The 115,080-nt window shown below is 40.5% G+C and overlaps 2 protein-coding genes across 7 annotated transcripts; both read left to right on the top strand.

Moving 5' to 3' along the window:
• Positions 1-22,076: 22,076 nt before the first annotated feature.
• On the top strand, positions 22,077-48,610 carry LOC121673021 (connector enhancer of kinase suppressor of ras 3-like). Of its 2 annotated transcripts, none has more exons than XM_042046034.1 (12): positions 22,077-22,240; positions 29,351-29,553; positions 30,875-30,962; positions 33,473-33,514; positions 35,399-35,518; positions 37,262-37,321; positions 40,099-40,167; positions 40,911-41,057; positions 42,744-42,868; positions 45,180-45,388; positions 45,859-45,948; positions 47,295-48,610. In XM_042046034.1, the coding sequence occupies exons 2-12, from the start codon at positions 29,375-29,377 to the stop codon at positions 47,591-47,593; spliced, it is 1,428 nt and encodes a 475-aa protein (XP_041901968.1). In that variant the 5' UTR covers positions 22,077-22,240; positions 29,351-29,374; the 3' UTR covers positions 47,594-48,610. The 2 variants fall into 2 exon arrangements, with proteins under 2 accessions (XP_041901968.1, XP_041901970.1); XM_042046036.1 differs by lacking the exon at positions 22,077-22,240 and adding an exon at positions 28,354-28,377.
• A 7,260-nt stretch (positions 48,611-55,870) lies between these two features.
• Positions 55,871-113,329, top strand: LOC121673022 (interactor protein for cytohesin exchange factors 1-like). 5 transcript variants are annotated; one of them, XM_042046038.1, is made up of 7 exons: positions 55,871-55,951; positions 92,054-92,104; positions 98,206-98,242; positions 98,909-99,078; positions 106,820-106,893; positions 108,025-108,096; positions 111,008-113,329. In XM_042046038.1, exons 2-7 carry the CDS (start codon positions 92,081-92,083, stop codon positions 111,096-111,098), a joined length of 468 nt encoding a protein of 155 aa, XP_041901972.1. In that variant the 5' UTR covers positions 55,871-55,951; positions 92,054-92,080; the 3' UTR covers positions 111,099-113,329. The 5 variants fall into 5 exon arrangements, with proteins under 5 accessions (XP_041901972.1, XP_041901974.1, XP_041901973.1 ...); XM_042046040.1 differs by lacking the exon at positions 55,871-55,951 and adding an exon at positions 61,861-65,393; XM_042046039.1 differs by lacking the exon at positions 55,871-55,951 and adding an exon at positions 77,584-78,075.
• The last annotated feature ends 1,751 nt before the right edge of the window (positions 113,330-115,080 follow it).

The following is a 115,080-nucleotide window of genomic DNA, read 5'->3' as shown; positions in this document are numbered from 1 at the left end:
TTTTTTTTTTTTTTTTTTTTTTTTTTTTGAGTTGCTTTTAAGTAACTTTTTAACAAGGTAACTCTAGTTCTGAAGAGGTTTGCTCTGTGATTTTGAGTTGTTCAGTCCTTGGTAAATGCTGTAAAAAGCATTTATCTAGAATTTAGAATAGAACCTATCAAGTAGTAGTAAGCTGAACATAAATATTTTTAGATATTTGTAGTCAGGTTTTAAATAAAAAGTGCTCTGTTCATTGTTACCAACAACAGCTGATACAAAACACAGTTGCTTGTCTTCTCTTGCTAATTCAGACTAGAATGCTGCTATTTTTTGTGAACAAGTGTGTTTTTTCTGGCACAGGGCACTGTACTGTCAATAGTTGGCTATGCAGCTAATAAGAGCTGGTCTAGTTAAACTGAAGCTGCAGAGGAAGACTTGTGCCTTTATTGCTAGCAATTTGCTGTGTACATGAAACATTTCTCAAGCTTTGACCAAGGATAGGATAACTTTTTAACTACAGCATCAATGTTTGAAAACAATCTGTAGGTTTTTTTTTTATAAGCACCACCCCTATTTTTGTCTGGAAGGAGTGATGGTGTAGTTTTAGGTTTCTCTTACAGCGCAATGAATTTGGGTAGTATTTGGGGGCCATATTCAATCACGAAAAGGTATGTATTTGCCTAGGATGCTGTGTTGATTTACTTGTGGCTGGGCTGGCATGGAGTTTTTGCTCTTTGAACAATATTGTCTGCAATGTTTCCTAACTAGGCTGAGAAGATGTGTTTGGAGTTTGTTTTTCTGGGCTGTTTTGAGTTGATCCTTGTTTGGTACAGCCTAACATCTGGATAGTCTTGTAGTTGACCTGTGATCTTGCTTTTGTGCAGTGTAAGATGCTCAGGGGCTCAAAGTCCTCACCTGTATATTACAGCACTCTCTTGTGTGCTTGAATTTCTCCAGAGTTCCTCAGGAGGTATTCCTAGAGTTATTCAGGTTGTTGCAGGGCAGGTGAGTGGCCATGGAAGTTGTAGCACATCTGCAATACACTATATAAAAGTGACTTTATTTTACTGGCATAACAACAATTTGAAGGAGACAGAGTGATTTGATGGTATGGTGGAACTTTTTCTGGTCTCAGAAGCCCCTGGTTGCTGGAAACCCCTCAGCTAAGGTCATTCCTCAAAAGATGTGAGGAAGAAGAAAGCAGCGTTTGGCATAGAGCTCCTGTGTGAGAAATGTCACTGTCGTCTTGGAGAACATCTCTGTGCCTCCTCTTTGTTTGCCTGACAGCCTGATCTGTCTCTTCCCCCTTTCCCCAGGCTTCACATACTTATGTGAGTTGTGACTTTGAACCAAATTTTACACGGTAAAGACAGTTTGCCATGCTTGTGGTTAGTTAGCAGCCTCTGTTTGTGAGGCTCCATTGCAGTCTGGCCTTTGTCGCTGGAGCTGTAGACTCAGCTGGGGATCACGCGTCTGCTTTGGGCTCATTATTGCACTCCAGGTTCAGTTATTCCCTTTCTCAGTAGTTCATGGACATTACTTATTCTTCCATCTGTAATGTCATGAAGTACTCAGATTTCCATTCCTGGTAAAGCTGTTGGGCAACTACATTTATAGATATGTCTGGGAGAAGAGGGAGAAATATGCTAATTTATTAATAGTTAGCAATTAATCGTGAGGGCCTGGTGTTCTTTTTTTAGAGCTATCTTGCTTACCCAGGGAGATTTCAACAAGGTCAGTCTTGTTAATTGTGTATGCTGGGAGCTGCAAACCAGAGCTGGGTTTTAGAAACAAATATGGGTGATGCTTAGCACTGGAGTTATTTTTTAGCTTTCCATGTTAGACACTCTCAAGTGAATGCTGTTGTGTTCAAATTGTTTGGGAAAATCTAATACTAAGAAACCCCTGGTTATTTTGTAAGACAAGGAGAATATTTTACTTTTAGTGAGGACTAGCAGGGAGAGCTGCCCATAACTGGGATACAGAAGAATCCCTTTCCTCTTTCCTAATGTTTACTTGGTTACCTAAAAAATACTCTGTAATAGTATTTGTTAAATAGATCAGAAAATGGTATTGAAACTTCTCTTTGCAGAGCTGAGCTTGCCCATAATGTTTTACTAGCAAAAGGTGGAATATACTAAATACATCTGTTTATATTTATTTGTGGGCTGCAATGAAGTAAAAACTTGCGCAACAAGTTTGTACTGCTGCAGTCTTAAGATTATTCATGCATTGTTGCTAAGATGAGTGAATGTGTATGGAAAAATAAATCAAAGGTGGCCTCTGTGTTCATGTGTTTAGATCAAGTTTTCATGGTTGTTTGCTGTGTTGCACTTTCTTGAGCTGCTTTTGGGTTGTGATTTTTTTTCCCCTTGATCTTTTCATATTCACAGTCAACTCTGTTTATTTGCCATTAAGTTGCTGTTCAAACTACTATAACCAAACATCAGAAAGTCTAAAAGTTGAATGCTGTCAGCATAATGTCTGGAAAAGCAGCATTTTAATAGCTAAAATCACAGCAGGCATTAGTGGGAAGTTGATTGTGACTTTATAGAATGTAGTGAAACTGCCTAGTTAAAGGTGCAGAGATTGGCCAGTGTGTAGGCTGCTTTTCTCCTTTCTTTGAAACTTTTCCTTGAGGGACAGAAAGTAATTTGTATCTGTTGTTGGAGACTTCCGAAGGAAAAGCCTCATTTTTGATGAAATATTGTGTGGGCTCCAGATTCTCAGAACTCTTGTTATGTGTTCTTTCCTTGCACTTCTTGCCTGGAACCCTGTGTTTTCAGCATGCAAATCTTCTTGAACGGGAGTCATGCCTCTCCCTGTTTTTACACTCTTTAGCACATTGCAAGAGCTACAGGAAGACAAAGTACAGGGCACTGGATAAAAATGTATGCTGAAATTTGCTATGATGATTTGTTTTCTTTAGTAAACGACCCCAACAAAAAGCTGCTTCTCAACACGTGTTGCAGGATGAATTGCAGTTATGAGTGATGTGTGCATACAGCCTGTTAGCAAGCACTCAAAAGTATGTGGGGGGTTTTGGGTGGTGTGTGTTTGTTCCTTTTTGTCTCTTAAATCAAAATTTCTGCATTGCCTGGTTTAAGTCCTGGAGCACAGATGATGACTAGTCACAGAGAACTGCAGAAGAGGTGGCAAGACTGCTCAGTTTTTGGCTTGCTGTATCATCTTAGGACAAGATTTTCACTGATGCTTCACACAGAACGCATATTAATGAATAAGTCTAAACAGTGCCTCTGTGAATTAAGTGAAAAATGTTGATTTCAGCTGTATATTTTCCATAGAAGTGATGATATTGGTCTGAATTTGCACCTTGTCTTTTCCTGATAGTATCACACAGTCAAGTCTTGCCTTTGTAGAAGAATGATGTATCTGCAGTGTTTCTCCTTGCTCTGTCCTCCCCACCCGCCAAATATCTAAGTCCTGTCAAAAGGAGGAGGTAGTGAGGTACTGACCAATGGCAAGGCACATTTGAGGAGAGGAAAGGAAGGGTGGACAGGTGTTAATTGAACTGGGGTCTCTATAGCAACCTCTCACAAGTTTATGGTAGCTCTTCAGGCCCCAGCTGCTTGTGGTCATGGGATAGCTCAAGATTTTAGTGTGTTTGTTCACAGGGCTGCAGTAAGAGACAGGAGATTCAAATAAAAATGCTGTTTGACTGTGAGTCTGTGACTGATGTTAGACATGGTATAGAGTCCTTGTGCCATTCGGGTTCTCATTACCAGCATGAGATAACTTCGGAGTCTGAGTCTATCATTCAGATCCCTGGGCCGTGCTTCCTTTGCGTGAGGAAATTGCCTGTGGGTCTCCATATGCTTGCCTCCATCTTTTCAGACTACAAGCAATAATGTTTCACAGCTTGGAGGATCTGCAGGAGGTACACTGAATCAGCCTGATCTGTTTCACTGGTTTTAAACATTCATTACCTATTAAAATAGGTATTTATGATATTATGAAATGTAGCTAATTTTCATCAAACATCACACATGCTGGACAAAACCAAGCATCTGTGTTTGATTTGGTGAGATCAGATTGCTGACCTCTGTAACTCTGGTCTACAGTTATGCATTCAGCATCTGTCTGAATTCTGTTGTAATACTGTATCAGTGCTGTGTTAAAGTAGTTTCTTATACGTGCTTCTCTATGAACCCTTTTGTATGAAGAGTGTTCTTTGTCACTGTAATGACAAATTATTTTTTTGGACTGTTGCTTACACTGGTAGTTAGGTGTAGGCAAGCAAAGTGTATGGTGTGCTGTTGCAATCAAAGCTTTGTGGCATAAATGTGATCTTATCTTTCACCTTGATCAAAGCAAATAACTTAATTGGTGCTCATCAAGGGCTAAGGCTTCTGCTAAGCAAGTGTTGGTACACGCTTCTGGGCTAATCAACCTGATGTCTCTGTCTTGGGCGTGCAAAATGAATGTTGCTTAGGTTGCCATCCTTTTATCATTATGTTTCTTTATCTCACAGAGTCTTGTTTTAGTGAAATGAATTTGGCTGGGTGAATACTCTATTAAAAGCTCTCCAATAAGCCCATTTTGTCATTAAATATAAGAGATCTTCTCTGGTATAGGTGCTTTTCAAGCCAGAAGAGAAGGACTCAGGGTTTTGCAGGAGGCAGAACGCTGTACCTGAGCAGATATTTGAGCACTGCACTGCTGAGATGTGTGCTTTGCCATGGGGGTGGTGAGGGAGAAGGGAACAAAAAGAGATGAAGACTTATTTTCCCTCCTCTGCCCCCCTTAAAAGGACTTGCCCTGAGTAGGGAGGGCTCTAGAAACAAGTTCAGACATGCCTGAAGTATGTGGCCTGGAAAACATGTGTGGTGGATGGAGATGTGTCCAGAGAGTATTGCAGAGGAAAGGTTGAAACCTAGTGAAATACACATACCTACTCTGGCATGAGACTTGTTTCTTCCTCCCTGTCTGGTTCTAGTCACAAGGTGCTGGATTCTGTTTGTATTCTGTCAATTTCACCGAATGGAATTATAAAAGTATTATGGCAAAAGTTACACTTAGTAATTGTTGGCATTCCTAAGGTGAGCTGTAATGGAAACTTTGGAAGAAAGAGGAGACAAAAGATAAATATGCTATAAATTCTGTATGTTTGTATTCTTTCTCATCAAAATTTGTAGTATTTCTTGTAGTATTTGGACTTTGTTTTTACCAGATGGTGTAATATACCTCTTGTGAAATATAATCCCTGTGTCAACATAAAAGCATTGTAGTTGCTTCCTTGTATTTCAAAAGAGTTCATCTTTTCTCTTAACTATACCTACTTCACACTATTTCAGACAGTAACATTGGATAAAGAAATCTATGTGTTTGAAACAAGGACTTGGAAATCAAACCTGCCAATAACATTGTGATATCTTACTGGTTTTGGTTTTATCTCCTCATAACATGTCTTCTCAGACCACATCATGGTGCTTAGGTTCCAAGCTAGTTAGCATCTTTGGTGTCTAAATCATCTCTTCAAACAAGACAATTGACAGTTGGACAATCCTGTTGGATGGGGCCATGGTACCAGTAGCAACGATGTGTGCCTGCTTTTATTGTAGTAAGATTATTACTGTCTTCTCAAGGTGATGTATCTGGAGAGGAATTCCAGCTCCCAGTAGAGTCAGTCCTGTGTTAGACGTGTCTGGAGACTTTTGTTGAGCTGCCCTTCATGTAAATGATAATTTCCAAGATTGTCAGGTTGTGTGCACACTTGCAGGTTTGCTCAAATTAACATGGCTTGCAGAATACTGAATGGACTGTGTGGTTTCTAACACATGTATAATTGAGCATAATGCATGTAAATTTTATTGTCCAATATCATCCTCCCTTTTCCAAGGGTTAAGAGAGTGTTGAAATGATAGTTGGAAACTTAATTATCTCTTGTGGCTTTATTGAATTATATTTTACTCTTTAATATTCTTCCCTGTCATTGAGTGTTCTCAAAAATGTGTTAACTTCTGAAAACTAATTTTCTGTTAAGATTTAAACTATTTTCGTTCTGCCTACATTAGCCCCCTAGCAGCTTTCTTAGCCATATATGCATGGTCCCTCCCTTGAAATGCTTTTTGCACCTTGGAATTATGCACGGTCTGAAAGTTGGACCAAAAAAACTCTACTGTGTAACAGATTTTTAAAAAAAACCAAAACCCACACCAAGTTTAGCTGTGAGAAATATGCAAATAGCCATCAATCAAATTGCCTGACTTCCCTACAAATATCTGATGGTGCTTTGTTGTGGCTTAAAAGTATCAGGGAGACTTGTTTGGAGCTTCAGCAGAGGGTCAGAAATAGCTTGACACCACCCCACTAGGAGGGTAGAATATCTGCTCACATATTGCCTCTTCATCATCACAAAAAATGAGGATGTCAGATGGAGTGGCTGAGGTACTTGAAGGGCTCTTCCCTGCCCTCTCCTGTTCTACTTTTCGTGTAGGAAGGAGGTAGGTCTCCTGGTCAGTTTAATGGTATTTTGGACTTGTGTATGATTCAGACAGAACCCTCAGCTTTGCCACTGGTGATCTTAAGATACCTTTGGCTTTGTTATGGTTGGGATGTTGCACTTGAACTCTGAGGTCTCTGCTAACTCAGGCTGAATGGTGTGAAATAAGGAAAATGGGTCAGGCAGCTGATTGTTTCAAGCAATTGCTTTAGATGTTTAAAGTGATTATAAAATTATGGAGAAGCTGAAAGATTTGGTGTTCGACTGCTCAGTTGATAAACGTTGTTTTTTGATCCAGTTGTGATGTGCTTTAAAACGCCTGTTGTATTGGGTGCCTCGAGGCAGTACATCCTGGTTTGTGGAAGGCACTCCGAGGGCTGCGTAAAGTAATGCAAACAGTAACTTTTAAGAAGATAGTATTCCTGATGGAAATGTTGTGGGGCTTTTTGATATGAAATGATGTATGCATCTAAGTAATGACAGCATCTCCTAGGAGAATCCAGTAGTGACTCCTGGGGATCTATGATGGAAAGAGGTATGCACCATCAGCATATTTCTGTTAATGTCATGTCATGCAGCTTGTTATGTCACTCAGCTTGTCATTCATCAGCAGGTACTGATGACTGGTGATTCTCATGTGCCTGTGCTTATTATTCTCATGTGCCTGTGCTTATCCTCCCTGGTGACTGTCAGACGGTAAGGTGCTAGGCATCCATGTTTTGTAACCATGGAGGAGGTTGTCATCCAAAAGCTTGACTATCTGGCAGCTGCATCAGCTGTTGCCTTGCAGCAGGCTGCTCCCTGACTTGCTCATGGGTGGAACGGTAATCACAGTGTTTGCGAGGGTGCACACACAAAGGAGAGGCAGATGTGAGTAATGGACCCTGCTGCAATCAGCCAAAACACTTCCACATGGTGCTGTGAGAAGGCAGCCAAACCAGATTAAAGGGATCATCCCATTTCTTCTTGGGAGACAAGAGGCAGGCAGTTTTGCAATATTTCTTTTTGTTTCTACTGTGGGAACAGGCAACAGAGTGTTAATTGTCTGAGTTGAAGAAAAGGGGCTCTTGTGACTAATGAACTACTCCTTCAACCACAAAAACCTTGCAACTTTTGAAAGACAAGCTCTTAATTGTGTGGTGGCCATGGGGTGGGAGGGGTTGTTGCTTCATATTAAGCACATAAAGTTATCAGGCACACAGGGTTCATGTGCTAGACACACAAACAAGAAATGTAGAGTTTACTGTTACTGCTTTTGGAAAATGAAATAGCTTCATGCTTGACCTCTTGAAGGATGGTATTTATTTTAGGGCCAGCAAAGACCAATAATGAATATAAAAATTATTCTTGCTGCAAAGATGTTGACTTATTGTCCTTGTGGAAGGGCCATAACCTATTACAGCTGACAAGTCATGGAAACAGTCACCTTAGGAGGCATGCTTTGAAGGGGACAGTGCTTTTGTGTTGCGTGCAGTCATTGTATAAATACTGTGATTAACATTAATATTGCATGTGATTGAATAGTGTGCTTGTAGTTACTTCCATTTTATTAATTTGGAAGTGTAATTCTCTGTGCTTCTGTGAAGTTCTTTGCTACAATAAACCAGATGGGCAGAGGCTTGGTGATGAGATGTATGTGTGGGCTGATGGAAGCCCAACTCCAGATAAAATGGACTGAAGGTTGATTTTTGCCTCCAGGTGGGATGGGTTGTTTGTTTTTCAAGTTGAGTGTGGCTTTGCCAGGAAGTTTTGCCATGCAGTCATCTCTAAAGACTTCCCTTGCTGGGGGTTTTGGCATGGAGGTGGGTGGTGGTCTGGCCTGTCCCCTCTGTCCATAAGCTCTCCAGGCCTGAGCCGTTTCCTCTCTAGGAACAGGGATTGAGGAGCTGCTGTTAGCTCTGGCTTGCAAGTAAATACATATTTTTGGTTTCTGTGGCTCTGATTCCAGCATCTTTTCAGCAGGATTAGTGTGTGTATGTGTGAGATGGGTAACAGCAGTTGAAGTTTAGTGTCTGCAGACCGAGAGGTTGAAGACAGTTTTGTATCTCTTAGAATTGAAAACATTGGGGTAAAATAAATGTCTGTTCTATTTCACATGAGTGGGATGGGATATCTAGAGGGAGTAACTTTGGGATAAGAAGACTTCTATGTTGCCCTGTTTATTATATGCTTGTAATGTTCTCCTGTAGATTGCTTTTGAGATATTGCTACTTCTGTCAATTTAAAATAAACATTAAGAGGAAAAAAATGCAAAGACATTTTTGTACTTGTGCAGTTGAAGCTGTGTGACTGTCTAAAAGTCAGTTAAATGGTCTCTTTGGGGTGAATGGCTGCAATGAAAACTTTCAATAGCAATTTCTCATCAACTTTCCTCTTGTGGCTGTACTTCCCTTTATTCCTTGTATTTTCTTGTTAATGAGATCTTTCCTAGACGATATTCTGTCACAATGGTCTTACTTGGATAACTTGTCACTTACTTGACATAACTTACTTGTCTCCTGGCTTTTTTATAACAGTTTTCAGAGGTATTTGGACTTCTTTTCCCCTCAGTAAAGAGCATGCTTATAGGTGTGACAAAAGGCAGCACACATTTTTTAAAAAAAATTTAATTGTATTAGCCCTTGTGGGGAAAACCCTCATTCTTTTCCAGCTAATGGTAAGCAGAAGACAGGAGTGTTTGGTGGCTTCTGTGATGACAGCTTGCAAATAAGTTGTTCACAATTTTCTGCTTACGAGTCTGTATTACTGGTGCAGAGGGCACTGCTGGAGCTGGTGGGTTTCCTGGAAATTTTAGTAGAGAGAAGATGGGGAAGGTGTTACTCTCTCAGCAGCGGTTTTGGTTTGGGGATGTGCAGCCAAGTCTGAATAAACAGACAGTTGAGACACTTGCTTTGCTGTTTCAATAACTACTAGATATCACAAATGCCTTTAATTTAGAAAGTAAACCCTCTTCCTTCCTCTTCTGCACCCCCTTCTCTTCCCTTCCCCAACCATTCTCCACCTTCTGTAACACCTAATGATTAACTCGAGTGTAAATAAGGTCACTACAGTGCCTGTAGGAAAAGAATAAAGAATAATCAAACAAGCTTCCATAAATCACCATCTTAAAAGTCCATCTCCATATAAAGTTAACAAATAGTATAGTATTACTTCTGAATTTATGTTTCCAAGTACTTACTTTGGGCACAGTGAGCAATTTCTTACGATTTGGGAGTTTAAAAAGTCAGTCACTGACTGGAGATTGCTACACAGTACTGACCATGTGGCAAGTTGATTTGCAGAAGTCTGATCTGAGGACTCAGAGAGGTTGTTTGATCTCTTTAGGTAGCTTGGAAATAAGGCTCTGTAATATGTGAGATACAGTATGCAGACAGGAGAAAGGCTGCTCAAACAACTTGTTGGTCAAAACAAACAAAATACTGCATTTAATTAAAACTTTTGATAGTTCTAGATTGGGTGTAATATCTTTTTATTAATGGGCAAACATCTGCTTCTAAGTTTTCAATGCCTTCTGGTTTCAAGCAGCCCTTATACCCATCAGATGACATTGTTAAAAAACAATGTAAATGTTAGGATAAAGTGTCTAGACTTCTTCCAAATCAGTATTTCAGGGACCAGAAAAGAGCTGAAAATTTTACAATGCTCATGAAACATAACTTCATTCTTCTTTCTACCCCATTCTTCAAGTATAATGTTAGTCACAGCTCTACAAGATGCTCAATTTCACACGAAGCCTTGTGTTTAATACTTCTCATTACTTGTATTCTTGGTACTGGTTTGCCAAAAACTCTGAGCACTAAGGGGTTGCTTGTTTGTTTTTTTTTTTTTCTTTGCACTGAATGCTATCTGAAATGTAAGTGGAGCAGTAAGTAGAAGAAAAATAAGAAAATGTCTAGGTGACCCTCGAAATAGAAACTGGGGAGGAGAGCATATTGAGTTTAAAAAACAGGTGTAAAAATTATTGCAGCCATTGTTTTTAGGACAGCATTTGCATCTGTGTGTTTCTAGCCTGTTTTGCACATGTTTAATACAGCAGGAGAGCAGTAGGTTATTTTTGGTGTTTAAAGTAATGTTACAGGTTGAGCATCAGGGCCTTATTGTGTAACACTGCATGCATGTACACATGTAGTGTGCTCCCAAAGGACTAGATTGTGTCAGACATTAAGAATGCAAACCATTTATGGGATTTTCATCCCTTTATGTGTCTGTTTTGCAAATACAGAACTCAAAGCTTTAAGGGGAGATTGTCCACTTGATAATCTCTTAGAAGAGGGGCTGTTAAGTGGTTTTGTACCACTTTCACAAATGTTATCCAATCCATCCAGCCTTATTTAAAATCTAATTTAGAAAATCCTTCCGCTTGGTTACTATACAGCAGTAGAGTGGCTGATGTGAAGTTTGGCATAACTGAAATAGAGAATAATCATTTTTAGGATGCAGGAGAAATATGGTGCTTACAAGGTGAATTAGCCACTGGATTAACACATTTTCTCCATGAATGTCTTGAAGGTTTTAGGTTGTGTTTTTAGGTCTACCTTGTTGTGCCTCTTGTAAGGGTTTCCTTTATCTACCAGTTCCTGTCCTTTCAGCTATTGAATTTGTGTTAACTGACACAAGCGTGGGAATGATGATTTTTTTTTTTTAAAATGTTAATTAGTTTGGTATGAAAGCCATCCCTAAGAAAAAAAGTTAACCTACAAAGAAGATAATGTTTTGCTAAAACAAGCTCTAACTGTAACATTGTTCTTAAAATAAGAAAAGCCAAACAAAAAACTCACACAAAATCATAACAAACAGGAAAACCCCCACCCAACTGTATAGTGGCACAGAAAAATCTCAATATGAGGAAAAATTGATAATTCCATGACATGTAGACAAAGAGAATAGTTAAATTCATGAAAATAATGAACTGAAGAAGCACTGCTTTGAAGTGTCAGTAGGTGAAAGATAATGTAGGTGAAAATACAGGTGACTATTCTGCTGAGGTTAACTCTCTGTGCAGCAGAAACACTTCCTCTTTCAGACACCTTTGAATTTTTGACATCTTGAAGTTTCATCTTGTGATGGTGCTGGTGTAAACTGCATGTTACTGTGAATGCATTAACATTACAATTGAAATTCCAAGACTTTATGAGGCAAAAGGCTCATCAAGTTGTCCATGAGTGTTCCTATGTCTAGTGCTGTTGTGAAAATTGTTTGAATTTGATTATGAATTACTTGATAGTAATAATGAAGTTAGGTAAACTGGAAAAGTACAGTGGTAGGGAGCTGCCTTTTTGTGAGGTTAACTTCATATGTCTGCTGCTTGGAAAACTGGATTAAGGAGGATGTGAGGGTTGGAGCGAAACCTGCCAAAGGACATACCCCTTTGTAAGTGGTTAAATGTTTTGTTCACATTTTATACATATTAGGTCACATACCAAATGATGTTAATAACATCTGGGTCCCAGAAGACCAGTCTGACCAGCAACCTGGGGCATTGATGTGACCCAGCATAGCCAGTTTTGAACACTTGGGCAGTAAATGCACTTGGTGTGTCTTGAATATTTTGTATCTTGGGATATGGTGAGAGCAGTGTCATGCAGGAAGGACTTCATGTACTGACACTGCTGAGAGCTTCTCTATCTGTGTTGTCCTCTGGAAACAAATGTTTAGAGGGTCAAATAGGATTGTTCAGCTAACCAGTCTGTGTAGGACCATGTATTAATGGGCAAGCTGTGCGACCCTACATCCCACACCACGCTCACTGTCCTTTCTTTTGTGGCATTCACTGTCTTTTGCCCAGTGTCCCAGCACTTATTAAAGAACCTTATATTCCTTAAATCCATCGTCCCAAATGCAGTCCTGCAGATGGTTCTCCCCCATATGGCACCTGTATTTCCCCAAACCTGTGCCTTGTCTGGTGTCATTTGCTGCCAGGTGGCACACTGGGGAATGTTGGTCCAGTCTGCTGTTTGCAGTGTTTCTCTGGTGCCCTGGCACACCTCCCAGAATATGCTCAGATACAGCCAGGGCACATTGGGACCCCATCATCACCTGTGGTTTTCCTCACTTTTGCTATGGACCTGGAAGGTTTTCTGCAAGGGGCAGGTAGTATGGTGCAGGTACAGGGAGGTTGGATTAGAAGACTCCACCGTGGTGCCTTCCAACTTTACCCGTTCTGTGAATCAGAGGTGAGAAAGAAGGGGACCAGGGCTGTTGGAGAGAGGAGTGAGACAGGCAATGGGAAGAATGAGACTAAAGAGGTGGTCTCAGCTATATATAATGAATTACAGACTTGAGTCCAAATTCCATAATTTCCACAGCTTCTAGAGTTTTTGCCTCTGGAGACTGAAACAATTTCCTATTGCTGCTATGGATTAAGCTGCAATATGTATTTCACTTGAACAATAAAACAAAATTAAATTGTTTCCCTTAAAAAAAAAATCTGGTTCTTGTAATCTCATGAATGACTCCATAGCTAACATTGGAACTATTTTATGTTCAGTGCTATTATACTTCTGTAAGCAAAATGGTAGTGTTTTAACGACTTGTTTTGAGTAAAAATTCTCCTGTAAAATGTGTGTGTTAGAATAGTGGTATAAAAAAGAAGCCACGCAACAAATTCATCATAGTTATGTGAGTTGGAAAATTCTGGGAAATGTATTTCCTCTGCGGTTGCATTGATTTAATGAAAACATCTGTATCTGTTAGAAGCAGCAGTAAGATTTCTTTTGGGCTTCTCTTTGGGGCTGTTAATGGGTGTGAGGAAGTACACATCCCTAAGTGAGGTCTGCAGCCAGTCTAGTGAGGAGCATGTGGGGGTCTCACGATGCACGAGTCAGGTCTCAGATAGAGGAGCTCTCCTGGATAGTCACGGATGAGTCAGTCTGGTCTCTAGGGAAGCGGGTGATACCAGTGAGTGTGATGGCACCAAAGCCACACGGGGTTGTGGCCTAGGGCCCCACAGCTTTGCACAGATATCCAGTCCAGTTCTGCTGGTGAAAAGCATGACTGCATGTGTCTTCTGATACCTGCCTTCAGACTGGTGGGAATGCAATAAAACAGATTTTTTTTTTTTTTCCTGGTGTGGCCTACTTGTCATGCCTAGGGGGAATGCCTTGTCAAACTGGAAAAGCCTTTAGTTCCTTTCTCTCTGGTTCTGGCACAGTGATCTATTTTTCAGTGTAGTGAAGTGTGTCTGACCTACTGTCTTCATGCTTGTATCTTTTTTATAAAAATACTTTTTTGGTTAAACCTGTATGGTGTTATGCTGTATTAGGCTGTGTTCTGGTTATTTTTTCCCCTTTTCTTTTTAGATACATGACATGACATCACAACTCACTTTAAAGGGTAGAAATAAGTTTCTCTTCCCCTACCCCCTTTTTTTTAATGCATTATCCGAAAAGGAGCTATTAAAAAGAAACAAAAGTCAACTCTACTTAGAGTTTTAGTTGAAATTTTGGAATTAAATACCATGAACTTCTCAACTATTATAGAATTGCCTTTTTCACTGTTTATTGTATACTACCATTTCTCCATGTCAAATCTCTTTTTGGAGTTCTGATGCAAGTTCACTCATTGTCAACCAAAGGTACAATTTATAAATCAATTCACTCTAGCAATTTTCCATTTGATGTTAATATCTCAAGCTGGATTATTAAACCCATGAGAGCAGCTGTGCGATTCATGTGATTCACTGTGATCTGTTTCCTAGTATTACCAGGGTCTATTCTTTGCTGTATTTTTTTGACCAGTTGGTAAAAGCTTTGGTTCTATCTTTAAATCAATATTGCAATTCAATATTAGTGTATAGCTGTTTCTTCTTCCCCCCTATCTGCTGAACTCCAGTTACTCTATATAGAGAGTTTTGCCTTTTTGGGAAAATCTTGTGTCACTATTACAGAAAATATTAAAACCCAGAGTAGCTTTCACTTGTGAAGAGAGACAGTTTTCTTAAGTCTTAGAATAGGAGCTCACCATTGTCACCCTTGAGAATGGTGAGGCACTGGAACAAGATGCCCAGAGAAGTAATGGGTGCCTCATCCCTGGAAGTGTTCAGTGACAGGTTGGATGGGACTTTGAGCAGCTGGGTCTAGTGGAAGGTGTCCCTGCCCATACTGGGGGGTGGAGGGAGGGATGTGGAAATAGATGATTTTTAACGTCCCTTCCAACCCAAACCATTCTATGGTTCTAAAAGTAATTAAAAGGGAAGCTGCCATCTACATTTTGGTGCTGTGTATGGCACAGCTGTGATAGTCCTGTGTTCTGTGCTGCCTAGCTAAGTGTCCCATCCTGAATGTTTGCCAGAAAGGGGTAACTTAAGTAGTGTAAGAGGAAAGATGACACATTGTGTTTCCTTCTGTAGGCTTCCTCAAGCCTTAGACCATCTCTGCTTGAGTCTGTCAGGGTCAGACCTGACTTCTGTGGCACTTTCTTTCATGAACCTCTTCACCTTTCCCTGAACCTGTGTATGGATGTTGAACATTCATTGCATACTGCTGTTTGAAGAATCACTCCTTTATTGCTTGTTTGGACCTGTTGCATGCTTGCTTCACTGTCTCTCTGATTCCTGTATTGGAAGAGATGATGTGCAATCAGTGTTCTTTCTGGCCACTTCTGGCTTTATAGGCGTTTATCATGTCCTTCTCCCCTAAGTATTTTCTTCTGTAAAACTTATTCCATGGCTGCTTAGTTTCCTAAAAATATTTTTGAAGGAAAATATTCAGTAAATTTTTCTGGTTTTTGTAGAGAGAAGTCTTGCCTTACAAAACTTCTGAAGTATTGGAAGCGTTCAGCAAGCTATTTTGACTCTTCCTGAACATACTTCATGACTGTGAAGTGCTAAAGCTTAGAGTTGTCCTCAGATTTACTGTCTGGACCTAGGTAATAGGCACTGCCAGAATGGTCGCAATCAGTGGCTTTGTAGGGAGGACTGATAAAAAGTGTAGCATAACACAAGGGCTGTCAGTCTGAGATTGTATCTATACTGAGCATCTAAAAGCTAAACTGTAGTCTCTGTTTCCCTTCTGGTCAGGATAGCTTACAACCCAAATTTACCGACAAATTCTTTTATTACAAGGTAAAGCTTTCAATTTTGTGTTCAAAAAAAAAAAGCTTAGGGGTTTATGGATGGATTTGAATGGAATGAATGGATTTATTTTGAGGTAATGTGAATGCATGTGTACGGAGCCTGTTTTTGCAGGCTAAATATATTAGTTGGAAATACTGAAAATAGAAACAAGTTGCAAAAGCCTTTCTGTGCAACTGTCAGTCGGGGGGGGGGACAGTAAAGCACTCATCGAGGCTGAAGGCTTCACCATTTCCCTCTGTCCTGCTGTGACCTTAATGAGAGAGCTGTTCCTTGCATCCCGGCTGGCAGGCAGAGCCCAGCAATTTGTCTGGTACCATTCCTGTGTGATGGGGCAGACTGACAAGAAACTTCTGTACCATTCTGCCTGCTCTTGGCAATGCCTGTCCTCAGCAAAGCCGTACCTAGTGCCTGGTGAGGCAGCACATTGTGCCTGCTTCATTAGGATGCAGGTGCTTAGACAAAACCATAGAAGAGTTGCTTACAGTTGACTACATGAGGAGAGCTTACTTTGTAAACAACCCGGTTTAGGCAGGAGACATTTTTTCAGGGTGATAATAAGCAGCTCTTGCTCTTTGATTCTGTGTTGTTGTTTGTTTTTTTTTATAAGTGATTGATACTTCAGATGGTGATAGTGTTATGACTAATTGTGAAATTACGTGAGAGTAAAAAGTGGAATAAGGAAGTTTTTTCACATTTGTACTAGACAATAATACAAAGATCTCTTGAAGGCATCTTCTTGGAAAACGAAGACCTTTGAGCTGTTTTCTGGCCCTTAAAAGTGGCTCACACCAGTTGATAGCTAAACTTTTGTTTTGGGAACTTTTGGAAAGATAAATGTGAGAACACTGATGATAGCTAACTGATGCCATGAAGATTTTTTGCCTTTTCTTTTATACCCCTGTTATATCTTTTTTACAACTTCTGTATTCTTAGTGCTTTTTTGCCTACATTCTTGGACTTGTTTGTCAAGCTGAGAGACTAAACATTTTAGAAGCTTTGTATATAGGGATCAGTGTGCCCCAGACCCCAAGGTCCTCTCCAGAATGCATTTTGTAAACTAAGAACCATCCAGGGGAAGGTTCCTTGGGAGGGGGCTCACTTGAGCTTCTCATTGGGGAATCTTTGATAGATATGCTAATTAGTAAGACCTATAATGTTATACCAGATCTTTTAGGGTGTGCATTTCGCAGGGTGCATCTCGATGCATATGACCTGGACGTGTGCAGCTAAGGATCCTTAAAATAAATACCAAGGTAAAATCCCTTTTCCCTTTCTAACCGTGTATGACTCTTGATTTTAAGACATCATAACAATCAGGCATGTGGATCCTAGAAAGTCAGTTCTTACCTAGGCTCAAATTATTAGTGAAATAAGTTTCTACTGACTGCTCCAGATTTAATTTTTTATCCTCCTTTTATAGAACCTTGAATTCCGTTGTTAAAGTCATCCCTGGTTCTGTTTATAATACTGTAGGGGGAGAATGGCATCTGATGTTCCTGTGAAAAACCTTCCCACTGTGTCGTAAATTAAAGAAAACTGTATTTATTTTCTTCTCCTTGAACTTTTCTTATTGCTTTTCACCCTGTATCTGTCCTACTGAGCTGCTTCAGCTTTTGGCTGCCTTGCAAACCCTTTTTCCTTATTTTCATTTGCCTTCTCAGGTGCTGGTTCATCTGTTTATGAAGTAGTTATTTTCTCTTTCTAGTGTTCATTTGCTGCCTTGATTCCCTCCTGCTTTTTCTTTGATTAATTTCTTCCAGTCCTGGAAATAGAAGAAATGATGGGAAGAAGCTATCACAGTGACTGTTATAAAATGATGTGGAATATGAACGATGGTATAAGGGCACATACCGTGGGGTATGCCGAAGATTCTCACAGAACAGATCATCTTTCAATGCTTGGGAGGGATGAAGTTAATGTGTGCAAGGAATCTTTGGATACTAAAAGTGGCAAGTATATAGATCCTGAAGAGGAGACCAGAATAAGAGTGACTTTTTTAGGTGGGAAGGTCAGTTTTAAGGTGATGAGGCAAAGGTTACTTCAGCAATCCTATTCTAACCGGCTGTCCAAGGTCCCAGGGATCCCCTTAATGGGATGAGGGTTGTAGTTGAACCTTGGTTCTGCCCTGAGATGCCAGGTGCTGCCTGCTTGTTATAGTCGCCCAACAGAGAGTAGAGTACATGATCATCATAATGCTTTATTTCCTTGAGACAGTGAGCAGTGACCTCCATGTTCCTGCTACGTGAAGGAAAAGGTCTTGTATTTGTGAGTTCTTCCTCTGTTCAAGTGGCTTGTGCTCCTCCCATTTCCTGGTGTCAACTTTTGGCGTTTTATGAGCTGTCCTGAGAATCTGTTCAAGTTCTTGAATGTACGGAAAGTAATCCCTGTCACATTCCAGCTTCCCCTCCCCGTGCCTTCCTCAGTTCCTTGCCCTATCTCCTCTTCCCTGCTGTCCACCCCCTCTGCCCTGCTATGTCGGAGTGTATAGACTCTGTGTTGACTGTGGTATCACAAGAGAAGAGAGTGAGGGAGGAAAGAAGTGGTGAGTTAGCTGTGCCTGCAATACATTAGTTAATTGCTGCTTTATGGTAGGTCAATTGTTTTGGTAAACGCAGAAGTTGAGCGGAAATCGTGAAAGTGCTTAACGACTCTGCTCACAAAACACATCTCTCTAGTTCTTGGGGAGTCAGGTATGTCCTGCTCAATGGCTGACATCTCTCGACAATAGAAATGTTAATTCTTCCTGAATAGAAAACCGATAGTTATGGCTTGGACCCAAGCCTCACCCTTAACTCCCTCAAAGTTGTTTCTCTATTCCCCTCAATTCTTATACAAAATAACTTTCTTAATCGTGGAAACCGATTACTATCAGTTTAATCAGAGATTGCTATCGGTACAAATCTGTAAGTGTAAGCCCTGTCCTAATGTTTTTGCATGAATGCAAGGTATTGAATGTCTTCTGGGGTGCTTTTCTTCGTGGTGGTTATTTTAGACAGAAAAGTCTAGACAGTTCTTAGGATCTATTGCACATCTCTACACCTGCCAAAATTTGGGAGGGAGTTTTGTTCAAATTACACTGCTGTTCCTCAGAAATGTTTTCACAACATGCATAACACTAACTGGACTAGTCTGCCTCTCGCTCTCCTTCCCCCAAAAAATCTCTGCTACTAGTGTTCTAAAACTTGAATAATATTCTGCAATTGCTATTTTTATTTCTACCTTTCCTCATTCTCTAACAATTATGTAAATAGGAAGGACATACTTTTGTGCATGGTTTTGTTGTATGTCAAGAAAAAATGTGAAGATTTCACATATATGATTGAGGCAAGTGCTTTTTAAAAACACTTTTGAGTCTAAAATGAATAGATTAGCTTTGAGAAAGGCTCTTCAGTGGATAAAGGAGATAAATATAGATACCTTTTTCAATGTCAGACTTAATTGTATTTTTTTTCAAAAATACAGAAAACTACTTTCTTGCTTGAACCTGCTAATAGTGCACTTACTGGCATGTAAGAAAGTATCTTTCTAAGTAATGTAAGAAATTATCTAAGTAATTTCGACTTGCTTTTTATAGTTTTTTTTCATCTAAGTTCTTCAGCAGTATCTGGACACTGCAATCAGCAATACCAAGTCTCCATAAGGCTCTGAAGTTCATGGAGAAAATACATGGAAACAATATAGATGTTTGGAATAAGGAAAAACGAGCTACTAGACTACTAGTGACATTTGAAGGCTGGTTTTAAAACTTTGCTTAAATATTATTAAAATTTATTGAACTGGGTCATGAGTCCTTTTTCCTCCCTTCTCCCTTCCCTCTTTGGAAGTGTGGTTTGCACACGATGCTTTTGATTTTCGTATGATGTTTAAACATTTCATTCATATGATGGAAAATTAAACGATAGGCTATAAAATGTGGTTGCAATCTCAATTAAAATGTTTAATATTTCCCTCTGTGTTTCTCAGTAAAAGTAATAACAATGTTTCTAATTTTGGTAAGCTCATCTTAAACTATCTACCAATACATGAGTTTATGGGTCTGTCTTCACTTCCTGTTTTGCATAGTTTTGGTCACTTAATCTTAAATACTTGTCTAGCTGAGCAGCTGTGCCACTGTGTTGGCTGTTCTGAGTCAAAGTTTGTGCAATTTTGCAATATCTTATTTTATAAAATATAGTCCTACAGTTTGATTGTAAAAATATTGTTTTTAAGGACTCTTAATTAAAATTTTTTATAAAAGTAGCCTTTCAAGTTGTAGTAGACCTTCAAGAATGGGCAAGCATGAGTTAAAGCACAGGCAGCTAAAAGCCACAGTTGTGTTTCTTGGGGAGGATATATACATCTGAGTCTCCATGTTTTAGTAGAGAATGGAGTTCTAGAAAGGATAGCAGGCAAAAACCACACTACATCAAAAAAACCTTAAAAAGTAAAATCTTAACTGCATGCTGAGTGAAGTTTTTTTTATTTTAGGTGTTTGTGTAGTTTGTACTGGAAACTATGGGCTTACAAGAGAAAATGATGGGAAACAGTTGTCTGCAAGGCAGCAATAAAAATTGGGAATGCCAAATATGTGCACTGTATGTCAGCCTTGGTTGTGAATTTCTTTGAAAAAATAAATTGTTAAACAATGAAGGCCAGGTTTTTTTTATTATTTTTCCTGGGAAAAGAGTTTGTATAGCCTAAGGGGGAATTTGGTGCCTGTGGGAAAGAGAACAGTGGGCTCAATTTACGAAATTTGTGCAGCTTTGTGAAGAGATAAGGGAAGAAGCAAGAGTGCACCCTGAACAACTGTAGCCCTGGGAGACTCTGCTAGTCTTGCATGAGGGTTTTCCCGTTCATAATTGTGCTTAAAAATCAAGCTGCGTGCACTGTTAGCTCTGCACGGGGAGGAGTCGAGCTTGTTCAGCCAGATGTTGATTTGCTCTAATAATTAAGCTTACCCGAGTCATGTAAAGGGGTGTCTCTGTCCTCATTAACTTGAAAAGGCAAGTGGTGTGCGTTTAGCCAGCCTGTGCCTTTGGGAGCCCATCCTCTGCACATCTGCTGTGAGCAGGCACTGCAAGGGAGCAGTGGCTGCTCGTGCCGCTGTTTGGAAGTGAGTATGGGACTCCTCAAACCCCCTTTGGGATTTGTATCAAGTGTTTTCTTGGTGGTAGTGTGTGCTGGGAGTGCTTGTTTTGCAGGCTGCTGCTGCGGCTCCACAAGTGGAACTGAGTGCTGGTCTTTTGGCTCTCATTTCTGGTAGTTCAGGATGCTGTTCGTGTTTCTCATCTGCTGTGTTCGGTATCCTGTCCATCTCAATGGTTTCCTTTTGAGTCAGCGTTGTGCATAAACATCCTTTATTCAACTAAAGGCTCACCTCCTTTTAAAAAGGAATGGTGAAACAATGTAGCTGTTGTGGAGCATGCAAAGTAGATGTCAAATGTGTAATCTGAATTTTTGCTCATGTCAACTGTTTTAAATGAATGTGGTGTATTCCTATGAAACAGACCAGACTGGGGCTGTTCCTTTTGCTCTACCCAGTATGTTGAAGGGGAGCAGAGTAACAAGAGCACCGCAACATCTTTAAAATAACACATCCATCCAAATTCCCCCCCAAGATTGTTGCTGCTCGCAGGCTCTTAAACAGCAGAGGAAATAAGAATACACAAGGAAACAGGATTAACACATGAAGCTTAGTAAAATTAGATGAAAACCAGAAACACTTTCTGTAATCACTTGGGAAAACCTACTGTAGAGAACAGGATCATAGAATCACTGTTTAAAGTGAGGATTTGGGGGATATTACTGGGACAAAATAGTCTAAACTGTTTTAAAAACACTTCAAGATAGAAAAATGAATTAGATTTCTTACTGGTGTGTGTTGTTGACCCTTAGCAAGGGGAAGCAATAGCTACTTCAGGAAGCTACAGGGCCTTGTAAATCAAGGTAATAATGAGACTTGAACCAAACATCCTTTTGATTGCTTTGCCTTTGTGTTTTATTTTTTTTGTTAATTTTCCTTGTCATTTTATGCTTTTGTTTTTTTGCTTGATTAACTAGGCTTTGGGCAAGATTTTTGCCCTTGCCTTGGATTTTTTTTTTCTTTTTTTTGACAGTTGTTATTTTTTTGTTGTTGCTCTGGATGCCTCTCAGGGTTTGGGTTACCCTGATGTGTATGTCCCTTGGTCACTTTACCTGTGCAGCCAACAAAGGTACATTCTTACTGGCTGAGCTTGATCCACAAGGACCAGGCAGGTTGTGCATTGACTTAGGTAACCTAAAGATCCCCATAATTTATGTGCCCTGTTTCTATGCTCCTGTGGTACAACCTCAGTCACACTGCAAATTTATTTCATAATTTTGCATTGTACACTGTACGAACTTAAAATTTCTTCCTTTTGCAAGGTGGTTTTTTGTGGGTTTTCTTTGTTGTGTTATTTTTTTTTGGTTGTTGTTTTTTTGTGGTGGTGATTTTCTTTTTTTTGTGTGTGTGTGGTTTTTTGTTTTGTTTTGATTTTGTTTTCCTTTTGTTTTGTTTGTTCGTTTCTGATGCCCCCTTGTCTCTCTTTTGTGTTTTGGTAGGCCTGGATGATTGCCTGCAGCAGTATGTCCATAAATTTGAACGGGAGAAGATAAATGGTGAACAGCTGTTACAGATTTCTCACCAGGACCTTGAAGACTTAGGTATCTCAAGGATTGGACATCAGGAACTGGTTCTAGAGGCTGTGGATCTCCTGTGTGCACTGGTTAGTTAAGTGGTGAATAGATATGCAAAGAATTCCTTAAAGTGCTTTTTTGGGTGAATAACCAAAGCAAGATTGACGAAACCAGAATACCTTTGTCTCTTGCTTTCTGTTACACATCACAATAGAAGAAAACAGTAAGAATTTGTTTAATTCTTGCAAGTTTTGTACTAATAGCTCATTAACTTTTTCCTGATAAGAGTCAACTTTAATTCATTTGGTTGCACTTCCAAAGGAAGATGTCTGAATGACATTGTTAGATCTTGTGGCTCCTGTCAGTGAACAGTTTGTCTCAGAAGACAGAAGGCACACTGTTGAAATGACAGGTGATAGAAGTTCCTCACATCAGTTGAAATGGGTTTAGGGTAGTTCTGTAACAAACATAGGAAGTGAAGAAAAACTAATTCTTGAAATGAGGAATGTTTAGCCACCTCAGTTACAGTCTAGTTGAACTCTCATTGGATTCAGAACTTAAGCTGTTCCTTTGTCCTGCTCCTGATATATAACTGCAGATACTTTGAAAACAAACATTTTCTGAAAAGAATAAATATATATTGGATTGTTTTACTAGCACAGGCTTTATTTAAAAGCCATAGTTTGGTCACAGTCTTGAAGGCGTGTTTGATGTAATGCAGTGTAATGAGCACCAGAGGTATATGTAATTACATCAGGGAGGAGGGTGGGAAAGCCTGCCTGATGCTTCCTTGGCCAGCACTGGCCTGTTTTCCCTACATTAGGCAAGGCTTGCAGCACCAAGCATATGTTTCTTAAATGGAGAGTCTTTATTGCCTGTGTGATATGTGCTTTATTTGCTGCAGAGAGGTGCTACAGGGAGTGTTCCTACTCCACAACCTGCAGCAAGTTGTACTGAAAGAGGCATATGTAATGAAATCTCTTCAAATGATCTAAAATGATTCTCAGAGTTACTCTTATACTTGAAAGACATTTTATTTCCTTTATGTATTTGATCTACCAAAAATTTTTAACATTAACTTGAAAACCTAATAGAAGAATGTAACTGGACTGAAAAGCAGTTAATGGTGTGGGAAAGAACTTGTTGGGCAAGTGCAGGGGTCTGGTGAGTTAGTAAATGTAGTGTGGGCTGTCTGTGGTCCTGACTGAAGTAATCTATGTGGCAGTCCCCAAAGGCACTATTTTATTCTCTTAAAAAAATTAGAATAAAGTGAACAAAGCTGGACAACTGCCAGAACCTAAAGCTGTCCTTTATCTCCTACAATTTCCTTCTAATTTCCTTTGTAGACAAAAGTTTTGACCTCAGACCCATTTCTGGAAATCCTTTGTGAAATGCAGCTCAAGTTAATGCATTGGACAGATACTGCATATTACAGCTGAAATGTCCTTGTTCCCTTTCTAAGAGGTGAAGGAAGAATTCCCGTGTTTTCAGTATGCCCTTTGCCACCTTCTTGATGCCTGTTCCCTTGAGTTTTTGGAATTGCATAGAATCACTACTGATTTTGTTTCCAAGGGGTTACTAAACGCTAGTGACAGCTAATTTTTTTTGTTGTTTCTTCGTTTTGTGCAGGAGAGAGGTTTTCTGATTCCACTGTGTTAGTTCTTTGGAAGTGGGAATGTTTATTGTTTAGTGACTGTTTTGTACGTATGCTGACACTTCCCCAACTTTTGGGGCCTTGCAAGCAAAGGAACTAATTTTTTGACTTTTTCTTTTTTTCTCCTTTTTTTTTTTTCTTCTTTTTTCTTCCCCCTTTTTTGACCCCACTGGCACCCCCACTATTCTGTAAGCTCACACAGTGGAAATGTGGCATTGGCTGGGCCAGCCTGATGTCACTCTTTGAAGGTTGTCATTCTTGGCGGACAAAGGCTGAGAGGGGGTTTTGGTGGTTTCCCAGTCCTGGAGTTCTCTAGAAGAATTTCCTTTTTTATCTAGTTTTGCTTTGGCAGTTTCCCCAGCTGAGTTTCCTTCAGATCAGTGCTTTGGTTCCCTCACACCACAAGAACACATGTGGCTCTAAATACAGTGAGGAAACTCTCTTTGGAACATCTTCCTCCTGCAGTATCTCTTTTCAAGCATTCACCACCATTCCAGCCTCAGTAATCAGTCACTAAATAAAAGGTGAACATAGTCCTTTCCTTGAGAAAGGACACCAAATGCACCTGATTTTTTAATTTAGGTTTTATAGGGGTAGGATACTATTTGGCAGCACTGAGCTAAAAATATGACAGTAAGTTTCTGGTGTGAAAGAGAAATTAATGCATCTTTCTCTACTGCTTTGGTGATGAAGCAGTGTTCCCTCATGTCCTCGTAGCAGTGGCTGCATATGCAGCATCCTGAAGAGTCAGCAGGAGAGTGTGGACTGGGATAGAAAATGAAGGTTTCCTCTGAGCACACATTTCTGTTACTCTTGAGCTGGTCTAATAGAGTTTTCTGAACAGGTATTGAAGACTTTTTTGAGGAATTTAGAGGATATGTCAAAGGACCTGAATTCCCCACAGGGGGAAAAAAATCATCAACTTTCAGCTTTTTGTGGGTAGTATCTGCTTGGTGTGTGTGTGGGGGAAAGGGATAGAAGAAAGATCTTGTTTCCTTATTGATTGAAGTATTTGGGGAAGGGGGGAACAAACATACATAACTTTGCTTTTCAAACCACAAAAGCAGGGACAGAAAACAAGCCTTTGAGGGCTCAATGAATGTAAAACAATGCAAGCAGGAAACTATGAAAATATTTTCACTTTTAATGTGTTCTTTGGATTTGATTTCTGAATCTTTGCCTACACTGTATGATGGGAGCATTTGGAAACAAAAAAGCAGTGGATTTTTCTTGAAGTTAAAATGAAGACCTACTAATTATATACAATTAAAAAAAACCAAACCCAAACCCTGAAAAAACCCATAAACCAAAAAAGAACATAGTCGTGCCTTTGATAATTTCACTGGTAGTAATGTTCTGCCAGCATATTTGCAGTGTAACAAAATATAACATCATAGCATGAAATAAAACATGCATATGTGAAGACTTACCCTTTAGGCCCTAATCATTGTCAAAGGGTATCTGTGCACTGACACATAAGATTTCATTTTTTTTGAGGTTTCAAATTATGTGTTGTTTATTAGGAAATTTGCTACTCCAAAGGATTTTTTAGAACACGTTTTTGTTAAAAGGAAGAGAGCAAGAATGGGTGACTGTGACAGTACCTTGTGTTAACTCTACTGTTTATATAGGCCTGTAGTGACTTGGATCAGCTTCTGAGCCAGCATTTGAACTGGTTTTATTCATTTTTTTTTTCCCAGAGCAGGTTTTCAGTTCAGTCAGCCAGCATGTCCAACTCATAACATTGCAGCATGTGAACATGGCTGTGAAAGGGAAGGGGATGCTGCCCCTGGGCAGTGGCAGAGCTCTTCATCAGGCCAGTTCATCTTTGAAATAACTGCTCTGCTTTTTTGACTTCAGTTAGTGGTTTGTTTTTGGTTTTTTTTTCTTGTTATGTTGGCTGCCCGACCTTGAGCCATCATTTGGTTAAATTAGTTTTTCTCATTAAATGTGATGGAGTTTAGAAGGAGTGCTCTCATGTCCTCTCTCCTGCACGTGTGGGTGCTGCCTCTCCTCCAGCCCTGCATGTGGCTCCCCAGGTTAATGAGTAATAGCCTGGGAATGTTTGACATTGGGTGCTCTTGACCGCTGGCTTCAGCCTGTGTTTAGATTAAAACAACTTTGATGTTTAAAATCGGGAGCGATAGTAAAATGTAACCTCTTCTTTGGTTCATGAGCAACATCTAAAACGTTTTGGTTGCTTAAATAATAATTTGTTAACTCTTGTAGCCTTAGTCCTGTGGAAATATTTCAAGAAAAGCCTGCTAAGATTTTCACTTCAGCTATGTGTCACTGAAGGCTATTTGGTGTGCTGCCACAATATCAACATTCCTATCTGTTGTGAATTGGGGCTACAGTTCTATGACAAGTTAAATTAATCCAAGTCAGCTGCTGTCTCCACCCCCTCCTGTCCTCTGATTAGTGATCTTTTGTGCTTGCACTCACCTGACCCTGAAGTGAGTTACTTCAGGGAGCTAAACCAAGGGATTAGGTTTCTTTGTATTGTTTAGATCCCCAAGCTAGCCCTACCAAGAGACTGGACCTTGCAAGTGAAGGAGCAGGAATAGTTGGTGATATGAGAGCTGGTCAAGACACTTTCAGCTTGGATAGAAGCATTGCTATACCTGGTGAAGGGGCAAAATGCTTTATGTGTATCAGAGCAGACAGGTGAGGAGACTGGCTCGCCCGTGGAGCAGAGGTCACTTGGGTTGTGATAATGCATATTTCCAGGAAAGTTCATCCATGAGGGATGATGCAGAGTTGGATAATTTGGTGTCCTGGTACTGAAGAGCTGCATACCCTGTCTTGTGCTGCATAGGTATAGTGCTTTCCTAGGGCACAAACTGCTGGTTTAGCAGTGGACATGCACTCTGTAGACTCCTTGGGGGAAGCGTAGGAGAGCTTAGAGCAGGGACCTAGAGCTTGGCTGTGATGTGGCTCCTGAGAGTCTGTTGGGGACACCAGTTGCAGTTATGAGCTGGCATCCCTAGAGGCAACATGTGTTGCTGAAGTCTCCCTCAAAACTCAGAACTACTTGACAGAATTATTTAAAAACTACCTGAACTGGAAGAGTCACACCAGGCTCACCTGTGGTATGAATAAAGTGAAAGAGGTGTGATAAGGGGTATGTGAATGTTTAAGGCCAAGTCCAAAATCTTACCTGGTATATCAACACGTGTCCTCTTAAATGCTGGTGCCATCTCTAATCTCAAACACCCACAGGTAGTTGGCACAGTTTCTGCGCCTGAATGACAGAGGGAATGATCTGGAGATACTTAATTATATGAAAACTTTCAAGTTCTGATCAGAGTGATTAGGTGGTTATACCTCTGCACAGGAAAAATATTTTCTGTTTTCTGTCCCTTTGTGAAAGCAGGGGCTCAGCATCCTCTACTTCCCCTCTTTAAGGGGAGGAATTCTGATACGTGGCTGCTTTCTTGTGGTCGTAGGAATTTGCCCCACACCCAGATGTGTTTGTGGAAAAGTATTCCTTCAAGTAGACTAATATGCAATCCTCTGAGAGGAGGAAAAAACTAACTGCAAGAAATGCATCCAAATAATGCTCTGTGGTGCTGGGGGTCTTTTTGTGTTTTGTTGTTGTTTTTATTAAAATTAAAAGGTGGTAAGTTCACACATCTCAGTGTGTGAGTACTTTAAAATTGTTTAGTAATCCAGATCTTTCCCTTTCTGTGATCCTGGAAAATTTAAGGATATCCTTTGCATTTTTTAAAATTGAACACATCCTTTCAACCCCTACTCCTGGCTGCACATGAAGGGTATTTCCTTGCCAAGAGGTGGAGGAGGGAGGCACTTTTGTAACTTACACCCACTGGGATCTTATCCATAGGAGGTAGTAGTATTTTAAAGGTAGCTGCATAGCTGAAACCTCTCCGTACTCTGTGGAGGTGTGTTTCTTTGGGTCGAAGATTCTGTCTCACATTTTGTAAATGACTTAATCTGAAATATTCCAGCCTGTTTTACAGATGCTTCACCCTGGAGGGAATGGAGGCACAAGCCAGCAGTGTGCCCTAGCAGCATCCTGGTCTGCATTAATGGGAGAGGGAGGGGACCCTTTAGTCTCATTCATTAGTCTAAATAGGCCTCCTGCCCCTAAGTACAGGAAAGGTAAGGAGAAACCAGAGCAAGCTCAGTGGAGGGCTGGAGTGAGCTTGGTGAGGGCTGGAGTACTTGCCCTTGAGGAGAGGCTGAGGGACTGGGACTTCTTCAGCCTGGGAAAGAGATGGCTCCAGGGAGGTCCAGCAGCAGATCCCCAGCACCCACCATGGTGGGTAACAGTTGTCAGGATGGGCTGTGCATGGTGGAAGCTGAAACAAGAGGTTCAGGCTGGATATAAGGAAACATTTTCTTACTCTGAGGACAGTCAGACCAGGTGGATCAGGCTGCCCAGAGAGGTTTTGCAGTCTCTGTCCTTGGAGATTTTCAAGACCTGAGAAGACAAAATCCCGAATAAGCTGGTCTGAGCTCCCAGTTGAGCCTGCTGTGAGCAGGAGGTTGGTCTGAGACCTCTGAAGCTCCCCTTCAGCCTGGGTGGTGCTGTGATCCTGAGTGGAGGTATTAGGAACTCCTGGAAAATAGGAATTGAATGGAATTAAAATTTGCTTTAGTTGGTTTAGATTTTTGAGTGGGAAAGTAGAAAGAGTAGTTATTTGTCTTAGTTTGGTACCCAAGGCAATTGTCACCCCAAGACAATAGTATATCTGACTGAACTATGGAACTTGGAGGTTAGTTGCAAGGATCTGCATTAGCAAAAGAGTAGAGAAGCACAGGGATCTTATATTTTTTTCTGTTTGTTTTGTTCTTGTGGGGGTGGGTTTTCTTTGTTGTTTTGTTGTTGGTTTATTTTTCCCTCAAGAAAAGTAGGAATTTGAATTTATGAAGTTGAAGTTGTAGGCAAGACTCAGATTTTTTTTTTTTTTAGATTTTGTAAATGAGTGAGAAATATGATGTCTAAAAATGGGTTTAATTACCATGTATAATGTTAATGCTGTCCTCAAACTTGCAAATAATTGCACTGTTGTAGTCAAGGAGCACAGCTACTGAAAACTTGTGATCCAAATATTTACTCAAGCTTTTGATTGCAAAATTTCATTTGCTTCCTGTTGGTGTTTTCATCTCTTACCAGATTTAACTTATGTTTAGTTGTGAATGAAATGTTCCTTCAGTGTTTATTTACCACAGGATAGAAAACATTTTAAGAAAAAAAAAAGCTTGCTCTTCTTTAACAAAAACAACACAATCCTGTTATTAACAAGTAAGTGATATCTGTTAGGATGTTGGGACTTCATTCTGATGAAAAAGTGTCCTTAAATCTTATTAATGTCAGAAATTGAGGTTTGGCACCCACAAAAGTATTCTTTAGTGGCTATACTGCAGAACAAATCTTAGAAGGTATTTTTGCCAAAACCCATGAGAAAGTTGTGCAAATCCTCAAGACTTTTTGTCCCATATGAGCTTTTAACTTGTGGTATGATAAATAGGAGAACTCAACAAGGATATTTATCAAGCTTAATAATATTCCTTGCAGAACTATGGCCTTGAAACAGACAATATGAAGAACCTGGTTCTCAAGCTGCGAGGGTCATCCAACAATCTGCAAAATTACATCAGCAGCCGTAGGAAAAGTTCAAATTATGATGGAAATACCTCTCGCAAGCCCCCGACTGACTTCCTTACTTCTGTCGTAGAGCTTATTGGTGCTGCTAAGGCCTTGCTTGCATGGTTGGACAGGTAAGAATAAAATGGTCATATTTTAATTTACTGCTCTAATTAATTGCTTTTCCTTGTAGGGCAATTCCTAGATGCTTGGGTGGAAAGATCTTGATGTCACTAACCCCCTTCTTTGGTGTTGCTAGAAGGCCTCTAGTGGATAAATTTAACCTAGGGTATCTATTCTTGCACTTCCACTCTTGCTAGAACAAATAAATCTGTTAACATTGCACACAAACTGGTATTTATATTTATATTTATAAAAGTTTGAGCGTTCCTTCTAGGTCAGTTTCTCATACACATGGTTTTCCCAGCTTCTAAATTATTTGTCATTGGCAAGTCCCTTCCTGAAAGATTTTTTAATGTTCTGCTGAAATCACAGCCTTAGCTATGTGATTTGAAAACTGAACAATGGGAAAGATTATCCTTCTGTTGTTTTGTCTTCTCTTTTTTTTGTCTTATTTAATTGGTTTTTTTGCCTGGAAAGAGCCAGAGTTATTTTGTTACACCTGCAGCAGGTCAGATGCTGGCAGGGGTGCAGTCCACAGTAACGGATGAACACAAATTCTCCACGCCCTTGCTAGCTCTCCTGAGAAGGGAAGTTAGGAGGATAACTGCGCAGGGACTGGCAGCAAGGAGCACTTTTATCCTTTATCCTGCTCTCAAGCAAGGAGTTGGTCTGTGTCCAGGCAGTGATGTTAACAGTTTGTGCCTCTCACCTGGTCCTCTCCTCTCACTCTGTTGCTGGCAGCTCACCCTAAATTTTTTTCTGAAACTCACAGCCAGCAAATTGCTGGCTTGTCCATTTTCAAACTGCTGTAGTTACTTCTCAACCCCTCTTCTAGGTTTTGTAGCTGTCTGAAGGGTCAGATGTAGGACTCTACAGGCCCTAAAGCTGCCCTACCTGTGATGCTTCTTCTCTAAGTCTTGCTGCACCTCTGTGTGTAAAATGTGAAAATCCATTTTTCTTCTGCTGGAGAATTGTTTTTTCCTTGTCCAGTCAGAAAGTTGGAGGTTTACTCACTGGTAAACCCAAGGGTGTGATTTTTACACCACTGTATCATTTGACTTCAGCTTGCAAGTGAGAGAACTGCAGTTTGGCAAACCGACCATTTCTTCTGGTTCTGCTCTCTGAACTTGCTTACCACAGGGCTAGACAATTCCCAGTTTTGTGAGTGGAGCAGGACTATGCAGTCAGGAATACTTACATTGTAAAACTACCCTCACACTTGTGCTAATGTCAGAGTTGCAGCACTTACTCCCATATGCTCTTCCTCACTGATAAGATGGGATGGGAGAAGGCTAGTCCCTCCAATCTAAGGAGAATTTTCTCTTGTTGTAGGACCCCATTTACAGGTATTGCTGACTTTTCATCAATGAAGAACAGAATCATTCAGCTCTGCTTGGACCTCACTACTACTGTTCAGAAGGTCAGCTGATTTCTTTTCCTTTCTGCTTTCCAAAAGGGAAGGAAAGGGGATGTTTGGGGAAGTAATGTGCTTGCTTTGTGCTGAGTAATAATGAAAGGCAGTTCTGGGAATGACAGCTTACTTTTAACTTGGAACGTCCCTGAAGGTCAGTGTCAGTTGTTTGTGTTTCTGAGTTGTGGTGTTTTTTGTTGTTCCCCCTGCCCCTGAATTTAATTACCAATTTTGGTATTGCTGGCTGTATCTTAAGTGACTGCAGCTTAAAGGATACTCATATTTTCTTGAGCTTTACTGGAAAGAGGGTTAGTCTTTGAAATGGTTGATCTGCATGTGAAGACTTTCACATTCCAAGCAGCATGTTGAAAAACAGTTATCAGTGCTAACTCTAAACAAAAATGTGGCTCTATTGGTTTTTCTACCTATGCTTGCAGACTCCATAGATCTTGTCCCGTGCAGAATGTTTTAGCCATCAAATGGGAAATGCTGCATGTAATGGAAGGAGCAAGTCCCACTAGCCTGGCTGCTTCTGCCACTACTGCAAGACTACAGTATTTTTAAAAACTTTATTTACCAGCTGTATGATGAGTGCTTGTACAGATAACATCTAAAAGGACATGTAGCAACTGTGACAATCTTGGCAATTGGCATAATTTTGCTGTCTGATAATGCTGCCTGTCTTTGAGACTGTTCTGAGAGTGTGGCACTGCTTTGGCTATGAAGCACTGTGTGCACACTTCAGTGACTGCCAAACTTGCTCATAACCATTATTCTGTGCCCATACAATGTTCAAACTCTGAAGGACCATGCCCTGTGACATGCATAGTTCCCTCCCCATGCTGAAGGGATGATGTCAAAGGACAGAAACATCCTGAGCTGTCAAGCTGTGGTGGCACCCAATTATGTCAGTTGTGTCATTGTGAAAGGATGGGGTCTGGGTGCTCCAAGGTGCACATACCCACTGCTCAATGCTCTTCTTGCTGGGGTGTTCCGTGTGCAATGCACAGCCAGTGATTTACAGCTACAGATATGCAGATTGTGCAGTAAAACAGTGTTTCTAGCAGCAGGTGGTGTTCACCCAAGAGTGCTACAGGAACTCAGATATGAGATTGCTGAATGTATTAATAAAACTGCTAAAAATGGTGTCTAATCTTTTGGTTAGATCAGCCTTTGATGGCAGGGGAGTGGAGGTTGTGAACACAACCCTGGCCTTTCAAAAAATGTCAGACTACTTCTCTGCCAATTTGATATGAGCTATAATAAAGAACGGCGTTGGTGCACAGGAGAAAAAGCATTAATGAGGGAAGAACCAGCATGATTTTGTCCTGGGATGGTGCACATATGCTCAAATAGTCTGAAGGAGTCTGCTGATGTGGAAAAGAGATACAGTTGAAAAATCTTCAGGAGGATTTTTAGACTTCAAAGGAATTTCTTATTAAGGTATAGACTATAGGAACAGGTGGTCAGTCCTAATGGTGAAGAAGAGGCCAGAGTGGCTCTCGTGGAACCAATGCTGCTCTGCATAATCATAAATGGTGTATAAAAGTGAGTGAATAATAAGTAAGGCAGGAGTGCAAGAAGATTCTAGTTAACTTTGATGATGGCTATATAGATTCAAGGACAGGACTTTACTCCACTTAATTATTTCAATCTTAAAGTTTGACATAGAACTTTAACAGTGTAAACAGAAATGAGTAGGAGCAGAAGGACGTTGCAATATTGAGCATTTTGGCTGCATGATGATAGGTGGCATTTGCTATTGATTTGTGCAGATGTATTTAGCAGAGAAAAGCAGGGGAAAGTCCTCCACACACTTCTCCAACATGACTCCTTCTTAAGCTTATTAAAATGCTTGGGGGTTTTCTCCTTGTAGATATTGTAAATCTTGTTTTATTATTTATGTGCTGTTTTAACTTTTTAATCTGAGAATAATATCATTCTCCAGTTCAGTACTTCTTGCAGAAAACAGTGATGACTTTTGTAGTTTGTTACATGAACAGTAGTTTGTAGTTTGTTTCAGTTCAAAGACTTTTATACCTGGGCTGTGTAAATAATGCCTTTTGTGCAGTCCTCTGCCCTTCAGGAATGTCATTGATAGCATATTTTAATAAATTCACTTTCCCTTCTATTTTTAACAATATGCTTTAGATCCATTTTGATGCCTGGGACAGAGGAGTACCTGAGTTGCGGTTTATGTAAGGCAAACACATCTGCCTGGCCTTCTGAGAATCTGATTTTATTTGTGCAGGGTTCTGCTTTTCTGGAAAAGTCAGCTGCTGTAATTGAATCCTGCATTCTCTCAGTTTTCAAGGTTTATTATTGCTTTCTACCAGGGCCAGAAAATAGTTGCTTAACAGTCCTTTTGAGCCCTGCTGGGTGAAACTAATCTGACTAATCCCTGCAGCATGAATAACTATTTCTATTTGAGGTTAAAATGGAAGTTTTGCAGAGTTTTCAGAGATTTGTTTCCATGTTTATTGGTTAATATAGGGGTTTTGTTCTTGTTTTATTTTTAGGATTGCACTGTGGCTGACATGGAAGATAAAGTCCAGACTGTGGTAAGTTTATGTTTCTGTTGAAACTCAGCTGTCTGCAGTCACATTCATTTCGGTTGCTTCTATTGTATTGACAACAGCTTTTCAGTCCCAAATGCACAAGCACATCATGCAAGGAAACATTACTATGGCTTGTTTTGTGAATATTCTTTAATGTAGAGGAAATCATTGACATTTCAGCAGATGGATCGTGTGTATGATAATACAATAGTACAGAGTCAAGTATTCCTTAAAGTTTCATTACACAGCTATTTTTCCAAGAGAATTTAACCTCAAATTTTCAAGGGCAGAGTAGTACTGTAAAGTGATCACAGGCTAAATAAACCAATTATGCCTGTGAAGTGCATTTAGTGCCTTAATAGGCAGACACTCTGCCTTATTGTGCTTCTTCATGTAAAAGACCTGCCCTGCCACAGGACTGAAATTCTGGCTCTGTACTTGAGCTTGAGTTACCAGGGTTGTTTGAAGCAGCCTTGTGACCAAACACAGAGTGTAATGGAATGCTTTTTATATTTTGTAACAGTTAATCATCGCTTCCTGCTTTTGACATGAACCAGGCTGTGCTCTTTGATAAGGCCTTCCGGTAGCTCATAGATGCTTAGGAATTTAGTAGCACAATAACTAAAAATAATTTTGTTCATAAATAATGAGACCACGTAAAAGGGAGTTTTCTGCATCTTTCTTTTTCCGTTTGTGCACACCCACACTGGAAGTAGGCATTGTTGTTTGGAATTCCCTTGTTTGAGCAGTTCCTCACATTCACACTTAAACATTGTTTTCATTTATTTTATTGCTGCTCTATAAATCTGGCGTAAAACAAAACAGAAAAGGTTGGAGCTATTGTTTCCAGGGGCCATTATACTCCAAACCAATGTCTTCCTATGACACAGCTCCCCCTCATTCTGTAATTGTGTGTGTCTACTTTGACTGAAGGATTCCAGCCCCTTGTGAAAGGTGACTTACCTTGCTGGTTCCCAAACTATTTATACCTAAGTACTGTTAGTACTGATCAGTACTGTGTACTAATCCTCTCTCTCTCCTCGTCTCTAAGCTTTTGTAACCTACTCTGAGTGTCAGCCTTGCTTCAGCTGATGTCAAGACAGAAAACACAGTGGGACATTATGAAACCTGTGAGTGTAGAGAGGGCACAGATTTTTTGACTGGTTTCTTTTTCTTCTTTTTTTCATGTTTAATTAGACATTCTGATAGTTACATGTTCTACAAAACAAAGCCATTCTGCCTCCAACTTTACTGACACACATGCCGAGGTCAGAATTAGCCGTTAGTTATAATGTTGGCTTAGGATCAGTTATGTTTTGGTCAAAAGAAAATACGAACCTTGCCTGTGTAAGCATTCCAGAAGAGGTCAGTTCAGAGGCACAGTGGAGAGAAGTACTGCAGAAGCACTTAGATGCTGGATGTCCTACCTTATACTGTAAGGTTTTGTGCAGATATGCTAGTGGCCAGCACATCACTTTTTGTGACACATGGCCAGCTGTATTCTCATAGTGGAAATACAGAGGAACATGAAAAACTGTCAACTGTTCCCACAAGGAATCATCAAAATGGTTCAATATTTTAATGAGTTGTATTTTGGTTAAAGCAATCAAACCCTAACCTCATTTTTTTGCTGTATTTTGTGTGTTTATTTTTTTAGACAGAGGATGTGTCAGCATCTGTTAGTGATGGTGAGGTGGCACTGATGGAAACACGTTGTTTGTACTGTGTTACAGTAAGGACGTGAACATGCTGTAGAATAGATCAGTACAAATGAATCCTCTATTTCAGTGGTTTTGGAACTCATTTCCTTTACATCTTTTGAAAACTGAAAGAGGAGGAAGCCAGGAGAGAATTTTCGTAACTGTTTTTTGTATGTTCTCATTGCAGGCCAAGACTTTAAATGGCATTTGTGATAAAGCCATCCGATCAACTACAGACCCACTGATGAGCCAGTGTGCCTGTCTGGAGGAGGTCCATTTAACCAACATTAAACCTGGGGAAGGCCTGGTAAGAAGCAATTCTGGAGTGTCCTAATGTTCCCAGTGTTTAATAGGTAGTAGCCCTGTGGACCAATGCAAGTGTGTGTTTATAGTAAGGCATTTCAAAACGGATAATAGCCTGTGGGGAAAAGAAAGAGGCATGGAGGAGGAAACCTAGAGGTCAATTGTTAGATGGAATGGCTGCCAGAGACAGATATGCACATTAGTAGGTTTGATCCCAAATATAATTTCTGATTCTAAATTGTTAAAGATTTCTGTGTTAACCAGGATACTGGAGAATTTATAAATGCTTGTGAAGCTAGTAGTTTTATTTTTTCAGGTTACTATAACCACTAGTTTTTCTAGGGGAGCTTGGAGAGGGAGAAGGTAATGAGAAATGGTATTTGTGTTTTGAAAGATGCGTGTTTATGTGTGTTTATAGCAGAATTGAAAGGAATATGAGATTCTGGAGGTTTGCTGTTAGCAGGAAAATGAGAATTTTTTAAAGTGTTTGGTGGCCATGTCACATAACTGACTGTTGTTCATTCAGTGAATTCTACTTAGCTGAGTACTGGTTATGAGAAACTTAATTTGAAATTTTGGTGGATTTTCTGCCTAGGGAACAGATGTGTTAGAATGAGTTGGAGGGAGTTGAAATTGTTATGTGCATTTGTATTCACCCCTAGCCCTGAAGGCAGGAGAGATGAACGTTTTTAGAGAAAGCTTCACAGTCTTACTGTGCTACATAGTTTTACCTAGACCAGTGGATTTGACTGAATTAGTCACACATTCTTGAAATTATGGGAACCTCTTTGTTAATGCACAAGCTGCATCGAAGCAGAGTCAGTCTAGCTTGACCTAAGTAAGAAACAAGGAAGTGGGTGCACACAGTTGGATACTACAGGGAAACAGGCAGGGAATTGGCTGGAGAGGAAGGGTCAAAAAGATCATCTAAGTTTCCACCTACTTTTAAAGCAAGTGTGGTAAGCTGCTTTCAGCTCCTGAGTAACATCCAGTTCTGTACTTCTCAGTGTGTTTCTAACAACAGATGCAGAAAGGAAAAGTAGAGATGTATTTATTCATAAATGATGAAACCAATGTGCGGGTCACCTCTTGTGGGGTCATCTGTGTAATTATTAGTTAATAGCCTGTTTGTGATTTTTGATTTGGTGCCCTTACAGTCAACACCCACTTAATCGAGTTTGTCCTTGTATTCACACTCAGCATTAACATACAGAGCCACAAATACTCTGCTGGAGCTTTTAGTGCTTATGTAAGCGTTGTGGTTATGAGGCAGTCTGTATATTGACTTAGCAAGAGAAGCTGTAAAAGAACATGTCAGCAATACTTGTAGTCCAGCTGTGTGAGTCTGCTCTGTATGGAGACAGCTGGTGGCCACCTAGTAAAACCTTGTAATTCTCTAGTGCAGGCTGAGTAGTAGGGAAGTAAAGTTCTGTTCAAGGCCTAAGACCGACAAGGCAGCAAAACCAGCAGTGTTTGGTATTACCAACCAGACAGTGTTTCTAAGTCTCATTCCATATACTAGGTATTTGAAGTCATTATAAATATTATAATTAACTGCACTAAAAGTGATCTGTGAAGAAGTTTAGAGTGTTGTAATATTAGACCACACACTTTTCTAGGGAGCATATACGAATTGTTAACTGGTTTTAATAATGTTTTGAGTCTGTTGCCAATAGTGCTTTAATCAGATAAGTTATGTGGTTTGTTTTGTCTTTAAACTTGTGTTTTATTTTTTCCTTATATTCAGGGAATGTACATAAAATCAACTTATGATGGGTTGCATGTAATTACTGGAACTACAGAAAATGTAAGTAAAGTAAACGTAGATTAACTCAGACAGTAGCTTTGATTGAGATAGTTTGACTTACTACTTTTTGTTGTTTTAGATATGACTTGCATGGTATTACCTGCTTTAAATACTGTGTGATGCATCATTTGTTTATCCACAGTCTGTAAATATTTTGTGCCTGCGTGTTTCACTGTTAGTCTGATTAAACCAGTTTCTGCACGTACACCAAATTAGTTCAAATGCTTGGCATTAAAGTAATTGCTTTAATAAGTTACTGTATCTGCTGTTCTGAGCCCTTATGGTGTCTTGCTTAACAAAGTCTTGGATGTATTTTCTCTCCACCGGCAAAGGCAATCTCCCCTAATGGGAACATTTAGGTGGTAGTGTGCTAAATTCAGTAATGAGTAATGAAATCAATGAGCTGTCCTGTGACAAAATTACCTTGCAGATTAAAAAGACTATGAACAAGTAAGACTTTAAGAGTGGTCAGCTGGAAGGAAATAGTTGGCAAGAGAGGCAACTAGTTTTTACTGCAGGTGGTTGCTTGTTTTATTTGTACACTATGAGTCCTTTATAGTTGAGAGTTTATTAAAGGCTTTTGGGCAGCCCTTGAAGGAGTGGACCTCTAGCCAGCAGCTGAGGCTGGCAGGTGATGCTGTGGTGTTTTCAAACAGGCTACTGTACAGGAGCAGTGACTGAAAGAAAAAACAGCAGAGAAACTTGGCGTTTGCAGCAATGTGTGTGTGGGTTTTTGTTTTTTGGTTTTTTTTTTTTGTTTTGTTGGTTTGTTGTTGTTGTTGTTGTTTTGTTTTTTTTTTTGTGAATAGGAAAGAACCAGTGATTCTAGTTGTTCCCCTGCCAGGTCCAGGGACCAGCCAGGAGAGGGTGGCAATCTGTGCTTGCAGTTCAGAGTGAAAGGTTCTATAGCTTTTATGCTATTGTCCTGGAACAATTCTATGTAGGATCTGCCACAGAGACCAAGTCCACTTTTGCAGCAACTTTAACATCTGATAAACGTGAAAGAATATAGTGTTGACTGCTGACAACCTGCTTCTGCATGTAGGTCTTATTTGGGGTCTGTATTCCTTCTGTAGCTTTGAGTGTTGACCTAAGTGCCTGCTTTTTATTATCAACACTGGTTCTTCCTTTGGGGAAACTCCTTTTTTTGGAGCAACAGAATTTGACAAGTGACTGAGAGATCTGCGAACAACTGATGTCTTTGTGGTGGTATGGTGTCATTTAGGTGACCCAGGCTGGATCTTAGCTCAGTTTTCTTTTTTCTTGCTAGATTTGGAATGGTATTTTAGTAGCTATCCCCAGGAGCTAGTGTATGGGAATGCAATGGAATTGCACCTCTAAATTGACAGTACTGAACAATGGAAGAACTGGGGAAGTCCATTTGGTATGAGTCAGCCAAGAGAATTCCTGAGTTATGCCATCCCACATGTGACTTTGCATGTCACGTTGGCCTAGAGCTAAACTTTGCTCTTTCCTCTGTTCTCACAGTGTGATCCCAGTGTCTGTGCTGTGACCTCTCACGTGCTGCAGGAGTTCTCTGTGCAAGGGCTCCCCACCCTCCCTCAGACAAGTTGTTGGCCACCCAAAGGACAGCTTGAAATGAGCTTTGTTTTTCACAAACTTGACTCTGGCCCAGCATTTTTTCGTGGTCTTGGTTGACTCCTATATATGCAGCTTTCCACAGAGGCATTTCCTCTCAGAGGAAGCAAGAAGACAATGAAGAAATGGGGTTACTCATGATAGCTGGAGCCTCCCACAAATTCCCCATGTTTTCTTCCTTTGTTGTACTGTTTATTCTTACAGTTCTTTCTCATAACAAAGTTACTTGAGGTCTAAAGGTGTGATGAGGTGGAGAAGGGAGTCCTTAATCCCAGTGCTTAATTCTGGAGTCGCTGGGAAGAGCTGGCCTGCTGCCTGGTAGTTGCTCATGGGGTGGGGGGAATGGGAGGAGTTGCTGTCCTGTGACCAGGGTGCATGTACCAAGGTAGCATGTCTGTGTGCTTTGGGTGTTGTCAAGGCTGGTAGGAGTTGGTGTGTTATAGCAGTGAGAGTGTTTTTAATAACTGCAGCACCAGGTGTTGATAAATGTAAATACTGACATATTTATCTGTTCCTTGCTAACGGCTCCCCCGAGCTTAGGTTTTGTTCCAAGAAAATTGTATTTTAAAGTCTATTATTATTAGGTATTTGAAAAATACCTATCTATGTACATTTGACTTATGCAAACATGTATTTTTATCTGCTGACCTTGGTGATTCAGGCAGGCAGTTTCACATTAAAGTCAGAAGTTTTTATTTACATTGGAAAACAAAAAGAGAAAGTGCAATGGATCTATCTTGTGGATTGGAGTGGTTTTGGTCCTTTATTCTGTACATTCAAAGTCTTAATGTATTTTTAAAAATAAATATACATTTATTTGAAAGCTGTTTAAGATGGTTGTTGTTTTAGGGCAGAAATCCTCTTCAGTCCTCCTCCATTTCTGTCTAAAACTATAGTACAAACTGGAGGGAAAAGGAGAGTGCAGACTCTCCCATGCCTTAAGTACAATTTGGCCTGTAACAGATGGAGGCTGCGCCTTCTCCCTTCCCCTTTAGTTCCCCAAGTATAAAATAAATAATTCAATTAATTAATTTACATTTCTCAAGTTGTCAGCAGATGTGAAAATTATCTATAGTGAAGAGCATTGCTGATGCAACTTCTGACTTAGCTTGGTGGGGGTTGTTATGGCAGGGAGGGAGACCTGCTGCAGCACATGACTCTTGTTTTCCTCTTTGTAGTCCCCTGCTGATCGCTCTCAGAAGATTCATGCTGGTGATGAAGTGATCCAGGTTAACCGGCAAACTGTGGTGAGTAACTTGCAGCACTACAGACCTTCCCCTATGCTTGCTCTGCACCACAGGTGCTGAATGGATGGGGTCAAGCAGCAGTTCTGGTGTTTGCTTGGTGAAATGGCTGAGGCTTTTTAGCATTTTGTTTTCAAGACAAATTTTATTCTTTGTAGTATTTTGACTAAATATACTGCATTTCATGTTTAAATGCTTTATGTGTCATATTAAAATAGTTCATGTTGCATTTAAGACCTGTTTTAAAAGGCCTTGTTACAATCCACTGAAATGCAGATAAAGAGCTTTAAAAAGCCCCCCAGTCGTTTGCAAACAATTGTCCAATCATTTGCATCTGGGTACCTGGATGTAATGATTACATTTTTGCTTAGCCAAGTAAACAATGCCTGCCAATGTGAGAAAGAAGCATGACAAAAGTACTTCACTGTGAATCCCTGTGTTAGTCAGTTTAAGCATATCCATGCATCCTTCTAGGACTGGAACTGAGGTATAAAGAGCACTGCTTGATAGCTAAGTATTTAGTTTGCAGCTTAAGTAGAGAACTTTTTTGGGAACAAAATTAAAAACCTTGCAAAAAATGAGTTTTCCAATTTTTTCATCAATTCTTAAAATGGCTTTTTTGGATCTCTTATCTCTTCTAGGTTCATGTTAAAACAAACAGTTTGACTTGGGGGATTTGGGTTTTTCTTGTTTGTTTGCTTTCAGAAAAGAAATGCTAAATAAAAGATGTCTTTATTCTCTTCCAGGTTGGATGGCAACTAAAAAATCTGGTGGCAAAGTTGCGAGAGAACCCTGCTGGAGTTAGGCTGCTGCTTAAGAAACGCCCTACTGGCTCTTTTCATTTCACTCCTGCTCCACTGAAGAACCTGCGCTGGAAACCGCCTTTGGTGCAGGTGAGACCCTGCCAGCTCCGCTCTGATCTCAGGATGGGAATGTCTTGGTTGCAGCTTGAAAAAAGAGAAATCCCATAAATGCTCCGAAGTACTCATGTTTGAGTATAGGTCAAGGCAGGTTAGGTGAAATGGCTGTCCTCCTATAGCTCCTAGATAAAAGGGAAAATGTTCTTCTCTTTTTCTTTTTTTCTTCCCCTTGCAACCAGATAATGCCCTCTTGGTGCACAAAGGGACTAGGTGTGCTGAACATTTTAATCAGTCTGTGTGCCACTAGAAGAACTTACCTGAGGCAAAACTGCTGATATGTATGGAATTAATCAGCATGGAGCAATAAATAAATGCTTTCTCTATCACAGTAATATGTCTGAAATAACTTAGATTATTCCATATATTTGTCCTCTTTTTAGTCTGGTGAAGAGTGGAAAAGAGTGGTTTTTTCAAGAAATTATTTGAACTACTTGTTTAAATAAGATTTGATTGTTGGACAAGTCACAGATTGGGTACTGAGCAGACAGAGAAAGTGATGTTAATAATTCTTAAATAACCATGTTGAGAAATGGCTTGTTTTATTAGAAAGCCTTAGGGCTTAATGTTCACAGGAGGAAACAACCTAACTGAATTTAAACTAATTACCTGAAATTAATAAAACAGGGAGAGTTTCCCCTCCTCCTCCCTATGTAGGGAGATACAGGTCTCCCTACAGCCATGGGGATAATTTAAATCTCTGAAATGCTGTTGGCTATCACAAGTCTCCATGAAGGCAGATTTCTCTCAAACTGGGTAGAAGATGTATACTACCTGACTACTTGTTCATCCTTACTTTCAGCAACGCCTATGTCCTGTTTTTGTGGCATCATGCCTGACATGTATCACCAGGGTGAAAAGCTGGGGTGGGCTGGCTTATAGGCTATACCCAGCAGAGTTTCCTTGGGGGAAGGTGTGATTGGAGAAGCTGTTTTACAGTTCTGGGTTTCACCATACTGACCAGTAGAAGGCAGAAGCTTGTGCAGGAGTGCAATTAACTAAGTGGACAGGTCCTTGACAAAAAGAGGAGAGGGCAGTTCTCTTGCCTGACAAAGGTGAAAGTGTCTTTGAAACCTTTTCTCTCCTAGAGGCAGACAGGAACCTGGAAAGGTGCTGAGAATATATAGAAAAGAACTGCAAACATGAGCAATGCCAAATCTATTTTTAATTTGCTTCCCTGGCCCTAGTTATAGCCATTGATCCATGATCCATCCAATTTATGGTGAGCTTTACTATATTCCTGTCTATGCCCCAGGCATTGAATGGTATGGAATAAAGGTGGCCTATGACAGCTTCACAAGGCTTGCAAATCATATCTGTATTTAACAAATAGCATTCTTTTAATGCATCTAAAAATAGAAGAGGTGGGTTTGTCTCAGTTACTTTTTTTGTCTGTGTAATTTACAGGAAAAAAAGAACTGGAAAGAGCAAAATATTCTTGAGCAGTGCATTACCCATGACAGGACTTCTGTAGGAGGGCCTGTAAAGCTAGCCAAAACTGGGGGTGGAGGAAAATGTAGATTCTAAGAGTTTTTAGAGTGTTTATACACCACAGAGATAGTAATTCACTAGGGGATGAAAACAGTACTATTGATTATCACATTAGTTTTTTGTGAATGTTAAATGAATGCTCAGATGTTTGATTCCTGTCTAACTTTTCAGACCAGTCCTCCACCAGCTTCAACTCAGTCCCCAGAAAGCACCGTGGATACCTCACTGAAGAAAGAGAAGCCAGCCATTTTGGATCTGTACATACCCCCTCCACCAGCTGTTCCATATTTGCCTCGGTATGCAAACAAAAGTGCACTACTGAACAAAAACCTCCTTCATTGCACTTGTTTCTGAGCTGGCTTGCTGTTAGAGCTCTGTGCAGATCAGCTTGAGGAAGCTGCAAATCTCAGACTTACTTCTAGCTGCCTAAAGGAGTTGGATTGCTTAAACTTATGCCCAAGTGCGTGTACTACCAGGATAGTAACAGATTTTATTACTAGAAGATTATTGTGTGCCACATAGATCAGATTTGTTCCCAGAACATGAACTGATGTCATCTCTGGTTTTCTTGTGGAGTTATGTTTATGACACTGTTTAAATCCAACTGCACACAGCAAGAAGTAATTTTTGTCCCTAACATTTTTCACTGTTGGATTTTTTCTTTTTTTAGCAAGTTGAGTAACTGTTTTGGGAGTTAGGATAGAAAAGAATGTCATGTTAAATAATGCCTATCTTGTTAAATTTTTAAACTTGGAACTTGTTTAAAACAAATATGTTCCCACTGAAGGGAAGGGAGAGTCAATACATCAACTTTTATTTTTTTATCCTGCAGTGTTAGCTATGAAAATGGGGACCTGTGTACACAGCAGGAGGGGGAGGGATGTGTATAGTAAGGCTGACTGTTGTTTGTTCTCAAGTCCATGTTGACTCATGCCAGAACCCTGCCAGATGATCTGGGAATGTGATGGAAAAAAGAGTTTTCAGGCAAGACGTGAAAGGCAGGCATGTTTCTGGCCTTCCCTGACCATTTAGGTTGTGTGTAGATAGGCCAGCAGGGGAACTCTGGCCTTTTGCTGCAGGCCCTGTGGGAAAGCACTTGCCTCCTGTCATGTAAGGGCTGATACAGAGACAGAGGTTGTATTACTGCAATCTTTGGGGCAGGACTGGGAAGGGAGGGGGCTTTCCAAGGTAGGGTCACTTTTATGAAGCTGGACCCACCTTGACCTGCTCTCTCCCTGCTTTTATGGTTACACATGCTCAGTTCTTATTAAAAAGCCCCAAATCTTTTGGCGTAATAACAAGCATATAGATTTAGCAGATGAATGCCTTAGTCTTATCTTCAAATCAATAAATTTAAAGCACATTGGTGAATTATGTCCATGTGCTCAATTTGTTTATTTTTCCTAACAAGACACAAAATTATATTGAGCTTCAGATGTCTTTAGACCTGAATCCCTGTTGAAAAGGAAGGAAATCACAATATGAGCTGTAAAACTTGTCCTGGATGATGTGTGGAAAGGGAAAGGCATCTTGACTTGGACTTTTAAAGAAAGCAAATGTGAGAAGCTGTGGCAGGCAGGAGGAGGAGAAAGGACAGTTCGCTTGCCTTCTGTTTGGCCATTTATTTTGACCTCTGCATGTTTTGCTTTACTCTTGAAACTGTGGTGCATTCGTGTGATGGTTGTTTTTTTTTTTTCCCCTCGTCCTGTTCTCTTCCTTTCCTGGCATGGATCTCCTTTGGTCCACACTGGGAGGCAGAGAGCAGTGTTTGGTTTCCCTGCCCATGGCACAGTCTCCACATGGTGGTGGTGTAGGAGAGCTCTCCACGTACATACCTTTGTGGTGTAACACTTGAGTGCAATTTTTGGTCTCTGCATCTCCATAAATAGCTCCTTCTTATTCACTGAGCTGTAGCATTGTTCTTGCTGGAGAGCGGGACAAGTGGGATGTGCCAGCCAGGGACTGCTATGAATACTGGGCTATATGTGTGCTTAGACAGTCAGCTATGTGTTTTTATGCCTGACTTGGCCAATGGTTGCTTCAAGCTACATGTACAGAGAAGGGGAAAAAACCTCCTGGCAAATCTTAACTTGAAGGGTAGCTTCTCTTCCAAAAGTCCTTGCAGAATTTAATCAAAATCATATATATATACACACTATGAATCTGTGACTGAAACTCCTAAGGAGGGAGAGAGAAGGTGGTAAATATTCAGTGGACTCCTACAATGGAGAGTCCCTCAGATGGAAGTGATAGGTGTTAAAATAGCACAGAGATGGATAAATTTATGTATCACTCCTGAGCAGACAGCCAGACAGGTCTCATTTAGCAAAATCTTTTGCAGGAGTGGAGCCTCTAGCTTTCTCTCTGTGTTAAATTACTGGCTCGTTAAGAGTGAATTAGCATGAGGGGGGTAGCTTTCTTTTCTTCTGGTTAACTATAATGAAGTCTTCTATCACCTGACTTGTTTGGGGTTTTTTTCCAGCTTGTTTGCAGCACACTGCCAGTTGTCACGAGCATGTCTGGGTGCTACAAGTATCTTTCAAATCTACTCATGTCTTTAGCATTAAACTCTTTTAAGCCACTAACTGAAGTGCTATGTCTTTTCAGAGATGAAAAGGGGAGTTTTGTGTATGGAGGAGGCAACAAACGCAGTCAGCCACTGCCTGGGTCCAAAGGCGCCGAGTCTCCCAATTCTTTTCTGGATCAGGAGAGCCGAAGACGAAGGTTTACTATTGCTGATTCAGATCAGTTGCCTGGTTATCCCGTGGAAGTAAATGTCCTACCAGCCAAGATGAGAGAAAAAACACAGTCCTATGGTGAGTTCATTTCCCTCTTGGTATCACTGTTGTGATAAGGGCTTTGGTCAGTCTGAAATGACTTGTCTTAGAAAACTGCATGTCAGACTATTAATGACTCTTAAGGGAATTCTGTGCAAATTGTGAATATGAATGAAATTCTACATCTGAAATAGTTTTTCTTAAATGTTGTTCTTTAATGAATGTCATTCAGCTGGGCTCTGCTGCTATAGAAAGCCATTTCCATGTGTGTTTTGGTTATTAACGTTATGTCCACTCCTGCTCTAAATGAGCAAGAGGGTGGCTGTTCAATCTCAGCACATTGATTTCTTATATGTCACCAGTGAAAGTATCTTCAAATATTCTTTTTTTCTGCAATTTGAACTCCTTATTGCCTATCTCTCCCTTTGTTTAACTGGGAAAAGTAAAAGTTTAAAAACTGTTTTCCTAAACTTTATATCATTCCTCATAACCTCCAATGTTGTCTCTAGGAAAACCTCGTCCTTTGTCAATGCCTGCTGATGGAAGCTGGATAGGAGCTGCAGAACCCTTCTCTAGGCCACGAGGATCAGGGAGAAAAGGCAAGGTTTTAGGTTTCATTCCTCATCCTATTATCTTCCTCTCCAAGATTTCCTTGGGGTGATGTTAGCAAGAATGACTAGGGCAGATCTGTACTTGTGACTTTACACAAGTTTACTATTTTGCTCTTGCACACAGCCTTATCCTTTCTTCTGCATTTAATATGGATTGTGAAACTACTTTTTTGGTAAGTCTTTTTGTTTAGCTTACTGTGGAGGCTGTTGTAGAAGCAAGCATTTTGAATTTTGTTCTCAAAATGTAAAATATAGGGCCTTTTAGGAGCTGCTTTTTACCGCTACTGCTGTTAGAAAGCAACATATTCTGCAGACATCACTGAATGCGAGAGAGACAGAAGCTCATAACATTGGGTGTTCAGTTGGATGGCTTTTTTTACCTCCCACACTGTCCTCTTCCCACCCTCTTTTGCATCTGAAAGACTATTTCAGTCATGTTAGAGTGGGAAATAAGGATGACTAGTTTATTCTTGGAATCAGTTATGAAAGCTAATGTCTAATTCTAGGTAAAATCAAAGCTGGATTCTATTATTTTCATGCAAAGCCAGAAGTTGATAACAAGAAGCATCAACCTGGGATGTTAGAAGTGAGCTAAGTAATGAGTCTAACAGAGCAATCACCAGGTGGCAGGGCTGGTTTTTGTGTGTATGGTTTTTTGTTTGGTTTGGCTTTTGGGTTTGTGTTGTCTTTTTTAATACTTGAAATGTACCTAAGTGCTGCAGGCTTGTATTTAAGCTGTATTGGATCAGAGCCAAAGGCCTGCCTAGTCCAGTAGGATGTCTTTAGCAGCAGCTGCCTTGGTCAGGTACCTAGGGAAGAGTAAAAAAACTGAAAGCATCACAGATCACTGGTCAAAACCAGGGAGGGAAGGTCTTACATCTTCACCTGCAAAATTAATTTCTCTTGTCCAGAGTAATATTTGTAGCTTTTAAGTTACTCATGAGTTACATTGAGAAGTACATGGATTCAACTCTGGTCTCTTCAGGATTTTGAATAACACATTAGAAGAAGGTTTATTACATCTCACCCATGATAATGATTTGCATGAAGGTAGTCTGTACCAGCATTTTTGGTGTGTGTGAATCCAGAATATAACAGTCAAACGGTATCTTCCCTGTGTATGGATTTATTTTGTTACTTATGTTACTTAAAAACCATTAAAGATGTAAAAAGCCATTAATCTATTGACAGCTGCGTATGTCCAGGTGTTTTATGAACAAAACCCCAGATCTAGGTATTTGAAGTGTAACCAGAATACTTCTATAGAAATAGAAAATGTTAATGGAGGGTTTTGAAGTCAGCAATAATTGGTTTTCCTCCTCCTGTTTGTACAGATGAAGATGTCCTCTGCAGGTACTTCAGCAATGAAAGGATACCCCCGATCATTGAGGAAAGCCCCTCCAAGCAGCACCCCCTCTCCAGGCCAGTGTCTGACAAGCAGTTGGTGAGGGGAACAGATTATATTCGAGGCAGCAGGTGTTTTATGAATACAGACCTCCACAACAGTGCAACAATTCCCTTTCAAGAGGAAAGTGCTAAAAAATCATCGGTTACATCGTCCACAAAATCCTCCTCGGCAGAGCCCTCGCTGCTGGTCAATTGGATGACAAGACTGAAATTGTTGACTCAGTGACTTGTCCCCAGTGCTGTTACCAAGTGCCTTTGCTCGTTGGTCAGACTTCTCTGCTTTGCAGCTTAACTGACACACAGTGACTAATGCGGTTTTCTTTTCCTGGAGAATCTTACACTTTTGCCTTTTTGTTTGTCATTTTTGATGGATCAGAGGGTTTCCTAGTGTGAGGAGGGAAGAAAGATAAAGATCAAGTTCCTCTTCCTGGCCAAAAACTGAAGGCATTTATTCCCATGGAAATGAGTAAAATTTCAGTGAGGTGGAGACCACACGTGACCTGGAATATGCATAATGACTCAGAGGAAGGCACTGCATTACTGTGAAGTCCAGTGGCACTTTAGTTGCCTGAATGCTCAGAGGCTGGTGTGACTGGCTGGGTGTCAGAGTATGCAGAGCTCACAGAAGTTGTCACTCTCCTGACTGGGAAAATAAGCAGGGAAACAGCAGTTTTGTGCAACTTCGTGATGCTGTTGCGAGTACTGCATGAGATCAACCTTATGAGGAAGAAGTAGTAGTGTTACCATTCTTTCTCTGATCTCCAGAGTTCCTGTGAAGTCTTAGGAAGAGAGTTCTCTTATTCAGAGATTTCAGGAAGTTGGACTAATTTAATTATAAATCAATCCAACCTTATATATAATCTATTTTATTGAAATCACAGTACAAATAAGGAGCACTGAACCAGTGCAGTGCTCATCTGTAAAGGTATACAGATTGCTACAACATGCCAAGGAAATGCATCTGTAGAGGTGGTAAAAGAATATATATTTTTTCCTTAATTGTTTAAGAATGACTTGCTGTTAACCAAAGTAACCTTTTAAAGACGGTCCTGTTGGACTTATGAGAACTTTTACAGTGGTTCAGTTTTTGAATGATGTGTTCTTTTTATGAAAAATATGTGCTATCATACACTACAATTGTAAGACATCTTGCTATTTTCTATATAGCTCTAATTTTTACCCCTCCAGAATTTTAAAGTAGCATTGGGTATTTTGGGAGGAAAATAAAACTTGTTTAACAAAAGAGGAGGATATTAAAGAGATATTGTTTAAGAAGGAATGTATATAAGATTGTTAGTATTCAAACAGTTGTGTTTAAAGATATTTAAATGTTAAATATAGTTGTATATATTTTTACATTTAAATAGATAGAGTTTGTATCTTCCTGTATTGAAGTGTTGGGCACAGCTTAGTCAAATGAAAAGAAAATAAGATTTTGTATTACCTTATAATTATAAGACTATTTTTGTAGATGATACATTGCCAACAGCCTTTACTCCTTTGGTCTTGCTGAAAAGAAGGATTTATATTTAATAATTGGTGGGGAAAGAGGGAAGTTAAATGCTAGTTTACACTTAGGACTGGGGCAGGAATCACATGTGATAACAGGAGTGTTAAAAACACACTGTAATCCCGTTTGTGAAGATGTGACCATTCTGCTGCAATGAGCTTATGAAGCTGTGCTACAGCCCTGCAGAGAGAGACAGGGTGTTTGATTCACTTCTCAATTAATTTGATTGTGACTCACTGATGACTGGGAGGGCTGGTTTGGACCTTTCTGATCAAAGCAGGTTATAAAGTGTCTGTCTTGTGCCACTCCTCCATTCCCCAAGATGGCTGTCTATACTAGAGACATGACCAGAACTGCTGCTGTGCAGTTGAACCCTACAACTGTTTGGTCCTGCCTCCAGAAAAAGGGCTGAAACTGCTGTGTTGTAGGCTTTGTGGTGTAGTATAGTCCAGCCTCCAAAAGGCTGAGCTGTTCTAAAGATGTTGTTTAAACAAGACTTTTAAAATGGAAATTTTGTTCATCTTCAATGTTGTGTTTTCTGTACTTTAAAAATAAGTGGGGGCCATCATGCTTAACTTCTTATTCCATATAATGAATACAGAGGATGCTCTACAGTTTAGGGGTAAACAAAAAGGTCCCACAGATCTAGGAATAAATCACAGCTGCTATCTTTCTGGCTTAACCTGAGAAAAATTCTGCTATTATGCTAAAACTTGGCTCATCTCTTGATGTTGAAGGTACATGTATCTGTCCTATCAAAAACTATATCTAGGCTGACTTCCCTAATGAGTACAACATACATTTCCAGATATCCTGCCATGGTACAGTACTCCACAATACTCTGAATACTCTGTCACGGGGGCAAAACAACACAGTTAAGTGGAAAAGATCATAAACCCCACAAAATTGGAAAAGAATATTTAGTACTCATGCATATATGTATAGTAAGGAATGTGTACTTTTGAAATATTGAGCAGGCTTCTGTTATAGACTGCAGAATATGTGAAAGCCAATGCCTTTAATTTTCCCTTACATAACCATTGCAAGAAAATTCTATTTTGGATGGTAATGTGTGAGAGGAAATAAGACATAAAAATGAATACTAATGGCTTGTAGAGACAGAGTGCAGGGCAATTCTCCAAGCAATGTGTTTCCTCTAGTATTATGGACAATTAAATTAATCAGTGTCTGAATTCTGGATGACCAACAGTGGTGGAGACAGTATGGAGAGTATTATACTAATTTTGTGCTAATCAATGGGCTGATAAACTTTTCTTCCTCATAAGCAGGGCTTGTTTTAAAAACGACATGCTCCATACTCTTGGTGCTCATTGAACAGAAAGGGGAGAAAATAAAAGTCCAAGACTTAGCCAAACCAGGAAAAACAGATGGTGAAGACTGGTTTTATAGTTGGAGGGGATAAAGAATTTTCTTCTTGCATAAATGTTTATTTTGTCCAAATCTTACATCCTGTTTTATTACACTGCCAGCATGTAGTCTTCACAAAGTGCTCTGTACCTGCAATCACATCCTGAATAGATCAAGTTAAACCCCTCATCAGGCTTTAACTTAGATCTTGATGAATTCAGCTCAAATGTTTTGTTTGTTTTTTTTTTTTTTTTTTTTTTGCAGGATTTACTTCCCTAGGAGCTTTCCTGCATTCATCGTTCAATTTTTGGAATATCTTACACATGATCTGGGCAGCAAGGCTTTTATGTGCATGCATTCTCACAAATGCCTTTGCCAGCAGGATTGGTATCTCGGAGGAGTGTGAAAGTTGGCTTCTGCTTGCGTTTTCTGCACTTAAGTATTGTTCCCCCAATGTCCACTGTACATCCTAGTGCACCATTTCAAAGTGTGAGATAGAAATGCTTGTGGACAATTGGAAAGAAGTGTTGTGTCCTTTGGAGAAACCTTTGTCCTGCTGTACAACTGTGGCTTCTCTTTTCTCTGTAGCCTGAGCTTTACTTTGCATATGCTGTGGTTATGGAGCATGTGCTCTTTGTGGCCATCACATAGGAATGCTTTTGTCTCCTTGCAGGCTGCAAGGTTTTTATAGTGGACAAGAGCTCTTGAGGAAGCCACTGACTTAACTTAGCATATTTTGTGATTCACTTAAAATGTAGAAAGAGCACTCCAAAAAAACTCAGTTTGGAGAATGAAAAAAGAGGGGCCAGGCTAAGCTAAATGCATGGGTCTGTGTTGTGTTGGATGCTGCTTCAGCTGTGTAGCAGTAACTGCAAAGAAAACACCCCACACAACTGCAGCATGCACATTTGTTTCCACTGCTACATTTGTATGATGCTGGAATATGAAAGAAGGGCAGTCTTTCAAAGTAGTTATATATAGTTCCACACACCACACTTCAGCTGTAAGATGTATGACAAAAGCAGTCAAGAGCTGCTGTCAGTATGTAATTTCACCAAATTCTTCTGCCTGTGCTGCTGCTGCATCAGTTTAAAATAGTAACCTCTCTTTATCCTGTTACCTGCACAATGCAAGTCCATAACCATCAGTTTTGTCTTTTTTTTGTGATAGTTAGCAACTACTGGTCAGATGGTGTCATTTGCACAGGGCCTCATGCAGTGGGCCAAAAGCTTAGTTTGGGTTATTCCGGACTTTGTCCAAAAGTGGAAAGTAAAATTTAAAAAAAATCTTACTGGTCCAATATCACTTAGAGTTGGGATTTCTTTTTTATACATACTAAATATGAAACAGGCAGGAGTTTTCTGTTGCACATACTTTGCCAGTGTGAGGAAAAATGAGGATTACGTACTCGGTGGAGGAAAAAACCCCAGACCTTTGGGTGTCCTCCAGTTCCTGCCAGTGGGAGAAATGTTTGTTTTAGCATGACATAGAATGGATGTAAACATTTCTTTTTAAACCTCCCTGTGTGGTTACCTCAGTTATTCAGGATGATGTAAGCCACTGACTTTCTCCCTTAAGTGGTTATGGAGTTAACCCAATATATTTTTTTTGGGAGAGGGGAAAGATATATTTTCTAGACAATTATGTGATTGATTAACAGTATATGGAGACAGAGGAATTAAGCAAAAAATAAGTGCCAGAGAGCGCCAAGTTATTGGGAGAATTCTTGGGGTCAGTTTATGATTTGTGGTTGCTGTTTGTTCTCTGGGCTCTGGTGAGGGTGAATGCTCTCTATGCATGGTGACAGCTAGACAGCAGCCAAGGAATCAGGACAACCAGTCCAGCTTACTGTGCCATCTTCAGCTGAGTGGGGTAGTTGCTTGGACTTTTTTGGTTGGTTGGTTGGTTGGTTCTGACCCCCCACACCCTCCTTGGTAAGTGTAGCCCTCCTTCTGTCCAAGCGAGCCAGAGTAGGAGCTGTTGAAATGTACCTGTGGAGCAAACCTGCCAAGATCCTGATGGAGCACTGGGCTGTGCTTGCCAATGGTGCTCAGCCACCATGTGTTTAGATGTGCTCTGGGAGTGCCTTTGCAGGTGAGGAGCCTCAGACCCACGTGACCTTTGCTTAGAGGTTTTTAGTTTAGGCAGTATTTACTGTGAGGTGTAAAATATACAAGTCTAAACTGATATTTAATGTTTTGACTGTGTATTTAATGCTTTTTTTTCCCCCCTCACTAATTGCATGTTTTTCAGTGCTACTTATTAATGTGTTTTTCTCTTTCATTCTCCATTAGCTGTTTTCAGTACAAATGTCCCAGATTTCCAGTGAAAATGTTCATAATGCCAAGTAGACACAAATGAGCCATAAAATTTAAATCTGTAAACTGTAAAAGAACCTCAACCAAACAAAACTCCATAACCAAAACACAAGAAAAACCACTTTTCCTACCTCGTGAATAAGTACATCATGAATGATATGCAATAATAATGAAACTAGGGATTTACATCCAGGTAAAAGATCAGCCAAACTTTAGTGCCTGCCTCTTGGGTGATTTGTTTGATTTTATTACTTGATAGTAGAAAGTGAGGGCTGTGGTTCAGGTATTGTAGATTCTTGCAGAGCAACTGTGGTGTTTAAGTGTGCCACCACAGAACATGACCAAAGGCTTTCTTAGGTGTAACACAGCTTTAGCTGAAACTCTTTCCCAAGCCACTGAATGTCCCATTGAACACAGAGAAGTCTGAATATTGTCCAGCATAGTTCTTGACCATTTGTTTCTGGGGGGAAGTTGGTATAAGTTCCTATAAGTGAGTAGGATGAAAGCAAAATAAATTATGTCCAAAATTAATTATTTCCCTTTTCCTATGCCCTTCTTCCTCTCTGACCTTTTCCTCCATGTATTGAGGCCAAGGGACTTTCCAAGAATTTATTTCACAAACAAACAGCTATAAAGCCTTTAATATTTATAGCATAATCAGTTTGTTTTGATGTCTGAGATAGTTTTGGTCAGAGCCTTCCAGCAAAAATAGCGCTGCCCACAAGACAGTATTTCCAAGTTCTTGATTTGTGCAAGAATTCCTCTCTGCTTAGTAAGCTGTTGGATAAGACTCTTGCTTTGAAGTTACTTAGACCACCCCAAGCAGCCCTTGGTCCTTTAGGTCCAAACACATCAGCTTCTTATCACTGGATAGGAAGAAAGGTCTGTTTTTTCTCCTCTTTCAGAGTTTTGTAATGCTGGATTCATAGGCTGCATTGGAGAGATGGGTGTGGACCTACTGCTGCGGCCTCCTGCCTGCTCTCTCCTGCTGTCTGTGCAGTGGCTACGTGGGGTGGAGAGACAAGAAGGTAAAGGGGAGCCCAGCAGCTAAAGCAGCAGCCCCTCTCTTCCCTCCCTCATGCTCAGGAGATGAGTGACAGGCCTCTGAATAAAAGGCTAGTGGGACAAGATACGCGATTTGCAAAGTTTGTTTTCCTGTAGAAGTGTGGGAACATTGTGGAGGGATGATGTGTCACACAGTGTTAGTGCAGAGGTAATATGAGGGAGTCACTATTTAAAAACCAAAAAGTTTTGGCAGCATATGAGCTCCTGGTATGGCACAGGCATGTTTCACCTAGTGCTGCACAGAGACGCCTTTATTAAGGCAAAGTGAACAAGTGAGCTGGGGCTGTCTGGGAGAGGCAGTGAGGCAGCACCCCGGGGTGCTTATGCCACAAGAAATGCATTTGACCTGCTACTGACTGTGGCTGGCTGTTGTGCTTGGAATGGATGTGGTCTGCGTGGGAAATAAGGCTTTTTAGAAGGATGTGGAACAGGCTCTGGTTTTGGCATCATGACTCATTTTCCCAGTGGTTGACCAAAGGTGGGGAGGTGTGATGAAAAGCTGTGATGAGAAGTACTCCTGCTGTCCTTCTTGCTATCAAGAAATGTCAGGGAGTGAAAACAAACATCACTAGAAATTTGAAGTTCAGAAAACTGGAACCAGCCATGGTAACCAAAGCGCATGACTTCTCCCACAGGTCACTCTTGCAAATGCAGATTTTTCATCTAGTTTGCAATGAAGTATTTGGTGTGTTTTCAAAATGCAGAAGATTTCAAGCACCCTCTGGTCTCACACAGTGTTTGCTGCTCATGTAGCTGGCTGTGAAGAGAGACATCTTGGCTAGTGAGGGTGATTCTGGCAGTGTTGTCTCAGGGCAGGAGCTGTAAGGTGAGAATTGCATCCCTATGACTAGTTTGATACAAGCTTTTTGGGTTGGATATGCGTAACATGCCTACATTTTAAAATGAAGTGGAAATCAGTTATAAAATCCCAAAAAACATCCAAAAGCCATTAGTGGAAAAAGCTGTCAAAACATGGTTCTCTGGTTGCTTTCCAGTACTCTTGCCTAGTTTGCACCCCTAAGACAAAATTCCAGGTTCTGCCTCAGTGGAAGGCAGCACTCTAGGTGACCCCAAAGGCTCACTTCTGTTGTTCAAAGCACAGGCCAAGCAACATTTCTGTTGTTTTTCTCTAGGTATTGAGTGATTTCCAGTGATGACCAGTCTATTCAGTTTCTTGCCACCTTCTCCCTTTGCTCAAGGTGCCCTTGCTGAGCACCTCAGGCAGTTTCAGCATTGTCACACTTGTGTGCCTGCAGAAGGCAGTGTTGTGTTCAACATTCTTGTGCTGATTTGTACTTGAGGACAAAGAAGAAATTCTGCTAAGTAAACAGGGCTTGTCTGGCAAGAGGTTCTGTCCAATGCAGCCACTAGGTCTGATTGTTCCTTCTACTTTGGTGTCAAATCTGAGTGATTGATTAGAGCTGTTCTGATTTATGATTGTAGGGGATGAAATGAAAATAGGATCTTGTTGATGAAGAGGATTCAAATGAACATTTGAACAATATGATAAAGGCCAAAGAAACTAGAGAAGTAAAACCAGGCATTAATTCTTTATCTGAGCAGTGCTAAACAAAAAATACACAAAGTAAATGTGTATGTGTTTTGCATTTGTGTGGGTTTTTTAAATGTCAGCCTACAATATAATTCTACAAGTTTCTAGACAATGACCTGCACGTAGCTGTGGGATACTTAGGATCAAGCTGCTGCTGTATTATTGTCCTGTTGTATTTTGGGAGAGCAGACTGCTTGCAATACCTGGCTTTTCTGTTCCTTCCCAACCCTCCCACTCTAAAACCAATGCACATCACCTCAGGTGGCTTTCAAAATGATAAGCTCATCACTAGATCCTCTTTTCATTGCCCTATTCAGTCCAACTTTTGAGAACAATACAAAATATATTTTTAAAGGCTGAATATGCTGCAATACATAAGCACAGGTAGGTGTAGTTATTGATAGGTTTGAGAACTGGAGCCATTGTAAGGTAACAGATGCGCTGCTGTATTTAAGATGAAAAGTTGTTCTTCAAGTAGAAATTGTTATGTACTTGGACTATTAAATACAGGTTTGATTCAGAAATGCACAAAGCACCATTTGTGCCACTTAAAGTTCACATGGAAAAGCTGAATCATCCAAGCCATCTGAATGATGCACACTATTTGGTAGTTGTTTTCTTCAGCAGGCAGCTGGTGATCTCTCTTCCTGTATTCAGGGCTTGGGTGGGGGAGGAAAAGGAAGAGAGAAAGGAGTCTCCGGGGGTGGGGGGAGCTCTATTGCTTCATGTGTGCAAACTTTATGGTTTTCCTGAGATCTCTCTAAATTTGTGGTAAGTTAAAACTATATTCAGAGGATTCAAGAGACAATATATATTGCAACTAGATTATAAAGTGTTTTTATTTTAAAGTAATGAGGCTTTATGAACATTTTAGGCATGATTTGTTTATTGTAAGTTATATTTCAAGCAGTTCTTCATGGGGGAAGACATGTGATATGTGCTAGGGCTGGGAATCCTTCAGATTGGTAGCTCCTGTGTCTCCTGCTCTTGAAATGAGGAGGTGAACTGTGAGATTCGTTGCCTCAGTCACCAGGCAAAAAATGGTAACTCAATTTTTCTTGTGCTGCCCGTGTTGTAAACTTAACACTGAATTTACATGTTTGCCTACTGAAGCTCAGTGGTAGTGAAGGGCTGTTTTGTGCTGGAAGAACTCCCAGCTGAGGAGTGGGACAGAGACGTGACAGGGTTGGGGGGAGCAGTAATTTTGCAGACAACCCCATATGTAGTCCCTGCAGCTACATCCTCAGTTTTCCACATTTAGGATGTATCTATTTCTCTGTGGATATTTTCTTTATATTGACATTGGTGAATAAGCTTTTTTCTTTTTTTCTTTTTAAATTATCTATCTCTTTATTACAGTCTGTCTTACCTATTTAGATTGTAAGATTTTTTTTTTTTTTTAGCAGGCCATATCTTGTAGTTTTAAATTCCTGAGTGTGCTGGGTTGGGGATTTAATTGTCCTCTATTATACTTACTAGTACAGTTGAAAGGGTCTAAAGAGCAGCAGAATGGAAAAAGCAATGCAGAGAGGCTTTGCGCAGATCTTGTTTGTCTGACTTTTCTTTGGGTTTTTTCTTTTTGCCAAATCTGAAGAGGGACACAACCAGCAGGCATTCAAATCTTTTGAGTCTAAACCAAAGTGTGTGACTCTGTCAGTGAGAGTAATGAACTGCCTGGGAACTGATGGCAGATTACTTGTGTTTCTACCAACACAGAACAGAAAAAAAGGCTGGGGCTTTGCTTCTCAGCAGATTCTTCAAGAGAGCCTCTCATTAACTGTGCTAGGGGGGCACCTCCATTCCTTTTGGTGACTGTCATTTTAGGGCTGGCAGTGCCTGCAATAACCTGAAGTCCTTACCACAGCAGGTAGTTTAAGCGAGGGGGCAACAGTCCCCCTTGCTTAGAAAACATTGGCCTTTGAGAAAATATTAAATCAAACTAAGTTGCATAGTCTTAAGAAAAGATGACTGCATTGGTGTCATAAGAACAAACATTAAAGTTTTATGTAAGAAATTTATGGGACAAGAGACAATAAGCTTAAATTACAGCACAGAGCTTGAATTTGGTGGAAAAATCTGATGTCAAGGAGAGTTAAGGACTGGTTTAAGATGCTGAAGGGAGCTGTGGAACCTCCATTATTTGATGTCTTTAAGAACGGGTTAGGCAGCCTCTGTCAGAAATAGCCCAAGTATAATTGGTCCTGCTGGGAGGGACAGACTTAATGATCTCTTGATGTCTCTACAACCCTATGAATTTGCAGAGATGTGAGTAGGCTGTATGTAATTGCATCCTGGTAGAGCTCATCAAGTGCTTTCAGGCCCTTCTGGATAAAAGCCACTATGTACACTTCACCATAGCCCTAGTGAAATTTGGAGGTTTAAAGGACCCTGAAGCAATCAAATGAACGCATGAGAAGATTCAGTTCAGGGGCACCCCACAGGAAAGAGGGACAGGGAGCAGTAACATTCAGAATCAGTAATTTTGCAGTTTTGTACTTATCGAGAGTAAAATCATAATTAAAATTACCACTGTCATTCTTTCAGTTGAGGCATTTGCAGGACATTGGAAAAACACGGCTATTTGTTTTGAAGAGCTATGGAGCTTTTCCTCTTAATAGAAGGAAAGTATTAGGAATGGTGCTACACTTCCGAGTTTTCAAGGGAAAGCATATTGATAGGTCTAAAATATAGTTTGGCCTTTTAAAATCAAGACAATAGACCTACAAAATCTGCTCTTTTATACTGCTTCCTGATAGAGTTGAAAGACACATCCCCACATCCCTGCCATTTCTAATGTAATTTTTAATTTTTAAAAAGGAAAATAACATGTGGTCAGGTAGGGTAGCTCTGTACTTATGGAAGTGGCTTATTTCTGTATATAAGTTCCTTGTTAAAACAAGCTGTGAAGCAAAAAAGTACCCACCTTCATCTTCTTTCAACCAATGGGTGGCCCAGGGGTATGAATTTATGGGGAGACACACAGGTGGCATGATACCAATAAATTAATTTCTCATGCAGTGCAAATTGTGTGGCCAGAGTCTGCAGAAAGCAGCACCAGATGTACTGAATATTTTGACATTCAAGCCTGTAGAAAGCTCCAAAGAGGAGGAAGTGGAAGAATGGTGGCAAGTCTTTCGCAAGCAGTTTTAGGGATGTGGGACTTCATTTGCACATGAGTGTGACAGCTCTCTTCAGCAGAAAGCATGGTGGGAAGTAGGATAGACCTTGTCTTTACTACCACTCAAAGGAGTGAGCCATCTGCTTTTCCACGTCATCAAGGAGCAGTGTCTGGTCTGCTGCCTCCTGTGGACTATTAACTCTTTCCATAAGTAACGCACGTGCTTCTTCAGACCTGCCAGTATTGCCCTCACTACGATTCCAAGTGCACATAAAGCCAGTAGTTATTTTAGGAAGCAATAGCTGAGTCTCTGCATCAGATTTCAAGATACATTTTTGGGCAAGTTTTCAGATAATCTGTTTATATGCAGTTAAAGAGCTTTGAAGATGTAAAGTTACTGATAAGTACTGATTAGTCATGCAAATAAATGGAGATATTTTAATTAGGACAATTTCAACATGATTCGTACTGTGGAAAAGAGCCTATGTAAACATATTAAATAGGTAATTTATTAGTGGGAACAACCTGTGATTAAGGGCCCTGGGTTTTAATTTTTTGAAGGGGATAAAATACTTAGCAAAGTAGCAATGCAAGAGGATAACAGCCTGATAAGCTAAAAAACTAATAACCTCTGTTTTTCAAAGTGTGCATAAAATTATAAACGCGGTATTTGTATCACTTCATGTCTGCTTGAGCCTCAGTACAACTCCAAGTAAGCTGGGGATGTTCAAATACGTACTGCCTGGAATGTGGCAGCCTTGCCAGCTGGTCCATCTGAGATTACCCACATATCCTGTAGTGCTATAGTAGCTTTGTTCTAGGATTTGCCATCACTTTTCTGCCAGGACCCTTTCTTCTTGCAGTAATTTTTTTTGTGTGTGTGTGATCTGCCAGCATCCTGACGGGGAGTGACAGCAAGTGACTGGGGTGTATGCCACGAGGCCTTCTGGTGTTATGTAGGAGGTGTGTGAAGTGTTGCTGGGTTATTCTATATCTACTTCAGAGTCACTTTTGTATGTGTGTGCAATTATGTGTGAGGTGGATAGAAATGGGGACCAGGATCAAGGTGCTCTTATGCTGTACTTGCTCAGGAAGGCTTCTGAGAGTTAGAGCCAGACCTTTCATGTTCTTGGATATGGTTGTACACTACCCTTTTGCTTTCCTTGGAATCAGGATAGGGTGCCTCTGTAATGAGGAATGGAGCAGAATATCAGGCTATTGTTATTGATATGTGTGTGTTTATCACCTTTGACAATATATATGGGCAATGTAAGTGATGACTATTTGATGAACTATGGGAATACATCCATGAAATGATTCTTTGTCTCTTTGTTTTTAGTGCCAGGACTCGTTTATAGTGGAGTGTGCCAAAGTTAACCTCCAATTAAAAATCAGGAGAGGCAACAGTTTACCCCATGGTAAACACCACGTAGTAGCTCAATTTACTCTCTGTCAGTTAGTCACAACACCCACAGTCTTTTTAATTTGACTAAAATGCAAAGGTGTAATGTAAGTGGATTTTCCAGTCTGGTTTCCTAGTTTCAGTGGAATTTGCCTGAGCTTTATATAAGTATAAAAGTATTTACATGTGTGTATGCCTGTGGGTGTATGTATATACCCATGCACTGAATTCTGTTTAAACTACTCAACCATAATATTTATTGGAGATGGAATGGCATGACTTGTCAGCTCTGTCTTTCATATTCACTCTTTTACCTTTGTTAAAAACCTTCCAAAGAGCTTAGACTTACAAGCTGTAGTCAAGGAACACGAGTCTGCTATTGCCATATTTCCCTATCCATGCAGCCCCCTTACCTAGAATGAGGAGAAAACCAGGCTCAAGTGAAAGCTTTAGTGAAACACCTTATCTGTAACTTCCCACTTTATGCCTATGTGAGAGGTGTATTTCTCTTTTTTGTTTTTTTTTTCTTTAAACTGAGAATGTGCAGGAATAAATTTTGACAATCATTGAGGTTGTAATGCCTACTCAGTAGATATTTAAAGTACCTACAAAAGCTCAGTGCAAAAGCTATTTTTAATCATTGCTATTCTCCTTCTAGTGTGTTACGCTTACAAGTACAGCTGTGTCTATCTCTGCCTTTTTAAAAAGAAGTCAAATTTCATTTAGAGTTGCGCTTTGAAAAAAACCCCAAACAACTGCTGCGACTTTGTGACCTTTCTAAAATGTGTTCTCTGCCTTTTAAATAGGGACTTTCACTTGAAGGAATTTACAACAGATTTTCCTCTCAATCCTTCACACTTAGATCTTGGCTTCATTCCAGAGTGTAGAAACTAGATTTGTAATTGCCTTGTTTACAAGGTAGGGTTTCCCCTTCTCCTTGTTTACTTAACTTGCCAGATTGTAGACTATCAGGCGCCACTTAACCTTCTTACAAAAAAGTTTTATTTCTATTCCTTTTCCGATAAATATCTATTTATTCTCCTGAAAAACCATCATCAGAATGAACAAATAAAGTGGCTTATTCTGAATGTAATTTGTGATAGCAGAGACTGGGTTTAACAGAATTTACTCTTCCCGACGATCCTATCAGCAGGTCCCAGACCCAGCATTCTCTTTAGGAAGAGAAAGTTAATGGGTGGGATGGAATGTAGTCCAAGTGTGTTTTGGGATAAAAGAGAGATCCTGGGGGATCTGGTTATCCTCCCATTGTCTGTCTTCTCCACTGGGGTCCTCCCACTGTAGGAAAGGGCAGCAGCAGCTCCAGGTCCCTCTCACAAGGGTGCAGGAGGAGGAGGAATGATGCCTCCTCCTTGCGGGGGTAAGGCTGTACCATGGCTGGAGGAGCTGGGGTGTCTGTCTGATTATCCTGCTGTGCCAGAAGCACTGGTGTTGCTGAAGGTCCCTGAGGATGATTGTACTTCACAGCAAAGGGAAAGATACCCCACACCAGAGGAAGTTTGACATCCGCAGAGCTCATCCACACAGCGCTGCCGTCGTGTGAGGTGAAAGCAGGCACAGTGTGTTGCCACCACTGAGCCTCACTCCTTCGAGACTGGCACTAAGTAAAGTCATTGGTGCCCTGGGGCATTTGTGTCTGTGGCACTGGTCAGAAGGTCTGTCTGGGACAGGTCTTTCCCTTGGATGAAATGCTCTTTGGTGTGTGCCTGCTAGAGTCTCCTTACCCTGTTCCCTTCACAGAGCATATGGGGATGTGAAAGGTACAGCTGGAGAGGTCTGGTGCTTTTCTGCAAACTGAAGCATCTTCTCTTGGAAACCCTCCCAGACCCCACATCAGTCTCTGTTGGTTTTGGCCAAGATGGTTTTTCATAGTTTGGGAACATCTTTGGGAGCATGCAGACAGTGCCTACTGAAGTGTGTATTATTTATACAGCATATTCTCATTCCACATTCTCTAGATTTATATCAAACAGATCCATGCAAAAGGCTAGCCCTCATCTGGAATTTCTGGACAATGTTTTGTTGGTGTGTTATTGAACCTGTTTTTTCAAATATCATTGTGTGAGCAGCTGGCACTTGCAGTCTGACTGGTGTGCTGTCAGGCTTTTACCTGTGTGACTGCTGTAGGAGAGCACCACAGGAATTACTCAGCTGTTTGGGCTGCTAAGGGCTTGTCAGTGGTGACTAACCCTGGTTGGATTTTCTAGTCCACTCAGCCCTCTTTTTCTTCTTATCTCAAATAGATTGTGAAAATACTCTGAATGGTACAAACTGACTTGTTTGTAACAGTGCAACAAGCAGATTATATATCACAGCCTGATGTACAAGTCCTTTGGAAAATGTTTGCTTACATGGTTTCCTATTTGGATTTTTTTGTGGCATTTGACTGCCTGGCTGAGCTGTGTGGGTCTCTGCTCCCTGAAAAACTCTTGCAGTGGGAGAAAGATGTTTTATTGTTCTCTGTGGATGAATGCTGGTATTCATACAAAACACAGACTGTCTAGTCATGCACATAAATAAAAATCCCTTCAAGATAATGATGACAAAAAGGGAACATACATATGTCAGATCATATGCTGTAAATACAGACAATAATGAGGTTTGTAGAATCTACTTAACTTAGGTCTTGGTCCTGCAGGGATTTATCAGTGTGTAAATACATTTATGTAGCACTGTTGACTTTTAGGACTGCTTAAGTTTATAAGATTAGTCCAAAGGCTATGGAACACACATAGTCATTTTGTTAAACTCACCTAGTTTAAAGTGTTACCATCAGGCTGTGGTCATATGTATTTTGTATTTCCTCACTGGGGGAAGGCCACCCCAGAGGTGACTGTAGCTGTTAACTGGGAACTGGCAAGTTGTGAGTGCAGGTCCCAGGGCTGCTGCAGCCAGCCTGCCTTACTTCTTGCATCTTGGCCTTAGGAAAAGGAAGCTCGTGATGGAGAAAGTAATGTTTAACTTTCATACTGTAAAGTCTTGTAAGAGTGAGTACTTCCAGAAGCATGGGGCAATCAAGAACTAGCCATGGCTCTCTTTGTGTTCCTATTTGGGGCCAATAGGGTGACTGACGTTTTATACCATGTGTAGCTCATTGCAAGATTCAGGTGTGAAAATTCTTATCAATGCCTTCAAGTTTGACATCCGGGGGAAAATTAGAACGGCTTGTTTGGCCTCATCCACAAGCTAAAACAACCAAATTAAAAAAAAGGACTTTGGAGTTAAATCACTGTTTAAAACCATTCTGGTTTAAACATTAGAAACAAGATTGAATTTATTAGGTGTGGTCTCTCAGCAGGCACACCATTCCCACACCATTGCTGCTGTTGAATTGACTGAAATGTGAAAGTCCAAATATCTCCTTAGGGGATTGTCTCATGCTTTGTCATGTGCATTTGTGTTATCAGAATTCAGGTTTGATTGATTTCATGCCAGTGAAAAGTAATATATAGCTGAGTGGTAATGGAAACCTGGATAGAATGAATAACAAGAGAAGAACTTGAAGGGAAAGAATGAGAACAGGAAGCCTAATCTTCAGCTTTTCTATATATAGAAAACACCTCAGGGGTAAGCACATACTGTGTTGTATAAATACATTTAAAATGTGTTTTGTAGGCACATATTTTCAATGTGTTGTCATGATCAAAAACACATGTAGACTCTGAAAAGTTATGTGAAGCATGCAGAACCCTTGCTCATGCACATAAGTAAAAGCTGTGCACACTGTATATGTGTGTAAACATTTAGCTGGAAGAACAGCCACATAAGAACTACTTCAGAACCATCCCCAAGTCAGGAAGCCACAAATTATGGGTCTGAAATTTACCACACTGGCATGTCTACATAAATAAAACCAACTGGAAAGATAGGAGAGAGGAAAAACACATTTACAAATAGTATTAGATTAGAGAAGAGGAAAAATGCTAAACCCTTTTCTTGGCTCTAATCAGAAGGCAGGAAGATTATTACAGGCAGGAGCTTGCAGACTTCAGCTAAACAACTTCCTGGTGCTGAGTATGAGTCTTGATTTTTACTTATGTGCATGCATACAATCAGGGCTTTACACATAATCATTATTTTGATAGAGGCCAAGAGGGGGCATGGTTGGATTTCTTTTTTCCCTTTCCAGGTACTTTGTCATCATCTTATTCCCTCTTTATCTCTGCCAAGTCTTTGGGATGGGATGATGTCATCTTCTTTATCTACCTAGTATCTACCATGATGAGCCCTTGATCCTTACCAAGGGTGTTGGCTGTTTCATGAATGTTGAATTGAGAAGCAGCCATAGGAAGTCTGAATTTCTATTGCAGACAGCAACACTTCAGCTAGAGTAAATACAACTGATACTTGTAAAACCACTGAGACAACTGCTAGTTGTCACAAAGCCTTATATAGGCCTCATTACATCAGTCCTCTTCCAGTCCTCCCACCCTTAGCCTGTGCCAGAGCAAACTCCCAGAGCTTCTCTCCCCACTCGGTCACCACACTTGCAACTCGGACTCTGCTGCAGCCGGGCTGATGGAGGCTTGGAAAAAGTAGCTGCCCTGAATGATTGGTTGCTTCTCTGCCCCAGATGTTCCTGGGAGTGAAGTGAGCGCAGCAGGTAAAATGCAATTCTTGGAACTGAAGAGTGAGAAAAGGGGGTGTCAGTAGATCGGAAGAAAGAAAGCAAAGTGACCATTTGTGTTTGTTTGGAGTTGTCTCTTCTTTCTGTCTCTGAAGAGACTTGCTGAGCAGAAGTGTAGTTGACTGATGTGGAGCATCCCCACATGGTGGAGAAAGTCTTGTGCTCGCTTAATCTCCTACTTACATCTGGGAGGTCTGTAGGACAACTGGTGAGAAGGTAGCAAGAATCACTGCTCTTCCTACTGCAGTCTTCTTGGAGCTGTGTCCATGTCCTCTGCTTCATCAACTTGGAGGATATAAGGGAAGAAGAGAAGGGAAAGCATTATGTAAGTGGAGGAAACTTCGTTACTATCTAGCATTATCTGACATTTTTAAATGGGGATAAAAGGAAGAGTTTTCTTGAGATGGAATGTTATGAAACTAGAATTGAACACGCAGGTTCAGCTCCATCATCTGGCTTCTCCGCAAACAAAAATGAGGAGGTTACTTTGTAAATGCCTGGAAGCTGGAGACTTTCTATAAGAGAAGGATGGGTAGGTTTAAAAAGTTTTTCTCTTTCCTTAGGCTCTGCTGTCAGACATCATAAGCAGATGTGGCACATAACCCTAAGGAAAATGACTGTCAAGAATGTATTGGCACTAATGCTGTTCTGTGAGAACTGGAGCACTGGGAGCCCCTGGACCAGAGATGTCTCTGTGGGAGGGTACCTCCTGTTCTTGCTCCGAGAGCTGACTTTTGTGTCATTGTAGCTATGGCATTGCCATCAGCTTCATTAACTTAAAATCATGAGAGCTTGGTCAGCAATTTCAGTCTTTGCATATTTTTATTTCCTGTGTTGAAAGGCTAATTGCTGCTGTTACTGAGGTAGATCTCATTTGGCATTTAATAACAAGTACTTGTTTTGGGTGCTGACTGGGGACTGCAATCCCCACATCTGGGGAGAGAAGTTCCCTAGTGCTTTGTGGATTTATATCTGCCCCTCACAACACTTCCATCTGCAGGAGAGAACAGCCGTTGCTTTCCTTGGATGATTTGAGGAACTGAGACAGGTAAACCACTCAGCACTGCAAAGCAAATGGGGGAACTGAAAGGCCTTGAATTGGAAACCAGTGTTCTTCTGCAGCTGGACTATCTTCCCTGCTGTCAATCTCCTAACTATTCAGTTGCTGTGGATAACTCAGTAGTGCATGGCAGTGGTCACTACCAGTTTTTCAGTCTTTGAAATTACCTCTGCTTGATGGGGTTTCTGTGCCTGCAGAGGATTCAGCTGAGCTGTATTAAGTAAAGAGCATTAAAAAACTAAGTCTGCAAATTAGCCCTGAGAAAAACATATGCTGGATATTTCTCTGTCCAGGATGAGTTTAAATTTTCTTTCAAGATTTTTAGTGCCCACTCTGATCTGTTTGGAGTGATTACACTTTCTTTTTGCAGTAACAGAAATGTTAAGTGTCTAAATTTTATTTGTCGAATTCTTGTAGATTAGAATGCACAGTTTTCCTTACTGGAGAAGGGGGAGGGAAATGGTTTGAGCTGTGGTATGGAAAAGTTGTGTAAAGAGAGGCTTAGGGTTTGTGTTTTGTGGTGTTTCCACTGCCTGCTCCACTGTGTGTGTACAGAGCACAGTGTCTTTGGGGACAAGATGCCTGTACTGCTGTCACCTTCTGCAGCAGAAGGTTGAGCAGTCAGCTGCAGGAGGGGGAGCCTCTGATGGGTATAATCATTGAAATGAACCTATTATCTCTTACAGATTTTGGTAGAGTTAGACTTATATGTGGCATTTCTTCTAAAATATCTCCATACCTAGTTCCTAAAAGCTTTTTAGCTACGTGTAATGCTCCCTTTGAGTTTCTCCAAAAGAAGAGAAATATGTGATAAGGCAGGATTGGGAAAGGACACTTAAATATTTAATTTGACTACCGTCTGTGGGATTAAAAATTGGTTATAACTAGTGATTTCTTGAATACCTTGTGTATCTGTAATCTCTAACATTTTACACAAATGAATGCAGTTCCACATAACCAACTTCTACCATGTCTTGGTTAGATAGAGTTCATGGAGTCATGCACAGAAACTAGGTATTGTTTTAGGCTCTCCTTATCTCCTCTCAGAGGATAAGAAGTCCCAAGGAGCATCCCACTGAATCCTGAGTCTTGCAGGCAAGCCTAGATCCCTGCTTAGCTCTGCTGGAGCATGGCACTCCACCAGCTGTCACATTCTGCTCTTTAAACCAGCGCTTCATCCAACCTTAACGCAGTTGCTGGACCAGGAAAAGTGCTGCTGATAGAAATCTGCTGTGATCCAACAAGTAGTTAATGGTGAAACACTCCATGGCCTAAGAAGGCTGGGTCATACCGGTTCAGATTTTTAATGTGGGCTCAGTCTGTAGAGAAACCTACAGCTGAGTGTTTCTGGCAGACAGCCTAAGGGGTGGGAAAGAAAGGCTTTTGTAAATTCACTGCTGTACAAATGTATGCTTAATGTGTGCATGCACCTAGTATTTATTAAACAAGTAGGTTTTCCTAGCAGGAGAGACGAGCAGATATTCTGCACATGGCTGGGGCATGGTGCTGCTTCCCAGCAGAACCCGACTGCCGTACTCTCCTGCCAGGCGTCACCAGCCCCAGAGCGTGGGGCAGCAGTGTCCTGGTGCCTCCTGCAGCCTCCCTGGCCCCTGCCTTGGCTTTAGGGCAAAATAGTTATTGTTTTTTTTTTTGTTATTACTGTTAATCTCCTTGCTCAGGATTTCTGAGAAAACTAACATCAGTACTTAATATATAGGGATTTTCCTTTTGAGGATGGACAAAAACTTTTTAGTTAAAAGGATTGTTTAGTAGGAAGTGTTTATCAAAAAAATCCAAAAACATAATGGATAAAATTTTTATTTTATGTTAGAGGTTAAAAGGAATGCAGAGAAAGCATCATATATCTCATTAAGGTAAACAAATGTAGGAACCAATTCAGCGACTTCCAATTCAGCATCAATCTGGTAGTTAAGAAACCAAGTAAAGTAACTTTAAAAAGTAGCCCTAAATGATGTGAAAATGTGTGTTGAGAGAAAAATAGGAGCTGTTGGAAATGGCATCAAGGCTGTTTAATTGTGCCGTTAGTAGAAGCTAAGAGTAAATATGTATCACTCTCAGGGAAGATTTAAAAAGTTCAAAAAGCAAAGAGAAAAGTGTATGGAAGGACAAGGAGTTGAGAAATACTTCATACAATGAAGCTGTGCAAATCTTCCTTCAGGATGTGCCCAGACTGTGGAATGGCAGAATTCCTCATGGAGACCTCTCTTGACATTGTCTCTGTTCTTGTCTCTTTTCCACTTTACCTTTATTCTGACACAGTTTGAGCACTGAATAAAAATGCCACTTTTATTTCATCTCAAAATCTGGGATGTAATTAAATAAGTAAGAGAAAATAATAATCTATGACATCAAATTTCTTCAGCTTGTTATTGAAGGTGCAAATACTTTCTCTCTGCACCCTCTTGGGATACCCAGATTATCCACACTTCTTATGTAGCAGTCTTGGGTCGACCTCTCTAGAAAGCTGAGGATGAAATTGGCACACATACCTTATTCACTAAGAATGTTGCATTGTCTTGCAAGCCAAAGGGAGCTTGCTTTAGTTCTGGAGATGCTGCTGGTGCTGTGAAGGCTTGCACGAGGCCTCTCAGCCTTGTGCACCACCTGTAACCTCCCTAGCAGAGTCCTGCTGTAATTTCCAGCTTTGGGAAAGTGGCTTGCATGTACTGTTTCTGAGTCAGCCTCAGGAACAACGTTGATGTAGGTATTTGGGACAAAGCTCAGGGTGTACCCTGGCAGCAGGGAGATGGCACAGGGCAGGTGGAGGGGTACTGTGCTAAGGACTAAGAGAAGCAAGAACACCCAAAGGGCGCTTTGGTAGTTTCTGGCTGTGAGAAGCACCAGGGAAGTTACAGATGTGGTTACAGATGTTATAGCAGGCTGTAGCAGAGCAAGGGAACTTCTTTTAAGTGGTGACACTGAAGAAAACATGTAGAGCTTCTTAGAGAGATGAGATTGTAAGACCAGGTGGATGGGTGGCCTGGTAAGCAGAGACTGCCTGGGAAGCTATGGAGAGCTCCTCAAGAGATATGGTGCTTTCCTAAGTTTCAAAGGTCCTTTGAACTTTTCAGCACAAAAGTGGTGCAGGCTCTTGGAAAAAACGTGTGAAGCAAAGCGGGAATCTGTGCCACTTGCTTGTCTAATCACATCTTATCTCTTATCTAATCACTTGTTATTTTTCACTCTTTCTGTAACCATTCACCTTTGTTCCCCTCCATCCTCTTTTTTGAGAAGACAGGGAATTCCTCTATAACAGAAACTGTTGGAACTTTTAGTACTTGAATGTGAAAAGATTGTTGCAGTGCAGCTAAGCCCAAAGCCTCACATAAAAAGTTTTTTGGGTTTCAGTAGTTGTTTATAGTGGTGGAACAAACGTGTAGGAGTAGCAGTGGGATTGGGGAGCTCCAAGCCCTGCTTGAAGTGTCAAAGGACGTGTGTGGTAATGTCACTGAGTCATGTTGGCCACAGGGGTGGAGGACAGTGGAAGGGCTCTTTATCTGCTTCATTTCCGATGGCTTGAACCTTGATGCTTTCACAGAATAAAATCATTAAGGTTGAAAAAGACCTCCAAGATTGTTGAACCTAACCTTTGACCGAACACCACCTTGTCAACTAGACCACAGCATTAAGTGCATGTCCAGTCATTTCTTGAACATCTCCAGGGGTAGTGACTTCACCACCTCCCTGGGCAGCCCATTCCAATGCCTAACCACCCTTTCAGTGAAAGAATTCTTTCTTCAAGAATTTCTTCTTCAACCTGAACATCCCCAGTGCAGTTTGAGGCTTTTCCTCCTGTCCTGTTGCTGGTTCCCGGGCAGAAGAGACCAACCCTCACCTGGTTACACCCTCCTTTCAGGGAGTTGTAGAGGTCTCCCCTGAGCCTCCCTTTCTCCAGGATAAACTCCCCCAGCTCCCTCAGCTGCTCCTCACAGGATTTGTGCTCAAGACCCTTTACCAGCTCAGTTGCCCTTCTCTGGACACAACCCAGCCCCTCAATGTCCTTCTTGTAGTGAGAGGCCCAGAACTGGACACAGCACTCAAGGTGCAGCCTCACCAGGGCTGAGTACAGGGGGGACAATCGCTACCTTGCTCCTGCTGGCCACACTATTCCTGATTCAGGCCAGGATGCCTTTGGCCTTCTTGGCCACCTGGGCACATCTGGCTCATGGTCAGCTGCTGTTGACCAGCACCCCAGGTCCTTTTCCCCTGGGCCACTTTCCAGACACTCTTCCCCAAGCCTGTAGCACTGCCTGAGGTTGTCGTGACCCAAGGGCAGGACCCGGCACTTGGCCTTGTTGAATCTCACACCACTGGCCTCAGCCCATTGATCCAGCCTGTCCAGATCCCTCTGGAGAGCCTTCCTGCCCTTCAGCAGATCAACACTCCCACCCAATTTGGTGTCACCTGCAAACTGACTGAGGGGGCATTTGGTTCCCTTGTCCAGATCATTGATAAATATATTAAACAGGACTGGCCCCAGCACTGAGCCCAGAGGAACACCACGTGTGACTGGCCTACAGCTGGATGTAACTCCATTCACCGCTGCTCTCTGGGCCCAGCCATCCAGGCAGTTCTTAACCCAGTGAAGAGAGCACCTGTCCAAGCTATGGGCTGGAAGTTCCTCCAGGAGAATGCTGTGGGTGACAGTGTCAAAGGCTTTACTGAAGTCCAGGTAGGCTATATCCAGACCCTTTCTCTCATCCAGTAGTTGGGTCACCTGCTTATAAAAGGACATCAGGTTGTTCAAACAGGACCAGCCTTTCCTAAATCTCTGCTGGCTGGGCCTGATTCCCTGATTGTCTTGTACTTGCCGTGTTTGTTCGCTCAAGTTCACCTGTCCCATGACCTGCCTTTGGACCAAGGTCAGGCTGACAAGCCTGTAGTTCCTTGGATCCTCCTTCAAACCCTTCTTGTAGATGAGCATCACATTTGCTGATACCCAGGCATCTGGGACCTCCCTGGTTAGTCAGGACTGAGGATGAATGCTGGAGAGTGGCTGGGCAAGTCCTTCCACAAACCAGTACCCTTGGGTGAATCCCCTGCAGCCCTGCAGACTTGTGTCTAAGTGGCTCAACATGTAATTAACTACTTCCTCCTGGACTGCAGGCTTTTTTTGTGCTCCCTGTGTCTGTCTACCAGCTCAGGGGCCTGGTTGCCCTGAGGATAACAGGTTTTTCTGTTAAAGGCTGAGGCAAAGATGGCATTAAGTACTTCAGGCTTTTCGTTATGCTTAGTGACAATGTTCCCCCCGTGTACAATAAAGGATGGATATTTTCCTTGACCCTCCTTTTGTTGTTAATGTTTTTCTAAAATCCCTTTTTATTATCTTTCATGGCAGTGGCCAGGTTGAGTTCTAGCTGAGCTTCCTCCTTTCTCTCTACATGACCTAACAACATCCTTGTATTTTTCCTGAGTTGCCTGCCCCTTCTTCCAAAGGTCAATAACTGTTTTCTTTTCCTGAGTTCCTCTGAGAGCTCCCTATTTAGCCAGGGTGCTTTCAGGGGTGCCAAACACTGGTCAGTTCTGGTATAAAAGGAAAATAAATTGCTGCTTGTGGTGATGAGTTTGAAAATTAGAGTTGACAATACCATAGATAATATTGTTTTCTTAATCAAGCATTGTTTGCAAACCTTTCTGAGAGCTGGTTAAGCAATCACTCTTACTACAAAGGAAAACCCAGTGTGATATCCTCAGTTGTGCCTTCATGGGAGGCTTCAGCACCTTTGCACAGAATTGCTGTCATTAGCAATGTAAAAGTGTTGGTAGATGTGTCTCAAGTTCTTAGGCTTTTATGGTTTTTTTAGTCAGGGTGTAATCTAGTCCTGACAGTTTAACAGCGAGCTGTTTTCCTTATGCTACTTGGAGATTTCCAAGCTTGAGTCTTTACCAAGGTGAAATTGCCTGTTGAGGAACATGTGAACCTAGAAAAAAAAAGACTTGGTAAAAAAGGAACAGCGAGTCCCAAATGCATTTCTTGAAGCCTTGTGCTTGAGTACCTACTCAAAATAGAGAGGGAGATTTTAACCACTAGACCACAGTGACTCAAACGTTTACTAAGCTGTATTGAAAAATGCATTTATTCCCTTCTCTCGCCTTATTATGACTGACTGCTGAGGATGAAAAATTCAAATAACCTGGGGGAGTGGATGAAATGATAACTGGCCAGAAAGGATGACTGGAGAGCAGCCTTCACCCTCCTCACCTGATAAGTTTGTTGCTGGGCCTGGGACAAATGCTGTGGGAGAGGAAGAGAGAAAAAGGAAGCAGCAATTGCGAATGCTTTACAACCTCAGCAGAAAATACTGATGAGAAATGGCAAACATGCAGCTGAGGTCGTTGCTCTTCCTGAAGAATGTGTTGGCATTGCTGTGTGACCTCCTTTGTCCCTCAGAGGTGTGAGAGCTCAGCAGTCAGCTTCCCTCAGCCCAGAGGGAATGCCCGCAGGGGAAATAAGGGAGAGAATTTGTTTGGGCAAATTCAGTTAATCCAAATGAATTTAGATGATGTGCATATACCTAATGGTAGTATAATCTGAAAAGCCATTATTGGATAAATAGACATGCAAACAACAGAAAACCCAAGCAACCAAAACATAGTATGACAGGCTTTTCTTACCAATGTCTCAAAAATTGACCTTTTGCAAGTTATGGATTTTTAAAGACTCTGAATTTCAGATGGCTGTATCATGGCAGTATTTGAATTTAAGTGTAATTCATGTGACCCCAAAAGTATAATTGAATTCAATGCACTCTCAGTGCATATATATTATTATATATAAAATAATTAAAGTTTATTGATGAATTGCTGATGAATTGTTGAATTTAATAACTTAAGTCAATAGCTGCATTGGCTTTTTATCTATTTATCTTACAACTGACATGGGATCTCCCTCGTTTGGGTTCTTTACAAGAAAATAGATGCCTTAGTAATCTTAGAGGCCAATCCTAGAATTATTTGAAAAAATAAATTTAATATATGTGAAAATAATATGGGGTGTTTTTAGAAGACTTTCAAACACTTCTAGATGTTTTCATTTTCAAGAAATATAATAGTTTTCTTCCTTTTTCATTTTTGCTTTTGCTAAATGACCTTGCAACTGGAATAGAAACAGTTGAGCTAGAATGCAAAAAATGTGCATGTTGTTCATTGCTTTTCTTTTTTAATTTTTTTTCTTCTCAAGTAAGGTGTTACATCCAACAACTCTCCTCTTTTCCTGAATAATTTTTTAAATACCAAATAGTTGGATAAAGGCCTTACCCCTTTTTTTTGTGTGTGAAAAAATATACTTAAAAACTTTTTTTGGGTGACTTGGTAGAGCAGCTGAAATATATGAATGAAGGAGAAGGATGTTTGTCATGGTGAGAAAAGATAATGTCTAAAGGAGCATATTTTTTGAAATTACATAGTCTTAGTTCATTATCATATCCCTAACAGTGATATTTTATGGTTGTATTTTAACATAGATTTTTGCATATGTGTACAAGTCACAGGTTGTCCTAAACTTGTGTTTGTGCTCATACATATATTGCTTTTGAAAATATATGTGTCTATCTTCTTCTGGGAAGGCATTTTAATATTTTCTCTTCAGGTTTTTGGATTATTTTCTGGTCAGATGGAGGTTTGGAACTAACAAAGAATGACAGGCTCATTGCACCACCTGGGCAGGAGGCCTCAGTCCAACCTCCAGCTCCCAGCAGGATCAGCTATGAGCTCAGGCCAACTCACTCAGGGCTTTATGCCATCGGGGCTTGAAAACTTCCAAGGACAGAGGCTGCACAACCTCTCTGGGTGACTGGTCCCACTGTCCTCATAAGGAAGGAGGTTTTATTTACATTCTGTCTACAGCTCTCCTGTTTCAACTTCTGTTTCTTGTGTCTCAGTGTTTTCTGTGTACCACTGGTAAGAGCCCATCTCCATAGTCTTGCTGATCGCCTCATAGGTGGTGGAGGGCTGCTGTTAGAGGGCCCCTGAAGCTGTCCCTGCTTCAAGCTGGAAGTGTCATTGTCCCTCAACTTCTCACAGAACCAATCATTCACTCTGACCATCTTGGTGTCCCCTGCTGAGCTTGTTCAGTTTGTCACCATCTTTCCTATATTGGGGTGTGTGCCCCAAATTGGCTACGGCGTTTAGATGTGGTTCAAACCAAGCAGAGCAGTATAATCCCGTCCCTCAATCTCCTGGCTGTGCTTCCCTCTCTATAGCCTGCTGGCCATCTTGCAAATGCACCACATTCCCAGTGCATCTGGAACACCCAGTTTTTGTCGCTGGGCTAGTGATAAGTGTCCATGTCAACATTTACAATGGGAAGCTGTTGCAGGCTCTCTGGCAGGCATTTTCAACATATACAGCCACAACAAGCAGCAGTAAGTGCTAATGTGACTAGAACTGCTGAGGGCTTTTTATCAAAGATGAAAGGAAAGCAGTGGCATAAAGTTGTGCAAGAAATGACTTTGAAGCAAAGAGTGGGATTTAGGATTCTGTACAGATGCTAAAGTCCTTGATTAGTATAGTGCCGCAATAAAACCAGTGTCTAATGCTTAACTTTGGCAACTGTTTGTTTGCAAGATGTTTAAGCAATTTTCTGGCCACTTTAAAGGTGTTTTTCTTTTCTGATAATGGTGTCCTTACAAAGGCAGCTCATATGATTCCCGCCTGTGAAGCAGTTTAGCCAGGAAACGCCAAACACTTTAGAGGAATTAATTACTAAATTTTCATAAAATTCCTCCAATGTAGGTAATTATTGTGTACTGCCTTTAAAGGTGTGGAGGTAAAGCTGTGGAAGAAGTGTGTTCAAAGTCAAGTGGTAAGTCAGTGCCAGACTCAGGCCTGGAGCCTCTGAGTACTCATTCCCTGCTCAAAGGCTTCCAGTTTCATGTTGTCTCTCAGCACTTTATTATCAAAGTTTCACACTGGGATTTAGCCAAGTGGTAAATATACAGCTGGTTTCCTCCCCTTTGATTTTGCCAATAATGCTCCCACAAGGCTGGCTTGATCTGAGGGAGAGGGAAACACAAAACTGAGGTGATGTGTGTAAACCCCCACCTTTCTCTCAGTGTTGGAGCATTCAATGACAGCTTAATGCTCCCTCTTTCGAATTTACTTCATTAACTGGAACAAGTTAAAATAGAAAAAAAAGCTCACAGGGGAAGCTGGAACATCTTTACTGCTTAGAAGGAAAACTTTATGGTTGTGCAAGTCAGTAGCACCTGGTTTGCCTGTAACAGGTGGGTTTGGCAAATATGAATCATATTGGTTGACAGAGACTCATCTCGTCCCACTTGTGGTCTCTACAGCCTGTGACAGGAGTCATGCAGCCAATAGGTTTGTTGGTAAGTGATATGTTATCTGCCTTCAGCGGCTTTCCCATACCCTTTGGTACATTCATCGGTTACTTAGTCGGCTGAGTAGGCAAAGGAAAGTTCAGGCGATACCTTTTCCTGTCTGGTAAGAAACACTCACAGAGCATTTTGAATAAAAAATACAGTGTCTAATAGGATTTCATTGCAAATAAACTGCAAACTGGGTGATTTTTTTTTCCTTTTTCTGTTACAACTGCTGCTCAGGAGAAAATACATATGTTATGTCTTGAGTTTTTAACCAGACAGATACGTTTTCTGCTGTGCAATTCCCAACTCCAATGGATTTGAAATCTGCTGTAGGAGCACAGTGGAAAAGTAGTTTAACCTGCCTGCTCTCACCAAGTGTCACTCATCTCTGTGACCTACCCTCATGTTAATATGTGTCCTGGTACATATGATTCTGGTTATTCTGTTTCCAACAATCCTTTATTTCTACAGCCTCTATTTGCACAACTACATAAATAATTTTTTTTAACTCTCTGCATCACTTACCCTACTGCAATTTTTATTCTTGTGTTGTGCACCTACCTCAAAAGTTAGTGAAGGTCTCTGGCTCTTTGCCAAACTAGGATAATGTTTTTATGCTGTGAAATTTGCCATTAATGTTTCAACCTAATATTCCTGGAAACTACTTAATTTACCGCTCTCTGCACATAGTGAATACTATTTGCCCTGTTTCACAGAGTAATATTTTCAATTCTGTACCAAAGTTCCAAACACTGTGCTTGAATCCACTTCCTTCTCTTCATTTTATCACCTTTCATTGTTTGTTCCTTCCCTTTTGTTTTACATTGACTGAGGAGGAGATGTGTTTCCCTATGTAAATTATAATCTAAACTATTTATGTTGAATCCCTTATCAGTCAAACCACACTAAAAAGCATTGTTTATGTTAAAGTCCATGTTTGTATTAAAATCCGTCTTCCTACAAGATAGATTCATTTTTTTCCCCTGGAAATTCTTGACCATTCTTTTCACTCTTTTCTCTTTAGTCTTACAGATTCTTTCTATTGTTTGTTGGTGATGGCTGTGTTATGTAATATTCCACACAAAACTGCCATTGATCCAAACAAAAGCATTCCTAAATCCATTATATTATTCACCATTCCCTTCCTCATCTATCAGAATATTTTGTTCTGTTTCTGACCACAGTTGAACAATAAACATAAATTGCCCTTGAACATGTTGTACACCTCCTCTTTTTAAGTTCATTTGCAGCAACAGAGCTATTAAGTAAATCAGTTGAGTACTTTCCACTTAAAATGTTATTAATGGAAATTTAGCTACAAAGATGCATCTACTTTTGTCTTACCTTACATCTTGAAATGATACATTGGAGAGAAGACTTTACAAACATTAGCTATGTTTGTAAAAAAAAAAAACCTTAGCTATGGCTTAGAAAAGTGGAAAAATACTCTTTTGGTAAAGAGGAAAAAAAAAAGGGAAAGCAATATGAAATCAGTTTATTAGTATATTTGGAAGGATATATGAGTGCTTCACAACACTGCTGCAAGGTAACATATGAATGCAATGCAAATACTGGTCAATGAAGTGTGATGCACTGGGTAACATGGTCCATAGTTAAAAACTAAGTTAAGAGTGGAAAAGTTAAAAACAAACAAACAAAAAGTGAGCAGCCACAATGGAAACTCTCCTTAGATTCAAGGGTGATGTCTGTCTTGGCTGGAAGTGGTTGAGGATGTGGCAGATCTCTCCTGCCTGTGCTGGCACAAGCTCTGAAGTGGACTATGAATGTATTGCACAGGCACATTCTCCTTCCACGAAACATTTGTCTTTGTAGCAAAATATCCTCTTCTGGATGTGCAAATGCATGTTGCTCTATGTGAAAAATGCTTTCAAGTAACTCCCTGTAGACTGAGTCATCTGTTTTTTATGTTCCTGTTCTTCTGCCAAGACTATTAGAAAGCCCTATCATTATAAGTGGCATTTGCGGCACCAGCAAGGCCCAAATCATTTTTTTTGTCGATGTCCTACAGGTGGCACTGTAATTTCAGTGTCATGAATAATAGAGCATTTAGATCTCTGTATGTCTCCTTTACCTGACTCTGGACCCTGGAATTTTGCTGTGACAGGGAAAGAGATCTGAGAAAATGCAGGAAAATCCCTAGGCAGCAGCAGCCCTCCATCCTACTTTGAGGAAACTGGTCTGTAATATTCCAGTGAGTCAAAAAGGAAAAAGTATGTGATGGTCTGCCTTATTTTTATCAATGCCTATCACTTTGAAGAAGGATGAAATTTAACAGAGTGCATGCTCTGTCTTTATAGACTAATGCAATATGTGAAATAAGTAGAGTTGTGTAGACAGAGCAATGAAAAGTTACTCGGTTATTTGTGCTAGATATTTATTCATTCTTGGAGTCCACATACCCTAGGCTAAAACTTGAATACATAAGCCAGAAAACTACGCAAAAATACAGGGTCCTGATTTTTCATTTAGTTTGTTCCCCAAGCCTAGTGAAAATGTAACTTACAGAGGCATCTGTCCCATATTTTTAACAGGGTTATTAATTTTGGCATACCACTCCATTGGTTAGTTGAAAAGGAAATGTGGTAAGTAAAGATGGTTGATTTGAAACTATTAGATCCATGTGCTTGTCTGCAGATCTTGCTCTCATCCCTGCTTGGATAGGATTTCCTGGGACACACCTTGCAGATGACCCAGAAAAACCAAACTGACAGCACTTCATGTCCTGTCTTTCCTTTTGTCCCAAGGGCTTCCTTGCCTTGGTGTGGCTGGGCTCAGGCAGCCCTGAGCTCTGCCACGCCTTGGGGTTCAGGAGTGAACTCTGGGGCCTCCAGGAGACTGGGACTGGAGTGGTGCTCTGAGGAATGCATTAGCAAGAGAGGCTTTGCTGAGGCTTGGAGAGTGCCTTTTGTCACGGGGACTTTTGTATACTTTCTTCTGTCTCCCACAAGCCTCTGCTCAGGAATGTACGAGAGTACATCTTTTAAACCAATTTCCATTTGGGAAACAAACAAAAAATATTAAAAATTAGCCATCTGGGAACATTTTTAATATTTTATTCCCATCCCCTACCCTGCTTCCACATGTCTAGGTTCTAGCCTTAACAGTTCTGGCAGGCAAGGCTTTTAGCACTTGCTTAGATGCCTGACTTGTGGTTTGTGTAGTCATGGCTTGTAAAAGAGACATCAGTTTCCTCTTGGGCAATTTCAGCGTTGCAACTGATTTCTGTAAGAGTTTCCTCTCTCCTTTGCAAGGTGTATGGAGCTGATGGGACAAGTGTGGCTATTCGTCAGACTTCCTTGCTGGTAAGGTTGTGACTTATTTCTTTTTGTTTAAGTGACAAATGTTAGTTGTTTCTGTCTAGTCACATCTATTTTCTTTTTAAAAGACAGTATAGTTTTAGCTGATAAGAAACAAGGCTTACTTTGTACAATAAAGGAAGTTCACACAGGCAAGTAGCTGCCTGTTTTTAAAGGCCTGTGTAAAAGATCTCGTGTTCTCCCCTCCCCCTCTGCACTTTGGTTAAAAATGCAAATGGATCACTAAAAAATAATGAAATAATTAGAAAAAAATGTTTATTGAGTGAGGACAAGGGATAACATGTATATGAATAATTCTCTTCTGGACAAGTTTAATTCAGTTATGTTTTAAGATCCATCAAGGGGCACAGTGACAATCTATTCATGACTGTTTCATGTAAATCTGATATTTGTGAAGACAAATGTGTAATATGGAAATTGAAGCAATTCCCTTATTGATTTTGGTTTCCTAGAGTAAAATGTGCAAATAGTGTTGTGTAAAGAGAATTTAGGGTGCAATATGGGAGTAGATTGTATTGTGCTGTGGTGACAGCATTGAGCAGAATTATTTCTGTTTTCATTGTGAAAAGAATTTTTGAGTACATTAATTTTACTGTTTTTCTCATATACATTAAATTGAATGAGTAAAGACATGGCTAAAGTACTATGTGAATGGGCTTACCCATACAAAAGGCCAGCTGGAAGTAAAATCTCATGTCCTTTAAGCTGAAACAGAAAACCCAAACCCCTGTCTTTATGTCTGGATTCGAGTTTTTCTCAACAAAATGTGCCTCTGGAGAAAGTGGAAATTAGCATCTTGTTTAATTGTTCACTTACCTACTTGCTTTCAACAAGTTCTTTTTGGGGTGTAGAGCTCAGTAGTATTAATTGAGTTCCTTGGAAGATTTTTTTATCCCTGTGCAGGAACTGCAGTTCAGTTTGGCAGGATTTTCCTGTCAGCCAGTTATGCCCATGTTCAATGGTTTGTGACAATTCAAAAAGGAGAGAGAAATTGTTTTGTGACTTGCTACAGAATGGCCTTTCTGTACCGTCCCCTGTGGTGAAATTTTCTAGATTCAAAAACTACCTCTGTGGAAAGGAGATTCCCACAGTGCCCCTCTCTTGGCGTTGACTCTGGTGGGAGAGCTGCACACAGTGACCAGGTAGAAGTCCTGTGGCCTGTGGAGGCTGTGTGCCTCGGTCAGGCATGCTGAAACTGTCTGCTTTCAAATGCTGCATTCACCTTCACTTTGCCCAGCATGCTGCCTTACTGCTGCCCCTTTTCCATCACAGGGTGGTGGAAAGTTCTGTTTCACTTTATAAATGGTAAGAGCTATTAATGCCAGGCTGCTAATGTTCATGTGAACTTTGGGTTCTTGCTGTTTGCTACTTGTCCCCATGCATACTGGGAGACCTGATTTCCTGCAGGGCTGTCTAGCTGCCAGAACACAGCATTTGCATCTCACCTCTTTGAGTGTGTTTCCTTCAGTAGGTGCAGTAGCTGGGTGCTGCCCGCTCAGCATGGCAGGCTCTACACCAGCCCCGTGCAGTACCTGCAAGGTGAGGGGGGAAGGCATCAAGCCAATAGAGGCTGAAGAGCTTCCTCATTTTTTAAGATGCTGTGTTTTGTCCTTGTTGATTCTAGATGTTTCCCCTTGCCCCGCAAACCCATCCCTTACACACTCCCCCATGATGTCTCTAAAGTAATACCGACATGGTTGTGGGTTAGTAGGACAAGGTCTGCTGTGGGTACAGACACAGCTGTAGGGCACTGTGCAGGCAACAGTATTGTGTATTGTGCACTCGCTTGATTAAATGGCATGGATTTACAGCCTGCTGCTCACCAGCTTGTCACAGGGAGGTCCGAGGAGATTCTCAGTTGCTGTTGGATCCTGCGGTAGGGGCAGTAACCAGGGAAAAGGCTATTGCTGGATGACATAGTCGCTGGATGCTGACTAGTTTCAGTATTTTGTTCACAGAACTCTCTTCAAGGAGTCACTTAACGCCCTGTTAACTCACGAGTCCTGTTTACAGGCCAGTGTAGCTACTACTGGTTTTGTGTCTCCTTCCCGATTCGTCACTTAATGCTGATAAAATCATGCTGAGTGTTGCACAATCACTAGACAGGGAGATGGGCACAGAGGTAATGTTGCGTGTGAAACTATACCTTTTACCCCTTTCTGCATCTCGGTTCCTTCTTGCCCAAAGCAGAGCCGCATTTTTTTCTCTCAAGAATTTCTCTGGAAAGCAGTACATGCAGTTAAAGACACAGCTCATCAAAGTGTGTGCACTGTTTTTGCCTTAGCAACGTATATTTCTAAAAATATTTCCCTTTTGCAGCCCCCTCTACTCTTTAATTGCTCACTTCTCTTTCCTATCATCAAGTTACAGTCTGGCTGTCCTCCAGTGTCTGTTTCTTTTGCTTTTGCTATGGGGCATCTCCGGCATAAATCTTGTCGATAGGCTGTGTCTGTCCTCCTCTAACTCTATCCCCTGCCTCTGGCTTAGCTGAGTCATGCTTTCTCTGTGCCTATGCTTACAGTTGTCCCCATATTCTTGTGTCCTTTCCCTCCAAACAGGTCTTGTGGGTTGCTTCTAGGGGGGAAGAAAAAAAAAAATCAACATAATGACATGGCCTTGCATCACCTACTACTTCTTTAACTGCTTCTTCTGCAGAGCTCATCTTCCTTTGACTTCTCTACCTTGCCTTTCTCCAAAACCTCCTCCAGCCTTTCTCTCTTTCTCAGCTAACATGTCCTTATTTTTTCTATTAACTACAATCAATGAACAAACCCCTGTCCATTCTGCCTTCATTTTACCCTGGCATTTACCTTCAGTTTTATCTGAAAGTGATTCTATCTGCCAATAGTTCTCCACCTGTTTTCTGAAAACACATGCAAAACGTCTTTCAGAAGGTCCTGATATACCTCAAATACTGTTTGTGATCTAGTAAACAGTGCTGCACTCTGATCCATTCCTCTGCACGTTTTGCCCAAGTGATTTTATTCACAAACATCCTCCTATGAAGGACAGATCTACTCCTCCACACAGAATTGTCTTTTTTTTTTTTTACCAAATATAGAGTTTGGCCTGTTTCTCTGATATGTCGTGGCTCAGCCTTCAGTTGAATCCAGCCAGCATGATCAACTTCTACCTTTCCTAAGTCATACTTGCTTATTACTGTCAATGATATCATACCAAGAAAGATATAGCCTAAGCACTTTCTTCAGTTCTTTGTTCTCATTTCCAAGCTATTGGTTAAATTTCACATAAACTTTCAAATGCCTTTACTCTCCATACACAGAATTATACTGTTATCCAAGCTGTCATTAGATAATGTCACTTTTACTGAAATCTCCTATTGTCTGGCCTTGACAAAAGTAATTTCACCACCTCATATCAATTCAGAAACTCACTGCAAGGATAGTTTTCTTACTCTGGTTCATTGATAAATCTCCCATCATATTTATTTATACTTCTGAACAGCATTAAACATACTGAGCCTGAATTCTCACTGTGAACTCCCTGGGATCCTTCACTGCCTGGGATCTCTCTCTTAGTTTTACAAGCATTTGAATGTATACTATCTCATTATGTTTCAAAGCCCTTGCTCTGGTGCTAACAAAAACCTTTGACAATGCGTGTACTCAGGCTTCAGGAGACCCAAAGTATGATCCTGGTGGTTGTTGTCTCACTGTTATCTTGGACTCTGCCTGATTCCTGCCTACTTCCTCCTGCTGTAGCTTGTCTTAAACTGGAACCTGCCAAGAGCAGCTGTCTTTTCTTCCCTGTTCCTACAGTACACGTGGTCCATTGTAATGGAAGCAAGCCTACTGCCATCCCTGTTGCTAATACTTCAGAGAAGTTTCTTCAAAAATATTTTGTGTGGTAATGCTGTGAATCACTTTACATATTTCCCTGCTTTGTTACATTGTGCAGCTCTTTCGTTATCCTTGTTCTTTCTTGCAAGGTCTCAAGAGACTTCATGCTCTTATTCTGTGGTGCATCTAAGTCTACTAGGTTCTTCTAGGAGCAGCTTCTGGGTACATGCACCATCAAAATACCACACCAGCTGAGTCATATTAATTGTGCTTATTTTCTCTTAATCTAAAGCAAAAACAACCACTAGGCAATTCAGTTTGCCTTAAAGCTCTTTCATAGTTAATGTGTCTCAGCTAACACACAGTAATTTGCTTATTGCCTGAGCTTTCTGTAGCTCCCTAATACAGTCTTTAAATGATTTGTGTGAATCTTACAAAGTGCAAGGAGAAAGGAGGTGATGTCAAATAGTCAGATTTTCTCAGAAAGAAACAATGTGAAGATGTTTGTATTTAGTAAGATGCAGCATTTCCCAAATTGGTTGTTTAGCATGTCTCTACAGATAAGAGCAAAATAGGGAATTGGGAGGGAAGGGAAGAGGGCTGGAATTAAGAAACAGAAATTATCACTATTTATTTACTTACTTACTTATTTATTTACTAGGAATTTAGTGTGCTGGAATTTCTTTTTTTCATTTGTGGTTTTCATATAGTGTCTCTACCTGGGGTCTTGTGGGTTGTGCCCAAGTGAGACCAGCACACTTAAAGCACTGCTGAGATGAAGAGTGAATCTGTATTCTAAATTGCCATGTAGTACACACCATTGCAGGGGTAAGCAAGACCCTCCAGCAGTTTTCTGTGTTCTGGATGTGCTGTCTGTGCCTGGAATGCACTTCATTTCCAGCAAAGATGTATTGTGAAGATAAAATCCTAGAAACACAGTGAATCAGGTCAATTTAACTCTGGTCTTGGGTTCCTAAACCCATGGAGAAGACTTGGTCTCGTACTGGTTTATTGCTGAGTCCGTAGAGCTTTCTCCAATTGCTCCACTTCAGTGATTTCTGATCAGATAGACTTTCAGGCAGTGGTTGTGTTCTGGCCTGTTTGTCTCCTGATGGAAACCTTGGTACAGCTTTAGAAACAGCTGCTCAGCATGTGGCACTAAGTTGCTCCTACTTTTGGGCCAAAATATAACTTTATACTACATCAGATGATATTATATTTGGGTTCTGTATTGCTGCCTGTGGATATGCAAGGACAGTGGGTGCTCAGTTAGAGTCCATAGCTGTCCTCTGCTGCTGCTTCCCCTTCTTTTACTTTCAAGGACGTGACAAAGTAGGAAAATATTGGTTGCACATGCAACACATTATGAAATGTGCTGAAAACTTGATTGACATCCAGTTTGAACAGCTGTTCAGTGTTCTGACCTGACAGCGTTCTGTGGAGTTTTAGGCTTGGCTGCCTTGAATTTAGCATTTTCAGCATTCTTGCATCCTATTCCTGTAGTCAGCTCTTCTTCTCCTGCTAAGAACTGGGGCTTAAACTGGAGTGGCAGACATTTAAGAAAAAAACAACACAAGCATATTGAGTCCCCTGAAGTGGCTTGGAATAGCTTGCTTTTTTTTCCATCCTCATTGATCTCAATAAATCACAGATTGATGGTCAAAAGTCCACCCACTTTATGAGAAGTGGGCTTCTTGTGCCAACCTTCTTATGAACTTGGATGAATTTTGTATTATTACTTCATTTTTCATAAGTTACAAAATTGAAATTCAAGGACTTTAATATCATTTGGAAAATAAATATTACTTACTTACATATTACTTACATACTTAACTTTAGAAATTATATTGTGGCTTAATTCCAGTTATTGGTATAAATTAGAGCTCTGCTGCAATGGGAAATACCAAGTGTGGGGTTGCTTTTTTCCAAGCATTTACCTCTCATTTATTCTTTTTACTACCATGGGGGTTCTGTCACCAATAAGAGGAAAAACTGAAGTAATAAGTTAAAATAATTTATTTAAAGAGAATCACAGAAATAAGAGTAACTATTGAGCCTGCAGATACTGAGATATACATTACCATTAAATAGGTGATAATACTAATTCTATATTGTCTTGATTCCTATTTTTTTATCACTGAGGAGTCAAGAATTTATTTTGACTATTTGCTTTTCCTCTACAAAACTTCAAAGATATGTCTATAAGAATTGTTAAAAAATGGAGGTGCTCTATCTTGGAATACCCTCTTCTAAATATAAAAGGATATAAACAGCTGGGAACTTTTTAGAAGAAAAACAGAGAAGAGAGAAAATCTCTCCTAAGAGACACGGATTAACGTTGTGTAGACTGTTTTGAGAACCATAGTATGGTGGAATATAAGGACAAAAGTTTGATGAAATAGAGCTTATCACATAAAGAAAAATCCAGATCTTCTGGGAAAACCTTGAAATTGTTCCTGTGAAAGAACAACTTCAGTTTTTAGTTCTATGTAAGTAGTTTTAACATATTGGTTTCTCCTTCAGAAAAAGGCTCACTGCTTTCCTTTGGGATTTTACTATAGTGAGGGCAACGCTACAGAAAAGGAGTACAGAAAAGTGTTCATTTCTGTGAGATTTGAGAAGCAAGTGTCTGATGTAGTCAGATCTGCATTTGCAGGAGTAGCAAATGCCATCTCTAATGATTTATTTCTTTGTGCAGATGTTCTGGCAAAGGCTATGGTGTTTAAGAAACAAGAATCAGTAAATCCCGAATGCCTAGAGGCACGGAAGGCTGAAGAACAGTACTGCAGCAATTGTTTACATGCAGCAAATATTTACAACCAGTCATAGGGGGTTTTTAAAGTTTTATTGCAGCTCTCAGGGCCAACGAGCTTGTTATGCCACCCACCTTAGACAAGACGCCCTTTTCACACTGGTGGGGGTCTGTCTTCTAGCAGATATTTCTTACTGTGCTCTTTTTGTGTGGTGAAGAGGCTTTTTCTCTTGCTTGTTGCAAATGTAAGTCAAAGTAAATATGGCTGGTAGCAGTTGAAGATGAGAACTAATGTGTTTAAAAGAACCCCAAATCTACTGCTGAAATAGTCTAGAAGCAGGCAAATCACAGATAATTAAACTGGATTTCAGGGCAAAGTGTTTCTAAGAGTACCTTCTCATCATACTTTTGAGCTTTCATCCTAGAGGTGATTATTTTTGCCTCTCAGCAGTCCATATCTGGTCTAACTCAGACATACTGAGAACAGCACTTGGCTCCCAGTTGCCTGCTGAGCTCACTGGCCTGCCTGTCCTAGGTCTTGGAGAAATTCTATGCTATATATTAGCACACGAACTTGGATGTTGAATTGAGGAATGTGTACTGGCTAAATTTCTCTGGAGAAGCCATGATGGCAGCAGTCCAGTTTTCTCCGTTCTCTTGTTCCTGGGGAAATGCCTTTCAGCCACGGGAGAAAGGAGGTCACATGCAAATCTGTATGGCTCAGCAGACGACACTGTAGTGCAGAAGCAGTTCCACCCTCTGGTGAAACCTGCCAGGGCAGTTTGTCATTGCTATGCCTCTCCCTTGCCCTATTGCAGAGGTGGTGTTTGAGTGCAGTGCATGTATTTGCTGGGCTCTGATGTGTGGGAGGAAGATAAACTCTTCCTTGCTCCTGATCTTTTAATGAAGAACCAGACAGGACTCTCAAGACTTCAGTTTCTTGAGAAATTTTTGAATGTGGAGTGGAATTTTTGATGGAAGAAGCAGAAAGTCCCCCAGATATTTCGTACCTGTTTCATTCCTTGTAATTGTCAACATAATGATTCTGCTTTATTTTTTAAAATCTGTTCTCTTGAGATTTCCCTGGAAGTGTGAACATTGTCCTTTTGCATAGTGCTGTTGATAAAACAAACATTGCCTTCGTGGAAGAAAGACTCACATCTGAGCTTCAGAGAGTGCAAACAGTACCAATTTTTTCTGGCCTTTTATTCTCATATGCAGGAGTCAAAAGCATGCTACTGTTATCCTGAAATATTACATTGCAATTGTGTTAGTTGTAATGGGACTGAATTTCCTTGTTACATCTCTTGTCAGGGTGGCAGCTCAGGAAATATTTCTCAGGTAACTGGGTTTTTTGGACAGAGGAGAAAACACCATCCACAGTGCCCTGGAGAGCACCTGTATACACAGAAAAGACTGGTTGGCTTCTGCTCCAGAGTTGGTTTCACTGCCTTAAATCAAATTACTGCTGCCCACAAGATGACTTCAGCAATGTTGTGGGTGGGGACTGATCCCCTCCAGGGGCAGCTTGGCAGTGCTGCAAGAAAGGCCATTCCCCACCTCAAGGATTCCTGCCTCCCAGCTGGGTTTTCATCCCAATGGCCACTGGATGGGAAAAAATAAAAATTCTCCAAAAGGAAAATGCCACAGTTGCTCTGGGCAAAGGACCCTGAAGTCAGTGGGTTCATGAAGTGGCACAGGGCAGAGTTGAAAGTGGAGTGTGTCAAGCAGCCTAGCCATGTCAGCTCTATCTGGCACAAATTTTTGTATTAGTCTTATTTCAGGAAATCTGATTCATTTTGGCAACAATTCCTTTTCTCTTTCTTTTTTTTCCTCTGAAACTTGTCCTCCAAACTCACATTTTTTTCAGTTTTTACTTCCATTGGATGCATAAACCTGCTGCAATGCCATGACAGCAAAGGTTATTTAGAACAGCTTTCCAGTGAGGATGTTTCAGGTTCTTGTCACTGCAATGATCCAAATTTGCAAGTAGAGCAGCAGTTCTGTACCTTTGTGCTAGGGTGAGTCATGCCCTTGTTCTCTCTTTACGTGCTGGACCTTGCAGTGTACCCTCAAAACTGTCTTTGCTGAACAACTGACCTGAAAAAATAGAGGAATGATGGTTCCTCTCTCTTCATCTGTATCTTTTCACAAGAGACTTGCTTCAAGGGAAACACTTTAGATGGTTTTCTCAGGAGGGTCTACAGGCTTGTTGCCCTTTCTTCCCCCCCTTCCTTCCTTCTGTATTTCATCTTCTGGACCAGCAAAAACCTGTGCATCTTTGGAAGAGAGCAGAAGATCAGGGAAGTGCTTCTTTATCCCTGGAGTGTTTCCTTACCCCTTCAGTGCACTAACTCTTCCTCCATTTTACAGCCAGCTTAACTTTGCCTGCTTTCATTGCCTGCCACAGCAAAAGCAAAAAGACAGCTAGGAGGCAGTAGGAATTGAAGCAATGTTTCTGCAAACTCTTCCTTGGCCTTCAAATATAGCATCACTAGGAGTCAGTTCAACACTACAAGGAATTTGGAGCAGACACACTTCATTAAGCATGTCATTTTGTTTTCTCATTTTAGTCTGTGAGGCAGCTGGAGCACGTCTTCCTTCTGTTGAACCTCTTCTTTCTTTCCAGCCCCTCTCCTCCTGAAGGTAGGGAGCACTGACTCCTGCAACTGCTTGCTCAGAGCTGTCAGCACATAGAACCTGCTGCCCTTGGGCTTCCCAGCTGGGCTGACAGGACCTGGCCATGATCCAAGCAGAGCGATGTCTCAGACCCTTTCTGTCTCCAACACAGGAGCAGTGAACTTTGTTCCAGTTTTTCCTGGCCTTCTCCCAAACAGAGTCAGAAGTCATCTTTTTGAATTGCTTTCACATGAGGGGATTGAGTAACTCCAAATGCATTTCAAAACAAATGGTATTATAAAATATAAAGGTATTAGATATGAAAAATGCAGTTTCTTGCTGCTAAGCCTGTGAAAAGAACCCTCTGATCTTTTCAAAGTGTAATGCTTATTCAAAAGGTTAAAGTTATCCATTGTGACCAAAGCTGCAGGTATTCTCTGACAATTATGACTATATTTTCATAGACTTGCTCTTTCTGATGCTAATGGTGAATCTGTAGTTTCATCTGGAATTGGAAACATGAAGTCATGGGGACCAAGGTGGGTGGGGCAACCTTATCCAGGATGGGACAGGTCCATGAACTTTTGTGAAAATGACTTTAATGTCTGTTTGTCACTGCCCCGAGGCAAAGCACCACCTTAATATCCATCTTCCCTGGTGAGCCTGCATGTGAGAGAAAATCTGCAGACCAAGAAACTCCTTGTACAAGTTAGGCAGTCAATTTAGATAGTTGATTAACCAGTTAAGTACCTGACTAGAGCTGGCTAATTGGTGGTTAATGGTAAGGTTCTGTCAGATTAAATTGATCTCTAGTAAGCCTAAGGACAATTATGAGCTTGCAATCACTGTGATAATTTTTCCCCTGCATTGTTGCAAGAACCCCAGTTAGAGGTAGTGTGATAATTTAGGACTATTATGTAAGGCTGTCTCCTTGCCACAGGACAGTGCTTCAAGCGCTGCTGTAAATTGGGGCAATGCTATTCCTAACGTCTGGTGAAATATGTGATTAACTAATCATTGATTTTTGGGAAGAGAAATTTTGTAGCACTCTCACTAGTTTCATATTGCCTGTCAATTCATTGCACATTGAAGCCCAGATTGCTGCAGACAGCCAAATAGACAGAAAAGCATAGAGGTGACCAGTGTGGGAAATATAAACAGAAGACTCAAAGCTTATTTTCTGGGTTGTCTAGAGCCTTGGCTTGGTGCTTGGTAAAACAGAAATTTTCTTTTGGAGTATTCTGTGTCAATACCATCTGAACAGGAGCTTAGCTATGCACATTTTGGGTGCTTCTGCAGTACAAAGAGTCTGAGTCACATTGCATGTATCAAATATTTTGCTCAGAAGCAGGAAGGCATATGTCCACTCTGGATGTCATCAGAGAGATGCCTGGAAGGCATGTCTGGCAAGCTTATGCCATGATCATTGCAGATTGACATACTCACTGTAGCTTGTAATTGGTAAGAGACAGAATAAGGCCTTGTAGATTTTGATTTTCCCAAGAGGAATATTACTAATGAATTAAGATTGATTTTTGCAATTAGAGTCATTGGAACCTCAGTGTTTTCCTTTCTTTCCCCCTTTTTTCCACCCTTTCAGATTACATTTGACCTTCACAGAGATATTTCTATGTATTTCAGAAGAGATGATGAGTCAAACAGACTACCTCTATCTATGATTGCAAGATATTTCTGACAAAACACCCATCACGTTTCCACGTTTGTTGCATCAGCTATTGCTCACGTACCTACTTGTTTATTACTCTTCCTGAAAAAGCAAGAGTGAGGTGGGATCAGTAAAACTATGCGCATTGATACTTATAGTTCTATATTATAGTATAGTTGTTAAATCAAAATAAAAAAGCCCTCAAGAACTTGATTTAGAAATCTTTTAACTGAAGCCACATTTGACACTGTATTCAGTTCAGACTGAAATTATATCAGGTGGTTCAGGTAACTCTAAGAAAAGCCAAAGAAATATAGATAAGGTTTACAAACTGATAATGTATACCTATCCCCTTTGCTTTTCTTCAGTACATCCATTGCAGTTTAGCTTCCAGAAAATGAGAAATTCAAGTTTGTTTTATTGTTTCTGAAGCCATCTGAAGTGGGAGGGGATTTACCATGTTTAATTTTTTCTCTTTGGTTTGTTCCACTATCCAATTTTAGCAAATTGAGCATCCACTACAGCAGACTGGTCCTGTTGCATATCTTCCATGTGGGTACCTTAATCTGTAGGCTGGAGGGTTTTCCTCGCCTTCTGTGCCTAGAATTTATCTTGTTGGAAATGGAGAGTTTTAGGAAGAGGGCTAGAATCACACACCCACCTTTCAGGGTGACATCCCTCTTCAAATTCAATGACCACCTAAGTCACGACAAGGATATACACAGGTCTTCAGGCTGTAACATTGCACTGCTAGTGCTGTGAAATGGGCCAAGTCTTCTCCTGCTGCAGCTATTCCAGCTAGGAGTCAGGACACCTGATGGTATGAATGGAAGGGTTGTCTCTTACAAACCTCTCACTGACTTGCAAATCTCCTGAGCTCAGGTGTAGCCTTTGTGGGCTGGGAAGAAGTCCTTCCGTTGGCAAAGCTGCCAGCCCTGAGCATGCCCCTGGGCTGCCATGGTGTGACCACTGCCGCCACACAGAGGGAAAAGTGAGGGCACTGCCCATCAGGGGATGCCAAATGCAGCCTGTGCAAGGGGTTATCGAGGGGCAGAGGGCCATGGTTCCCAGAGACAGTCCCTGCAGAGTCATGCTGGACCATCCAGTAAGGTGGATATTGATTGGCTCTATCTGACTGGCCACATTTATTCAGCTCCTTCTCTTAATTCCTCAGACTGTTTAGAAAGGAGAGATAGTTTTCCCACAGTGCACCTGCACAAAATTGAAAAGAATCACTTATTTCACTGTAGTGCAGAGATAAACAGGTTATGCCCTTCTGAAATGTTAGTTTTGCAACAGTTGAATACACTTGAGTGGATATAAGAATCCTAATGCCATTTCACAGAGTAACTAATCTCACTCAGGTTGGGTTTACTTAGGAGAAACAAACTCAGGTTAAGTGTCTAAGAGTTATTTCTGCAGTGACTCTGTGATTTTTAAAATATCTTTCATTACACAGGGAACAATAAATTATACTCTTTAACTAGAATGAGACAGGAGTCAATGCTGCTTTTGAACACTGTGTGCTGGCTCAAAGACTGCTTATCCAGTTTCTGGAAACTAAACAAAGGTTTGCATTAAAGTCACTGAGAAGGGTTAGCTGAAATCCATTTTAGCTCCTTTGGCACAAAGAACACAGGAGGAAACGTTGCCTTGCCAATTAACTAATGCTTCTCCTCTTGCTCCTGGTACTGTGTCTGATTCAAAGCTGTGCAGTTCCTCCCCAAACCCAAGGCACACATGAAATGAAGAAATGACAGGAAAAAGGCCACGTCACAATAATTACTGTGATATGGTCTGTTGTTCCCTTTCTTGCTTGCTCTGTATTTGAGGCTCAAAGTTAATTTGCTTGTATAACTCAAGGTGTTTCCTCTGCTTGTTTGTACTAGCTATGATTTCTAAACATCCTTGAAATTATTGGCCATAACATCTCTCCTCATCATGATATCACTCCAACTTGAGCTACTTATAGAAAGTGTTTCTTTCTACTTTTGAACAGAAACAGCTGGGAGCCAGAAAAATACGTATTTGTTTGCCTTTCTATTTTTGGTTTGAAATTGCTGGAAGCCAGTAGGTGGGTTTTTATTTTCTTTTTTAAGATTTTATTTTCAAACTAAGGCAAATATTATGTATGAGGAGTGGCACATATCTTAAATAACTGGTTCTAGTAACAGGAAAAAGTTCTAGTTAGAAATTCTTCTGAAGTGTGGCTCTATTTCTGGAAATCCTTTCTTGCTTGCTTCAGCAGAGTCTTGCATCCTCTCCCATCTTCCTCAATGATTCTTTCACATGCAGAGGGGTGAGTTTTATAGGAACTTTGCTGGCACCAAAACACTGGTATGTTTTCATTTGTCTTATACACTGCACCAACTCATCATCTGCTCATTCTACCACTCAAAGGAAAATCATCCAGGGAGCTGGCAAGTGCTTGTTTTAACCAAATGAAATCACCTGGTCTGCCACCTAAATGGATACCTACTAACCTGGTGTGTCTGTGGAAAATAGAATCTAGTGTCTGCTGTTGGACTGTGCAGATTTTGGTCTCCAGAAAGGAAAATTTCAATCCATGATAAAACAAGTAGTCCAGTATGAGGTTTCATCCCATTCAGGAGAACTAGAAGGTTACCTAAGTTTTAATCCCAGAAAATGCTGGGAATTACTCAACTAAAGAAGAAAGCCAAATCCTCCAGATTTCTTCCAGAGTAAAGACAAAATTGAACAAAAATAATCCACTCCCAGTTTTGTTTATTTTTTCTCTCTGCATTTCCTCAAAAAACCCCCAAAACCCCCAGTCCCACCCAACTCTAAAACCCATCACAACCAAGAAAAAAGCAAACCTCTGGCCACACCCATGAGCTTTATTCTGTTTATTTCATAAAAATAAGCTTGGATAGTTTTGAGTTAATATTACTTACTGCTTGTTGATTTCTAAAAGAGTAAAATCAGTTCACATAACATAGGATTGTCTTTGGAAAAGGTTTTTTTTTTTTAGGGGCTGGAAGAACTCGGAGGGTAGAGTTAGAAGGACAAAATGTTTTAAAGCATTTTTTTACTGTACTGCCAAGATTTATGTTAAATGAAAGCATAATACAGAGCTTAAGTACACAAAACTTTCTCTTTTTACAGCCTTTCCACTAAGCCTTGAAACCATTCATGGAAGCTGATGGCAATATTCTCGTAAGTATAACTGAAGTTATGCCAGAGTTATTGATCATCTGAAGAGGTCATATGTAGGGATTGTACCCTTGCAGTCATAGAAGACCATGAACAGCATAAAAGAATTGCACATGTGAACAGCATCAGTATCCAAACAAGATCTTTCTTATGGGCCAGCCCAAGTGGTGAGGCTGTCCCAATTCTGCTCTAAGGATAGAATGAAGTCTACTGCATGTGCCTAGTGCCAGGGGTGCCCTCACTCCCAAGTCCTACCTCTCAATGGATGAGAAAACTGTAACATAAGATACATGAGCTTAGCAAAGGGTTTTCTTAGCCACACATCTCTCTAACCCTTAAGAAGATTAAAGAAAATACAGCTCTCTAAAATATGACTGTTGATCACAGCTGCCTTTGGTGCCTTCTCACTCATGCATTTTGAGTCAAATTTCATGAGACATGAAGACTGTTTTTTCATATTAGCCCAATGGCCCTGCTTTTCCATGTAGACCTTTTTTTTTCTTTCCCCTGAAACAGCCTCATATACCTATTTCACCCCATTTTTTATTCCTGGGTAATTTGCAGGCTGCCCCTGACCCAGGACACCTGGAGCCTTTGACACAGCTCCCTCTGATTAGGAAGGGAGAAGAGCCCTTTAACCAGTGTTTGGGAGGCTCCTACCCTGACTGCAGCCAACAGAGCCATCAGTTTGTGCAGCAGGGTGTGAAGGAATGAAATAAGGGGCCTCCCTTGAAACAGTGGGGCTGTAACAGTCTTAGACACGGTGGTAAGAGGGCAGTTTCCCCAGAAAGTGCAGAAGCAGCTGTCCCTGCTAAGGCAGAGGCTTCCACACAGAGTGTCTGCAGCCCTTCAAGTCCCAGACTTCAGGGGGTGTCAGGGACCTCTCCCTGAGGCCAAGGGAGATGTCTCTTGGCCCTGCAAGAAGTCTTGAAGGAGCTGTGCTGGCAAGTGGAGGAGATTTGGAAGGAAGAGTGCAGACTGTGCAGCATCAGAGAAAGTGAAAGAGAGAGAGATGGGGTCTTCTCTGAGACACAACACTTGAAGACCATCAGTCCCCATCTGCAGAGGAGAAGCAGGCAGTGTCTACTCCCACTATCAAAGTAAGCAAAACCTCTGGAGAATTGGAAGGATGGAAGTTGATGACTTCTTGTATCAAGAGGAAGCTCTTGCCTCATCTAAGAACAGGCTGACTGTCCCCATAGTTGAAGAGGAGCCAGATGTGTGCCCTAGCAAAGACCTAGTTCACTCAACTGTAAACCATGCAGGTCTACCAGGAAGAAATTGTGAGACCCTGCAGTGGGTGACTCCCTGTTGTGAGGGACAGAGGACCCATCTGTAGGCCTGTCCAACCATCTAGAGATGTTTTCTGCCTGGGAGGGGCCAGGATACAGGATGCTGTGCAGAGACTGCCAAAGCCTGTCCAGCCTTCCGACTTCTATCCCCTGTTGTTATTCCATTTGAGAACAAGTGGTACCACCAGGGGAAACCAGTGTATGCTGGGGGCCATAGAGCTGGAAAGTAGCTTTGCAGAGAAGGACCTGGGAGTCTTGGTGGACATCATGAGCCAGCAACGTGCCTATGCGGCACAGAAGGTAAATGGTATCTTTGGCTGCATTAGACAAAGTATTGAGAGCAGGTCAAGGGAGGTCATAATTTATTCAGTGCTGCTGAGGCCACCCCTGGAATGATTCTCAATATAAGAGACACATGACATACTGAAGAGGCCTGATGGAGGGCCAGAAGAGTAATTAAGGGACTGTACATCTAAGATATGAGGAAAGACTCAGTGAACTGGGATGGTTTAACTTGGAGAACTGGCTCAGGGGGGCTCTTACCAATATGTTTAAATACCTGAAGGGAGGATGCAAAGAAGAGGATATGGTTTAATGGTGAACATGGTGGTGGTGCTAAGTTGACGGTTGGACTTTATGATCTTACAGGTCTTTTCCAACCTTAATGATTCTATGATTCTTTTTAGTGGTGCCCAATGACAGGACTAGAAGTGATGGGCACAAACTTAAACACAGGAGGTTCCCTCTGAACATCAGAAAATCTTTTTTACTGTGAGGATGACGGGGTACTGTCACAGGTTGCCCAGAGAGAGACTCTGTGGAGTCTCTGTGCTTGGTGAAATGCAAAAGCTATCTGAAATGGTCCTGGAAAACCAGTTGCAGGTGAGGAGTGGACTTAGATGACCTCTTGAAGTCCCTTCAATCTTAATCATACTGTGATTCTGTGGAAAAATAGGACATCTAAATTGACAGAAGTCTCTGCTAAAGTTGTTGCTTCTCTCATATGTTTTTGTTCATCACTGGAGTCTGCCTGGCACAGAAGTGGCTGTGAACAGTGCACAGTTGAACAGAATCCTTTGCAACTCATTCATGGTGTGTTTGCCAAGTAAAGGAGTACTGGATAGCAAGTTTGAAGTCTGTGTTGTTCTGCAGGATCACTATCCCTTCCTGTTCAGTCCTTAGCAAACCAAAGCATACCAAAACAATTGAAACCTACTCTCTATTGCCAGTCTTGCACAAAAGTGTGTGTTTTGCAGTTATCAAAGAGCTTTCTCGGAACTATTGCTCTCAGATCTTCCCTGGTAACAAGAAGAGATAGAAATACATCTGTCATTCTTGGTTTGTTTTTCAGTTGAACCTGTGATAATGAAATAAATCACTTTCCATCAGGAAACTGAAAATGATAGGAAAACATCCACCATTGTCAGAAGCAAAATCATGACATTTGGTTTAGTTTCAGATTGTTCCAGTGACTATGTCTGCTAGTTACAGTACATTCACCTCTGAATCTGCTGTTATACCCCGGGTTTTATCGGTAACAACTCTGCCTTCCACAGTTTTCTCTTTATTCTGCACAGGTAAGAATCTCTATAAGAGTGAAACTTTAAAGTATCTCTTAATCAATGCTCACCCAGGTTCACTGCAATAAAAGATTATTGACTTTTATAAAAGAGTTTTCAGTGACGGAAACTTTAATTTACTTCTTGAGTAAAGGTTTGCCACTGGAGACTTGCTAATGTGTTGTATTCACATGGAAAATTGAATCCAAACTGTGCTGGTGAGGCATTTATGAATTTTGTGGTAGATTCATTTAAATATAGGGTTTCTATTGGTTTGAGAGAAAAACAGTTTTACTGAAAACTGTTTGTTTATTTCATAGAATATCTATCTGACTCCAAACATTGTGCTTTGGAGAAAGAGGGGTTTTTTTTATTTGTTTATAGATCAACAAAATTTGAGAAGGCAATTTTGTGAATCATGCCAGATTTTATTGCTGCAGTTGGGGATTAGAGCTTTCTCTTGCACGGAGCAGAACACATATTTTTTTACAGGATGAAGCTGGGTTTCTGAACAGCACTAAAACACAACGAAAAATGCAGAATTCCAGGCTTAGTACTAATTTGTTGAAAATTTACCTCAGTTTTCAGGGATACTTGGAAAGATAACAAGAAATGTATCTTAATTTAAAAAATGTCATTCAGCAGTTATTCTGTTAGAGATTTACCACTAATTTTATCCAGGAAAACTAAATACAGTGCTGGGTGGGGAAACTGCTCTTCCTTCCACCATCAATTTCCCAACTCCTCCCACAATATATGAAGAAAAGAGGGTAGGTTCATGACCCCTATCAGCTTGCAGCAGGATACCATCATTGCCACAGATTAATACACGTAAATTTATAAATTTTTTTAGCTAGCCCAAGCTCTTACTTGGTAATCAGTTTTTGCCTCAGTCTGATAATAAAGTGGGCCCCAACAGATGACTTACATAATATGGGTATTAACTCTTCCTTGACAGATGAGCAATAGACCATGTTATTTTGCTTTAGATTGTCAACAAGGTTAGTGGAAAGATTACTTCCTCCTCAGTTGTGTAGAAAGAGCCACATCCTGTCTCAGTATTGCTCTTCTTGTTGTATGATTTTATGTTGGTTATGATGCCATGATGGTTTTTTGCCTTTTCTTTTAAACCCCTTTTATACCTTTTTACAACTTCTGTATTCTTTAGTGCTTTTTGCCTACATTCTTGGACTTGTTTGTTAAGCTGAGAGACTAAACATTTTAGAAGCTTTGTAGCTAGGGATCAGTGTGCCCCAGACCCCAAGGTCCTCTCCAGAACACATTTGTAAACTAAGATAGAACCATCCAGGGTGAGGCTCCTTGGGGAGGGGGGCTCATTTGAGCCTCTCATTGGGGAATTTTTGATAGATATGCTAATTAGTAAGACCTATAATGTCATACCAGATCTTTTGGGAGTGTGCATTGAGGTGCATTCAACCTAGACATGGTGCACCTAAAGATCCTTTAAATAAATACCACGGTAAAATCCCTTTTTCCCTTTAACCATGGTTGCCTCTTGATTTTAAGACCAGGGAAAGGCATCAGTTAGAGATGAAATGACCCCAATATAGTATCATGGCAAAGATGTGATGTTGCTTTGCTACACAGTTTTTTGGGCCAGGAGACCTGATTCGTATTTGTTTTTCTTAATAGCATTTTGGATAGCTCTAAAGGAAAGTAACTAGTTTGTGTGACCCATTGATTCCCTGAGGCCATTTATTATTTCCATGTGTCCTAAATAGGGCAATACTTTCTCCCGAATGAAGACATGAAGGGTGGCCTATATAGGATGGGGAAATAGCAGAGCCTCTAATACAGCTGATGTGTTTTCTTATTGCTTTTCTTTGTGTGTTGTCATGGAGAATAGTGTGAGAGAGAGAGTGGTAGAATTAAAAAAAAAAAAAAAAAAAGGGAAAAAGGGAAAAAGAATACTCAGTGATTAAGCAGGAGTCTGGGATTATTCATGCCTTGTAAAGCCTCCCACAGGAGTGTTGTTCAGGTCATGTCAAATAGGCACCAGATAAGCACAGGACTGCGATCCATGGTTCTGTGCTCTGTGATACACGCTGCAGAGATCCCTGCTTCAAAAAGTTGTAGCTCTTGTAAATACTGGTGACAGTGGTCTCTTCTATCATTGTTTGCAGATGATCTAGCTTTACTCACCTTCAGTTTGCCTGTGAGAAGAGCTATCAAATTTTTCAAGAGAAATGTGAAGTGGGGTTTTGTTTCCCCAAGAAGCTGGCTGGTGAGGCAGAGGGGCTACATTAGGGATGTTCATAGCGTAGCTCTGCAGTGGATCAGGTAGCTACCGGCTTTGCATAGCAACATTGTGGCCAGCATATTAAATCATACGTCACTTTATCCAGCATTTGTCATCTGGCAGCTTCAAACCCTTCCTAAAAATAGAAAAAGGTGAATACTTTAGTTCCCACACTAGAGAAGGAAAGGTTGAGGCAAAGAGAAGTCAAGTACCTTGTCTGCAGTCACACAACCAACCAGCCTGTCTGGGGAGAATTGACTCCAAAAGGAATACCTTCCATTTTCCATTACCTGCTTTTTTGTTGTTTGTTGGTCTTTTTTAGTTTCATTTTCTATGTGTTTATGCGGGATGAAATATGCAGACTGCAAATGCGTAAATAAATTCAATTGTGTTATTTTTGCAGTGACTAAAATGTCCATATATTTTGTGTGATTTTTTTTCTTAAGAAATATCATGAAACACTTTCATAGGGAAAAATACATGTTCTGCATTAAATAAAAAAAGGCAAAGGTGAAGACCAATTTTTTTTTTCTTTTTCAAGATTTCATAGAATGAGCTAAATAATTATCAGTCACCTGGCATGTATTTTAATCTCTCCATGTTTGTAAATCCCCCTTGTGGAGCGTAATGAAGCATTGAAATGCTGGAGTTTTAACTTTTAATTTTTAACTTCGAAACACAGATAACAATTCAGGCAAACACAGCAAAGTAGAAGCTGCCTGTGGATGTGAAACAGGAAGCACTAGTAGGTAGACACATGTAATAGAGTTGCATTTGCTCTTGCTCAACTAGATATACATCAATTTTAATTAACACGTTTTTTGCTTCAGCTGCTCACGTCCCTTCAGCAGTGAGTGGGTTATGCGTTTCCATCCTGCATATACCACCAGCATCACCACACGTCCTTCTCTAGCTTCCCCCTCCCCTTTCTACACAAATGTTGCAACACAATCTGAAATTTCCTCTTTTCTTTCCTTCCTGCATTTCTTACAGGTTCCTTTGCGTCAGAAGGCAAAAAAGAAAAGTCAAGGTAATGAGAGATTGTTTTTTCTTTTCTCTCCTGGATTCCTCTTTTGTTATTTGCTTAGTATGTCTTGTTCTTGGGAGGGTGAGGATTTTGTACTGCTACTCAGCTGGTGAAAAGCTGCTTTTTATCTCCACTGATTCTTACACTGATTCTGAGAAAAATGACAACGGGCTGTTCCTTTGGACTAAATCCTTGTGGTATGTTAATTGAATCAAAGCTGGAAATCAGTGAGGTAGAATCAGCTGCCTGCACAGATGAACACACTAGTGGTTTTCATGTACTTGGCATAATAGTTTTCTCTAGCTGACTTAAATAGATGTATTCTTTTCAGTGCAGCTGTGTGAGGGAAAATATATGCGTGCTTCTCTTAAAAGGATCAAAGGCTGTATTTTTAATTTGCAAAAACTCGTTTATGGTTATCTTAGCATTAATTACTATCTGCATTATCTACAGTTTACTGTTTTATTCCTGAACATCAGCATGCCTTTCAAATGAATGTGTGTTACTGTCACAGCCATTATAAAACTGAGTGACTTCTAAGTATATTTTAAGCTATGCTTGGGTGACTTGCTGAGATTCCTCAGTAAGGATGATATCTTTAATTGGCAGCAACATCTTTCCTGGAACTGCACTTTTAAGCAAGCACAACACTTATTTTTAATGGCACAGGGTTCTTTATAATGAGCCGACGGAGGATATCGTGCAAAGAGCTGGGGCAAGCTGATTGTCAAGGATGGCTCTACAAAAAGAAGGAAAAAGGAGCTTTCATTGGCAACAAATGGAAAAAGTTCTGGTGTGTGCTAAAGGAGTCATCACTGTATTGGTACAGCAGTCAGCTGGTGAGTACAGCGTACATCCAGCTCTGGGTGCCAGACAAACAGCATCTGCTGAGAGAAGGGAGGGAAGCTGGGGTCACAATTTAGGTGCACCCCGGAGGAGTACAAATAACTGGGTTTATTTCTCAGTCCTGGCACTTCTTGTGATCTGGGAAGTGTCTATGTGAATGTGAAATATGCAGAAAACAATGTGTTTTCTAGTTCAGCAAGTACTTGTGAAATGTTAACTTGCTGTCTGTTTTGCCCTGTAATGAGCTGCTCTTTGAAGGCTCTGGTGGCACTTGAATTTGAGAAACATTTTCCTGGGTATAGGCAATTTGCAAACACTTGCTATAAAAACTCAAAACAGGAATGTTTCTTCATTTCTTATTAATTTAATTTTCAGAAATGTCTCTCCTGTTTCTTTTTCCATCCCTTTCCACACTGAGATTATTCTTTTTATTTGTCTGCTTGGTTTCTTTTTCTTTTGTTTTCAATATTTTTCTTTTTTTTTCCTATTTAATTTTTTTCCTTTTTTTCTTTCTATTTTTTTTTCTTTCTTTCTTTCTTTCTTTTCTTTTTTCCTTTCAAATGGTAGAGGGCAGCTGGCTTTACTCTGGGCTTGTTTGATTGGGCAGAGAGGGTGTCTTGCCCATCCTAGGAAGATTCAGATATAATTATTCTGTTCACTTTGCTGTCTGGCACTGCTACCTCTAAAAAGCTCTTAACACATTCAAATGATGGCGTGACAGAGCCCAGAATCAGGGTGTGAAGAGAATTAGGGTATGCCAGCAAAAACATAGGTTGAAAGTCAGCAGCTTCAGTGTTGAATTGTGGATGGACATGAGGTTCTCTAAATGCAAATTAGCTGCTCTGGAAATCAGCATGTCCCAGGCACAGCAAAGGATGAAAGATTAAAGGAACCCTTATTAATTCTTAGAGCATTTAAAAAAAATCAAAGGCAATCTGGGCTGTTTCCACTTGTTTATTTCCATTGCAATAATCCTCATTAAAAATGTTGCTAACAGTCTCAGGGAATAAATAAAATAGTTTAAGCCATTTAAAAAAATCCTCATACCCTAAACAAAGCTTTACTCATGTAGAGTATGTCACATTCTCCCTTCAGTTGTGGGTATAGTGTTAGTGTTTTTTGGTGGGGTTTTTTGTTTGCTTGTGTGTGTATGTGAGAGAGAGAGATATTTTTTTTGTTTGCTTTTTTAAAATCAGAATAAAAACTTTGACTGGTACTTCAAGATGATATTAGCTATTTCTTTTTGAGGTAAAATGAAAGCAACTCTGCTAGTCTTGGGCTGTTGTTTTATGATGTTGTGGTAGTCTGATATAGATTTCTTTCACGACTAAGTTAAATGCATGCATAAGAGAAAGCAAAGAAATAGAAAAATTAGATAAAAAAAAGTTTTAAAAGGCACTTTTTTCCCTAATGCTTACAATATCTCTGTTTGAAGAACATGGCCTGGCAGATATTCTAATCAGCAGCATTAATACGTTGCAAAACCTTATTAATATTGTCTGTTATAAATCTGTATTTGCAGTTATACTTCCGGCCAGCCATTTTAAGAAAGGTGAGCTGGCTGGCTGAGGTGTCTTTTTAGACATGGAAAGTATCAGAAAGGAGTAATCCAGAGGAGTAATCAAGCTGGGAGGAAATGAAAAGGCAAGACTATGAAAAATTTGCCTCTGGGAAGAGAAGGGTGATGGGGGAGAGGTGCAAATTCCTCCTCTTCTTTCAGTTGTTTTGGCCAGGTTAAATTCCACTCCTGAGATCCAGAGAAACCATGATCATGCTGGTCCCAGTGCTCCTAGACAGCAGTCATCCTTTTAGTCCATGCCTACTTCCTGACTGCCACTGGCTGCCCCCAAATGAACAAGGCTGAAAAATAAGTGTCAGTCTCACTCCAGCTTATTTAATTTCCCCTGGAGAGCTCATGTGGCTTCAAAATACTGTTGTCTTGTGTCAGCCCTGAGTTCTCACCTGTCACAGTTGTTCTTTAAGCGTGCCAGCTGGTAATACCTCTTTGCTTTTAACTTCTGCCAACTCTCACACACTATTTTAAGTTAAAATCACAAAGATTCTTTGGGCAGCCTAAAGTGTTCTATATAACTATAGATCCAGGCAACGTTTGCAGAATGTCAGTGACTGTGGGGTTTGCTAAGACCTGCTTTCTTAAATTCTTGAGAGCATGCTCAGAGTCCTATGTTAGATCAATTAGACCCAGATATTCTCACTTCTAGATTGATGAAGGAGAAATAGCAGTGACATATTCACTTGCTTGCTTGACATTTAAGTCTCTGGCCTGGCATTAGGATTGCCTGCACTTCCACTGTCTTCAGTAAAGTTAATCCTTGGTCCTAAGGTGGTGTACAAGATGGCAGTCTAAAGTCCTGTTGAAACAGGAGTCCTGCTTCTCACGTGCCTGAGGCTTCCTGCGACCAGCCCTTTTACAGAGGCTGATGCCAAAGGTGGTGATGAAAGAGTGGGGCTGACGTCAAAGCTACAGGTTGCCTGTAGCTCTGCTTGAACAGTTCTGTTCTTGTGAGAAATGAGTGTGGTTTGTTTGTGGCTGTGTGAAAACCAGACACCGGCAACTGTAGCATAGCAACAGGGTGCTGGACCTTTTCTCTAATGGGGATGGAGAAAATAGAGAGTGGGTGGAATTTGTATGGGAATGTGCATTATCCTGGATTTGGGTAGATTACCTCACCTGAATATCATCATCTTGGTCAAGTTTGTCTTCATGTGCTTCTGAAGCTCTGGATGTTTCTGTGAGTCTGGTTTAATTTTTCTTCAAGCCACTCTGGTTCTAGGTCTCTCAGGAGAGGCAGATTTTGGTATATGATATAGGACACTTGTTGTGACATTTGCATCTGATATTTCCTTCAATCTAACATAAAAATATTTTGTGAATGCCACAACTCAAAAGAGTAAAAATAAACAGGTCAGCAATAGCAAATCAGACACCCCAAGAGTCAAGATTCTCCTTACTGAAAGAAAGCTAGAGAACACAGGCAAATCTGAATAAATTTTCGATGAGCTAGCTGAGGTCAGGGCCTGGTGGTCTCAGCAGGTTTGGGTAGGCTGCCCTGGAGCCTGTTCCCACACACCCTTCTTCTTTCTGCAAAACATGAGGCATGTAAACTTCTCTTTGCAGCATGGAAGCACTCCCAGTCTGGGGAGGGGAAGCTGTTTGGACTAGGAGGAAGCACAGAAGGGTTGTTTTGCAACGAAAACACAGGAAATGTCAGAAAATGGATCTGAGCAGTCAGACTTTCTGAGTGCATTCAAGAACACCAGACTCCTTGGACAATGGCTCTTCACTGTGTTAGTGTTTGGTTCCTTTTTTTTTCAGTACTGCTCTCTGTAGGCAGTTGCCTTGAAGAAAAAGTGTTTAAATAGTACAGTTTGTGATCCTGCCTGACCCTTTAGCAGTTTCAATTCTCATACTGAAACTCCAGAGGGAATTAGTATTCTTACATAGGAAGAGGGGTGGTGGGGGAGGATTGTCACATGTAATCCATGCTCCTGGTTCTTTGTGCTTGTTTCAGCTATGTTGGATAGTGTTGGCTGGAATGGGACACAGGAATAAATGCCTCTATCTGGTGGGTCTTTAGGGTAGCTTGACTGGTTTTCCAAATAGAGTTGAAATAGATTTTTGCAGAATATGTCAACGATGGTTGTCATGGGGATTCAGCTGAAAAGAAATATAAATATAAAATTAAAGAGTTGCAGGCTGTGATCTACTGTCACTATTTATCTTTGTACCTTTTCTCCCCCCCCCCCCCCCCATTCACTGCACTTAAATTGGTCCTCACTCCAACAGCTTTGCTGGAAGCTGTATAATTACAGTCTTTTAAAAGAAAAGTCTTTTACCTTTGAGTTGTAATAGCTGCTTACATGGATGAGAAAAAGTCATTGATGTTGGCTGATTGCGCTGAGAGGCTTGGAGACCTCTGGCCCAATATCTTACACAAATTATTCAGTGTTCTACAGGATGGCTCATTGGTGTACTTGGCAGAGAGAAAAAAAGGCTAAAAAGTCTGAACTGCTTTTCCAGCATCCATAGGGTCTTCTGGGGGCAGTGCTGAAACACTGTAATGAAGCCATGAGGACAACCCTGATTTGCAGATTGGAGTTGTTCCGCAATAACCAGATATTTCATTTTAAAGCACTATTTTTAAAAATCTTGCTGCAACACTACACTCACTTTAAATGATTTACTAAATCTCCTAAAGCCACAACATTTAGATAACGTATTGAAGCAAGCTCAAAAGGACATTAGCCTCTCTCATTGGATTCATGCATTGTGTTTCATAAATAATTATTTTTGAGTGCAAAGCTTTTTCTGTGAAAAAATGGCTTTCTTTTTTGCCAAAAGCATTTGCAGAGACTGTTGTTATTAATGAAATTATTTTTCTACAATTTGGAATAGCGGAAGTACAGATTTATGTTAGGCTAACCTCCATAAAACCCACAAGAGATAACAGCTTATTCTTTTAAACATCCTGATTAAGTAGAAAGCAGGTCAAGGTTCTTTTTATCTGAGTTATTAGAGCTAATTTACAGCTTTGCATCAAAATTTGAAGGAAGCTTGAGTGAAAAGTGTGAGTTAAATAATAGCATGCTAAAGTCATGTTAGAGATAACATTTTGGAAGAAAGAAAGCACTTAGGATTTCTATATGCTTTAAAATGTCATTTTTATCCCAAGAATGACTGGGAAGATGACTTTCACATGTTCTGTTCCTAGGGTTTATTTGGAATTCCATTTGCTGACTGTAATAACATCCATAAGGTTTTAATGTTGTGACTTCTTTTCCTTTTTTCATTTCTTTTTTTCCTGATAATTATGAACTACATACGCATCAAGCCCCTCTTTTCTGTTACATAGATGGCACATTTGAGATGTGTACAAACAGTGCTTTCAAAGCTTCACACCATTGTCCTCCTTCATTTCACTCATACATAAAATGAAACATAATTTTTTCCTTAAATTAACAAATATGAAATCACAGACAGAATTAATATAAAATCTGAATGGATTGAGAGAGAATGTGTATGTGAGAACATAATCTTATACCAACTGGAACATGCCAAATACTGCATAAGAAGTCTGGGGTTTCTCTGCTGTATAGCTGTTAACATTAAAGTACTGAAATCAAAGCCTACAGACCTATTTTCATTAGTAATTTAGAGGGTGCTTCTCTAATTTAGGTAGAGGAGTCTATCTAAATTACTAATGGATTAGTTCAGTGGTTCAAGTCCAAGTTCCATTTTTGCATGGGTGGGAGCATTCCAGGTGGGTGTCTCCACAGTGGCTTACGGGGTCCTGATAATTCGCTAGTCCAATACAAAATCCAAACACTCAAATACTTTTATACATTGACAATAGAGACAGTGACTTATCTAACAGCATTTCATGGACTTAATCCCCTCATGAGTGCTTCTGCAGCACTCTAAACTGTTTGTAGGATGCAATCTAGACCAATGGTTACTGCATTGATAGACAGAACTGGCTGAGCTGTGATTGCATTTGAAACATTTAAGAAAGGCCAAACCTGTCCCAGACCCGAATCACCCACTCACCCACCTGATGGCTTACCTAGCTCAGGCCATGGATTTATTGCTGCATGGGTACCTGGGTATATTCCTTCACACAGGGTCTCATGCATAACTTTTTCTTAAACTGGGATTGTTGATTCATATTGCAGAGAAACAACTGGCACTGTATGCATTTCTCACTTGAGGCAGGTTTCTCACAATGCCTGCAATAGTGTTTGTTGTACCTCACGGACAGCTTTTTTGAGATTGGTCTCTGGTATTCTCAGATTGGTCTTGGGAACTAAATAGGAATTTCGGTGTTCCCAATACAGTAAGTGACCATCTTTTTGGTACAGAAATGCAGGATAATACAATCTCTATCTTTAGTACAGTGCAGCCCAAGAATAGAGCTCCTTCATTACTCACCCCTACTCATTTATTCATCCTTATATACTTAATATACTGTGGATCTGGGATGGTAATACTAGCTTTAGTTAGTTGTTACTTATCTCAGTGAGTTTAGTCTCATGAAATTCCAACCTATGGAATGGAAACAAAAGCTCCCTGAGCTAGTCTCTAAACAAGTTTTACAGATACAAATACAAACAGAGAGTGCTAAAAGCCCACAGTAGCAAATAAACACTTTTTCATACAAATATTACAAAATGAATGTTTTTCAGCCCAGATGTAAAAAAATCATTTTTTCTCCTGTGCTTAAAGAAAATAAGAAAACCCCCTTCCACCAACGCTGTGTGTGTGTGTGTCCTGGAGCAGCAAAACCCTTTACTGGTGATGATGCAAAATACAAACCTCTCATGTGAATGCTTAATACATGTAAATGGCAGGAATGATAGTTAGGCCATGATTTACTGTATACCAAAGAACAGATATGCAGATGTGAGGGGAAGCCACCCATTGAAATATCCATTCTGTATCCATCTTTCAGTTCTTGGAGATTCATACTTCCAAGCATTAAAGCTCAAAGGCTTTTCTTGATGAACATCTTTTTATAGTCTTGTCATATTCATGCATAATGAGACTTGAGATACTGTCAGTCATCTTCATTTATCCTCTGCCTTTGTAACTGTTGTGTATATTTTACCTGCTTTAACTCAGTGTACATTTTCAGAATTTTAATGTGTCTACGAGTAATGGCTGGGAGCAGCAACAATGTGATTCAGGAATGAGCATTCTGTGTTTTGGAAAGTACATTTTTTCCTGATGTTATATCCTACAGACTTTCAGCTACATTATATATCGCTCATCTTAGGAGGATTCCTAATCTTATAGTAGATGACCAGGTGTATGTAGATAGATGTAGTAAAGGAAGATGTTTCTGCTTCAGATGTTTCAGTTTCAGGCAGCACAAACAGGGATTTGAGGCTTGTCACTGCAGTTTTGCTGGAGCAACGCTCTGACTCAGAGTCCTGCTGACTGAGAGCAGAGACGTCAATGCTCAGCAAACCTTCTTGCATCCAGAAAGGGCTGACTGGATATAAACAGGGTACTGTAAATGTCTGCCTGGATTTTGCTACCTCTTGTACCATGCCTGCAAATTTCTGGGGGAAGTGATAGCTAGGTGACCAAAGCCATCTGAGGCAGGTTTGCAGTGTTTAAAAACAGAGCTCAGCTGCATGGGATGATCCCCTTGCACCTCGTGGCAAGGCAGCAGCCTGCATTGCCTCTGCTTTGCTCAGGTACAGGTGACCCTGAAAAATGGTCAATTACACAGGGGACACCCTACTCCATTTCTACTTAGAATCATCTTGGGGAACTTCTGAATTGTATTTTTCAGCTATACATAGGTCATTTTATGTGCTGCTGTTACATGTAAGATGTACATGTGTAAGATGCATACACGCTGTGTCACAGCACAAACACACCTTTGAGATTGTAGGTACCATCCCGACCTGAACAGATGATATAACCCTTGTTCATCCTTATTAGTCAACAAAATCTATGCTCACACTCTGCCACTTGCACCAACAGGAGTGATGGCTCTCCAGCACCCAGGATTTGCACAAATATAGCTGGTATAGAAATATTTCATCAGGCGTTAATCTGTCCCCATGGTGATGAGCATATATTTTCACAGTATAAAAAGCTGTCAAAAACAAGCAGTTGCATGTTAAATATTATTCAGCATTGGAGTCTACTGTCTTACCAGTTGGTTGATTTGGTGATATTTAATTTTTTTTCTTTTATGGAAGGCTGAAAAAGCAGAAGGATTTATAAGACTTCCAGACTTCAGTGTGGATCGAGCAATTGAATGCAAAAAAAAGCAGTAAGTTTATCTCTTGTTCCCACTTTTGCATGATTTTTTTACAACGTTGCAAGGAATGAATCTCTATAATCTTTGGCAGTGAAACTGTGGGGAGTTCTTTTGTATTGTATAAATAATGAGATATTAATTGAGCTACTGAAAGAAAACTATATTGCAAAAATATTTTTTTTAAATCTCTGCCAGATGTGCTTTGGTAAAACCACAAACAAAAAAAACAGGTCAATGTGCCAAATGCTTTCTTTTTATTTCTCCTTTTTTTCATTCACTGCTTATGAGTAAGCTGTAATTCTCAGATGCCCCCTCTTAGTTGAGGAGGTCAGCAGTGGTGCAAGTAATGCTGCATCACTCCAAGCCTGGACTATTCTTTAGGCTGCTGTGGTGCAACTGAGCTTGGGCTGTACTTGAAGCCTTTGGATGTGCAGGGAATAAACACTTTCTTTAGTGGGGTGCACATTTAAAAATATTCTCTCCAAACTCCATATGCAGCACTGACTTCCAGCTGCTTCTGAGCACACTTCAAAGGTTTGGAGGGGTGCTGCTGTTGTTCAAAGTTAAAAGCTCAGCATGGTTTTAATTGTGTCACTCAAGAGAAAGTCTTCATTCTTCTGTTGGAGAAGTCAGAAGAGTCAGTCACTGTTCACCAGCTGTGTGCTGGTGATTTTACTGCATCACATGTCCCTTCCCTCAGCCATCCGTTTTCTGTGCTGTGGGGTCTTAGCCTTATTGACCACTCATGGAAGCCGTTCCATGTCTTGGGTCACTATTGGTGCTTTCTCCAAACCCTTTTCAGGTTTGCTTTACATTTCAGAGCTGGAGGAAGCAAAACTGCACATCGTATTTGAGTAGTGGGAAAGCAACAGGATTATGTAATGAAATAATGGAAGCCTTTGTTTTATTCTTTATTCCTCCTTTTTTAGTTCCTGTAGTTTATACTCTCTGGATACTGTGTGGCCTAGGAAATGAGCTAAAAATAGACTAGAGTTATAAAGAAAGAGCTATATTGATGACAAGCTAATCCGGATTAATTCAGTGGAGCGAATAAATATTTTAAATAATTCATTCAGCTATTATTTTTTCTTTCTTATGGAAACTAGTTTTCTTCATATCTCTTCTATTTTTCTTTTCCTGAAGTGCTATTAAGATCAGCCACCCACAGATCAAGACATTTTATTTTGCGGCAGAAAATGTTCTGGAAATGAACACGTAAGTAGGAGCAACTGGTCATGTTTCATCCTGTCTCATGCATGAGAACACCCTTTGAAAGTTCATTCTTTCACTGTCAAGCAGTTGACAAATTTATTTGCAGAATTACTGAGTCTAATTTTTCTGGTCACTAAATGGAAGAAAACTATTGCACTTTGCTCATTAATTATAATTGAAATCAGAATTGCATAATTAGCTCAATTTTGATACTAATCTTCCTAACATTTGCTGATATAAATCCCTTTCTCTTATAGAGGTGCTACGATTTGATAGCAAGTACATCACCTTGGAAGAAGTGAGGGGACAAAGGAAAGAGAGGGAAGAACTTAACACAATTTTGTCCCAGAAATTGTCTAGGACTAGAATATAACAATTTCTGATTTCAGAGTACCACGTCAGCTAACAAGGAGGGTTAGAGGGGTATAAAGGGCTGTTTCTTTATTGCAAATAAGCATTAATCAAGCACCAAACTACACTGTAGTTGAATGGTCCTCATGACAGGTCAGAAATTTTCCTTCCACAAATGTCCAGAAGAAAAACAACCAGATAGTTTTCAACGGAAGAAATAAAAATGGATATGAATGCTGCCATTTTAGAAACTACCGAGCTATCAGAAAGATATTATTTTCTGCTGATCCAATTTTGGCTGATTTAGATATATCTCATATCTTTGCCTTTTCTACTTTAGATTGCAGTCTGTTCTCTATGTTATTGCATTAAATGGCCAAATACTGGCTACAAAGCAGTACAGTGTAAATGGGAGGAGAGCTCCTATGACAGTCAGGTCAGGATTTTAATCCTGGCTCTACTGGTGATCTTTGTGAGAATTTTCACAGGACATTGACTACTCATTCCCTCATACAAATTTACCACTATAGAAAAAGAGAGAGGTTGAGAGAATGTGTGTGATTTTCCAAAAGGCCTATAGATACAGAAATGTACAATATTACAGTAATGTATGTACACAGATATGTATTAATAAATCTGTGCTCTACAAGTAAATATAGATGAGAAGAATCTGTTGCCCTTTGCAAGTTGGAGCAGCACAGAGCATTCTGGTGGGGAGATAACCATCCATTTCTGTGTTCTTGCATTTCCTACCAGAGCTCCTGAATGAAGTGACAAATTCCTGAGGCAGATAGGATAAGGACAACTGAGAATGAGGGACTTCTAGACAGGAATATTTCCATAGAGAGGGTAACCCTGGGTGAGAGAGAAGAGATGGAAGGACATATGGAGAAAGAAAATTAGAGCTAATGGAGGATATCAGTGAGTGCTAACAGCCAGTTTGGAGCCCAGCTGGAAATTCTCATGTGAGAAATGTTTAGGCTCCTGTGAGTGAGTGATTGAAATCTATGCAGGTGTCTTAGCTCTTATGCCTCTGGAATGATTTTGTTCAAACTCCACTTCTTGAGTCAATTTCATTTTGGCTTAAAGCTAGGTAGCCTAGTGTTAGAGCAGCCTGCGCTGTGTTGAACTAAGTCCTCACTGTTGCAACTGATGATGTTTTCCTTGGCAAAGTATAAAATACATGCATTTAATACATAAAGTACATGCATACTCACACATATGTCAAAACAGACTGAAGGACATCTGTTCTCTTGGCTCCAGTGCTGTAAATACACGTGTGAATGGTTCCACTGAACTCACTGGAGCATTTGTGTATTGAGTTTCTGGTGTGCATAAATGGTTGATGGATCATAACCTTTTGTAACTCTTCATGCATATATCTATATACCTGCCCATACATCTCTATTAAATCAACAGTAGATTTATTAACACAGTCATTTGTTTCACTAATTTATTATGTATTTGCTATTGTCATGCACACATGAAAAGTAAAGGCATGCTGACTAGCTGCATGCATTCATCTGGCCAGTTGTACATAGTTATTAGTGACTTGGCTGCCCTCGTCATTAATGAAGTCCCAAAATTATTTACCAAATCTTTTCCTTGTTAAGGTGGGTTTTCATTTAAAAAATCATTCTGTTAGAATTAGCTGTTAGAAAAGAGTCAATAGACTACTCTTACAGAAATGACACTTTGTTTTTCTGAATTGTTTGTGGCTCTATTGTTCATACTGAAGTCTAAAAGTGCAGTTACTTTGACGCTGATCTTCCAAATTTCCCATTGCTTTAGTAGAACCGAAATCAAACAAAGTGGTGTTTTTTCCAGTAATGAATTCCTGCCCTTCATACTTTCTCTATTAATGCCTTGAGTTTTAATCTTAAAAGCTTGAGCTTTTTCAGTTGTCAGCTACTTAAAATCTGGATAGATCTGAATGAGCTGCAAGCAAACATAATATACAAAAAGTATAACTAGGGAATGTTTCTAGCACTGGAAAAATGCAGCCACCTAGGAAGACAAGTGAAAAGAACCCTGTTAATATCTTAAAACAACCCAGGAAGTGAGACTTACTAAAACGAAAAGTACATAGCAAGGTGAAGAACGTGGTATGTTATGATCAAAAACTTGGTTTCAAGTGGCACAGACTGTGCTGCAATACTTTTGGCCAGGGCAGCTGATATCGCCTTCTACAGCTGCCATGCCTTTTTCTTCATCTCAGGTAAAGGATGACACCTCAACGGCTGGACTAAATCTCTGACATGGTGTTACAGCACAAAGACTTTTTCTTTAGCTTCCACAAATGCGACTCCTGGTCATCAGTAGTACCTTTTTACAGTAGCAGGGAAAGAAGATGTCCCAGGCAACTAATCCTGTTCATTACAGGAAATATTAATATAGAGGTGACTGGTGCCTTTCTAGAAGATGATCTAAGAAATAGAAACTTTGACATTTAGTCTTCAGGCTAATGAAAACAGATGTGGTGATGTAGAACACAACCGAAAGGAACAAAACTCATGAGCGTGAGAGTGTCCCTGACTCTGTGTTCCCTCTGTTTCAAACACAGGTGGCTAAGTAAGCTGGGAATGGCTGTAGACCCTCAGGCACCAAATGGGAAGAACGAGGAAGGTATGCTCCTCACTGGTTTCAGCGTGTAACTACATTGTGCTCTTCACAGTTTTTGTTTGGCCAAATTTTTGTCGGCTATTTTCTTTTTTTTTTAAACTATCATCTTGGGTCTGTCTACTCTCTGAGCTCAGAGAAACCACATTGTCACAGCACAGAGTAATCACAGGAGAAGAAAAAATGGTGAGAAACAGTGCGAGTGAGAGACACTCGGTGATCTTGTCAGAGGTGTGTAACTACTTTCTGGCAGTTTGCTGGCTTGCTAAGCCTACCAAGTGTGAAGATGTACAGCTGTGCTGCTCTGGGTTTTGAGCTGGTGAGTTATATTACAGGAGTTGTGCTGGAGCATGGCAGCTTGCAGGCCTGGGAACACCTTGTGCTCTGCAGACCCATCCCTACTGTGTTCTCCAGTCCTGGGGGTTTCAACAACCATAGTGTTGGGAGACAAGGGGGTGGGTGGTACTGCTATTCTGGAGCCTACAATTTGTTTCAGAGCCAAGCTCGAGAGTTCATTATGGAATGAGAAACTTTAGCAGTTCCCAAGCAATTTATTTATTGTCTTAATTTGCACACTGACCCAATATAACTCTTTGGTGGGAGGATACCTGCACTCAAATAACAAATCTGGGCAGAGGAGCTGATTTAGAATGAGAAGTGCTCTGGGTAGTATTATGTTACCAAACCAGGAATGGACTCTAACCTGAGGAAGATGTGCCATCATCTGGGCTTTTAACTCTCCGAGGAATATGCGTCATCATCAGAGCTTTTAAGTCTCCATTTTTAGAGTATTGGTACCAAGTGCCATTTTTAGAACTGCTGAGCTTGTGAAGGAGCTGTCATTATGAAGAAGAAACTGGTATTTGCGGTAGTATGAACACTTAAGTGATGCAACCTGTTTTGCAAGGAAATGTTCCTCTCTGCATCCCTTCTGCTTTATCACAAAATTCAAGATTGGGGTTTATGTTCAGGCTTGGGACATGCAATTCCATTATTGATTAACTTGATTTGTCTCCATTTATGCTCTACCATTAAAAGCAGCTTTGGGGTTGGTAAACACAGATATTACTGATTCCTGGAGATCCAGCAAGTCTCATCAGTTTCTTTCTTGTTTTCAGTTCACAGTTGTTTCTTTTCAGGAAACTTGTTAATTCCCACACCATCTAATTCCTCCTCTCTGTGTCCTCTTTGAAGCCAACTTTACCAAAACACTTTAGGATAAAGGGCTATATTGAATATTAGGTTGTGTAGCAAGAACTGCAAGATACTTGTACTCAGAGAGGAAGTATGCAAATATGTTGTCCATCTTTTCATGAAGGGAAGAGTTTGATGGAAAATGAGAATGGGCAAAATTTTATACATTAAACCAAATTTTAAGGCTCAAAAATGTGATACTGGCTGTGTTGGCTGAATCAAGAATTACAAAGCAACACAAAATGAGTTATTCCACCAATCCTACTTTTATAAAAAAATGACCAAAAGATACAAAATAATCCACTCAATAATCTGCACCAGGCTATCTAATAATCTTGCAATAACATAACATAGCCAAAATTTATTCAGCTTTTAAAGCTGGTGGGCCATCTCCCCTTCAGAAAAAGGCCTTCTGATTCTGGTGTCAAACACCTCCTTGTCTTTCCATGCATGTTTCGTCACAGGTGATCCAGCAGCTGCCTTCAGTGTGGGTGCAGCACCTGCTGGTGCCTGGGTGGACATGCCCTTACAGAAACATTGCTATGCTTCATAAAAGAACTGTCACTAGCCACAGTCACTTCTGTTCCTGCTGACCAGTTCTTCCTCTCTGTATCACACACCATAATTCTTCAGAAGCCCTGGCTCTTTTCATGGCATTTCTTGTGTATTTATGTACTTTCTGTGCATTTTAACATCCCCCCCACTGCCATTTGTGTATTTGGAGTATCAGAAACAGCTGTAGATTATTTTTCAGTTCTTCTGTGTGCCTAAAAGGGGAGCTGTAGAAACAATAAGCTTTTTACTAAGAGTTACTCAAAAAGGCATTAATAGAGTATTAGAATTCAATATAGGCCTTATTGCAGCCATTTTCAGTTCTTTATGCTCAGATGTGCCGGCACAGATTTCCAGTAAACAGAAGAGCATCTATGCTACTCAAAACCCCTATGGTTCTGCAAAGAGTACAGGGAGAAAAAGTAATGAACCTCTTTAAATTTCTCTTTGTTAACATGTTATAAAATTCTCTCTCATGTACAAAATTCTTCTCTCATAAAACTTTATACCCCACATTCTGTGCTTATTAGGCTCCCCCCCCAGCCAATGACATGCACAAAAATAATATGTGTGGGTATTAAATGAGTTAATTTTAGATTAAATAATCTCAGGTGACTGTCCAGAGACCGTGCTAACACACTGCTTTCTAGTGGTGTGAGCCCCTGAAGTCCAGCTCTGATGAAGTACTCCCTGAACTTAAGCAACCCCTGTTCTCTGGGGCAGAGCTGACAGAAGTTCTTGGACTGTCAATATCTCTATTTTCGTTTTGCCTCTGAATTGCAAGTTCTTTTACTCAGAGTTTGGACTGAAATGCAGGAGATGCCAGGCTTCTCTTCTAATTGATGTTTATAATTTCTTCTCTATAATACAACTTCACAGAATGTGCCTCCAAGTTAACAAGGTGGAAAAATGGCTGTGAGTTCCAACTTCCAAGACCTTTTAAGGTCCAAATTACCCAATTATGGAATGCAAAGTAATTTGTTTTTACTTATAATCCAATAACTAACTATTCATGATCTGCACTGTGGGTTTTTTTACCCAATACCAGAACACCCAGATTTATGAAGAAGAAGGTGAAAAGAAGAACAAATCCACACCTGAAATCCTCCATATTGTTACACATATATATATTATTATATCCCAGAAACCTAAATTCTCTAAATCCAGGGTTCCAACATTGGACAGCACAAACTGCTGGGTGCATGTGGCCAGCAAAGGGCAGTGCTGGAACCCATGGAGACCACGGGGGCAGCCTCTGTTCTGTGACACTTGGCACTCACTCAAGTTGTCCTCATTAAGCTCCGACTTCGTCTTTGCAAACTCTCATGTCCCCAGCTCAGTGGGGTGGGGGTGAGTTCTGTCACTCTGCACATATGGTGCAGGGCAGGATGCAAGCACTTGCTCCTGTAGAGCTTGCATCTGTGCTGGGAGATTTAGCAAAAGTGACCCTTGTGGCCCTTCAGTGCATAAAGAGGGCCTGTAAGAAAGAAGGGGGGAAAATTTCTTAGCAGGGCATACAGGACAAGGGGTAATGGTTTTACACTAAGAAAGGGCCAGTTTAGACTAGATTTTTAGACTTTAATTTTTTACAGTGAGGTTGGCAAAACACTGAAACAGGTGTCCCAGAGAGGTGGCAGAAGCTCCATCCCTGGAAACACTCAAGGACAGGATGGACAGGGCTCTAAGCAGCTTGGTCTAGTTGAAGGTGTCCCTGCTCATTGCAGAGAAGTTGGACTATATGACCTTTTAAGGTCCCTCCCAAACCAAACTATTCTATAATTGCATGATCTTGTCCCCAGGTCCTGGGCATAAGAACCAGCAACATTCTGCCTCCCTTTTTCTGTGTCTAATTTTATCAATGATTATCACTTCATTTAATCCACCTTTAAACAAATTTTTAGAAAATGTTTCCACCTGCTGCACAGATAGTTGAAAGAAATAACAGCATGACTGTCTCTGACACGTCAAGAGATACTGAGGTTCTTACCAGCTTGTTTTTGCCAAAAAAGAAAAAGGAAAAAAAAAAGCAAAAAAAGAGAGACTACTAGGGTAGTCTTACTGTGTTTGCTTTTGGTACTGCCTCTTCATATGTAATGCTGTGCCGTATGGAGTGTCTATGTGAGTTACCATGTGTGACAAAAGACCCTCACAAGGCTGCTCTATAGTTTCCAAAACATGATATGAACAATCTGTGTACTCCAAAACTGCAGCCAAACCCCCAATGCCTGTTGCTAGCTCCAGGAAAACTTACTGGTTACAGAGATTGAGGGA

Source organism: Corvus kubaryi, unplaced genomic scaffold (genome assembly GCF_017639235.1).
Source record: "Corvus kubaryi isolate FWS band 111438036 unplaced genomic scaffold, C.kubaryi_AGA036_p1.0 65104, whole genome shotgun sequence".
NCBI classification, from domain to species: Eukaryota; Metazoa; Chordata; class Aves; order Passeriformes; family Corvidae; genus Corvus; species Corvus kubaryi.
This window is presented reverse-complemented; position numbering and strand designations above follow the sequence as displayed.

Bases quoted from the DNA above. Each gene is read 5' to 3' on its own strand.
- LOC121673021 (XM_042046034.1), top strand. From the start codon at position 29,375: ATGAAGAACCTGGTTCTCAAGCTGCGAGGGTCATCCAACAATCTGCAA. The intron at 30,963-33,472 runs GTCAGCTGATTT...TTTTATTTTTAG, and splicing joins TCACTACTACTGTTCAGAAG to GATTGCACTGTGGCTGACAT. The intron at 35,519-37,261 runs GTAAGAAGCAAT...CCTTATATTCAG, and splicing joins TTAAACCTGGGGAAGGCCTG to GGAATGTACATAAAATCAAC.
- LOC121673022 (XM_042046037.1), top strand. From the start codon at position 98,074: ATGCGTTTCCATCCTGCATATACCACCAGCATCACCACACGTCCTTCT. The intron at 98,243-98,908 runs GTAATGAGAGAT...TTAATGGCACAG, and splicing joins GGCAAAAAAGAAAAGTCAAG to GGTTCTTTATAATGAGCCGA. The intron at 99,079-106,819 runs GTGAGTACAGCG...CTTTTATGGAAG, and splicing joins ATTGGTACAGCAGTCAGCTG to GCTGAAAAAGCAGAAGGATT.